The 122,034-nt window shown below is 39.7% G+C and overlaps 1 protein-coding gene across 2 annotated transcripts; it reads left to right on the top strand.

Moving 5' to 3' along the window:
• Positions 1-4,128: 4,128 nt before the first annotated feature.
• On the top strand, positions 4,129-87,366 carry ZNF608 (zinc finger protein 608). Of its 2 annotated transcripts, XM_058044387.1 has the most exons (10): positions 4,129-4,780; positions 5,730-6,776; positions 39,177-39,432; positions 76,035-76,122; positions 76,596-79,047; positions 80,804-81,221; positions 81,765-81,937; positions 82,836-82,989; positions 84,240-84,321; positions 85,291-87,366. In XM_058044387.1, exons 2-10 carry the CDS (start codon positions 5,892-5,894, stop codon positions 85,295-85,297), a joined length of 4,515 nt encoding a protein of 1,504 aa, XP_057900370.1. In that variant the 5' UTR covers positions 4,129-4,780; positions 5,730-5,891; the 3' UTR covers positions 85,298-87,366. The 2 variants fall into 2 exon arrangements, with proteins under 2 accessions (XP_057900370.1, XP_057900371.1); XM_058044388.1 differs by lacking the exon at positions 85,291-87,366 and having other exon boundaries at positions 84,240-84,325.
• Positions 87,367-122,034: the final 34,668 nt, after the last annotated feature.

Here is a 122,034-nt window from a genome sequence, read left to right as displayed (position 1 = left end):
GCCGCTCACAGGTCCTCCTTGCCATTATCCCAGCGCTGTCCCAACAGCCGGGCGGGATGGCAGGGATGTGTTCACTGTTCACACCTCAGCATTTCTTGTTTGTGCTGCACACATGACATGAGGTGTTTTTTTGTTTTGTTGGTTTTGTTGTTTTTTTGTTTGTTTGTTTGGTTGGTTTGGTTTTGTTGTTTTTTTTTTTTTTTGTTTTTTTTTTGCTTCCTTCCCCCACTTTGTAATGGCTTAAACATTTAATGTGATCAAGGGCCTCCTTGACAATGAACATATCCCTGCTAATAAACCCTTCATTATCAGCCCTTGAAGGGTAAGTATTTTTACACAGGAGAAACGGAGCAGCCTCAAGGCCTCCCAAGGTAGCTTATGTTGGTGACCCCAATGTCCGCGGGACTCACAGCACCTGGAGCGCAGCCTTTTCTCCTGGGGCCCCTGGTCATGGTGACCGGGTGGCCATAGCGCGGTCGAGTGCCACGCCACGGGCGGTTTTTACCCCCACTAGTCCTGTTTCACCTTCCGCAAAGCCCCCGCAGCCAAGCCGGGTCTGGGGGGGTTTGCTCCTCTGGTACCTCTCCACTAATCGCCCCTTTCATTGGGAAGCCTGCAACGCGGGCACGCTGACGAGCGTGATTTGCTCAGCTGGACGAAATCCAAAGACGTATTTTGTCACCCTGTCATGGGTGTGCAGGACATCGTAAATGCCACGCTTTGACTTCTTGCCGGAAATCTTGACTTGGGCGTAGCGTACGTTTGGCAAGAAAAACATCCCGTATCGATTTTCACAGGGAGATCAGTCCCAGCGAGATCAAGGGGAAGAGGAAGGGGGGAAAAAAAGTCAAAGACAGGGAAAAGGGGGAAAAAAAAAGAAAAGAGTAGATCGTGCTTGAGGATATTAAAAGGAACAGGGTGTCTGCGGGGCTAGTGCCCCCCACCTCCCGACCCTCCTGTGCCCGCGGGCGGCGGCCGCCGCCGTCCCCATTCCACCCCTGCCGTCCGCGAAGGGTTAAACGCAATTTAACGCAGTGGTGTAGCATAATGGCTCCCAACGTAAACAAAAGGAATGATTAAGGGGGATATTTTCGAGCTACACAAAGCCCGATAGGGAAGATTTGTGTTACTAATTCCTGTGAAAGGATGTTCACGTGGTAGTTATAGGGTTGCTGGCATTCACACTTCAGTGCGTGCGGCAGTAAATCAGCAGTCTGGAAACAAAAGGGTTATTTTCTGCTCCCCTTCCTTCCGAAAAAGAGGAAGAGAAAACAAAAAAAAAAGGAGAAAAAAGAATAAAACCCGACCTGTCTAACTTAAGCCATATTGTAAAAATGAACATGTAATAAAATACATGAGGAGCTGTAAAAGTGAATGCAAGAAAGAGGGCTGATCGGAGAGCGGAGCAGCGCCTCGGTGACCCCCAAGCAGAGCTGGGGGTGCTGCCCTACCATGAACCTCCCCTCAGCCCCTTCCTCCAGACACTGTTTGCTTTTCTCCTCCACGAAGCACGAAAATAATCGCACATGTGTATCAGCAACCCTCTCTCGCTGGCTTCAAGCTGTTATAATTTTGAATGAGGGGGCATTTAAAAATTATGACTGAGATTCTAAATTGCCTCTTTGAAACCGGCACAGAAAAATCATTCATCATGGCTTCGAAAACTGCCCTGAAATTAAATTAAAACGAAATGAGGGAGTCTTCCTCCCTACGTGTGAGTCTTGGCAGAGCTACACTCCACCTTGGTTTTCTATTTTTTTCCTTCCCCTCCTCCCCCTCTCTTTTCTCTTTTTTTTTTTTTTTTCCTTTCCCTCCCCTCATTTATTTTTCTCTCCCTCAGCTTTAAATGTTATGTAGGATAATTGAAATGGGAAACACGATTTGGTATCTGGCTGCAGCAAGGAGGCTCGGTGCGGGCTGCGGGCTGCAGAGCGGGGGGCTGCGTGCGTGTGCGTGCGTGCGAGCGCAGAACGCGTGAGTGAGTGTACACTGCGCGCGGAGGTGGGGGCGGGGGTGCGGCGTGCGCGGGGGCGCAGCGTGTGCGGGGCCGCAAGGCGCGAGCGCGAGCGGGTGCCGGGGGTGTGAGCGAGCGAGCGAGCGAGCGGGTGGGTGCGTGTTTGTGTCTCTCGCCCTCGCCGGCAGGCAGGAGGAGCGGCGGGCCAATGGCAGGGCCCGGTTTCATAAAAGCTGGGTGCTGATTGGCCGGCAGGGAAAGGGCATCGCGAACAAAGAAAAGTCCCTCTCAGGTACCGCGCGGAGTGAGGCTCCCACTCCCCCGCCTCGGCCGCTGCTGTGGGGGCAGCGCCCCTGTCCCCTGTGCCTGTGTGTCAGCCTGTGAGGGGACAGACACACATGCCGGGTTTGCCTTCTCTGCCCAGTTTTTATTTTCTTTTCTTTTTTTTTTTTGGCGTTGTTGTTTTAATTTTGTTTCTAGAAAGAAAGAAAGGAAGGTTCATGATATCTGGTGCTCTCTTCCTCCAAACACAATAAATCTGTTGAAGACATTAGATTTTTTTTTTCCTAAAATAAAAAGCGGCTGCAACAAAAACACACTCAATGCAGTTAGAAGGAAAAGGTCAACTCGATCCAATACAGACCGTAAGTACGGTTGCGTGGTGTGTCTATAGCACTTAGAGGGGATTTTCTTTTTTTTCTCTCCAAACGGGAGTGTTAAAGAGTTTTGGGAGTTGAGATAACTAGGGTTCTTGGGGATTTTTAAAGGAGGAAGAAAACCCCAAAACAACCCCCCAGACAGGGTGAGTTATTTGAGGGAAGTAAGAGGGTGAAAGCACTGTAGCCACACAAATCATACTTGACGGTGCACTTAGGGAGCGTTAAAGCGTAGTGCCTTTTTGGGTTTTAACTAACCCACGGTGGGGGAGGGAGGGGGGGAAATAAAAGTGACACCATTACAGCCAAGTCTGCATTGCTTCCCCGCCCCCCCGGGCCCCGAGAGCACTGCGCTCGTTAGCAGGAGCGACGGGGCACCGACAGACCGGGAGGCACGTCGCATGTCACACCGAGACACCAGAAACGCGAGGCTGGAGCCGGGGGACGGGGGTGGGATCGTCCCTTGGCGGCTACCCGCTTCCATCGCCGTCTCGGTTCTGCCTACCCTGAGGCGCAGGGAAGGGAAAGCCCTGAGGTAAACGGGCCCCCCCACCCGGGGAGGTGGCGGGGGGCTCGGCGAGGCGCTCCTGGGGGGCACTCCGGGACTCCAGCCGAGGCGGCGGGCCGGCGGCGCGGCGCGGGGCCGGGGCAGGGCGCGGCCCGCCCCGCCGGGTGTGTGAGGGGCGGCCCCGGCCCCGCTCGGCGGCGGCGGCGGCCAATGGCGCCCGGCGGCGTCACGTGACGCGAGCGGCGGGCCCGCCGCGCCTCCCCCTCCCCCCGCCCTCCCGCCACCGGCAATTCATTACGGCTTTTAGCTTCCCATCGCCGGCTAATTAAAAATACTAAGCTAAAGCTCCGAGACCGTCTGACTTGGAGAGGGGGGAGGGAGGCATCGGGCAGGGGGAGGGGGTGATAACGGTAGACTGCGAGGTTTGCTGAGACAATAAGGTGGGAGCGATCTGTCCTGACAAAAAGGTCGTCTGCTTTATCTCCTCGGACTCTAATTACTGAATTACTTACCGCATGACTGACTAGCCCAAGCTCACGGGTTTTTCGTTGTTATTATTTTTTTTCCCCCCGAGACAGCCATTCGAAACTGATACGTGCCTATGCTGGTGGTTTGCTTCTCTTTTTTTTTTTTTTTTTTTTTCTTTTTTTTTTTCCCCTAATTCCTATTTTTAAAAAGCGCTGATCTAAGGCTGGTGGGGGAGGGACGGACAGACGAAGGGACGGGGACAGGCACCCCCCTCCCCGAAATCTTACCCCTGGGAAAATTTAGTTCGTTTGAGAGTACGCAGTCCTTCCTCCACTCCCACAAAATGTTTTGATAACCGGTTTATCAGATCAGTGATTCCCCCCTCCCGCTCCTCCTCCTCTTCCTCGCCCCCCTCTTCCCCCTCCCCCCGCCTCCCCCGCCCGTTTCCCCTCAAGTTACTTCAAGAAATCAGATCTGTCAGGACGGGCGAAAAAAATGCCACTTCCCAACTAACAGGCGGAATCCAGCCCAGATTTTCAGTCCTTTCTTCTTTTTTTCCTTCCTCCCTTTCACTAATTTATCCCGATGTTAGCACATTCTGTCTTGTAACACCCGGGCGCCTGTAGGTTTGTTTCGTGGGATCATTACTTACTGATCGGGATGGCTCCCAGGTCCGGGGCTGAAGACGGAGTGTGAAGTTGGGGAAACATTTTTTTTTCTTTCCTTTTTTTTTTTTTTTTTTTTTTTTGTTCTTTTTCTTTTTTATTTTTTTTCCTTTTTTGCTTTCTTTTTAATATTACTGTGGTGTTTATTACCTCTCGGTGCTTATTCAGGAAAAGCAAACAAACAAAAATCTGGTCCTTGATGCTTCACTTCTGAATGTGAAATATTACCTCCCAGCTCGTAAAGTTGTGAGGCACAGCATTTTTATTTTTTTTTGCTTTTTTTGCTTCTTTTTCTTTAAGCAAGGACGAAAAAAGCCTAGACAAACAAACAAAAAAATGGACTTCTGATCCGTGTGCCAAAGTAGGGGGAGATATGTTATTGACCGATTTATACTGGCTGAGATGATACTTGCTTTCTACTTCTTGATCACTTGCTCTTTAAGTAAAATGAGGCACAGAGTTGTTGCTGAGACGAGTGGGAACAGCATTTTGATTTTCTGGTTTAATTAAAAATGATAAAGGATTAAAGGTAAGCATTATGCGTATGTATGTATAAATATTTCGGCAGTCGACTGTAAAAGGGAGAGATCCCTTTAAAAATCGTTTTAACTAAGCTTTGTCAAACACACACTCATTTGCGGTCACTGAGGCCACCTTGGTGCAGATCACTTAAAGTGTATGTCTTAATCAGTTTCCTGTACAGTCAGTAATACTATATTTAACAGACCTAACAATTGTGTGACCTAGGAATACATTAGAGCTGCTTTTAGAACTGTTATCTTAAGAATATTTTTAAAGGAATGAGAATTTTTATTTATTCTCACTTTTTTTTTTTTTAATTTTAACCTATGGATTTTAATATTTTCCAGTAAACATTTGAGTTTGTAGGCTGTTGTTTTTAATAGAAGGTGTATTGTGGCAGGGAAAATGAGGTTTCCCACTTCCCTTAGCACTCTCCTCCCCCATCCCCCAAGAGATTAAGGGGAAGGGGGGTAAAAGATAATACAGGAGAGTCACAAAACTTCAATGGTCTGGTTTAAAAAAAGCCACAAAATCCATGGAATGCACTGAAGAGTGAATCCCTGTCCTTCCTTTTCTCCTTTTCGTGCCTAGGTGGTGGTCCAAGGGGTTAGATTACAACATGTGCTCCAACAGCTAGGCACCACTTCTCTCACTGTATTTCCTGAACATTTAAATAATGTAGATAAATTTTTTCTTCCTTTTTTTTTCTTCCTTTTTTTTTTTCCTTTTTGTTTATGGGCATGGCTCTTAAAGAGAGGTTGTGGATGTTGGTATACAAGTAGAATAAAAGTGCTCATTGTAAAAACACCACAGCCACTGTCTCTGGCTTAACAAACTTAAGAGCGTGGCAATGCTGAATGTTTTTGCTCCCCCCTACCTTGCCCCCTCTTTATTGAGTGACGTTATATTGTGGTAACACCCAGACAAGAAATACTTGACTATTTCCCTCCTCACAGGACAACGTGGATGTGGACTGCAGGTTGTGAGCCTAGACACACCTAGGGGAGGGAGACAAGAAGAGTTGAACTTAAGAGAGAGCCCAACGGAGATAAACGAATGTCCCCACATCTCCAAAGAGAAGTTCATCGGATTTTTACTCTAGAGATCTTATCTTCAGGATGTCATTGAACACTTCCACTGCAGGAAAAGGTGTGGATCCAAACGCAGTTGACACTTATGACAGTGGCGATGACTGGGAAATCGGTGTTGGGAATTTAATAATCGATTTGGACGCCGACTTAGAGAAGGACAGACAGAAATTTGAGATGAATAATTCTAATACCACCAGCAGCAGCAACACCAGCTCCAAGGATTGCGGGGGTCTGGCTTCCAGTGGGGTTAATGCTACCTCAGCCTTAGCTGATGGCCTAAAATTCGCTTCTGTTCAGCCCTCTGCTCCCCAGGGGAATTCCTCTCACAAAGAGACTAGCAAATCAAAAGTGAAAAGGAGTAAAACTTCTAAGGATGCTAATAAATCTCTGCCTTCTGCTGCCTTGTATGGGATTCCTGAGATCAGCAGTGCTGGCAAAAGGCAGGAAGTCCAAGGGCGCCCTGGAGAGGCAACTGGCATGAATTCAGCACTGGGTCAAAGTGTGAGCAGTAACCCAAACGGCAATAATAACAACACCAGCAACACCACCACCGTTGCCTCTTGTGGGAAAAACAAAGAGGAGAAACCAGGTAAAGCCCCAGGCAGCAGAGGCTCCAAGCGGGATAAGGATGCAGGAAAATCCAGGAAGGACAAGCAGCATGACCTGCAGCAGGGCCACCCTAATGGCAGTGGGGGTGGCAATAGCCAAATTCCCGCTGGGCACCTCTATGGCTTTGGGGCCAAGGGAGGCAGTGGTGGAAGCACCAGCCCCTTCCACTGCACCTCCTCTGCTGTGGGGGAAGTGAGCAAAAGTACCCCGGATTCAGGGTTAATGGGGAACTCTGTTTTGGTAAAGAAGGAAGAGGAGGAGGAGGAGAGCCACAGGCGAATCAAGAAATTGAAAACAGAAAAGGTAGGACAAAGCTCCTCTCCACCTCTTCTGTGTTTCCCCATGTCTATAATAAGTGTCCCATGAGTGTATGTCTGGCTCCTCTGTCCTCTCTGCTGTGTATTTGTGACATGCGTATGTCCTTCCTCCTTCCCTTAGAAAAAAAAACCAACCCAGAGACCTCTTCCCTACATGGAAGATACCAGTATGTTTCCAGTATGCTGCTCTTTCTTGTGATTTCCTCTCCTGTCATCAGACCTGCAGAACCTTTCTGTTTTGTCTGTTCGTTTTAATTGCACTTGCCCAGAAGGAGAAAGGCAGTGATGGCCCTGCTGCCTGAGCTGTCCCCAATTTTAGCAGAGAGCAGCAGTACCAGTGGGATGGCATGTGTTCGCAGGCTGGGGCTGCAGAGTTCAGGCTCCAGGCACAGCAGGTCTTGTATGTGCTGACTCTTCCACAGCAGGCATTCATGGCCATTCCTCTCCCAAAGTCTGAAGGAACCCCTCTCCCTTTCTCTGACCCTCTGCCTAGAGCTGGGATTGTGCTTGGGGAGGAAGCAGGAGCTGTGGGCAGAGACTGGGGCTCTGCCATGGCGCTTGGTGGAGACGCGGGATGCTCATTGTGCTGGGCGCCTCCGTGGCACTGCAGCCCAGAGGCCCCAGAAGCTGGTGTGGTGACTGGGAGGAAGGAGCCAGCAGACAGGCAGTGCCTCTTGTCTTCCTGGAAGGAGGATGCTGGGAGGAGGGAAATGCACCTTGTGCTGAGAATTGTGTGTGCAAAACAGCTTTTGGAACTGAGTGGAGCGGTTTGTCTCATGTCTGGAGGAGTTTTCCTCTCTGAGCCATGCTGGCTCTTGGATTTGAAGTGCTTGTTTGTTGAGAGGTTGAAATGGTGTGAAAGAAATCGGATGGGAGCATGTGGTTTTATTCCTTTCTATTTTGGATGCTTTCTGTATGAATAGATGGCTGCTACTCTATTATTTGTGAAAGGTGGAGTGAGACAATGTTGTCTTTGTCAACTGCTGGTTCAAGGATGTTCTGGTGTTGGTGGGAGTTCTGTCCGTAGGGCAGAAGCCATCTTCTGGGGGGCCAGAGGGCGAGTGTTGGCCCAGGATTACAAGTATGGTAAATTCTACAGGTTGTTAAACAAAGGGAACCTGCTCTGCTTGAAAAATAAAGCAAACCAACACCCTCCAGATGAACAATCTCAGGGTGTTAGTATTGTGACTGTATTGTCAGCTGTTTGTCCTAAATTACCTGCTTTTACAACTTCCCCAAGTGAACATTGCAATGGGGAGACTTTCGGGAAGGCGTTAACTGTATGGTCTGCAAGTGCCTGGGAGGGCTGAAGGTCTCAGGGAGCGGGAAGTTACATCTTATTACTGGCTAGTAGCTTTTTGTATTTCAGTCATGAAGGTTTTTGTAATATGAAGTCGACTGGAGGATTAGATTTGGGTGTTTGTGATAGCAGATATTTGTTAGTACTGGGAGATAATTCCAAGGGATTTGTTCAAGGCAAGGAACAAATTAAATTTTATATTGTATGCATATTATTGCTTTTAAGATAGCATATCTGTGGATGAATTTGAATGAGCCTTATGACCTTGTCTAAATGCAGATGAGAAAACCAGATTGCTATGTAATTCATGTGTATATGTTTGCATTTTGATTTATGGAAAGTGCTGTTCACGGCAGAAAGGTGTCCAAAAATCTCATGGTCTCTTTATTATCTTAGTACAGTAGGCATTTACTTCTGTTGCCAATAGTCTTCAAATTGCAGTTCTCTAATCTGTTTTAACTATCTAGATAAATTGCCCTAATCCGGTCCTCACAATGGCTGTGGTTAAAGAGTCAGAGCCATTTGATTGGATTCAGTGGCTGCCTGGAATGTGGGAGGTACTGCCCTTTTGCAACCCCCTTAGCCTTTTAATCTCTCAGCCAAATGTTCACATTCAACAATTTTGTTTAGCTGGCAATCTGAACATTTCAGTATCTCAAAGGCTGCTGCCATGGCAACGGAGATTAGAGGGTGGTGTGGTTTCTCCCGTTTTTGTGTTCTTTCAACTCTCTAGTCACACAGGAAATTGTATGAAGAATCTATATATACGTGCGAGTAATCTTATGTGCTATGTAAATGGGATGGCATGCAAATTCAGAGCAAGCACGTATGGAGGAGTTGAGCGTCAGTGGCACACTCTGCGTGTTGTAGATGTCGCTCCAGGAGGAGGTCTGGAGCTTGCATTTCCAACAACAGCCGCTGCTGTTGGCACACACCGGCTTCAATACGGGCTCTGCGCACCAGAGTCGTGCAGCCTTGGCCATTGTCTGGCACAATGGTGTGCTTGCTTGCTATCTCAAGTAAAGTCCCTTAGCGTTTTTCTTAGCCAAGAATATTCCCTTTAAATCATGACAACGACAGCAACAACAACAATAATAATATGTATCTTGTTGCTGATAATGGTTGATACTTTTCAAGTCCAGCCAGTGGCAACATTAGCAACATTGGAGTCTTTTATGTTTGTTGTTCTGCTTTTTTTCTTTTCTTTTTTTTTTTCCCAAATGATTAATCATCATTGGAAAGAATTTTTAAAGGCTTTAGATGGTTGAAGTGTTATTGCTTTGACTGTTTATATGCTAGAACATATATGCCATACTTGCACGAAGCAGCTTGTATCTGTAGATAAATACATAATTTGCAGCCTGCATGTTGAAATCAATGTTCAGTTATCTTACTGTTGTGCAAGACATGCCTCACGAATTTGGAAGCTTCCTTTTAGAATCAGATGAGTTCATGACTGCTGATTAAAAATCTACATGTTTTTATATGTGGTGTGGAATATAATACTGCATTTGTTTACTATTTGTGGAAAGCTTGGAGCAGATTCCCAGGAGTTGTAGTCACTGTTTAGCTTTCACAGCATGCTTCATTCTATTTTTAGTCTATTTATTATGTTTCCTTGCTGCAGAAAGTCATGTAAAACATGATAAATTGGATCTTACGAAGCCTAATTAAATCAATGACTCTGTTCTGCTGACTCTTTTATGCAGAAACCACAAGTATGTTGTAAAAGTCGCCACTCCCCTAATATGTGGATAAAGTCAAAGTGTGCTGTAATTCTAAAATGTTTGAGCTATACTTGTGCAGTCCATTTTGTGGCTAAGCCAACAGTGACATGTCTGAATAAGTAGCTTTGACAGGTAGGCTAACCACTCCTAAGATTTTTGGTGTTAAAACCCGTCTCCATTGTCCATTTCTTATCCATACTGTTTTTAGCACAGTTGCTGATTGTTTGTCAGCATGAGCTCTTCATCTGTTCCAGCTAACATTTTTTTGTTTTTTAACAGCTGTTACATTGAAAATTGTTCAGAATAGCTACAAAATTTGCTTTGTATGCTTGTGAGGAGATTTTGGAATTAATTCAGTCATAATTTACTCTGAGATACAGGAAAACTTCATTTGGTATGTGAAAAACAGTATGTTTACATGGAATTAATGCAGAAGATACAAAGCTGCAATCAGAAGGGTTTAGTTACAGTTCTAAATGTATCAGTCTAGTGATACTCTAGAATGGAATTTTTGTCCTTTTTTTAGCTTAGTGCTTCTCATTAAGACTGCATTGCATGTTTGAAAGTTGTCTTTAGCAAAATAGCATGTTGGCTAGTATTATTTATTTTATCTTCACTTTCCTTGTTGTGTTTTAGCGTTAGGATTTCATAGTGTTTTGTATGCCATCAGGAATCTCTGGGTGAATTTTACCTATTGATGTAAGTAATTTAAGTACATGCTTTGATTAATGATGTTATGGAGATATGCTCTTCATGTACTTTTCTTGCTGGCCTTGTGTGTAGTTTATTCACTGTGAAATAAAAGGGCAGGGAGGTCACTTGCTGTAATTAAAGAACAAAGTCTATTGTTGTTTGACAGCAAACTGTTTTGAAAGCTACATAAGGGATTTAGCTGTTAAAAACATTGATAAGTATGGGTGTCTAACAATAAGCACAGCTCAAGGTTCTTAAAGTTCTGTAGTGCTGTCTAGTAGTGTGACGGTGCTTTTTGAGCTGGGTGAAGAGGTGTTGCCCTTTGGCCGAGGAAAGCTTTCCGTGTGAACCTGCTGACCTCTGCCAATATGTATGACCAGATCTTCTATTGAATTCCTGTGCAAAGCAAGAGTTAGTGTAGCACAATGGAGGCTGGTCTGGAGCATCTGTCAAACAAAGCAGGGAAGCTGATAGCCATATTCGGAACTACAGGAAAAATATTTCACTTTGGGCATTAGTAATTTTACAATTTTAATAACTTCATAAATACCCAGTAAAGAGGAAAGGATTGATTGTCCAGATGTCATGAGGTTAACCGTGTTCTCCATGTTAAAGGGCTTTCCTGCAAGGCTGTTTTAATTATAGCTATATAAAGACTTGTTTTTCCAAAGTAGCATTTTATAGTCCAATAAATGAAATGTATGTTAAAAGTGCTAAGCAAAATCTCCCGTAACCATAGAGGTGTTCAATAACCAGATTCAAGTAACATGGAAAGTACCATCTGTTTCTAGTTTTCAGCATAAGCCCAGGAATTGAAAAGCTGAGATTTGCTCGTATTTTTCTGACTCTCTTTCTTTTTTTAATTATTATTATCATTATTTTAAAAAGTTCACCTGGCACTTTATAGAAGCTTTCTGAAATGCAATAATACGGGAGAGACTGTGAAAACACATGTTCATACATACAGTTAACCAGTTCCACTTTCATTTAAAGAGGTTTCCAGAAGCTCAGTCATTGAAGAATTTATAACAGTGAATCACCTCCTGCAGGCAAACACAATAAGGGTCAGTTCTTCAAAGGTCTTGCTATTGAGGTAGAACCTGATTTACTCTGTCTTTCCTTACGAAGTAAAATGAAGGAGGAAAAAAAAAACCCCCACAACCTCCCAACAACAACAACCAAAAAAACCCACCCCAGCCTCTCAAAGGATAACTTTAGCAAGCTCTTATCAGGCACCTAATTGCATATGATAAAACCATTGACTAAAATTTTCCATGCAGACTTTGCTGCTCTTCAGAGAAGTGTTCTAGAATTCTTGATAGGGAGAAAATCACTCTTCTAAAGATAAGTTGTTCTAAACTGTTAGGCAATGAGATTCTTGGCTGCAGCCTATGAGCCCTGGATAAAACGCCATCCGGCCTTTGTTTGAGGTCTTTTACTGAAGCTAATGACTGGTCTTGTGCCGCCCTGAGATAAATGACATTATCTCTGAGTGGTCTGACAGGAAACAGACATGTTAATGGTGAAGCTGCAGGGAGGATCTGCTGTAGTTCTGACAAAAGAGTAAAGCTTGGACCCCTGGTTGTGATCATTAACACAGAATGCATTCCTTCATAATTGGAAAGCTATTTTATCGACAACAACGTAAATCATAAATCTGAAATCTGAAGGGCTTTTTGCGTGCTCAAACTAGTGCCTTTTTTTCTCCACCGTATAAAAAATGGGTTATCTCCATAGCACTGACACTAGTGAGAGGGCCTGGGATCTGCTTTCTGTTAAATGGACACATCCTTTGCACGTTGAATGCAGGTTCCCCTTTATGTGCCCTGTGTTATCCATGCTATTTGCATTTCTAAAAGAATAAAACCCCCTGTTTTTCTTCACGTCTCACACTCTTACTGATACGTGTGTTATTGAGCATGTTTCTCAAGCTTCATCAGGAGTATCGTGACAGAAGGACTAACATTTCAGCTATCCTTCACCTTTACTTCCATCTTGGATAAGGATGTAGTTATATTTTGGATTTCTGTCACCCACCCTTGAAAAAGGTTGGATTTCTTCTGCAGCAGTTCAGGCCGTTTTGTGCTACTGCCACGTGGTCCGTATTTCTCAAACACAGAATTCCCTTTGTGAGTGGCATGTTCCAGATTTGTTGCATGGTATGCAGTTGGAATTGCTGAATGTAACCTGTCTGCTGTGATCTGAGCTAAGATACTTTGTACAAATGATCCAACAACCAGGTTCTTGTTTTTATAGTATTCTTAACATTGTACCTTGTGTGATGCTCTAATTCATAATTCCCTGAATGGCTGAGGATTGTCCGACTTCTTAAGTGTCCTTCATTTTTTACACCAGAAATACATCTTGCCCCAATCCTCATATAGGCACCTGTGGATCTGTGGATTGGGTTCAGTTGAAGGGCTGGCCATATTTTTTTGCTAAAAACTAGTGTTTGTTTTAGTGTGCTTACATATCAAGGAGTTCTTTTCCTCTCTTAACAATCACACAATATACATGGATTTTTTTTAAAAAAAGTGGTCTGTATATAAGATTTCCTATTGGGTGGAAGATGGCAAAGCAGTCTTTCATGAAAATTTCTGATGATGTCATAATTGCAGAAAGTAAATACCTTTCTAAAAAATAAAAAAAATATATATATATTTAATTAATACATAATATATAGATATATATACAGAAAAAATTATATATATTCTGTTTCATAAACCTCTTTCTTTTTCTGTTTTTGTAGCGCTATTTCTGCCCAGTGCAGCTTTTTTCAGTGCAGCCTTTCATCAGAGTGAACAGTAACACAATCTATCATTTTTTAATTTGCTTAAAAATATGTTTGAAATGTGATAATTTTAATAAATATAATTACCACTTGTTACAACATGATTTGAGGGATTTTCTTAAAAAAAAGAGATTTTAAATAATGATTTAAAAAATTATTATTACATCCTTGATTTAATATAATTTACTGAAGGCAATGAGTAGCCATTTGGACAAAGAGGAAGGTCAGAGAATGACTTTTGGTTGTGCGGTAGGATTTCAGTAAGCACCCTCTGTTGCACTTTCTCTTTTAACTCTTACAAAATGGTCTTGGCAATTGGAACAAAGCCTTTACATTTGAATGAAAGATTGTAAAACTATTCAGAGCAACTTGACTGACAAGCAGGCTCTTTGTAATTTTTTTTTTTCCTTTTTTGAAAAAGCTGAGAGAAACATCAAGGAGTGGAATAGGTAGCTTGCTCTGACACCCACGCCATGTACATGCACGATTCCATAATATATATGCTTATATATGTGTAACGCTACTTGATTAAACAGTTCAATTGAGTGTTCAGGGGAAGTTGCATGCAATGAAGTAGGAATCATGCCTGTAAAGATTGGTTTTCCAGCTCTAGGGCTACTATGGTGTTGTTCTGAAATCTGAAGCCAACACTGCAAGTGAGAAAGTTGCATTTAGTGACAGAGATTTGTAATATGTCTGCTTGTATGGTCAGTTGACAAATACTGCTAAATCTTAAGGTGAAAGGATCAACTTCTCTAGCTTCTGCCTGTAATACCTGTTAGGAATTAAATGTGAAGCTCTTTGTTTCACTAATTTTGAAGTGAAATTGTGCTACATTCAGTTGTATATCCTTTATGATAAGTCTTCGTCAGCTGATCTTCAGAAAAAAATACCAAACTTTTGGTTCCTTTATCTTCTCACAGCTTCTGATTCTTCCTAGCCTAAATCTCACATTTGTACGCAAACACAGTTTGAGGTGTTTGTCTCCAGAGAAACTCCGCCAAATAATACTGAAAGGGAAATAACCTCATGAGGATGTTCGAAGCATATGTCAGTAGTGGCATGTGAATGTAGTTTTTGCAGTCAAAAGAGCAAACTAAAATCTATTGATTGTGGTTACTTGATGTTTTCAAAACACTAGCATTCTAGTTGTTGAGTTGTCTTGTCATGTTAACCAAGAAGCAGATGGCATAACACCACAAAAGTGTACTTTTACTTAAAGAAACTTTAGAGGTTTTGATGTGTTTTCTTTTCCTCTTATTTCCCCGATGGCTTCTTTTTATTGAAGAGTAACATAAGGAAACCTGGTAGCAATTTTATTGCGTTCCCATAACAGTTTGAAATAATAGGTTGGTCTTTGGTTGCCAGTCAAATTTCTACCAGTCAGCTTGATTCTGTTTTTTATCATGTGGCACTGGAATATAAAAAGTATATGTTTGTAGTTTGCCCTCAGAAACTGGCTTTTTTTTTTTTCTGTGCTTCAATTAGCAACAGAAGACTAAGCTCCAATTGGTCACACTTTGGTAAACTCTGAGAGCTTGCTTTCTTCATTCTGATAAAAGAAAGCGCCAAGTTTAGGTTGTGTTTCCCAGGAAATTTTGAGGCACATCTGGCCTCTTTAACTGTGTTCACTAGACAGTTTGATTTTGCACACATTTAGTCATTTGCATTATCCATTGAATTAATTCAGGGGTTTTGTTAAGCCCATCCCCCCTGCAACACAAGTTCATGCTATTCAAGTGCCACCTTTATTGATGAATTTCAGTGATGCTATGCTGAACTCTGGTAGAAATAGGTCTGTGGGTACCATCATTTCTTGTTACGTAAGCATAGCCTTCATAGTTTTCACCACTTCCCTCAACCAGTAAGAAGAGTGAAAAGCAAACTGTAATCTCCTTTCTCATAGTGTGCAGGGCCAAACCAAATTATTTTTGGATTTCCTGTCACCTCCTTGGCTGATTTCTGTGGATGGCTTATGTTAAAAGCAACAATAATGTTTGAATTGGAAGGGTTTGGTCTTTGGGTTTTCATTCTTCATGGAGAACTGTTTATTTGAATGTGGTTCGCCGCACTACACGGATAGGACTATCAAATCTGTGCTTTATTATAGGCTTGTAGCAGTGAAGTAATGGCAGTATTTGCATGTTTCAGGGTTTCATGTTCTTGCCAATCCTTTCTTTTTGAAGGAGGGAAATGAAACTAGATCTGTATCTCTTCAACAAAAGGTAATAGTTAGAAGCAAATACAATTAGAAATGGACCTCGTTACTTCATTGAACTTTGTTTTGCTGGTAGGAGTTTTAAATCTGATTTAGTAAACTTCGAGGCATTTGTTTAGCTATCTTGTCCTGACTACAAGGATCCAATATTCCAGGAGTATTTATGGATGTAATGAACATATTTGACATAAAGTTTTGATAGTTAATTTTTGCTCTAGGTTTAATGTTAGGCACTATATGTGCTCCAGAACTCCAGTATTGCATTGGAGTTCTGGAATTTGAAGGAAAAATACTGCTGTGTTTTGAGAACAATGAAGGTGGTTGTTCCACACCCAGTTTTACAGAAAACATAAATTGATATTTTTGTCCACTTCAGCCAATAGTAAGGTGCAATATTATGTAATAGTGTTACTAGTTGCTGTTTAAGGAGAGGATTATGCAAACACATGCATGGATACATATTTATCAATATAAATATTCACAGATATATGCTGGAGGTATATATATATATGTGTATATATATGTATATATATATGTATATGTATATATATACATACATGTAAAGAAAAAAGAACTGCTACTGTTTTATAAATACAGCAACTGAGTTTTGGCTAATAGTTTTATTTACATTTCATGTCCAGATCTTTTAACAGTCTTTCCTATGACGCTGCAATGGATGCCAAGCACTGAAGGAGAAAGCTAGCAGCTGTTTCCATTACAGCATTGGTACATTAGCCTCTGCACTTTATTTTCATTTCATGATCTCCTCCAACCTTTTCCTAATCACCCCCTAAAAAGGCTTTTCCCCTTCTGCCTCTGATTTATCTGTCTGCAGGGTTCTGTGTTTTTCTTAGCTTAAAAATGTAAAAATCTGTGTGGTTTTTGTTTTTTTTTTCCTAAGAGCCTAATGCTTTGACTCTTACTCACACTGAGCAAGGGCTTACTGTCCTTTTTCAACTCAAGTAAGTAGTTCCTTGTGTTATGTCTCTGTAATCCCTTACTTGAGATGAGTCCAGGCTGCAGAACAGTACCTACTATGACCAATTATATTATTCTTGTAACAACTTGAGCCACTGTAGGATTTATAGGTTTTTTTGCACGCCGCCTGAGTAGTGTTTTGTTCACTCTTGCTCTTTCCTTCACCATCTCTCTGAAAACAATTGTTTCATGGCTGTATGCTCTTATTGCTGAGATATGACTGAAAACTGCATGCAGTACAGTGAAGCACATTCATTTTCATCTAGTACCCGTTTATTGCCTTGAGCACTGTAAATCTGTCAGCTCTTCACGATGCTTTCACCTCTTTCTTCATTTGCTCCAGCTTCTAGTTTGACAATGTTCCCCTGAGGCAGAATTCTAATCTGCTTCCAATTAGTTGCAAAATGTGACTCAAATTTCCACATTATGGCTGCTGTTTTACTTGCACGCACACATCTAGAAACAAATTAATGCTCTTGAATATTTATTTTTGAGCCTTCAGATTTTCTCTAGGTGGAAAATTTGCCAACTACATTCAAACTACATCCAAGATTTATATTTTTTTCTCAAAGTGAAATATTTCTTGAAAGGCTTCAAATGCCTCTTACTGCTTCATTTTCACAAACCTTTTTTAACTGGTTGGTAATCATTGAGGGTACTTTGTATTGCGATAAATTAAACAAGTTAACAGTACACATAATTAACATTTAAATATGGATGTGACTGCTGTGTCAGTTCAGGATAAGAGGCATTTCTTTTCTGCAGGGTTAGCACAATTTTTTTGGAACCTTTAAGTAGTTTTTCAGGATGAGCATGCATACCTGACACCTGTCTGGCTGCCACCTCTTATCTGCAACGTCAGAAGTTGTGAAGTTGTCATTTGGATGGCGGGGGAAGGATGGGGACAGAGCCTCATTTGATCTCTGGTGCGTGTTAATAGGTACAGCTCATTAAAATCTTTGTGTGTCCTTTTGTATGGGCCTGTGCTTGTGTATGCATCCATATTCATGAGTGCATGGGTGTACATTTAAAATAAGATACCTTAAATTAAGAGGGTTTTCCTGTAGCGTTCATTCTCCCATGAGTAGCTACAGTAGGAGTATGTTATATTCAGTGGGGAAGAAGTGAGGTTTTGAGTGGAAAGTGTGGAAATCAGGACTAAAACCCTGAGGAGAAGACTGGAATCTAAGGGGATTTGGAACTTCATTCCTTATTCAGGCAATACTAGCATCAGGTGCTCTGTGTCAATTCTGCCCCATTGCCCATCCACCTCTAATGCCTTATGTCTGTAGTTGCCTATACAGAGAAACACTGAGTATTTAAGTCAAATATACCAGTGGCTAAACTTGTAGGTGAAAATCTTTAGTAGAGATTAGCACTCTAAAGCCTGGCAGATTGATGTCAGCAGCCGTAATAGACTTTAAATAGGCTTGCAGAATTTCATTGGAAGTATATTGCTGAAATTGAAATGGCTAAGTACCTGTCATTTCTAAATGAGATTTACACCTGTAAATTTATCTATCTACTTACAATACTTTACTTATTTAACGTATTAAGTATTGAAAACATACAGACATGTTTTTTAAAAAAAATATTTAATTGTCTTTACTGTCACACGTTGAGGCAGTAGCCTGCTAATCCTGTGTTGTATATAGAAACATCTCTGTGAAGACAAACATAGACACGTTGTGTTCTGGTTTTAACCTGAGAATATATTTTCCAGAAAGAACAAAAGCTTAAAAATAGAGGTAAATGAAAATTATCTCAATGCTATTTTCTCTTGAGTCGTCAGTGACTTTTAACAGCAGCAATGAAAAAGCTAACATGTTACTTACTTCTCTGAAGCTTTCACTTACTCTGGCAGACTCCTGTGATTCCCAACATCATTCTATAAAGAAACTATATTTGCAAACATTGTGAAATACCACAGTAGCATGCCTTTTTTTTTTTTTTTCTCATACAACATCAAAGTATTTGAGGTTCAGCTTTGTAGCCATGGTGAATCACAGTTCCTGTGATTGTCAGTTGTTGATAAAAAAAGTACACAGTCAATTAAAATTCGAGGGAAATATATGTATTTGTAGTTTACAATAAGTGACTTTTTAAAGGCATGCTGAGTGAATTACCAGGCCAGTGCATAAAAAAACACCCCCACACATCATCCGCATGTACACACATATAAGCATGCAACCACACATTATTAATTTTTCAGGCAAAAAATCACAGTGCTTCAGAGAAACATTAAATGCTTTTGTTGATAGCTTATAGTTTTATAAACTCTGAATGAGCTTATTGCCTTTTAACCAGCACTAAATAATAGAAGAACCTATGAGCCTCCACATTGGACAGCAGCCAAGCAGCCAAAGAAAGAGAGGGAGGAAAAAAAAAAACAGTGAATGGCTTAATTGTAGAGCAAATCATTTGTTTACAGATTAAGACCTATTTGGTAGCTAAATCCTATGGACAAGGAGGTGAAAGAATGAGGCAGTAAGGTACAGGAAATGAGCTTTATATTTTGTGCCTAAGTCTTGCTATTTTTGCCTGCTCCTGAAGCAGAGGAGGCAAGGAAAAAAATGAATTGTTTAACAGCAAAGACTGCTGAACAAACCACACATATTAACTAGGAGCAAAAGAGTGGGAGAAGGGAAGTGTTGGTGCCCTTCTGTGCTGACAGGAACCTGACAACTGGGGCTGCTTCCAGCTAAGGGGCATCACTCTGTGGCAAGAGAGCTGCCCTGTTTTGTTTTCCTTTTGAATGGCGTGGGGGAGAAATGCTTCTATTAATTTGAGCAAATATAATACATTTTCTTGAACCTCTCTCCCCAATATGCCATTTGGTTTGCTCACTAGAACTGCCTAGCCCCCTTTTTTCTGAGTTGCTTTTTCTCCTCTCTCCTTTTTTAGAGAGTTTTTTTAATAGGCTTTTGTTTCAGTATAATAATTAATTAGTTGACAGTTCAAATGGTTAAGAAGTGCTTGTGCTTCCTGCTTTATTGTTGTACATTTTTTTAAAGACCCACTTACTGGTGGCCGGTAAATTTGAAGATATCATTTTCATGAGTCATTGGTTTAAAGATCAAAGCCAAGAAAGCATTATAGCAGAAATGGAGTAACCTCTGCAGTAAATGTTGTTTAAGCTTCTTCAGTTAAAACTCACTTTTTCCGTAATTTATAGCCTTCCAAAATTCTTACCTTCTGAGTTGAATTTTATATGACTTCTTCTCTTTGTCACTGCTGTGAAAATGAATTTACAGAGTTAAAATAAGGAAATAGGTCCATAGGTCATTGAAAAGAAAACATATTATTTTACAGAATATCCCTGCTGTTGGTATCTTGGTTGGCAAAGCCTTCTGAGAAAACAAGTCATGATTACTTGTGTGGAAAGAGGCTTTGATTTGATCTGATTATGAACCATCTGAACATTATGTTTGGCCTCTGTAAAACAACTGTTCCATTTTTTGTCTTCAGTGGCTGTAGTAATTTGCATGGGGAAAAGAGTAGATAAGCTAAGTTTGGTAAGTTGTGTCTGGTCATCTCTAGTAGTAAAATACATTTTTAATTTGACTTAATTTATAATAAAATCTTAGAATAAAATGGACAATATTTTTTTCCTTTGGCTAGTGGAAAGTTCGTGTAAAGAAAAATCAAAAGATGCATAATTTTTTTTTTTTTTCAGTTCTTTGAAATCCAGTATGAGAACAGGAGAGTTTTTAGTGTGTAACTATACTGTGTAACTTTTGTAAGGGGACAAGAAAAAAGTTAATGAGTTTCAGGTGCGACCTTTTTAAGTGCTTGGCAATGCTGTGCCTTGTTTCTTTACCTATTGCTTGATTGAAAGTCACCGATGGATATAAAATGTTGCACTCCGCTTATGTATAAACAAATGCAGAGTGTATTGCCGGTAGCTAGAGTCTACTAAGTAGCAACCTCCAGGAAAGTATTCTTAATAGCGTTTCTTGTTTCAGATTTAGTTTCTGTTGCATTTCCTGATCGCAAGAATGAGAGACAGAGCACTGAAAAGTGCTCCTAGCTGCATTCCCTACCAGCAGGCCACTTCACCCACCTCATTTTTAGGCATAGAAGGCGATGGCTTTAAAATGAGCAGCAACATAAGCATTGACATCTCTGCAAGAAGAATGCTGCTGTGGAGGTTATGGAAGAATTGTGTCTTTTATATGCAATATATTAATTATAAACATATTTGTGTATGTTTACGCCCCTTTGGATACTCCCTAGGCTCTGAAATGACTGTGTCTGTGGGAACATTAAACCAGGCTGTTATCTGATATCTGTTTGGTAAAACGAGCATTGACATATTTGAAGTGATTGAAAGCAGTGTTCTTAGTGACTATTAAAGAACTTTACATTATGTGCATGGTACTGTGATTTTGTTCACACTGTACTTTAAAACCTGTATAATTGACTGGCAGAACTATAAAACCAGTTTGTAATAAGAAATTTTCTGTAGGAAAATTTAAGGCAAAATGGTAGTAATTTTTGCATCTACTTGCACGTATAAAATTTCCTTATTATTATTGCTTCTATTAGATACCCTGTTGGTAATCAGACTACAACTTAAAAATTATAACATTGAGATAACAAATGAAATTTCATAAATTTTCAAAACAAAATTACTCTTGTGTGTGTGTGTGATGTATGTACGTATGCAAGCTTAACTACCAGTAGACAAATTCACTCCAGGGTAATCAATGCAGTGAAGTAGGACCATATTTTTTTTTTATCAGTAGTACCTTACCAAGTGCTTGATAGACTTAATAAACTTGTTTGTCTCCTTGGCAGAGTAAAACAAGTTTATTAATTAAACCAATGATTAAGCAATGTTGCCCTGAATGTGAGTCTTAGTAAATTCAAAAGGAAATTTGCATTCTAAATCAACAATTAGACAAAGAAATAATTTAATCTTAGGATCTGGAGAAATTTGATAGAAATTAGTTTTAATTTTTCCGTTGTTGTTCTTATACTGGAAGCCAAGGAGCTGGTAAAAAGGAGCTGCTGGCACTTTAGCTCATTAGGATAACAATAGCTCTGGATAATATTTATGGTGTCATAAGAGCTCATCTTTCTTATACTTATGTTTATCAACTTTTAATTCTTTCCAGAAGAGCCATGCTAATAGAATATTACTTTCAAAATGGAATAGGCAGTGAGTGGTGTAATTTGCACTACCAGATTTCAATATTTTGTAGGGAACAAGCCTTTGCTAAGTTTAAGTGTAGAGGTCAAAGCAGAATTTTCTCTGTCCTGTTTGGCTTGCCATTGTTGCACAATAAGTCACTGTGTTTGCTTTGTGAATAAAACTCAGCTCCGTGGATGAGGAGTGTGAGGCTTCTGTTGTTCGTTCCTGTACTCTCAGCATTTTCAGTGTTTTGACTTAGAGAAGGTCAGTTGATATGGAAGCTTCAAGTCAGTGTACCAGGTTTGTCAAGTAATTAGGCTAATTTATTTTAGTCATTACTAAATTTGTAAAGCTTTTGCTAACAGATCAGGCTATGAGAAGAGAGGAAATATTACTTAGAGGTCAAATTATTCTCCTTTTAAATTGCAGCTTTATTTAAAATCAAGCTTGTAGCCCACTTTAGAGTTGAATTACTGCATTTGTTGGTTTGGAGTGAGAGCAAAGCATCATTACATGTCTTTAGAGTAAGAAAAGATATTTCCTTTGGTTTGATCTAAGTTAGGCTACACTCAGAGGAACCAGTATATCCAACAGTAACTCCTCTTACAGCACTACAGAAGTTCTTCAGTCTGGCTTTTCCTCTGTGGAAGTGGGTTGTAATAAATCTTGTTTTCTTCAGTTCTGGACAAAAAACATTGTGGTTTTGCTCAGTTCTCCCACAAAAGGTTTTGCATAGTGCTCATGCAAGAGTGTCTGCACTGGTACAAGTGTACAAGGTACACTTGGCTGTACCTTAGTCTTTGCATCTAGCTAAGCAGTGAAGCTGTATCTGTGGCATGGGTAGAAATGGAGTGCCAGGACAAAACTGGAAGCTGATGACCAGAGCATGCCTCAGCCTGCAGGTATCAGTGGAACAGTTTTGTTAGGTTTCTGAAAATGAAACTTGAGCTATAATCCCATGTGGGGTTCTGACAGCATCTTCCCAGAATACTACCAATGCATATCACTTAGGAGTATTTCTAAGAGGTGGAACAGTCCCTAGACTGCTTCAAGAAAAGGTCCAGGTGATCCACAATAGTGTGTTTTCTAACCTAGTGTCCACCTTGACTGTGGTGAAAGGGGAGGGTACACAGACAATGTAAAGGGAAAGGCAATGATCTCCAGAATAGATGTGGTGGGGCTGGTGATAAGTACCTAGCTTAGATACCCTCACTTCTATTTACATCTGCTATTAAGGGATATGTGACTGCAACTTAAGTCTATTGAGTTTATCTGGGCATTTAGACTGAGGTTTGGGATTTCCTAGATAAACAGAAATTTACTAAAAAAGCAAGCATTACATTGCATGCTTTCTTCATGAGAGGCATCACTACTTTGTGTATAATTCTTTCTCCTCTTTCCCATAAGATGAATGATTATTTGGCCTTTTTCTTGAATTTGCAAGATACTTTTGTTCCTTGCACATTGTAGTACCTTTTAATATTTTTCCTATCTTATTCTACATTCAGTGTTAGTAGAAGGGGTGGAATGTAAGGTGAAAAGTTTCCTCAAGGCTCCCCTCTTCATTTGACAGGTTGTATATGGAGTAAAGTCTCTGGTTCCATGTTGTACTCTGTCTGTCTCCCCTGTTGTTTCTGTGAACTTATCAGTTGGTTACTGAGAAAAGTATTTCCATATTAATAGGAAAGTGTGTTGTGAAACCACAAAAATGTACCGAAGTCTCAAAGGTAAGCTGTGTATCTGGAACATTTTGTCAGGGCTTTCCTTTTTTAAAAGCTTTCATTAATCTGCAGGGACGGTACTTGTAGAAACCTAATTGCTGAAATCCCTGTCTCTGTTTGCTGTCCTGCTTTGGGACTCTCCATTTCTTTAGCATCATCTCTTTAGCAACATTTGAAATTCTTATCTGGCTGTCTGATGGCTAGGTGCTCTGGATGTAACCAGGAAGAATGTCACAGATGGCGAGAAGGACAGATTTTTTTGGGCATAATTGTTGGAGCTGTAACTGAGTCACTTGATATAAGTGAAGCTCACTCAGATGGAAATTCACACTAAGTTCTTCAGGGGAACCTTTTTTATTTTTTTTTTTGGCAGAGGTGGAGATTGAACATCCGGTCATATGGAGTTTGGGATTTGTTATTGTTGTTGTTTGGTTGTTGTTTGTTTTGTTGTTGTTGTTTGGGTTTTTGTTGCTGTGGTTTTGTTTTGTTTTTGTTTTCTGGCCACTGTTTTCATACCACCAGACTCTGGAAAACATTTGCTGTAGCTGGCTCGAGATAGGAACAGCCTCTTCTTTATGTTTAACAGTCCGTTGCTCCTTCATTGGTCTGTCGACTGTCTTCTGTAGCCAATGAGTTAATTTATGATTAACCTATGGAAATAGGTAAGCATACAGTTACTAGCACAAGGAACTGCAGGCTCCAGGTGTGACATTCTTTTCCTCTGCATTTAATACATGTTGGGTAGCTTTCCATAAGGTATTCAGTGATGAGGAAATTAAAAATCACCTCTTTGTAAAGGAATAGGATGCAAGTGAGTGTAAGCCTTTGGCAAGGGAAAGAGTCTCCCCACTGACTGTGTTGCCCATCTTGTGAAAAAGCACAAAAATTACTCTTGCCTTATTTCTCTCTGTTGCCTAGGCCAGATACTATAGATGGTGCTGTGTTAAATGCTGAAATGTAGCTTCTCAGTAATGATTATAAATCAACAAACATTTGTAAGTTCCTTCCTGTTAGATGTGTTTTCATAGTGCAGTAAAAGCTATGGCACTAATTTCTGAAGAGTTAGTTTTTCCTTCAGTATGCCAGCATATAGACGCTTATGGGTGTAATTACCTGGATTTCAAGCTACTTTACTCAAGAGAAGCCTAAGAAACACAAGAGATGTGTATTGACTGTATAAGTACTGAGAACTGAAATCAAAACTATCTTTCTTTCCTGGCTACAGTTAACCTCTGGTTGAACTCTTAACTACTCAAACTGGCACCAGCCCCATTTCTTCCAGTGCTTCCTTATCCAAATTTGTACATACAGATATGTGGGAATTACTAGGACGATGACAGATGCCATTTACAGGGGCAGCGGAGGGGTAGCTTGATTGACCTGATCTGAGAAATGCGCTTTAAAGTAGTTGTAGAGACAAAGGTATTTAATGCGTGAGCCAAACAAGCCTAGCACTGACAGCAGCTTCCAGACGGTTCTCCTTTGTCTGGCCTAATTAAAGATCCAGAGAGTGGTTTTGTACGCCGTATATTGTGCTGAGAGCCACAGTTACTTCCATAAAACTAAGCTTAAAGAAGTGTGCATAATTGCAGGAAAGATTTTCGTGGGATGGGTGTGGCTGCGAATCTTGAGCGCAGGGAAAGGGAGGCTGTCTCTGGTCTGCCTGCAAAATCTGTGGTTAATCTAGGGGATAATAATATAGCCTTTGATTATCAGTTTCAAAGTACGGTGACGTACTGTTTGCTCCCAAGCTGTTAACTTTCTGAAAAGTCGCTGCATCTCAGTTAATTAATGATGTTTATAGGATCAGCATGTTGTTCAATAAGCAAATCCTTCACGTTAATTAAAATGTGAGTGTTATAATCTTAAAATGCAGTTATCTGACCTTTTGAAAGAACGGCTCGTGTGCACTAGTCTGTGCCACTGTTATATTGAATTAGAAATCAAAATCTAATAATGAGTATGTTTTCTCTCTAGTGAAACTAAATGTGGAGCTCTTTTCCCTGTGTGTCACTGCTGCTACAGTCAAGCGTGTTGTCAGTATTAAATTTTAAATACCACCTCCTCCTCAGCGTGATGACCCACCCTTAAGGGGAAGGTGGGTCATCACATTCACTCATCACCGCTGAATAAAGTTGTTTTTGATTGTAACTTTACAGATTAGCAGTTCCTTAGTTCCCATATTGCACTCCAAAGCACAGGGGTAGCCTAAAATGGCTGCAGATTATGATGTATGACTGCTCTTGTGAAGCTGCAGCTGTGAATCTCAAAGAGGATGTAACCATGCAGAATCGCTCTTTTAGATGGTCATTAGCGCTGCATAAGTACAAGCCTCTTTTTCAGACAGCATTTATTCTTCACGGTTCTTCTACTAGTATGTGATGGCAATGTCATTTGCCAAGCATTGAATAACAATGAATGTTTTATTGAAGTACAGTATTCTGAACCAGTGCTTTTTTTAAGCTGTTTAAGTGCTTAATTTTCGTTTGACTGCTCCTTTTCATGCAAATGTGAGTGTAGCAGAAAAATCCAATACATCCTTCTCTCTTGTGCTTGTGATGTATTGGACTAAGCTGAAGGCTTGTGTGAGGCAAAAGGAAACACAGCATAATTTATCAGTTATCCACTGGCATCCTATCCTATTCCAGTTTAATTGTCTTTATTTTGTTTAGAACTAACACGTGAAAAAAACCAAGCGGAGCAAAAAACACACGAAAATTTTCTGTGGGATACTAAGGAAAAAAACAAGTCAAGGAACAGTCTCTTCCTTGCCCCTAAAATTGCCCTCAAACAGAGGGAAAATGAAGCACAATATTCTTTTTTTTTGGAATGAAAAGTGGAATTTGGTCTAAATATTTCGATGCATGATGATTTCACTTGTCTTCCAAGGACCAAATTGCATTTGGAAGCATTATGATTTCATTTATGAAAGACAGGTTTTTAATGTGGTTAACACCTACAACTTTGGCAAGATTTTTTTGAACAGGCTAGCACCTCCTTTTGTCATTATGAGGATCTGAGGGAAAGCTCATGTACCCAATGTGCTTTGTCCTTTGGAACATCTGGCGCCTTGTTTTGATTTGTGAGCTATCTTGAAAATCTGGCATCAGTTCTGGGGTTTAAGTTCTAATTAAATAAAGTACACCGTCTGGCCATAAGCTTTGCAATACACTGAGGAAAGGAAGAAGGGGGGAAAAAGTTATCTTCATTTTATTGTCAGTGGAATTGAGATGGTGAGACCATAGAGGTATTGAAAATGGTCAATATATTTTGATACTGAGTATTTCCTTCAAAAGTGGCTTTTAATGCCTACATACAGACCAAACCAAATGTGTCTGTGATCTCAGAATTCCTAGGTTTTAAGACCACAAAGCAAGTTCTGGCATTACCCATTCATGATATGGGCATGAATATTAGCCATGCCATGCCATAGTGCAATGCATGATTGTATCTATTCCTGTATTATCATGACTCTTTACCATGATTTGGGAATGCAAAATCATTTTCAGCTGTTTGAGGGCAGAACAACACATACTTTGTTTGTTCTATGGAGCAGTAAACAAATACTATCAGAATTCAAGTGCTGTTTTAATTTTACACTAATTTTAATAAAACACATGATCATTCTCTTCTAATTATAAACAAAACCCAAAGCAAGTGGTCAGTCTTCAGGAAATATTCAAATTAATCCAGTCTAGGGTAGCTTAAATATATATTTCGTTACTGCGTAAGAGAGGAGAACTTTCTATATCATGCCTATTGAAATCAGAGAAGGTTGTTTGTCCAATTCTTTTTGCTATTTTTTCCTCTATAGAAAAGTTAGGTTGAAATATAAGAATGTGTATGAAGTTCTTTGTATTCAGACATCCACTAATTCTACCTCTGTATCTTGGGCGTATGATCTTTCCAATATCTGTATGTGTGTGCCTTCTTTCTCCTCAAACAAGCAATGCATCTTCAGGTATCTTTGATCCAGTCTTTTGTGTTGGCCATTAGTCATATTGATTCTCTAGTGATAAAGGAAGCTTTGTTCTCAATGCAGTTTTAACAGTTCAGCATCAAGGCCTGTCACAGAAACAGTGTTGACATCAAAGAATTCGCAAAAATGTGTAATTTTGCAAAAACATAAACTCAGTTATGTGTTGCCTTTTATATTTGAGATAGGGAAAGGAAAACTGAGCAGGTTTGTTTTAATGTCCAAGAGGAAGGAAATTCCAGAAGCAAATGAAAAACTAGCAGCTCCCTCAAAACTGAAAAATAAACGTCCTCAATTTCAGTACCTGAAAGTAGTATTTGAATTACTTTGTTCACAGGTAGGCTTTGAACTAAAATACTGTTTACACACATACCAAGAAGTGTTGTCAACTGGCGCACTTTTTATATTCCTGCTTTAATCCATTTAATCCATCCAAGAGTCTGTCCAATGAGAAGGAAAGCAAAAGCAGCAGAGGTGTAATAAACACTGATTTAATTTTTACAGCACAGTACATTATAGAACTATAAAATTGTGTGATTAGCCAACTCATTAACACTATCTTAAAGCAAATAAGTGTTTAGAGCTTGACACAGTTAGTGTTGAAAACCTTTCTAATAGTAAATTTGAAAAGTAACCAGTGTTGCTTGGAATATAGATTGTGCTGCTGTGCATCATCAGGAACTCAGTATTAGGGCTGTCATCCAATTATTCCATTCTAATGCATTCCCTGTTTTACAGCACTCCTGTCTATACTTTTTTGACACTTCCTTGAGAGTGGTTCTGGGTAGAACCTGCAGAGCACTTTGTACAGGACTGCCACAAAAATAACTTAATTGATTTAAGTACTGCCCTCCACTTTATAAAAGGGTTTCTTTTCACTTACTCTTTTATCCTGCGTTCATTAGTAGCGACTTAGGCAGCATAGTTTGAGCCAATATAAGAGTCATTGTGGTCACCTAAAGTCTGCTTTTCTGGTAGAATCCTATTGATCCAGATGCTGTGTTAGTTGTTTATGCTCTTAACATTTTCGGTGATGATTTAAGAGATATAATCTGAAAATTCCCATATTTTTGTACAAAGACTGCTCATGGACTTCTTTCTGAAAATGATGTATTTTAGCTGGAAATTTAGAAAGTCTTGGCTCCTTTTGAAAGAGTCTAAAAATAGATAAACATTGTCTTTTTAATTTGCTGGATATGGGCAGGCCACTCCTGTGAAACTAAACTCATGTCACTTGGTGCATTAACTTCAACATTTGGTATTGGTTTGTATTAGTTCATTATTCAAATTTGAAGGCAATGTTAGAGGATATCTGGAAAATAAATTTACTGTGTCAGCCAGCTTAACAAAAACATAACCTCTTAATAAATTTAACTTCTTTGAATCAGATCTTTTTTCTGGAAATTAGCAGTTATACAGTGGTTGAATCACTTTCTTGTTTTAATGCTGTCCTTACAAAGTTACTGCTTTGGAAGAGGTCTGCCTGATGAGTGTTTTCTCAGGTTAGCTTTTAAGCAATTGAATTGCAAGATCACATCATAGAATGACAGAAAGAGGGAACACACTGAAATTAAAATCTTGAGATATTTTAGGGTGAAGCTCATAGCATGGTGTTCTTTTTCCCATATATTTCAGATAATTTTTTAAAACAAATCTGTTCCAAAACACATCTAGGACAGGAAAAATATTTTTTCTAAAACTGTGTCAGCCATTAAGCTACAGGTGATCCATCAGGCCCTTAAAGGGCCTGGTTTTTTTGGGGACATTGCTTTTGCTATGGTAAAATAAGTATAAACCTGAGTGAACAAGGGGACTCTTACACAACATATTAAGCTATGTGATTAAGCTCACTGATGCTTAATCAAATGAATTTAGGATGTTACATTTCCTCAGCACAGTTGCCATCTGCATGTGCTGACAGAATGATTGTGGGAGAGAGTTCTGTGCCCTTTGGTGTAAGGCTCACATGGGAGCTGTGGTTCCACCTCTGCAGAAGCTGATTTCAGACTGAGCTGTCACTGCCACACTTTCTCATGGACCTTGTGCAATGAACTGACGTGTCAGGATGAATACCACCAAAAGCATGAGACCAGTTGTGGGATTTAGGTCAGATCATGCAAGATACAAGACTGTGCCTTTAGTTAAAATTGTCATTACAGGTGTCCCTGGGGCAGTAAAACTGTGGAAGCCAGTATTGCCATGGCTGCCTGAACAGTCTGGGACTGATACCTCCTCAGTCCAGCTGTTTACCAAACGAGGAGCTCCACAATACCAATCTGTTTATTGACAGACTTGGTGCCTTTACGTGCTTCCTCGAGTAGTTAAGACCCTCTTAGCTGTGTCAATTTTACTTAAAAATATGCCATCCTGAAGCAGGATATGAGATGTGTGGTACTCTGTGTAAGAAGCATGAAGGGAATGATTGTCTGGAAGACCACAGCAAAGTGGGAACTTTTAAAACTGGTTCATGTCAGAACAGAATATATATTCTGGAGCTGTGCCTAAAGCTACTGGCTCTGGGACAGTGAAGAGTCTGAAAGGTTCCTGCTTCTTGCTCCCTCTTTGCTCAGAGGTTAATGTCTGGCAGTAACTGAGATAGCTTTTATAAAGGTAGCTCCCCACAAATAAATTCTCTCTTCCCTTAAATACACAATATTGGTGGATCAGATTCAGGTTGTTTGCAGCCATGCTGTGAAACCTCTCTATATTTAGACCCTTGAGTAGAGTCCAGAGAGGGAGGACAGTGAAGGGACTAAACCATCCAGCTAAAAGTGCTATATTTAAAATGTCAACAGCAAGTTGTTTGAGGTCCACCTTTATAGGTATGTTTACTTTTGTACAGAGGAATAACTGTTCCCTTTGGAGTTACATTCTTGGCTTGTTTCCATTCATTTATATGCATGAAGGGTAAATCTCTAGTCAACCACACTCCATGGAAGTCAATAAGAAAGGCGTAATTGTGGATTTTTTTCCCCCCACATATTTGAAGACACACATAAACCTGAAAATTACTTGGTAGTATTTCTACTTCAGTTTTTCAGAATCATTAGCAATACAAAGTAATGCAGTCTGCCTAATATGTATATAATGGTAAATAGATCTGGTTTTGAGGATGAGAAAAGTCATCAAACACTTCTGTGTACAGATATTCATTTCCAAATATCTGAATAATAGTTGCAGGATTGATACATTCAGGAAAGCAACACACAGAACTTGTCGCCTTTGTCCACCAAATAGAGCTTTTCCAGCCTTTCACAACTTCACATATGTTAATGAAAAACATTTTCTGAGAAATTGGCAGCTTCATGCTTTGTAGCTAATGCCAGCTTTTTTCATGGACCAGTTCAAGGCAGAGCAAAGGGAAAAATGCCTTGTTTTAGTGCGTGAATTACTCCGACAAGCTTTCACATTGCCCCTCCTCTTATTAATATTCTTTTTGATGTGAGCTTGTAAAACAGAGGATTGGCTGTTAATCTCTGGGATCTCAAGGGCTTTTGGCAGTGGCCCATAATTGATGTGTTCACATGGCTGTTGTCTGACTACTAATGATTAGACAGCAGTGTTATCTCCCAGCTAAATCAGTGTTGCTTATAAATCACACTTGATAAAGTGCAGTTTCATTTCTTCAAAGGTCTGTACATGTCTATATAGTTTGATACAACTGCCAGAGCCATTTCATGATTTCATGACAGCTTAGATTAGGTTTATTTTTATGAGCAAGATATTTGAATTTTTACCAAGTATTCAAAAATATTTCTTTCTGTTTGACTTTGTTTTGTTATGTAGTGGGTAGAACAGAAAGGATATGCACAGTTAGGGCAGATCATCCTAGAAGGTGCAAATAACTGGAGAAAATATCACATGAAAAGCGGAATACTTGGACTGTCAATTTCCTTTGCTCTATTTGAACAGAAAGGGAGCTTTGTTTGTAGTATGTGTTGATCATGCTGGTTCACTATAAAAATAGTCTATGAGAGTGTAAGAAAAGACACAGGCAAACACAAGGCAATTCAACAATGGCATCTGGGATTTTCTGGATAAAATGAGGGACTTTGCATGCCTCCCTTCTTTTTCAGCAGCACAAAAATGAAAAATCCTGACTAAAAGTCTTAAAATGCAAACTTCTCTCTGTGTTTGCCCTCCTAGAAAGCAAGCTAATGAGGATCTTGAGGTACTAAGGCAAAATCAACAGGTAAAAATGTTGTTGAGATAGGGACATGCAAAGAGAGATCTCAAGGTGACCTGAATTCTGAGTCACTGAAAGGACAAGATTTGTCTGTCTATTAGGTAACCTCTAATCAGATACTTGGGTGCTGATAGTGTAGATGCTCTCATGAAAAAGAACTAAGAGAACACTAAATCTGGGTTTCTCTTCTCTGCCAAACTGAATGGCCTCAGAGTTGAGGCAAGAAGGTATGCAAATTTTGAAAGTCATAATACTGTCTTCTTTAAATAAAATTAGGACACAATATCCTACACTTGGTAGTGTTTGTAGCTCATACTGTGAATATTTAAGGTCTAATTAATACAGAAAAAAACCTAACTGATATGGCTCCTACACCATATAAAAAAGCAAAAGAGAGAGACTTCTGAGGCAAAAGAATATATTTGTCAGAGAATATGTCTTGTCTAAAAAGCCAAAGGGCTTTTTAAATTAAAAATTTTAAGGTCTGTAGATAGAAATAAATATGGGGCCATTAAGCCAAATGGTCAATTTTTGGAACATGCTTAAAATGCCATCCATAAGAATGTAGGCAGGCCCATTAAAGCTTTTGGTATACATAGGTCATCCAGGAACTTCAGTTCTATTTTGTAGGATTACAGAAGGTCCGTCATCACCTTTTGGAAGAGAAATTTAGACAATTTTTCTTAACAAAAAATTATTGAATTCAGGAAGGAACTGCCTTGGTCGTAATGTGTGCCACTCCTCACTGGCAAAGTGAGTGGTCAGCAAATGTGTAAAAGGCAGCAGTGGGCTATTGACATGCAGAAAATCAAAAAAGTACAACTAGGCTGTTTCTCTTCTGAGTTTTATTGCCACTTTATTATATATTGTACTGGAGTCCTGGAAAAAGTCACAATGTTTTATTAAATGTCTTCTGTATTCTGGAATGGCTGAAATGGCCACTCTTCCACCAGACTGTGGTTGCATCATCAAGTGACTGAAACCATCAGTGGAGAACTTCTGCTTTGGAGTCATAGGTCATTGTTTGGACATTAGGAATGAAAATTTGGAGTGGAGCAGTTAAATGATAATGCTATCAAGTTAAACATTATCTTCCTATGTACAATTCAGAATGAGAAAATTATCCTTGGTCTCCTGTAGTCTTGATTTGTCATGGAGCAACCATGCTTCTTTTCTCAGGTTGAAGTCTCTCATATATTATAAATAAACATAGGAAAACTGAGGATAGTATTTATTTACAATGCTATGAGACCTATTAAGCAAATAGCCTATCTATTTTCAGGCTCAGAACCCTGAAAGTTTGAGTGTAGCAGAAACTTTGGAATAAAAAGAAGTGATTGTCATTGTTAAAATGAAAAGCTTCTAAAAGCTCATATAACTTAATAAAGCAGTATCTAACCTTCACCATCAAGTGGACATGCCTTGTTTTTTACCATATTCAGTTGCATGACAGTGATAGATACTGGACATCATTACACAGTTTCTATCTAGCCTTAGACAATACAGAGAAATTTCTTCCTTTACTGTTCGGAATAAATTCCTTTCTTGATTGTAGAATAGTGTACCTCTCTACACAGGACTGATATCCTGATTGAATTTTAGTACTTGTTCTTTTTGTATGAAAGCTTAGTGTATGAAAATCTTAGTGGCTGACTGAAGAAAAGTTTGGAAGTGCAGACCGACCAGGAGAAATCAAGATTCAATGCAGTAAAGTGTTTTAGGTACAATTATCTCAACGAATGTGATTTACATAGGCTGAATGAGGAGAAATGTCTCTACAAGAAATGTGCAGCTGGTGATCTGGGCATCCTCCCAGAACTCTGCCAAGCATTAGAGTTGACATACAATTTTTCACAGACTCAGCCTTGGCAAAAGGCTATCACTGGCAGCTGTCAAATGCTAATCTCTCTCACAGTAAAATGGGTGAATGGCTTGGGAAATCCCACTCATCTGAGCTAGAACAGGAGATCCAAGAGAGGATCCAAGAGAGGACAAGGAAGTTTCCTTGCCTGTTCTTCAGCACTGTTGAGCTGCATTAGACCAGACCCTGCTCAGAACTTTGACTTTTCATCATAGTCTTCATTAATACTGTTCTAAAAATAAAATACTAGCATTATCATGTCTGTGGAGGTGCTGCAAATCCATAATGTCACGTAGTCACCTGGAGTCTGAGGAGGTCTGGAGGTCACCATATAAAAAGAACATGCAACTGTCAAAAGATGAGTTTGCAGAGTTAGTGCTGATTGATGTGGCTGATGCAAGTGACAGAGAATATCTTTGGTACAAGAGGGGCTATTCTTCCTTGTTCCCTGTATTGAAAGCTTAGTAGCAGAATAAGTTTTAAGTAGTTTTTTTGTTTTGATTTTTTTGGGGTTTTTTTGTTTTTTTTTTTTTTCCTTAATAGCAACTGTTCAGAATATTGAAATCATTCCAGATGTGAGTGATTTGCTGCTTTACTAGGAAAAAAGTGACAGTTCTACTAATGTCTTTTTGCCCTCTCCAACTACTCAGCTGATTGAAGGGGAGAAGTTAATTTTGAGAGTGGGAAATACTTGGAAACTGCAAGTAGATGCTACTTGTGTTACTTGGTTGAACACAATCACACATCAAGTTCCTTGCTCGCGGAACAATATTTGTAAAGCACAAATATTTTAAAAGAAAAATATTATTCTCAAACAAAGATTTCAAAGTGTGATATTTGGATGAAATTTAGGCAGTTTGAAGCACCTTTGTAATTCTTTTATATTTAAGCTCTTGTGATTCTCAACTAAGTTCACCAAAATAAGTAATTTTCTTAGAACCTCTGACCTTCCTGAGCTTTGAACCCGAAGTGCGTAACAGATATGTCTGTCCTATGGCAGAAATTCCTTTCTACATCCATGTCTTACAGTATTTATTTTTTTCCTGTGCTGTCCTTTATGGGACTGACCTTTTTACCCCCCAAGAGTTTGATGCAGAATATTTGAAGAAAACAAAATATCAGTTCTGTTAAGCATGATGTCACTATGCTTCTGAGTTGGCCTCTGATGCGATTTACAGGCGAGAAATACTGAACTGAGATGCAAATGAGATCTTTGAGACAAAACGGAGATTCTTCACGTGGTAATTCCTGTTACATGGTAGAATATGAAGGAATAGCTTTCAGTTTTGAATATGTAAATTCTCTGGGGCAAGGTCTGTAGCATGAGGAGAGTTATCTGGAAGTGCAGACATGCTTCTGAGCACACAGACATTTTTCTCATGTCACATTCTCCCATATTTGTTCTCTTCCAAAGTAGTTAGGTTAATTTCATTAAAATTGCTTCTGATTTGTGATGCTGTGCATGAGACTACACTGAGGTCTTCTGGAATCATGTTGCTTTAGAAAATTAAGATAGAGGCAAGTATACTTTATGTATAAATAAGCTTGTCTCCTTTTCACCTTAAAATCTAAAGAAAGCAATTTGTAGTATTTCAAACTTCCAGATAAGGCTGAATTCCTTTATTTCCTGTTTTCTTTTCCAGACGTAATGATTCTGTGATGTATTAATTCATAACTCTAAAGAACTTGTCAATGTAATTTTCAAGGCTGGAAGTTTCTTAGTCCTTTCTGCCTTTATGTTGCTGTCTTCTAGAGGGAGGATTTAGGTTTGCAAAGGGCCAGACTTGGTTTTTTAGTTAGATCCTATAATAGGATTCAGATCTTCCTTTCATACTCTTTCTATTAGGGCAGACATTCCCACTGGGAGTGCTTACAGTAGATTTTTCTTTTTTTCACCATTTAAAAAGTGGTGCTTTCTGGGAAGAGCTTGTACTTAGCCTGAAACCTGCTCTTTTGCCTTTCTCCTGGCTGTGTTGGTGGATGGATTTAATGGCTTTTTTGGCATGTACATTTCAAAATCACCTGGTGCATGACACTGCAATAGTGTATGACCCACTTTGGTCTTAGATAGGTAAACTATGTTATCATTGAGATATATCTTCAAAGACACACCTTCATTAAATCAAGAAGGTGAGTTTTGATACACAGAACTTGACTCCAGCATGTAAAGTGCCTGAGTAACTGAATGGCAATCTTACTTTTTAGAAAGTCTTGCCTATTTCGTGTTGGTATGTTACTTCCTTTTTCTTTAATGTGTGCTTCCTCCTACTGATGAATGTTATGCAGTCACCAAAACAGACCTTTTTTTTTTTTTTTTTTTGGTAAATATTCAGATAAAGGATTGCTCCAAGGAGCAGTGGCTATATTGCTTGGCAGGCAGCCTTCATTTTCTGTGAGCTTTCTGCTACTAAGCATCATAGCTCCCTGATACGATCAAACACTTGGCAGTGGAAAACTGCCACGAATAACACTGCAGCTTTGTAGCCTTTGTCACCAATCAGCTCTCAAAAGCTCTTGGAATTAGGTGAAAAAAATATTGCTTGAATATTTTTATCTTTTTGTACTCCTTTGATTGTGTGTCTAAAGAGAGCATCTATGTAAATAGCCTTCTTCAGATTTTCAATCTCATATTGGAATCTTTTGTGTGATAAACAGCAAGGCTGCTGCTCAGTATGTGCCAACACCTGGGAATAATAACGAAAAAATAACAGTGAGAAACTGCAGAGCATCTGTTCTTGACATTAACTTTCCTCAGTTTGACAGACTGCCACCACCAGATGTTAATCTTATGTGCCTTTTTTTCCACTGGAGATGGCGGCCTTCCTGCCTCTCTTTGCCTCTAATAGCTTACATCAGTGCCCTTTGGAGAATTCATGAAAACAATTGTGTCACCACAATGATCTCTAAGAACCACCACTTTGCAGTGCTGTTATGATTATCAAGCAAGATGGGTTAATTTTAAAACATGGAAATCTGGAGCAATGTTTAAGCTTATTGGTTTTTTTCTTGTGGCTAGGGACATACTTGTGCAATGAACCTGTATCTCAGAGACAGTAAGCGTCCACTTATTTCTCCAAAGGTTTAGTGTTTTAATTCACACAGAAGCAGTCCCATTTAGTGCAGACGCCCCTATTTGGCCTTGTCCTGAGTGAATGTTTCCAGTGGAAAACATGAACATTTATTAGCAGGTCTAAATAAACCAGAACTGAGCACAAATATTTGTAACAAAGAACTTAATAGGATACACTGTCAGATCCATGCTTTCATTAGCTCCCCCTCACTGTTTATAATAGTCAAAATGGAAAACACATATGTCAATTTAGCCTACATTCATTTAAAACATTGGCTAGTTTAGTATGACCACAGAAAACACTTAGGAATTTTCTTTCTCTGGTTTTGTGATAAGTCTATTTTATGGAAGAATTATGTTCCATGTGTAGTAGGAGGTTTTGTGCAGCTTTACAGAACACCATGTAAACTATCAAACAGGCTATTCATCAGCATTTTTTGGGTTTATAATGGGATGTGGTTTAGCTTTTCCTAAGTGCTAGGCTCCATTTACCTTCCAGCTACTGAGCCCGGTTCTCTTCTGGTTTGAGGTAAGGTATGTTAAGAACTCCTAAATGATGCGGGGGTACGCCCTGAGCCTGTTCCAGTGACAGAGCACCCGTACACAGCCAGTGCCAGAGAGCAGGGCTCCGTGCCATCCAAACGTGTGCCTCCACTTGGCATCAGGGGCTGCAGAGCACAGGATCAGTGTCTGCCCACGCACAGCAGCCACAGCTGTGATTTTGTGTGATGTGTGCTATTAGATACTGCAAGTAACAGCTGCTGCTGGGGGTCAGTTGATATTTGACTTTCCTGTGTGCATTCAAGTCTGCTCTGCAAAGCTTTCTGCCTGTGCTTTAACTCTGCAACTCTCTTGGCATAAAGAGAAGAATAAAGACATCATTGCTTGAGTCTTGCATTGTTCTATGCCACAGGACCTCTGCTTTAACCAGTAGAATTTTGATGGTATTAGTAGGTTTTTACTCCTTAGGGATGCTTTCAGTATTTATGTTTTGTTTTGGTGTTGTGGGGTTTTGTGGTTGTTTGTTTGTTTGTGGTTTTAAAATTTGTTTGGTTTTGTGTTGTTTTGTCCATTTGTTCTAGGTTTTGTTTGGTTTATTTGTTTGTTTTTTTCACTTCCCTCTAACCTGAAAGTTTCATTCTCAATAAAAAGAATCCCCTCTAAGGAGGAATACTTTGGAGAAGACTGTGGTTATAGGTCCTTCCCCTCTCCTGCTTAGTTCTAATGTAGTTGAGGTCAGAATCTAGGCTGGTCATACAAAGATCATGCAAAATATTTTTCCCAAAGTAATTGAGAATTATTTAGCACGCATAAGATTTGCACACATGAATCAAAGCCTTGGTGCTTAGTTTGCTTCTACGCAATGCTAAAAAACCCAGAATTGCTACAAAGGCCAATGATAACAATTGTTACAATTTTTAAAAAGTTCTCCCTAATTTGTCATTTTATGTTTTCATTACAAAAAGTGTCCATCTGATGAAGTGGGCTGATCTGTGATACATGTTTAATACCTTTTAGTCTGTCCTTTTATTTGTATCCCCGTTTTGCTTTACAAGCAGGAAAATTAACTTTGTTCTGTGTTATTATACATTTGAGCAAAACCTGGATGATGTGCAGTGAGTCATTGTGTCTTCTCTGTTGAGTCTTCTTATGAGGTCCAAAATTAAAAACAGCATGGTCATGGAAGACATTTGATCCTCTATTTCAATGCAGCTAAAAAGCAGCTATTTTTAAAAAATCATTAGGTTGAAGAGTGATTTCTTTGCATGATATCTGTGATCCAATGGGCCAAATGAATGTGACTTCAGGGGTTTAGCTAGTTGACTGGGCACTCTCATATCCTCATTTAGCTGTTTTTTATGGGACAAGGGACCTTAGAGCCAGAGTGAAATATTGAAAGCCCTAATACAGAGAATCTGCTCCTGAGTAGATTGGAAGTTGAACGGGAGAGATCACTTTGTCAGTTCATATGTTGATATTGTCTCTGTGAATTGTCTTGTGTTCCAACTGATTGTCTGGCAAGATGCATTCTTCTAAATATGCATTTTGGAAACCCTGAGAAATTACTCTTGTAAAAGTCCTCTCTGTTATTTCAAGTAGAAAGATCTAAATGTTATCTGTAATGTACTAGGTGGGTCATCCTAATGTGTTTTAAATGATCAGATGATAAGAGATTGTATTTGCTGCCATATGGATATTAGAATTGTTCCAACTACTAATTTATCTATGACATACATGAAAGAATAGCATTTATGTCTTTGTACCTGTCTTTATAATTTTTTTTCTGTAAATAGAAAATGAAGTTCCCGGTTCACAAAATTAATTTCCATCCAGAAATCAATCTCTGTCAGTGCCAAGAAAAACGTAAACTTAATCCTTGTTTTAAAAATTTATTACTATTTCATACTAATAGTCTATGATGACAGGGAATAGTCTAGTACCAACTTAGCAAGTTGCCTTGTTTAGCATGTATAATAGATATTTTTGTACTTAATTTTTCATGTGCGGCATTTGGGCTAATGCCAAAAAATTTGAGCTCATAAGACTGAAATTACCTGTGATACACCAAATCCCTACATGAAGAAATGCAATCTTGGCAAATTGGACTTTCTATTACTTTAAAAAAAAAAAAAAACATTTATGTATTTTATTTCATATTATTTTATTTTATTTTTATTTTTTTTAACTCTCACAGCACCATTATAGTAAGTTTGTCTGTTGTTTTCAGGTTGATCCCCTGTTTACAGTGCCTGCACCTCCACCTCCGATTTCCAGCAGTATCACACCTCAGATTCTGCCTTCCTACTTTTCCCCATCTTCATCCAATATTGCAGCACCAGTCGAGCAGCTTTTGGTACGGACACGTTCAGTGGGTGTAAATACTTGCGAGGTTGGAGTAGTAACAGAACCCGAATGCCTTGGACCCTGTGAGCCTGGGACCAGCGTGAACCTGGAAGGAATTGTGTGGCATGAAACTGAAGAAGGTAAATTATTTTTTTCATTAGGTTTGTCTCTGAGATGTGTTGGCAAGGGGGTGTATGCTCTATCTGCCTGGGTGCTGGCTAAAGGCTTGCTAATCTGTTGGGACACCATTATATTCTATGGCAGTCAATGCTTTACAGTTCACTTAGTGAGCTTTTATTTTAAAAACAAATGGCAGGTCTTTTAATTATTTAAAGCAGCTGTGTTTTCCAAATGACCTACCGTGTAACCCTAGCTAATAATAGAATTGTTTCCTCTTGCTAAATTAAGAAAAGCATATGAAGAAATGGCTAATAGAAGAGCATAAATGTCCTATTTAAATGAACATCATGAGGGGGTGTTTATGTGATGGGAGTGGATATATGAATAGTTTAGATGAAAACTTAGCTGAATATTTCAGCTGATAAGAAATACCATTATTACATAACAATAGAGGCCCCAGAGACTCTGCAAAAATTCAGTGTCATGTGATTATTTTTGCTTTTTGGTTATCTAAAATATGCTTTAAGAGGAAAGCTTTCAGCTTTGAAGAAAAGTGTTCCATGTGGTGAGGAAGTGCTATCAAAACCAGATTGATTTCTTTAATATCCTTTGAAGACATTTGTCCGAATAGGAGTGCTGGAGAGCTTTGGGGAACACTAAACATTGATTTGCTATGATTTGCTATGATTTAGAGCAAAGTAAGTAGGAAGAGGATTATGCTGTGATATGCAGATTTTTCCATTTTGGATTTCAAAAGCTCTTTATTAAAATTCCAGCTTTCTCCTCTTAAAAATACTGCATGTGTACACTAAACTTCTGCAATTTTTCATATAATAATAGCAGATGTTTTCATTTATAGCTGTGTGAAAATCTTTCTTTTGAGGATTATTTTATTTTTAGTGATCTACCTCCCTCAACAGTGAAAACAAGATTATTTACAAAATGATATAATGACAGAATACAGCGATGCAGGGCTTCATGATAAATCCTGACATGCTTCAGACCGTATGCACAATGGCATTTCGTCCTTTGCAGTGATATATAAGACCTCACCAAAGTGCTCTACGCTGTCCTCTCAAAAATCAATAGAAAGAGTCAGATTTACTTGCTTTTATATGCTTTCATCCATCCATCTTTCTCTCTGTGTATGTCTACAGCAGATTCATAAGGTAGATTGATCCTTTTAGATTGTTTTTAAAGCACAGTATAAATTCTGGTTTAAAATATCCCTGCAGAGATGACTGCCCTTAGCAACTCCAATCTTTCTTGGCTGGCCTGTATTAACCAGAGTTGGAATGTGTGGGTGTTAACTGTGTTGACATGAAAGAGCAGTAGCTGTTAATAGTGTTATTCTTGCTGAATAAACTAAACTTCTGACCCCCACTGAATTTTAGAGGCCTTCCTTGCGAAAGGTTTGGCACTAGAAATGAAGTATTAAAAAAAGTGCATTCTGGTCAGGGTGACATTCCATTTACCAGTATCTCAGCACTCTAGTGGTTTTAAAACTCTTGTTAGTTAATGGAAATGAACTCCCTTAGCCTTTTCCTAGTTTTGTCTAAAACAATTTTCTGAAACAACTCAATTCAGTAATGGTATGTTTGAGTGAAACTGTTATGAGGGTGCCTGTTTTCATACCTTTACAAACACTCTGTGTACACTATGAGTGACTACAAATATAGATAAAATGGGATTCTAAAATACTCTAGAAATACAGCTAGAATGTAGATTAAGAGACTGAAGATAGTTGATATGATATCATATTGTGTTGTTTGTACCATGCTCTGTTTGAGTGTTTCAGATCCTGCTGACTGAAGAAAATAATACAAATTTGACTGTTTTATCCCAGAGTCCACAACCAACACTGTATTAAGAAAAATGAGTCATAATGAGGATTTGCATTTTAATTAAATTTTTGATGTTTGGAGCACACACATAAGTACATATTTATGTGTTTTCAAGCTTTATGACATGTTCAGGAAAGCAGCTATATAAAAGCTTGCATGGGGCCATTTCTGCCAAATTCTAGGAAACAGCATACAGATGGCTCTTCTTTTTACCTTTAATAGAAAAAAAAATATTATCAGATACTGATTTTCTCAAGTTCTGATTTTGACTTTAGGGCAGAACACAGCCTTTCCTGAACTGGTGTAAATCCACCTTACTTTAACCAAAGTCTTTGTAACTAGGCACATCTAAAACCATCTGGACATTCATGATGACATACAAATTTTTTTTGTGATTTTATATGTTTCTTTAGTTTTTACTCCCTTTACTGCTTTCCAAAAGTAAATAAAAACGCCCATGCAAAATTTCTCTGGCTGTCTATAATATCTTATAGCTCTTAACATAAAACAATTTAAACAAGCTAAGGAAGGTATGAACATTTCTAATCCTGGTTTGTGTTTTGACATATTTGAATTATTTTGTATCTAGTTTAGCCACTCTGTAAAATTAATTATGGTGTGATAAGGAGAGGCTTGTAGGCTGGCTGCATGAGTATAGGAACCAAGTGTGCTGCTGAGCAGCCTTTGTGTGCTGCAGCAACGAGTTGTGGGAATGCAAATACAGAAAGGATGTGGTGAATCACAGTTATTACAACAAGAATAGTAGCCTGAGTGGAGAAAGATAAAATCAAATAGTTTATGCAGAACTCATTATTAGCATAAATGTAAAACATACTTCATAAAAGAGAAGGTATATACTGAGAATTCCTGCTATGAAGCCATCTGAAGTAACCACTTTTATATATGTTGAGCAAGTTGTCACAATCTGTTGCATTTGTTCTTTGAGGTCAGAAAAAGAATAATGTTCAGGCTTTTGAGTCATATTTTTAAGATAATATCTTCAAGGGTAGGGGGCAAGGGAAGAAAGCAACACTTGATTTCAGACAAAATTCTGAACGATCAAAAAGGGCATTGTTGCAGCTCTTTTCATTACTTCCACACCACTTTATTTAGTTGACTTGATTTAATAAATTAGACCGACTATTTTTCCCAGCGTGTTTTAATCTTTAGAGGTGTAGAGGGCAGCTGGCATCTGAAGCCTGTGATATTTAATTACAGGGGGTGGTAACAAACCATAGGTGGTTACACTTAAATGACTGAGTTATCACATGGTTTTCGCACGGACATTTCTCAGCTGCTCCACTAAGCTGTGTAGTGTTTAATTGCTTGTATGTACGCCATAGGCATTGTCATCTGCATAACAACCTTGTTTGGATATAACTTGGTAGTGTGTCCAAAGTGGTGGTAAAGGCTGTGAAGCAGAGCACTGTCTGAGGCTATCCTGTGGGAGAGAAAGGAGAAATTATTATGTGGGCAAGTCAACCTGAAACTGGCAGCTGATGTGGATATTTGACAGCAGAAGCTATCTGCAGTAAAAGTCCTTCACGGAGAGCAGCTTGGTAGTGTTAACTGGAGTGTGTGTTTAGGTTTGTTTGATCATTCTGATGTTCTGGGAAACAGCTGCTAAAAGTCTCTATTGCTATACTGAGAAAAAAAAGTTTATCTTGAATCAGGTACTTGCTAAATTGTGTGATTATCTTCTGGGAAAACAATTTCTAAGTGAGCAATAATTGCTTCTTACTGCCTGGAGGAAATAAAAATGACCCAGAAAAAAGGGAAACCACCAACCAACTTTCTAAATTGCTTAGAGCCCTCGGTTTTTTTCCGCTTCTCACACGCAGTTGCCCTGGGTCACGTCCTGGTTTTAGTTCTGCATCTAGTAGTAGAGTCTGCCTTTAGGTGGGAACTAGTTGTTCTGATGGTGTCTTTTTTTTCCTGAAAACTGCGTTGGAGACAGCCCTTGCTGCCTTTGTGTGCAGAACAGGCCGTCTGCATGTGGTGAGATTCTTCCTCTTTGCGCAGAACAGGTGCAACCTGCTGTTGTACAGTAACAAATAATGGGGAAATGACCTGTGTTGTTTAATCAGTGTTAGCTTGTTGGTCTTTATGACCTGAAACTGATTGCCAAATAGAAGAAACAGGAATCTGCTGGATCTCAGAAGCCTGATGGGATAATTGATATGGTATTCCAAATTTGTCACAGCATCAGTTCTGACACTATTTTGCAGAATTTTTAGAGAAATTTAGTAGAAAGGAGAAGCCTTAGATGACAAAGAGGCATGCCGGTATTTGTTGTGTGTACAGTTTTCCAGCCTGCCACTTTTGCAACTAATATGCATGGTTTGTTTTGAAAATGGTATCTGTTGCACAGAGCTGATGTGGATTCCTCTCTGCCTTACTATGTGGTCTTAGTTTTGCAAAGACTACTTTAAAACAACAGTCTGTTTTAAATATCTTTGTTTAGATATGTGTTTGTACATGTGTGTGTAAGTAAGGGTGTGTATGTGTCAACAGAAATAGAATTAGAAGAATGAGTAGTCTGGCTGTCTGTTATTCCTGTTAGCAATTTTTGTGGTTTAACAACTTACTTACTTTCACAAATACAGAGGCGTGATCAAACAATGAAACTTGTAATGGTGAAAGTCATGTCAAATGTGTAAGGAAACAAATGTAGAAATTAGAGATTTTTATCAAGGAACATTACAACTATTCGTAGAAATTTAGAGAAACATATTAAATCACATTTTTGTCTTGAACTCAAGCAAGGTTTATTGAGAGAGGCAATAGGCTTTATTAAACCAAGTGATACAGTTGTAAAGAACAGGTTTGCTTTTATACTGGGTGCATTTACATTTCTGTGTGATGTAGACCATTGACTTGCTGGGTACAGGGGTAGGGTATTGTTAACCACTATATTTAATTCAGAATTTTCTATTTTTATGACAGAAGCATAAAGATAACTACTGCTTAAAAATTAGGCTTTATTATGTCCATGTTACAGAGAAGTGGTCTGTGGAGATAAGAAGGGTTTTTGGCTACCTACATGAACAGAACACCTAAAATCCAGTTGTTTTCTCCTGCTGCATGGGTTGTCTGCTGACCCAGTATGAATATCGCTCACTATCAAAATGCCCTCTGTCAAGAAAAAGCCTTTACATGTATTTATATTTTTACACACTATTTTTAATTTTTGCTCTTTCTACTGTATGTGATGCCAGACCCAGTAAATCGGTGGATTTAAGGAAGCCTTAAATATGTGATTTTTTTTATAGACTTCCAGCTGTCTCATTGTGTTATCTCAGGCACTTGGAGTCTGACATGTATTATGTGTTACATAGAAACCTGTAGCAGAAGAGATATGCTTTGCATCTCACAATGGAAAGCCATAGTCTTGCATAAAAATGTTTGTGGGAGCTCTACCTACTTTACAGAAGGAATCTGGGATGTACACAGACTGTCTGAAACAAGTTTTAAGAGTTGTAGGATTCTGACCACAGGATGGATTTAGCTGTAGTTAAACCAAGATTTGTCATGTCTGAAGGGGCCATTTTGATCATCTTAGCTGTTTGTGTGACCTTGTGAGAGTATGCACTTGTTTAGGGACATAAATTCAGGCATTGTCCTCTAACTGACTTCTACACTGTTTCTTGTGTATTTCTTTGAAACATAGAGTGCTGGCCAGTGTTAGAGCCAAGGAGTGCCTACTACTTGTAACCTGTTTTATGCCATTTTCATCTAAAATAAATGAAGAAAATAGTAATTTTAGAGTATCCACAAAAGCCTCTCAATTGGTTTTACACCATTGGGACTGACTTTATGAACCAGGTGCACATGGCTGTGATGTGGCTTCAGTGAGTTGCCCTGAATCAGCTGGGTCACAATAACCAAACCTTAGCAGCCTCTTTGTTTCCCGGCAAACAGTACATAAGTCGTGTCAGTATAAACATCAGTGAAGCAGAAATTCAGAATAGGATATGGATGGTCCTTGCTGGCAGAGGAAGGGAGATAGAAGATATTTTTGAGTTTTAATTTTGATTCTGTTGCAAAGAGCTCCTTTCCCCAAAAATTTCAATTAGTCATTCATATAAATTTAAGTTTGAAACTGTTTGATGTAAAAGTGATGTAAAGCATCATAGATTAGTGAAGAGATGTTAAAAAAAAAGGGGGGGGTGAAAACAGAACCTTTATTAATTTCCAGGCTTCCTAAGTACAGCAGAGAAGTCAAGGTAGCTCATCACCCTTTCCATTTCTTCCCAATACCATTGCTTCAGATTTTTGAAGACTGCAGACCAACATAAAGCACTTAGGGAATTTGTGCTGTTAAACGTTAAATTTGGTATTTAAATGTCAGCATTCCTCCTTGAACATAAACACCCCACAGGGTCTAGCCAGTGCTAGTCCTACAGATTTGTTTAGAGAGGCTGTACGCCTCTGTTACATGGAGGAATGTGTGATTTCTGTACTGCCTAGTGCTGCTCTTGTTGGTCCACTCTTAATATACTGATGTAATGCTAAGCAAATTGTAGCCACAGTGCAGTCCCAATAACTGGCCAAAAACATCAGATGTGGCTTGTTTACCCTGGGTACTAACAGGCAGCTTATCTAAAGGGACCCGGCAAATGCTACATTTTGCAACTGAGTGAGGATCTGGGTGTAATTCTCTTGGTATAACCCAAAGCAGAGAATGAAAAAACTTAACAAATTCCAGACAGTGCTTACATAAAACTCTGCGTATTGCCAGACTCCTACAGAGGAAGACTCCCTGCGCTTCTTGTACATACATAGAAAATTATCCCTTTTACAAACAAGCATATGGGGGCAGGGAGGGTGCCTAGGAAAAAGGAAGGAGAATAATTGAGATTGGAAACATTTGCTTGGAGGTATTTGAATGTGAAACTGAGCCTGCTCATGCAGTGAGGTTATGAACACTGAAGGAGCTGCTTCAAGAAAAGCAACAGTTTTGAGCATTTATTGCTCAAAAGCAAAGTCTCAGTAGCAGCAGATTGCTTAGAAGTGAGACTGTTCCAGTATGAAATACTTGGAACATGTGATGTTTGGATTTGTAGATAGCAGGGGGAGAGTTGACTGCTAATGAAGTGTGTGTGCATCCAAGTGTTTCCTTACTGAATAAATACCATTGGAGTAGGGAATGAAAGCACAACTGTAATGGTGTCTTTAGCTGGTGTGCTTCAGGGATTAACCCACTTCTTTGAAGATGTTCTCTCAATCAGTATTAATTTTATACGTAGTTTAAATAGTTAGAACAAGCTGTTGTATTCCAGTTTTTCTACACTCCTAACCAGCACCAATCTTGTACAGTGGTGAATGAGAGGTTCTCTCAGTTGTAAGACTGTGTGTTTGTACTAATACAGATTAATACAAATTTAAAAAATAATCCTTTTTCTCTGCTGTTTGTGGCTATGTCATGAAAAGCTGCTTTTGGCATTGGAACTAATTTTCCGGTATCAGATCAGTGGCTGGCCGAACAAGCAGCTTTTCATTTTTTTAAAAGAAAGAGTGGACAGTTAAATTTTGGTATCCTGAGGCATGTTTGTAATTCTTTCTAATTACTACTGATGTAGTAGTAACTAGCTACTAATCTGGAATTTTTGGTGGCAAGTAGCAATCCAAAAAGCAGAAGGAAAAAACTCAATTAAAATTTTTGAACAATGAAGAGCCCTTTGACCTTCAGGGTTAATAAAAGATTATTGCTTATGTTTTTGTTCTAGAAGAGGGAGGCAGGAAACACAGAGGTTGAAAATGTAGAGAGTGAGGGAGAAGAAAAAGAATATATATAAAAAAGAAAAGCTCAAGGGAAATACCTTTCTTGATTTACTCTGAAAAAGTAGGTCTGGATTTACAAAAGCTGGTGTTGCAATGGAAAGCACAATTGAAGTTCATCACTTTTATATCCCCAAGTGCTATGAAATTTAGGGTAATAAAATCCCCTAGAAACATCTGGGATGAAAAACAAAAGACCAGTATTAGAGCATTTTGCTTTAATTTCAGTTTTCGGGGTTGGTTTCTTTTTTGGTGTTTTTTTTTAAGGAGTATCAAGTAAAACAAAACACTTACACATCCATCAAAATTAGCACTGGTTTGAGTATACTCAAACCAGTATAGTATATTTGAGTATACTAGCTGTAAATTTAAATCTTAATAGAACCTAAAGGGGATATAGCTATGGAAATAAAAGACTGTAGAATTAATTTTTAAGGGCAGACTTTTGTTACCATGCTTGTTAAAGATTTAATCAGAATCAAGAAGCATATTTAAGAAAAGCCTTAAGAACCTTCTTTCCCCTTACTATTTTCTTTTCCCTCTGGTTTAAGATGTCAGTTAAGTTTATTTGGGATGTTTACTAGGCCTTCACTTGGGTCAATATTTCATGTGTTTAAGTGATTTTGTTCTGTTTGAGTTTTGTTGTTTCTGTTTGAGTGTTAGAAGAAGATCAGGCTATTCGCTGTTTCTGTAGTAATTTTGCTAACAGTATGACGATCTCTGTTAATAAAATGGAACTGACATTATTTGTTAGGCGATGGCAATTCTGTCGCCAGTCCCTAACACTGAGGATAAGTGTTGTGGAAAATCAGTTTCAAGCGGGGGCAGTTCCAAATCAATTTTCAGTTAATCTAGAGGTGGTGGGTTTTTTCCCCATCACTTAAAACTTCTTCATTTAAGTCGGTTGAAGCAAGTAATTATGTTTTACTGCCTGTTTACTTTTCCCTGCAGTGACCAAACCTGTACTTCTTAACCTTGCATTCATATTGAGCTGGCTTTTGTGGATCTTTGAAAGCCCTGAGGCTATGTGACCCACTCTAGCTGGGATTTAGAAACAGTAAGAAGAGTCTCAGGTTTCACTAAAAGAGCTGTTTTCCTTAGGGAAGAGAGAAACTGATGCCAGCTTTTAGCAGAGTATGACTTATAGTGTGTTCCAGATTTTAAAAAGAAGCTTACTTTTGAGGTTATTCTCAACAATTTTTTTGAAGTCCTAAAAGTTAAGACTGTAGGTTCTGTGGAGAAAGTTTTGCAATAAATTAATATTGAGGGATTTTGTTCTCATGTCACTCTCACCTTTGACAGTGAAGGCAGTACAAGTTCGTCTGCATCCAGGCCAATTTAATCCAGAAGAATCACTGTCTGTTAATAGAATTCATAAACCTTCAGACTAGGAAGAATCACTGGTTACAAGACTGAGCAATTAAAAAAAGTTAAGAAAAAAAAAACAAAAACAAAAACAAAAAATGGCTCATGGGCTCCAGCAATTTCCAGCCAGATACCTTTATTTAGAGGTGATATAACCAGACGGAAGGCCAATAGATGCTACTAATGTTCATTCTTTTAATGAAGATCAGATTCTTTTTTGCTGAATGCTGGAGAGAATGACATCCTCACATAGTTTCACACATTTGAAAAAGTCTTTCATTTTTCTGCTATTGTGTGAAAGAAAGAAAAAAATTTCCTTGATATTCTTATAAATACTTAAAATTCAGCATTTTTAAGCACATATGACTCTTCAATGGAAAAAATATTTAGTACTTTGACAGTATCTAATTTCTGAGATTCTTCAACTTCATTAACTATTTGCAGCGCCCCCCCCCGGGCCCTATTTCTTTCAGGGTGCAGATTACTTAAGATGGGAGTGAAAGATCTGGGGTCTGAAACATAGTTACATAGAAGTTCATTTTTCATTAAACTGCATAGTCAAGGTTTGTTAAAAGCAGATTTGTCTGGGAAAATGTCCAAATATACTTCAGGGGTGGGAGAAGAGGCGGTAGCAGGGTTGGTGGTGGAAGTGTTTCTGGAGATACATACATACATACACACATACATACATACATTTCTGTTGGTGTTGGGGATTTTTTGTTTAGTTTTTGTTTGTTTGTTAGTTTGTTTTGTTTTTGTTGTTGTTGCTTTGGGTTTTTTGTTGGTTTTTTTGGGGGCGATGTGTGCATCCTAAAAGCTGGACAGACTGGTTTCCTTGAACTTTCTTTGCTCCAGCACCTAAACTTCTGTGGGCCTCAGCTGCTGTGCTGTTGTGCCAATGTAGTGCCACTTGCTGAGCAGGGAAGCTGTAGGTGCCAGCTGACTTGAGATGGGTTTTGAATGACTGCACCCCCCCTGCAAACGCCTTCCCGTTGACAGTGGAGGTGAAGCTGTGTAACATTTTAGTAATTTATTTGATGCTACTCACTGAAGGTTCTTCTGCAAGAGCTGACAGCCCCTTTCTCCCTCAGATAAAGATTAAAGGCAGCACAGAGGTTTAGTAACTGATGCATTTTCATATGAAATATGAATGGATAGGCTAATGCCATTTCTTTTTACTTTGATTCTGCCCACACAAGTGCCATATGAAATTAGTATAAATGAGGAGGAAGAGGGGCTCTTGAGGGGCAGGAGTAAATCTGTAGTTGGTTTTGCTTCAAGGCAGTAGGTGGTGATTGCATTACAAATTATTCTGTTGGTCTAGACAAGCAAGTGACAGGAAATAATTTAGAGAAAATGGTTTTGTATCCCCAAAGCATTATCTTTGAGAAGCACAGTTAGTAATGCTGTTGTGAAAAGAAACCTCCATTTGGACAGACAGCTTGATGTGGGCAAAGCTGCTAATTTGTTTTCAGCTTCAAGGAGATTTAGAGTCTTTGCATCTTTGGCAGTAACACACAATGTAATTGTCTCCTTTCCCCTTAATCTTCAGTCTAGATGCATTGGCTTAATGTGGCTAGGAGAGGACTGGAATGTTGACTGAATTAGCTGCACCAGATAGCTTACCCTAACAGGTGAGGAGAAGTTATTTCAGCACTCTTGACTTTGTAGTCAAAGTCAGAGAGAAGAACACTGGCTGTTCTTTTCATCATTGCATCTAGTGGTAGAAACCCTTTTAAGCAGAATGGAAAATAAATTGTGGGGTATGAAAGGGAGGTGACAGAACTAATGTTCTTGCACTGGCAACATTACTCAGCTATTAGAGGCTCTCTGTAAATAACAGCTTTGCTTTCATCTATTTTCTGCCTCTTTCTTTCACAGAAGTAATTTTGTAACACTACAATTTTTAAGTACTGCAAAAAAAGCTAACTGTGCACCAGGAGATTTGTTTGCATTCCTATTATTCAGTTTGGTATTGTTGGTGGGCAGCAGCTGCTTATGCTTTTGGAATACGTGCCATTAATATATCACTGGTTTAAAACTAGCTCAATTCACTAAAACTACAGTCTTCAGTAAAGGGATGTAGCACATCATTGAGCAATTAAATTATTTAGTCAATCCAGTGGTTAAGCTCGGGTCAGCTTTGAAGGGTAAATTTCATTGCTGGGATACATTCTTGGCTATGAATGAATGCATGAATAATCTGTCTTTGAACCTTAAGATGCACAATAGACACAATAACTCTTGAGTTGAACTCTTGAGAGTGGGCTGATTTATGGGCAGCTGTTGAAAGTGCTCCTAGTCAAATTATTTTTTAATCTGTGAAATAGAAACCTGTAATATATTAATTACTTTATACCATTCCAGTGGTAGACAGAAAAAAGCTGTGCAAGTTTTTACGACGGGTTTTTCATTTATAAATTAAAGATTAAAAGGAAAAAGTAATGATTTTGACATGGTACATTGCCATAAAATGAAAATCACTTGTCAGGGCTCCAGCAGACAAATAGCTGAAGGCATTGTTGACCTCAGCTGCTCAGCCAGTTGATCTGTGTGAGTTGCCTCCCGTTTAGCAGAGGCAGCAGCGGGGACTGTGCGTGCTCCCGGCGCCAGCCAGTTCACAGCCCTGCCTCAGCCAGCACGAGTTTCATTTACATCAATGCAGTGATTGCAGGGGACCAAGAAGCTGACACACATTAATTTCTACCTTCAATTTCTTCTACCATTTGACACACATTTATTTCTACCTTCCCTGTTTCAAGGTCCAGAGCCTCAAGCGAGGGCAGCGCCGATGTACAGGAGGGTGTAGCATTCCCCATGCCAGGATTTGGCCACGTTGGTTGCAGGACGGCACCATTTGCTGGAAGGGTCAAAAGGTCCCTCGTGACCAGCAGTGGTGTCTTGGCATGGCATCTTTTCAATCCTGGGGAAGATTGAACTCTCCTTGTCTCAGTATCTCTTCCTGAACTATTGTGTTTACATTACACAGCGCTTACAAGGTTTACTGGTTGTTGTAGGGCGTTCTGAGTTATTAATATTGTGTCATGGAAGTTGGGTTTTTTTGGGAGTTCTGAGAATTAGTTACAGAAGGAGCAATTTGGTTTTATTTTCTTTCAGCTAACAGGCCAAACAGATGGGGAAGCAGACCTGGAGTGGTTTTGCTGGCTGACTGCCACGATTCTGTAAATTTTGATTTGTATGGATATGTAACAGTTTTATTTTTCCCTTTTTAGAAATGTATGCCTGTAAGTCTTTGGGAAATTAATCACTGGCTTCCTGTGAAACGTGTGCTTGTAAAACAAATGTTGTAGCAGTGTGCCATGCAGACCCTGTGTTGTGTCAATTAGAAAATGTGACATCAGCAAACTCCATCGACTGTCAAAGGCTAAAGCACTTTTCAAAGCATCGTTCGTTCACAGCTCTCCAGAGAAAGAATTAAAAAATGACAGAAATTTGAACTGCATTCAGTACAATTTTATTGTTTTTCTTTGCCATTCAAAAGGTACAGGGCTTGTAATTCTCCCCAAATGAGATTTTTAATACCATTTGACCTTGCACTGCTTTGTATTTGAAATTAACAAGACATTCATATTTTCAAAATCTGTAGTAATAACCAAGTGTTAGGTGATCAAAACTTGGGTATCCTAAATTTAAAGTAGCGAGGGAGAAAGAAGAAAAATACAACCCATGATTCACCTTTGGTCTGTCCTTCACTACTTCATGCTGCTCTTGGCACCTCCTCACCAGAACAGCCTGCAAGAAAAAGTTACCAAAGCTTTTATTAACTGTGGTATTGATGATGATGTAGCCACTAATTACATACCAAGAGGGCTACATTTAACAGTTAAAAATGCTAGAAATTTAGGCACATGACTGACAGCCTAGGTCATAGTCCTTTTTTTTTTCTGCTTTTTCCCTGGAAATTTTAAGAACTGAGTTTTTTACTCTCACTCAGCATTTGGATCTTTGAGATCAAAAGGCTTTTCCTTCAAAGAGTTCCATGTTGTTATTTAAATGGTAATGGGATCTATCCTCAGTTTGACTGTGAGTATTTTAACTTCAGCAGATTTGGGATTTTCATTCTTTTCAGTTCTGTGCTTCTAATGGAGGAGGTGATCTGGGCAATGACTAAGATTATGGTAAATTTGGAAGCTAGTTGGTAGTGACTAGAGTTTAGGAAGTCACATAGACTATTTAAGCAATATCTGCTCCCAAATGAATAACTTTGCCGCTCTAATAATTTGTCCTTTCTTTACTGGTGACTTTTGCTTCTAGAGTACTGCCTTACTGACAGAGTCATGTTTCTGTATAGTGTGGACTGTGAAGTATACATAAATTAGGGGATTTTTTAAACTATTTGCCTGCAAGCCTTTGGTTTAATATAGTACACTCTCAAGAAAATGTCATGGCCATGAAGTGCTGATCTTCAGAGAGACAGTGCTTGAAGACTATAAAGCTCTGGTGTGTACCTTCTACAGTAATCTTCAATACTTTCTGGTGAAGAAAAAATTATTTTTACATCATTTCTTTGGAGGCAGAGCCAATATTTTGCTTTAATCCCTCTCTTCGCTGAACTGGACTTCCTCTCTTGTGAAGCCGTACCACCTTCAGCTGTCAGTGCAATCAAGCAGCATGAAAATTGCTATCATTGTTATCCAGGAAAAACACTTTCCCAAGGGAACATATTGCTGTATGATATCACTATCATCGTAGTAAGTAAACTATGCTGAAGAGCATGATGAGACACAATTGTATTTGCTGTGCTTGGTGACTTGGTTTTCATTTCTCTCTGGGGAGACCCCAAAACACCCTCAGGTATAAATACTGTTAAAGTGGCTAAACTGTATTCAGGATTAAAATGTCCTTGTGCTAAACATTACACAAGAACCTGCAGACCTGAGTCAGAGAAGCAGACAGTTGAATGTGACAGTTTTCAAAATGCCACAGTACAACTTCCATGTGTAAAGGAAAAAGGCATCTGCAGAGTCAACAGTGGTACCTTTATATTACTGCTGTAGCACCACAGACTGCGTTAAAAACCTCTGGTGTTCTCTAATAATATTAGATGTACCTTCCCATTGACAAGCTCATTTTCTTTAGACCACCCAACATCACATCTAACCTGCAGCCTTTTTTCCCCTCAGTCTCCTTCCTACCCTCCCCCAAATGTATGGTGCATGTGTATTCATGTTTTTGCTTTCTGCTCACGGAGGTATCCAGCTGGGAAAATATAGTGTGTACAATACTTTCTGCTTTCAACTGACATTTCTCATAAATTGCAACAGAAACACTGCTATCAGCAGCTAAATAGCAGGTATAATACAGCTCTACATAGCAAGTCTCAGCAGGACACAGAAACTATGGTTACCAAATTTCCAAAGAGAAAGCGTTGGGAGGCAGAGTTCTTATATAAGAATAACTGGGGAAGGGGAATGAGAAACATTTAAAATGATTCATTGAAAGCTGCCTTAAAAAAAAAAAAAAAAGGCTTATGGGCTGACTCAGTGGCTTCACATTCACTTTTTGCTGAATTGTTGTTTTAGAAGACCTCACAAGAGGTTTCTATCATAAGCAATGCAAAACAGTCTTTGTTAGTTGGCCCTTAAAAACACCCCTACCCTCCACACACATTCCTTGAAATACTTTTTGGAAAATATGTAATACTTAACTGCTTCTGTAGTATAAAATGTTTATGACAGAATGCCTGGGTCAGCCACATTGCATTTATGGTTTTGTGGAAATAGACTAGTAAATATCATTATGTTCCTAATCACAGGATTTAATAAGTTTGATTTTGCCCTCAGCTCTATTCAAGCTCAAATCTTGACTGGAAAAGGTTAGAATAAAACCTCACAGCATAGATTAGAAAATATATCACAGTATTTATTGGCATATTTTTTTTAGTTTTTTTCATGTCTTGGTTTTTTTTTTTTTTTTTTTTTGGTTTTTTTTTTGGTTTTTTTTGGGTTTTTTTGGGTTTTTTTTTTGTGTTTTGGGGTTTTTTTTTTGGGGAGTTTTTAGTTGGTTTGAAGAGGAGATGAAGCCGGATGAGATCTTGTTTATCACAGTTTGGTCAGTTCTTTGTGATCATGGTAGAAGGACAGCAAACAATGATCTTAAGTATTGACAAGAGAGACTCAAGTGAGATACATCAAGGATAATGAAGCTGTGGAGTAGGTTATCTAGCAGCGTGTGGAGTCTTCCATTAAAGAAAAACCTACATGAACATTTTTCAGGATGTTTATCATAGATGCTGGTACTGCTTCAGAAGTAGGAGGGGGGTGGACTGGGCAACCCCTGAAGTCCTCTTTGCTCTGTAGTACAATTCTGAGAGCAGAACTTATGGGTCTGGTTTTTGTTTTATTGTTTTGGTTTGGGTTTTTTCCTTCTCTCATGGAGATTTCCTAGGAAATTAGGACATAGTGTGTCACCTTCCTCCTTTTTTTTTTCTCCCCTTAGATTAAAAATTAGTTGAACAGCATTAGTGAAATATTTTTAAAAGGCCATAATAAAGAAATTGTACTGCCTAAACAAGGACTGTATATAAATTATAGCAGACAGCTATTAATCAAGGGCTTGTGGGAACCAAATATGAAACAGAGAACAACTCTCTTATGGACAGCCTAATGAAGACCAACTGTTGAATCCCCACAGCTAAAGGAAGAATAAGGAGAGAGTGCAGGTACTCTTTGCGGAGAAGTTACCCTTGTGCTTGGCTCTAGCTTTAATTTTTCATACCAGTACCTAACTAGTAAATACCTCATCATTTTGAAGGATGCTTCTCCAGTAACCTTTGTGTTTTGCAACATAATCTTTCAAGCTGTCTTAGGAGGAGTAAGGGAAGGCAGTGTTGTAAACATAGTACAGCATGTTGAGATACAAGAATGCCATCAAGTGTGAGGGAGGCACGTAAATAACACTAATCTTCCATTGGTTTCAGTTGTAAGAGTATTGAGGATATACTGCTCTTCTTCAGTTTATCAAACTATTTTCAATTAAATGTTTTCCAGCAGTAAAACATTCCATTCTTCATTAGCATTTTTGTTTGTTTCTTCAAGTGCTATTTGTTGTATGCTGAGTTTTGCTTGGAGAGAACTAAAAAAACCCAACACTTCAAGGTCTCAAAGACATGGCTAGGTCTATTTTATTTATGCTATCCATTAGGTAGTTGGCAGACAGCCTTCAGAGACAGAGTTTAACTCTTAGTCTTCCCACTTTTCTCATTCTTCCTACCATCCAATGGTAATAGTATTTAATGTTTTCCTATTTTGTGTTATTTTCCTTGCAGCTGATTTCCCTCTGGCAGAAAAAGAGTAATAGTGAGCTTTACCACTGTCTTCATTTGAAAAGACAGATATCTGCTAAGGAGGGCAAGAGCCTCTCTTGAAATGGAAAATGTAAACCTCCTCTCTCTAAATTCTTATAATTTTGAAATTACAGGGCTCTCAGGCAAAGATATGGAAATATGAATAACAGTTCTTTATTAGGAAAAAATAAAAAAATGCAGTAATGCAAAGCAACACTGACAGAATGAGAATGTGACCTGACACCCTGTGGGTCAGGTGTTGATAGCAGTCCCGTTAGGTGGTGGCTGCACCCTCCTGCAGTGACATGTGTGGTTCTGTTGGAGCAGGGATCCTGTAGAAGGGTGGAGTTTTCCTCTGAAGGTCCAGTGCTGGTGTAGATGGGCCTGGTCTTCCTCAGGGAATCCAGTGGAAAAAGGCTCCCCTGGTGTTCCAAATCTCAGATTATATCCAGGTAGGAATCCTGGCTTGGCTCCTCTCCCTGGGCGGAGCATCTCCCAGTGGGATGATGTAATTTTGTCAGTCATGCAGAGAGACTCAGTGGCCCATTAACAGATATTTTCTGGAGGGAGGATGTGTTTGTGGAAGAGATAAAGAAAACTGCCCAATTAACAGAAGATAACTGCCCCACCTCTAACAAATGGTAATAGAATACGGCAGCCCCAGCCACATCTTGCATTACAGCCTAAGACAACCACTAATGTTCTCTTTGATTCATCCTTCATTAGGGTTTTTTCCACAGTCTTCCCTTACACTTCTGAAGTTTTAGGAAGTCGAAGTATCTCATTAATTTCTCAGTTGGTCAGCCATATAGTTTTGTCAAAGAGCTGTCATTAGACATCTAACCATGAATCTCCTTGGCTGTGAGCAACTAACTTACAAATACTTTACCTTTCTCTCTGTCCAGTCTCCCTAGAAGAGGATGTTATCTCACAGACATCAAGAAAAAGCCTCGTACTTCTCTAATTGTGTAGGCAGATTAATTTATTAATCTCCCATTGTGAATACCTTTAAGAAAAAAAATCTTTAACCAATAAGCAAATAACTTTTACTTGTGCCGGCTACATTCTCTAGGCAGGACAGGTGAAATGTGGAGTCAGAAAAGTAAGTTTAAAGCTGTTTAGATTCTAGACACAATTTCATCCTTTATGTCTCAATGATCCTTATGATCATTGTGAATCTCTGAAATCCAGATAAATTTGGAAGGTACTTTAGGAAATGCATTTGCTTTCAAACACGAAGACTGAAATTGGATTAAATCTTACTAGAAGTGTTCTTCCTTGACTGTCATGTGATGGTTAAATGTTGTGGACAATAAATTATCTTTTTACTCTCTGAGTGTCTCTGACAGCCTTCTGTGAAGTATAGCCCCGTATCCTTGGAGGTCTATGGGCTCATTTCCAGCAATTCCCAAAGACACTGAGAGTGAGTATATTAAACCCCTTAAGAAAGACATATCAGAGAAAAAAATAGGTCTTACTTTTCTAAAACACTGGCTGTTGACTTGGGAAATTTAAAAGTAATTGAAATAAAGTCAGTGGATGTAATTTTACATGGAATCATTTCTGAACTGACTTAGTCTAGCTACTGAAATAATCCCTTTGCAGTCTTTTGGCTTAAGGATGTTTTACTTCCAGTTGCCAGTTTTTCAAGTTTACCAGATTTGCCTTTTGTCTTTTTTTGTCTGAAGTATAGTCAAGTTTTGGACTAGTCTATAGGTGATTAACAATAATAAAAAAATTCAGAAAAAGTACACAAAACTTTTTAAAAGGAATAGTTGCTAAATTTATATTTATGAAATACAGATGGTTTCATGAGCATGCTTGTATCTTCAGGATCGTATCAGTGTAACAATGTACATACCTACAGTCCTTATGAACTCTTTGGTCAAGTTTTCATTTCTAATGGAACAGATGCAGATTCTGGTGTTCTTAGAAATAGTTCTTAGTCACTTGGGAGTTTTATCAAGGCAGAAAAGGGCTTTTTCACAGGACAGAAGCTCAAAGTAATATAACCTTTCAAATCTTACAGGAAAGTTAGAATGCATCTGTTGGACAACAGAGAATCTTTGCCCTAGAGGTTTTTTGATGGAATTCTGCTATTTTAAAAACATCCAAATGAAGGGTGAAGGTAGCAGCATTCTACCAGCATACCAATCCCCAACTGGAAAGAGATCACAAAAACTTGATGTGGATTTCTTTTGGCGTAGCTCTTGTGTGTCCTCCAGCCTTCTTCCTTGGAATCTGATTCCGTTCACCAAGCCGTCTTTTTATCTGTCTATCTGCAAAAGGTTTCCTACTAAAAAGTGAATGATTCTGATTGTGCATGGGCCTATGCGAAACTAATGGATTTGGGCAAATGTGATTGACGAAGGGAAGAAGACAAACCCTCCACAAATGTATTCCATTCACATATTAAAATCCTAATTTTTGGGGGTTTTTTTAAAGAATTGCTAGCCATTTTATGTAGTTTTAGATCTTTGTTAACAAGAATATATCAGTTCCTGTTATTAAATCTGCAGTCTTCAAATCTTCACTAGTGTCCCTTGTTTCAAAGGCAAGTTCCTTCCTTCCTTATAGTTTTCATAGATAATTGTAATTTTCTTTCACAAAATGCCATTTATGGAAGATTGGAACTGGAAAGGTGTTCCAGGAGAAAACATCCCTTTACCAGTAGACACCAGTCTTAATTTTGTTCAACTTCCAAAAGAGGCAAAAGACGTCTATATTCTTGTCCCTAAAGAGTTGAAACAAATGTGTGGCCGTTAGATTGATCTCTTCTCTAGGTCACAGGGGGAAGTCTGCTAGAAGAAATGCAGCCTCTAAGCAATTATTTGAATAAAACACTCAAAGTTCATTGAGAGAACCTCTGAACACAATGAAACTGTGAGGAAAAGGTGCCACAGCCTTGGCTCCCTTCTGGGTGAGGAGAGAGGCTTCTGCCAGAGATTTGAAAAAGGCAGCCAACTGTCATTCCTTTCACACCTTCCTGAAGTGTTACAAACTTCTTGTTGTGGCATCTGTTGTTACTGCATTTGGTTGTCTGCTGCTCAGAGACGCGGTTCATCAACAGGGAGATCATGGGTGGAGACATATGGAGGTCTGACTTCTTCTCCCCACTGCCACCCTTCCTTTGTCAGTGCTGCTTTTTTTTTTTCACCTGATGAAATGCCCTGAATCTGAGAGATTCTACTTTACCCTTTCTTTTAAGAGCTCTTAATCTGATGGTGAATATTGCACAGGAAGCATAAGAGAACAAAATGCAAGTACAGTATCAGTTTTTGTGGATTACTTTTGTGGTTTCAGATGGTCATCTTCATAAAATCATAGAATATGCTGAGTTGGAAGGGACCTACAGGGATCATCAGGTCCAACTCCTGGCCTTATGCAAGAACCTCAAGAGTCACACCACATGCCAGAGAGCATTGCCCAAATATTTCTTGAACTCTGTCAGGGTTGGTGCTGTGACCCCGGTGAGCCTGTTCCAGTGCCCAATCACCCTCTGGATATTTTTTCTAATAGTGAACTTAAGCCTCCCCTGAAACAACTTCAGGCCATTCCATCATGTTCTGTCACTGTCACCACAGAGATCAGTGCCTGCCCCTCCTCTTCCTCTCACGAGGAAGCTGCAGAACTGCAGTGAGGTCTCACCTCAGCCTCCTCTTCTCCAGCCTGAACAGACCAAGGGACCTCAGCCACTCCTCACATGGCTTCACCCCAAGGTCCTTCACCATCCTTGTTGCCCTCCTTTGGACACTCTCTAACAGCTCAATGCCTTTTTTGTGTTGTGGCACCCAGAACTGCCCCCAGCACTGGAGGTGAGGCTGCCCCAGAGCAGAGCAGGACAATCCCCTCCCTTGCCTGGCTGTGATGCTGTGCCTGATGCTCCCCAGGACAATGTTGGCCCTCCTGGCTGCCAGGGCACTGTGGGCTTATGTTCAATTTCCCATTGACCAGGACACCCAGATGCAGGACCCTTCCTGCACTCATTTCTTCTGTCAGCTGTCATTCCTGTCTGTCTGTACATCCAGGGCTGTCCTGTCCCAGATGCAGAATCCAGCACTTTTCCTTGTTAAACTTTTTATGGAGGGTGATTGCCAATCTCTTCAGGCAACCTTGTCTTCTGAAATACAAGACTCCTCTTCATAAGACATGTAGGTAGGTGTGTTGAAAGATCCTAACTCTATAAATAATGTGGAGGGCCAAGAGAAGAGCAGTCTTACCATGCAGTTTCCTCCCAGCCAGTAGGAGGGTAAATATCTACCCCATTGAACGCCCACAATCTTCAGGGGTATAAGAAAAAATGCATTGGTTAAATGTACTTATGAAACCACATTCACATAGGACTGAGGGAGGTAGATTTTATAAGTATTTGACACATCACACTGGCATTTCGCGAAAGAGGAGGTCCATTTGAGATATGCAGATTATTCCATGTAGTAAATGATGGCATCATTTCCCTTGCTTCCATCCTGACAGAAACCATTAGCTGTAGTGGATTAGCTGCTGTCTGAGTGGAAGTTGTTCTGACAAGGACGATCATGTAAGAAGGGAGCTGTAGTTTTATATTAGGAGGGAGATCAGAAAACTAATGCATCAGAGGATTTGAAGAGAAAGAACAAAACACTCCCAGAAGCCTTGCTTTTGTGGCCTGTCAGAAGCAGCTTTCTTCGTGTGGCCAGAAAGAACATAAATGACAATAAAACATGGAGTGAGGAGTTGTACTTAATCTGACTAAATGCTGTACATAAAGTCTTTATCAGTCTTTTCTGCTCCTGCTGTTACAGGCATATATTTTCAGGCATTCAGTTCATTTCCCCCTCCCTCTTGCTACTAGGCAGGGGTGGCAAAAATTCAAATTCGTTGATATTTTCAGTATCAGAAATAGAGAGTGAAGGATAATACTAGTATGACCCTAGTTCAGACATGACATTTCTTTCCTTTCCCCCCTCCCCCATCAGTTTTACTGCCTTACTAAGCACTCACAGTGTGGTGGTGATAGAGTTTACAAGCACTGTCATCATAAAGATGGGAAATGAAAATGTTTTTTGCCAAAATTCATGAAGAAGTAGCAGGTGAGGTATGGAACTCAGAATTAAGCCCTTGGGGCTTTTGGTCAGTGCATGGTGTGCTCTCCAGTACAAATCTGCATAACAGAATGAAGGGAAGGATTTTCCTCATTAATTCCTGTGACAAGGAAGTGAAACAAACCACACAGCTTGTACTGCAAAGTATTTATAGCTTTGTAAATTTTACTGAGGTAGAAATTAACCAGTTTCCTCTGTGTTTTAAACAGAATCAGTTTGTGTTTTTTGACACAGGGGAAGCTCATCTGTGTTTGAGAATAGATCTGTTTTCTGTTAGAAAAGGCTGCACTTCAGAGAATTCTTTAACGGTATAATGTATTAACTTGACACACCATGTTTAAGAATCTGTGGTTTAGGATTTTTAATTTAGCAACAACAGTTTTTTCTACCTGATTGGTTTTATGATAAGCAGTGAAGTATCATGAAAGAGGTACTGAATAATAAGAAAACCACTGAGCGGCAACAGATGTGCCAAAGTTAAAAAATATTTATCTGCATTTCCAAAAATTTTTCAGCACTGCATCCACATTAGGTCTGTTGCCATGTTTATTGAAGCATTTGAACTATGTTTTCCTGCTCATTTAGGGAGGGCTGTTCAGTCATGGGCATCTTATGTTGTGGCAAACACATTCAGGATTGTCTTTCATTTAAGCTGTATTATTCATTAACGGTTTTAAGCTGCCCTAATACATGCAGAATTTACACAGCTTTATTTGGCTGTTTCAGTACAGATATGTCCATATTTGAAATGGAAGCTTAATGATCTGTGACTATCTGAAAAATGAAAACGTATAGGCAGAGCCCTTGAAACGTCACCCATCTTTTTTCTCTTATTTTTACAATAATGATTGTACAAGATGGGATTTGCATCTCTGAGCAATGAGTTAAATACTTCCAAATCTCCTTGAAATCAATCTTGTGTGTTCATGCATGCAGATTGAAAACCATGACTTTGAGATTTACGTTCTGTGAATAAAATTTACGTTCCCTGAAAAGCAAAGAAGGCTGTCATTTCATGCTTCCTAACCTTCATTGTCTATTTCACTTCAGCAGAAGCCCCGTGCGCCTGCGCACAGTCTTGAGGAACAGCTTTCTGCTCTGTCGATTTTTGTTTTATAAAAGCCCTGTTTTCTTTATTGCATTTACCTATTACATCTGTAAAACTTATTTAAGCTGTGACAAATTTCTCTTTTGGGCCCAGAGTATGAATGAAGAACAGCCGTCAGGCTGTTGGTAAAAGATTTGTTGCCTATAATTGTTCATTAAATGGTAAGGGTCTGTAGGTGAGGTTAGCTGTCTAAAGCTGCTCTGAGTAGGTGGGTTATGGGCTGTATTTAGTGAATATACATCATCAGGGAGATAAATGTGCTTCAGCAGCCTTTTGTTTTGTTCAGCTAAAATGGGTGTTGATTTTGGAAAGCTCAGCAAAATCACTGTCATTTTTCCAAATTAGATATCATTCAGAGTGCCCATGAAAAACAGCATTTAGCTTAAATATAGCAGCATTACTTGTCGGCTTTGTAAGTTGACAAGAATAGCATTACATTTATTTCCCTTAAAAAAAATGCTCCAGCCTAACACAGTGCCTGGGAGTGAGAGCTAATTGACGGCACTGTAAATAGGAATCCTTGCACACTAAAACTCCTGTACAGTCCCAGGTGCTGCAGTGCTAACCTTTTCACACTGCTTGGTTGGTTTTTTCAGTTATTTTTTATGTTCCTGTAGGGACAAGAAATTTAATGTCAGTACTATATAAAAGATAGGAAATAAAAGAACATTTGTAAAGATAAAAACTTGAGTTACTAATACTATGACTGTTTGATCCACAGTGTCTACATAAATAAATTGAAAGGCCCGCTATATTTTTATTTTTTATTGGGCTATTCCAGCACCACCAGTGCTTACTGCTCTGTTTATTCAGATGTCCACCAAAATAACTATGAAACTTCATTTTTACCACAATTTGAAACCAAGCTATTTGATGGACTGTGAATTATGAGTTCTTCTCATTCTTCAGGGCGTAAATATGCTTTCAGCTGAAAGCCAGGGAGGGAGTGGAATCCTTCATTTGAAACAAGCTTTTAGTCTGCACTTGATCTCCTCTGGTTTTGTATGAAAAGCCACATTGGACTGAATGACAGCTGAAAAGGCAAGCTGCTGTGTCAGAGGATTTAGCAGAAGGAAACTGCTGTTCTTTCAGCCAGCACCTTCCCAGAAAGCTCTCTGGGTCTTATACCAGTTCAGTGCACTTGTGAAGTCAGAGCACTAAAAATATGTGGAGGAAACAGTTTAATTGAAAATACACCTCACTGCCTTAGTACTGGTGTTCAGATTTAAGAAAGTAAATAATTCTTCACTTATGGCTACCAGTTTCTTGTCTTTAATTTAATACAAGATGATCCTGAAGTTAAAATGGCAGAATCATCTAAGGCTAAAGCTAAGTTAATTTAAAAAGTCCTACCACCACACCACCCCCCTAAAACAAAAAAAGAAAAAAAAACCAAAAAACCCACCACAAACAGCCTAAAAAGAGAAGGAAGACTTTGCCAACTGCAAAATCTAATCATGTTATGCAATTGTTGAAATTCTTATAGGAAAAAGGTTTTTGTGTATGTGGCGACAGCACCTGTTGGTGGTATTAAGATTTATGCACGCAGCTGAAATCATACAGAGTTGTTTAAAATTGAGTAATAATGAAGGACAAATGTTTTCAAAGATAAGTCAGTGTACTTCCACATCACACATGTAGAAGTCCCACTTAAATGGTCTTCAGACCTCGGAACAACACTAGGAAAAATGGCATCATGATTAGTTCTGAAAGTGTTTTTCCATTTTGAGGACAATGTGATATTGATCTTGAGATACTATGGGGTGACTAAAGAAGAAAATATCCATTTGTCCTCAGTTAGCATGGCACAACTCCACCAGGGGTATTTTTAATCAAATCTGTTATGGTCACTGGTTTTCTAATACACAAGCTATATTATGGTACATGACAACATATGTATGACAGTTCTGTGTGACTGAAAGGTTATTTTTCTTGGTGTGCACAGAATTACCTTCCAAAATGTTTCTTTTTAAGTAAAGATGATAATTCTGTCTCTTTCAGTGTTAAGCCTTTCTTTCACATAAGTCTGAGTCTAAGGACTGATCTTTGTTGCCTATGATTATTAGCAATTAGTAATATATTGCTTTCAAGAAAAAGGCTTTGGGGTCATTGTTGTGCAGCTCAGAGTCAATAAAATCTGAGCTGCTCATAATAGCCCTTCTTTCTCATTGAAGCCTTGGACTTGCTCTAACTTCATCAGAGCAGAGGAAGAAAAGAATAATGTGAACAATAGGAGCCCTGGAGTTTGACTTAGGCCTAACGTGAGGAGGCTGTGAAAGCTGTCAGGGAGCTTGATTGATTGGCTCTTGGGCTGCAGTCCTCAGTGCAAAGCAATAATGTTCCTGCCTCTTGTGAGAGGGCTGGATGTGTCACCTGGGGTCAGAGATTATCAGCCTCAGGGGCCAGCATTTCAGATGAGGCCAAAGTACAATCAATAATTTATACAGATATTTGTGTATAGATTCTGGAGTAAAGCAAGCTTTATCTTGAAACTGTTTGTCTGACCAAAGAAATAATTAAGTTATGTCTGAAAGTCCAATCCTTCCCCCCCGTCCCTTAGCGACATGGGAAAAAAATCTCCCAGTGTAGAAATATGTTTCTGTCATTGTGCTGGTTGTACTTTTGATGAGGGAGAGCATGCCTATGATAATCCTTTATGGGATGTTACTATGCCAAAATAAACAGAGATTTTTAGCTGATTATATTAGGTTTCCTAGCGTCCTAAGTCTTTGCCTACATTTTATGCAACACTGGGCTGTCTTCTGTGTCTAAATGGTTTTGTTTCTAAACCTACGAGGGTCAAAGGTTGATCAGCTCCAGTGCATGAAAAAGCCAAGAGAAGCTGCAGCAGAGACATACATCACAGCAGGCCTGAGTAAACTATCCAGGCTGCTGTTAATAAGTGGAGAAACTGGGACAGCATGCACAAAGGACACTTACGGGAAAATTGTTGAACCAGTTGCTGATAAGAGAAGGAAAGTCTCACAGCAAGTATACTCATCTCTAGTGGGTACTCATTTTGCTGGTAGCTTGCCTTTGCATTGCATCAGTATTGTCAAGCACCTGGAGAAAGCCAGCTGGTGAACTAGATGCTTTACTAGTTTGCCCACTTGGAAGATAATTTAAAACATAGGAAAGAAAATCATGGTGAACTTCTCTGCAGATTTTTGACACCACTGAAATAGGTTAGCTGACAAGTAGTTCACTTTTGTTCTGTCCCAGCAAAATTACTACTTCACTTCAGTAGATGCTAACAAAAGCCCTTTTACCTTACTTCTGCTCAAGGAGAACACTATTAGTCACAGTTCATTAGGCTTGTTTACAAAACTGAACTGGTATCTTAAGTGTGTAACTGAAACACTCCTGACTGCTGGGGGCATCTTTTCCACCAGAAAGTTGCAAGGATTTCGTAATGGGAAGGATAGCACTGCCTACTATTTTTCAAAGCAAATAACTGGTTTGTGATATAAGAAGTGCAAAAAATTATGTAGTTTCGTGTTTTCAAACCTAGAAGGTGAAGTTTCAAGCATAGTTTGGTTTATAATCTGTTAGCTATAGTAAGAAAAGACCCTAAAATTAGGTTACACCAAATCCTAAACCATAGCAATTGTGTAGGAAGAAGAGCCCCAGATTTTTAAGGTTCTTTATTTGCTCTTTTTTATACAGAGGAAAATTGGGAGTGCTGGGCCTCACCATGCCAAACTGATTCCTTTTGGGTGCATCAGTGGGAAAGAGTTAGAAGAAAGAATTTATGATTCACACTTGGAGTTTTCATAGAACTCCTGTGTACACCTACTGCTTGCCTATCTTTTTGTATTTTGCCACACTTTCATATTTTTGTATTTTGCCATGAAGTTTCTTTGTGACATATTACTGTATTAAGACCTGAACAGAGTTTATATCCCCAAATACAAAGGATGTGTCCCTGTGAGTCCCACAAACTAAATGAAAGAAGAGTTGTCTCCCGTTAGCTGTTGCAAAAAAACCTGAGGGAGTTCTGCAGACAAAATCCCAGATGTTTTTATTTCCCTCCCCTTTGTCTTGGATGTGTCTGTTGTAGGTGTTTACTTACCCTTTTCCGAGGCTGAAGACATGAAGTCTTCATGAAATCAGTGAAGCTTAATACAAAGAGAGAGAGAGAAAGATGTAAAATGCAGTTCAGTAGATTTAAATGTTTTCAGCCACTGCTTTAAATTGCTGTTTTAAATTCTAGTGAGTGGAATAATAGAGAAGTTATCATGTCTACTAACTGCAGTTGGCCTTTGTAAAGAATGGCTTGTTAGGAGGCTTTATGATTTACTGAGGCCCACAGCTGGCTGCCAGCAGAGCTACAGGAGTGTGGTCTCTCTTGGGCCTGGAAGCTAGAGATGAAAAGGATCCAAAGCTGGCACAAAAGCAAATAAATGCTTTGACTTTAAATAAAGCATCATAATTTATAGAGGGCTCTGCTTCTCAGTCCCAGTGAGGTACATGGATCAGCAGCAGCTCTTTGAGGTTGAGCAGAATTGTCTGTCTGGCTCGACTGCAGTTCTGGTATCTGCAGTCTACAGATTTGGAAGAATTTTCATGGTTTGGGATTGGAATTGTTTCTTTATTCATGCTGTTTATTTTCCATAAATTGTCTCTCTTCTGTCTTCCATTTATTTATGTTTCATTAGCTACTCTACTGTTTGATAAATAATTGTACCAGTGTTTGCACCTGGCAGCTCTTTATCATGATGTACAGTGCTGGGAAACAAATCACCAAAGACACCTGAAGGTTTATAGGTGCATTTTGGCATTTGTTGCTTGCTTGGGATTTACTCATCAAATTCCTACAGTGGCAGAGTTCAGAGCTGGGAGACAAACATCTACTGAGATGCCCTAATACTTGCCTCAGGAAGAAAAAAAAAAAAGGTCTGAGCTCCTTAAGAGGTTTTGGGGGTTTTGTCAGATTTTTTTTTAATAGATACACACACACACATGCATACACACATAAATTTATACCAGCTTCCCCATTTCTGCAGCTGTTTCTCAACAGTCTGCTGATGAAAACAGTATTTTTGTGGTCTGGTGTCTGAGAAGAAGAATGGAAATGAGGCAGATAATTCTTAAAAGGAACTCCTGAATGCTTGTCTGGGTGAGAAAAAATTGTTTTGGTTTTCCCTTTTTTTGGCCCTGCTTCTTTTACTGAAACAATAGCTCTTTCCACCATGCTCCAGACTTGTTTTGCTTTGCTATTTACTTGCTCTTAAGGGAGAAAAGAGTTTGTGAGAGAAGTAAGTAGCTGAAGAGTTCCTGTAATTAATATAAAGTGCAGGAAGCCAGTGTGACAGATTAGCTGAAAAGCCCCGTATTCTGTTGCTTATCTCAAGTGACATATGGTCCTGGAGTATGAGCAAAGGCAGTGGATTGTGGGGCTTCTTTTTCTTTTGCTCCACAAGAAGTCAGAAGAGTGTCCATGTGTTCAACAGGCCAGCAACATAGGAGCTGAAATAACACTCCTTGAGAAGTGAGCGGGAAGCTCAGGGGATTACAGAACATCTAAAATTGACACTGTGACACTTTTCAGTGTCAGGCTATGTGAATCACAGTTATGATTACTGAAGAGAAAGAAAAAAGAAAAAAAAATCTGCTAGAAATGGAATACTTTATTTCTGAAACAGATACAGTTTTCTTCAGAACACACAGATGTTAAATTATTTTCAAACTGCATTTTTAGTATCAGCTGAAATAAAGTAAGACTGCAGTTTTATTCTCAAACTGCAGTGAAACAGTGAAGTTGTTCAGTTACTCTGGCCAAAGAAAAGGTAAGGGCTGCACAAAAACTAGCTCTTTAGTTGTACTCCAGAGGTCAGAAGCCTATGGTTAGTTTATAATAACATTAACTGCACGTTTTCTTGTAAACACTGCAATCATGTGGTCTGACATTCAAGAGGTTTAACAGCATTTTATTCAAAAGTTTTCCTAATCCTGCCAAATTCTAATCACTTTGATAAAAATCTGGCAGGAGAAAATTATGTGGGTTGCTGTGGCTTCATAGTTTTCAAAATCACCACTCTAAGTAGCTCATATTTTAGTAGAACTATGTAGTCGTTGATAAATCAACAAGCCATTTGGGACCCAGTCTGATGTAATTTCTGGGGTACTACCCAGTTTTCCTTGAGACTTTTATTGGTCTTTTAATGAGTGTGAAATTTAGCTTTATATTTGATTAGGACCATTCATATTTCTTTTGGCTTTCGATTTGTATTTAGATCTTGGTCACTGGTTATTTGTTAGGCAGACCAGCTTTAGAAGAAATATATGCACTGAAAAAAAATGTAACAGTTATTATAACTAATAAGGGACATGAGCTCTTAGATTAGATGCTGTCCTGTCTTCCAGAACTAACCTGCCCCCAGCATTTCAGTTATAGCCTTGTCCAGAGAAACTGACATTTCAGCTAACCTCAGCTACATGTCTTCCTGACATGATGGGTTTTTTTTATACTAAAGCTGGAAAAGGGTAATGTTGCTAGGGAGGCAGGAAAAAGAAATTAAACCAGAGCTTCTTTTAGCTGCCCGTTCAACTGAATATTGACCAGCTGTCTTCATGAGAAAGAAATAGATGGCGGTGAATAAGCTAGAGTCTAGTTTTCCAAGAAGTTCAATGATTTTCCCAAATCAATACAGCCCATGAGGCTTCAGAACAAAGGATGCGGGAGACATGACAGTGATGGAAGTAGCTTGTGTTCTTTTGTGTATTAGGCACATGGGCTCATGGGGAAACAGGATTTCTTCAGTTATTGGAGTGTTTATTCTTTTATATGCACTGGGATAAACTTCTAGATTAAGAAAATCTATTACAGTAATTATTAGGTGGGATTAAAAAGTTGTCTGCTTGATGGCCCAGCTCCATGTTTCCAAGAGCTACTCCTCACTGTATAATTGCTGCTTCTTTTTTGAATGCAAATGGGAGTATGTATTGCCGGTCCAGGGAACAGGTTCTATAAAACGGCTATTTTTAAACCAAGGTGGTAGCTCCTACTTTCAATATTACCTTTATTTTACCAATGACTTCATAATAAAAAGAAAAAAAAAGGGTATGACATTCAAATAAAGTATCCATGAAATGTAGGTTGTCATTACTCAGAACTTACTGGAAATCACACAGATGTGATCTTACTCTGTTAGGCTATTGCAGAAGATACTGTAGTTTGTAGTCCAGCTTTAGCCACCAGCAGGGCAACATTAACTAAAATAGCAGAGTTTCACCTCTGGCAACATTAACTAAAATAGCAGAGTTTCACCTCTCAGCCCTCTAACCTTTAAACTTGCTATGCTTTCATAAAGTACAGAATGCAGAATTAACACCACTGGTAAGCGCCTCAGTGGTTTATGATTACACCAGCAGTATTTCATTATGCTTCTTTTCCTTGATGCTATCCAATCTTCTCATCTTCATTGCTGTACAGTATTTGTTCAGATAAAGTCCAGTGCCCAGGATGACTAATTGCAGATCTGTGCTCCAGATGGTCTGATTACAGGATGTGGTTAAAGTGACTTTTCAAACATTCTGTGCTGCAATAGGGTTCTTGGGAAAAAAAAAAAAAAAAAAAAAAAAAAAAAAAGCCCAAAAAATCCCACCAGCAAACCAAAACAAAAAAAAAGCAAACCCACCAGTCTTGCATTTCCAGGCCACCTGACAATCATTACATCCTCAGGCTGGCTGGTGTTGATGCCGGTTACATGTGCACCTGCTGTAGATGTAGTTAAGCTCTTGTGCCATGCTAGACAGAGTGTGATTAAAGTAGTATATAAACTGTACATCTCCCACATCAGCATTGAGTCTATAAGATGTGGCTTCATACGGAGATTGTTTACTGATCATTTTAGATTACTTTCTGGATGGAAGCAATCAGGGAGGAATAAGCCATTTGCATTGCAAGTCTAATATAAAAATTGTTCTGTGTTTTTTATGCCTGGTTGAATTGCAGGTGTATATGTGGATGTGGGATTGATGATGATGTGGCAGATATGGTGGTTGTGAGGCAAATGAGTTGTACTGCTTTTACTAAGCCAGTGGCAACAAAAAATCTTGAGACAATACTAAGAATATAGATTTTCATCTTGCAGCTTTTTGCATTTCACATATTTTAGCTATTGTTATGGAGTAATGTCAAATAGATACAGGTGGGACCAAAAAAATTGCAATGCCAGATGTGGAATAAAACATGTTTAATCAGTGGGGGTGGTGTACTCACTGATGACAGATATGCCATGGTTTGGCTATCCCAGGCATGTCTGTATTATTTGTACTTGGCATGGCAGAGACAAGAGGCAAATCAAATTTGACTTGCAAACATATTTGTGGATTCACTAATCATGAAGATACAAGGAATTGATTATGCTGTAGTGTTACAAGTAATACTTGTAACAGTAATCAAGTAATGATGTGATGCTTCTCTATACCAGGATTGCATCTCAGCCTTGAAGAACTACTATGCCACAGAGATTTTTGCTACAAGAATTTATCATATTAACCTTTTAAAGAAGTATTCTTACTAAAAAATTATGGAAAGTGTAGTCTACTTTAGAGATCTTCCTCTGGCATCAGGAAAAATTGTTTTTAAATGATATTCAGGATAGTAAAGGTAGTAGGCAGAACTTAATTTTGGAATTTTGACAACAGAGGCTTCCATTTGTGTTTAAGGGTAAGTGACTTATGTGACTTTTAAAATATATGTGACTTTTTAAATATACATGACTTCTGATGACTGAAAAGTAGACAAATCATTCCTAGTTTTGAAAGATCATGTAAATATTCTTCAACAAAGAAAGACTTTGTGCAGATCTGGTTTCTCCAGAATTTTACAGATGCTTTCGGCCAGATTGTCCACTAAGAGCAGAGGGAGCAGCTCCTTTTACAAAAATGAAGGCTTACCCTCTCAGATAACTGGTCTGCTGAGTTCCCTGGTGAAATAATCAGTTTGGACTAAACCAGGATTTTGTAGCATTTGCTGGGATCTGAACACAAAAGTAGCCTATGCTGTAAAAATTAAGTCAGGCATTCCAATCTGATTTATTGAGTAGCGCCTACTTGTATTGGAATTTGAACATGTTTGTTTTCTAAAGACAGTATTTTTAAAAGCTGGGGCCCGCATTTAAGGTAGTGATGTGATAATTTGATTCCTCATCACATGAGCTCATTTTCAAAGTTTTGGATACAAACATAAACATTCTTGGCTTATGATCATTGCAGAAAACAGAGTCAAGAAAACAAAGAAATTAATATATTTTTTAGACTAGGTACTTCAGGGGGTTTTTGTCTTTAAATGAAGGAATGTCTGCAAGAGTGTAGATGTGTCTGCCAAACTTGCAGTGCCAGAGTAATCCATATGAACAATACTCTTACTTGGTACTGAAAATGCCTTTGATTCTGATGTTTACATGTCAAAATAGCACATCTGCATTTCTTAGCAACAGGGTTATTTACTTCATTTCCAACTTGTGATGACATATTTCATTCTACAAGATATAGTTAATAGTAAATAGCAAGTTTTGATTCTGGCCTTTGTTAAGCAGTCACTGAAAAGCAGAAGAAGGGACAGGGGAAGAAAAGATACATCATATCCACAGAACTCATAAAAAGTGAGGGTTTTGCTGTAGATTTCTGAAATGACATTCTTACATACTACTTTAGTGACATGTGACTTTTCATTCCATAAGAAAATTCAAGTAAAAATTGTCAGAGTTATTTTGTATGTTACCTGTCAGAAGCACTTATGTAAAATGGCTTTGTATTCCTATAGGCACGCATTAGTTTTTCCTGCCTGAAAATTTTTGCCATTAACGTTGTGGTTATGATTATGATGAGTAAAGAAAAAGATCTCATAATGGTACACATACTGTGAAGGAAAACAGCAAAATACAGAATCTTGTCTGGTTCCTAAAAGGCTGACAACATTTGATGTTAAAGGAGGAGCTTCTATTGACGGTGGTGGGCACCAGATGACATCCTGGGTGTGCCATTGTCATACATTAATGCTTTTGGATATGATTGTGCCTTGCCTAATAATGGATTTTGGCAGAAAAACTACAGTAGGTGAACTCTAAAACTTCTGGGTAATATTACCCCATTTTTTTACATTATAACACCATTTTGTAATTCCCACACATAAAACATTCTGTACTCACTGTGTTTACTCTTTAATGATAAAGAGTAGCATGGGTGGTAACTTCAGAACATTTAATTCTCATATTCTTTTTTTGCTTTAATGTAGGACACATGACACGGAAGGCTGCAGAAAGTATTGTTAATTTTGGATATACTGTAACTGTGAATAGTTATATAGTTTGCAAATGGAATGATCAACCAAATTAAACTAAGAAATTTATATATTATATATTTTGGAGAGATAAGTTTTTCTTTGCTACATTCAACTCTTGTGAACTGTGTTCTAGTAACTGGTCAAACTCTTTAAGATGACACCCCTAGTTTCTCAAAGAAGCATTTGTGTGTGTGGTATATATTCACTGGTTTTTGATCTAACCTCACAGGAACAGAATTAGATATTTGGCTTAGTTTCCTCCTGAATTAGAATCTTAGAGAGTCCAAATATCCTCAGGTACATTTCATTACAAGCACCTGATTTTTTTTCCCCATTCTTCAGTAAGGTATTTTAAAAAGTTTAGCCTCTTGGGCTTTTTATAAGGTGAAAATGCTTCTCTTGTTTCAGACAGTATGAAACCTGTGGGTTCCTCAGACTGTCTTTGCATTTTCTCTCTTGTTCAGGCAATGTTAAACATTATATGTTGTCTGATGTGATAGGAGGTCTCATTACAGGAACTTCTTATGATTTGGCACAGCCATCAAGAGGTTTGGTCCTGTGTGTGGTGTGTTCCTTCACAAGATGAAGGGGGTACGTGGGCACACAGGTGCACAGAGAGGAGCTGGAATGACCCAGAGAGGGGCTGCTGCATGCCTGAGTGCCTGGCCAGTGTACTCAGAGGTGATGCTGGGAGTGAGCCAGGCACTGCTCCAGCCCCTGGGACACAGCAGGCTCAGCAGAGCTTCTTGCTTTGAGCTTGAACGCTGTGCCAGGACAAACAGCACACCCTGATTTAGAAGAATAATCCTTTCTCTTCAGCACTGCATCAAGTACATTGTGTGGATCACTAGCTCAGTCATCTCCATTTTCATGTTCCAGTGCTTTGTCCTAGTAAGCCTCTCCCAGTTACACATTTCCTTAGATCCCTACCTCCCATGTTACTTATATTCTCCTCACCCATTTCTGTGATAATCTTAGAAGAGTAAACGAGTTACCTTCCCTGCCAGTTCGGTGGAGTCTTTTGTGTGGCTGAGCAATGTGCTGTCCATTAAGGAAAGAAAATGTATTCCTTGCCACAGCTAACACAACATGGAGATTAATATTCTCTCCTACTTGCACGGGACCTTTGCTAAGCCTAACAAATTTAATGACATGCTATATGTAGCAGATTTAAGGGACGAGCTTACTTGTGTTTGCTTTTGAAATACTGACTTTCTTACATGGGAAGGTCATTTAAATGTCTTCATAGAATTATTGAAATATGTATTGATTTCAGGGGCTTTTATTATTTTCACTATTCTATGCCTTCTACCTTGCCCTCTTTTCTGTCAATAGGTAACAAACTATCCCTAGGTCTGGTACATAAATAAATTAATAAAGTGCACACAGAGATAGGCAAGATTACAAATATCAAGGAAGATAGGTGAGACTAAACCTTTATTAAGACATCCCCCCCAAAAAACCCAAAACAAAACAAACCAACCATCCCCCTAAAAAATAATAATCTGTGGAGAGTCTGGTTCATGCATGGCTGAAAGAAAGAGGCTATGAAGGTATGCAGTAACTCAAAAAATCCCCACAAAGTAACAATTACTTTTTAAAAAAAAGATAAAAATTAACTAGCTGGGGAAGAATAAAGGACAAAGTTAGTTCTTCAGTAATACTCCATGGGATGTCAGAGAGCTCTCTTTGCTTGGTATTTTTAGGAGACTGGACAAATGCTGGTACGTGGGGTTGAGGGATCAAATGTGCTGCTTGCAGATAGATGGGTTGCCTGCCATAATACAGTTTACCAGTGGAAAATACTCAAGATTTTCACTTGGAGCCTTACAGAGTCACAGATGACAAGCTGTTATAGTGGAAGAAAGGCATCAAGGCTGTCAGAGAAACACCTGTACAATCTCTTTTCTCTAGACTGTGAATGGCAAGTGGGAACATAGAGCTGCTCATTGTAAGAAACCCCATTTCTACCAACAGATATTTCCTCTTGGATGTACTGGGTTATTCTCCTCTTCCTCCTCCTCCTCCCTGGACCCCAGCACTTCCTGGCTGCCTCCATGCCTAAGCAAGGGGCAACATAAAGCAGCCTTGGCGTCTTTGCAGCCTTTGCTTAGTTTGCATAGGTCATAAAAATACAGCATGGCCTTTTAACCCTGATCACAGAATCACAGAATCAGCTAGGCTTGGAAGGATGTCTGAGATCGAGTCCAACCTATGACCCAACATCACCCTGCCCTGTCAAGTAGACCATGGGACTAAGTGCCACACCAAGTCTGTCCTAAACATCTTCACCATGGTCTCTCTAGGACCTGACTGACACTGGCTGCAAGTGCAGTTTGTCTTTCATGCTTCAGACCAGTTCATTCCAGTGCGCAAAATTCTAGAGTTGCCTAATTGCAGTGAAAAACCATATGGGGGATAAATTTCAAATCTGTTACAGAGAATTTTCAAGGAAATCCCTTCTTCCTTGGTACCTCTGCTAACAACATTTAAAATATTTCCCTGCTGCTAAAAGACCCCTGAGGAAATAAGCTGCTGCTTGTGTGTTAACTTTGCCTCAGTGCAGCAGAGAGGAAGGTTTCATTGCAAAATTAGAAATTGCACTGGTAAGACAAAGCAAAAGATGGGCTGGAAACATTCTGGCACAATGCCATAATCATTTCTATTACAGAGATGCTGCAGATAGAATAAGGGAAGTGCAGAGGGAAAACAAGGCTGTCAGCTGCGAGTTGGTGTCTTCACGCCTCTCATAAATTTGGAACATTTTGTACTGTGCCTTTCTTTGTTAGATAAAATGTATTTCTTATTTCAGTGTGTGTTCTAATGAGAAGAGATGTCTGGCTCAATAATACTACCTTCTGTTTATCTGTGGCAGTTAATGAATTAAAGGGGTCATTATGCTGGCTAGTCCATAAACATTATGATAAATTATGTGAAGAGCGTTTGAGGGCAACCTGAAAACATTTGAATGACATCCCCTACATTTATTCTCTTGTTACTTACAATAACCTTATCATTCACAAATTTTACAGGGATAATTCAAATAAAACGAAATTAGAATTCTGCTTTAGGCAGGCAAATTTGCATTTAATAAAAGTCATAAGTGGAAAAGCAATTAAATTACAGTAGGTTTTTTGAAGGATCCCTTTTCCTATATAAATATATATTGCAATTACTCCTACCTTAACTGTGGTATGGTTGAAGCTTCATATCTAGTCTCTCACTTTCCACAGAAGCAAAAGCAAGGCAAATAATACATTTTTTGAGCCATATCTGCTGAACAAGAGTTGCAGTGCATACATGTATATGTTTGTGTGTTTGGATATGAGTAATTTCAAGTAAATAGAAGCATCATTATCATATTGTTCAAAGCAAAGCAGATTATTCTTCTCAGTCACCTTCTGATTTAAACACTGTAACTGGCGCTTAGTTTACGCTGGCTGGCTGCCAAGTGAAAGCAATTATGTGCAATAATAGCAAAATTAAGAGGTGAGTGTTGCTGTTTTACAGCAGGACATGGCAAAACCCATTTCCTTCTGTCAGCTGTATCTTGATTACACACACACCGTCACACAGGCAAGCTGTCTTGCACACACACACATGGGTGCACTAATTCTTGTTCTTTGTCATTTGCAGTCTTTCCTGTGGGTTTTAACTTGAGGTCACTGAAACCAGAAAAGAGGAACAATATAGACCAGAGTGTTTGAAAGCAAATGAGAGTAAATGTCTTACTTTGTGAGGAAAGAACAGGAAAAAGAAAAAAAAATAAAAGAGCAAAACAAAAAGCCTATCCCAGTTATTGTTCTTATGTGTGATAATACTTTATTTTTTGCTCACTGACAGGTGTCCTGGTAGTAAATGTTACATGGAGGAACAAGACTTATGTGGGAACACTGTTGGACTGCACAAAGCATGACTGGGCCCCTCCGAGGTAGGCAAACATTCTGAGTCTATTTTTTCTCTGCTGCATTTTAACCCTCAGTCTCAGGCAAGAGACCGTACAGAGATTAATAAAGCACAACCAGTTATAATTGAAAGCATGCACGAGTGAATTGAGTAGTTCTGTCTTCCAGATTGAAATGTGGGGTGGAAGCTCTTCTTTATTTTACTTTTGCATTTTTGAGAGGGAAGAGGAAATACATGGGATTCAGTCAGAGAGCAGTTAATTTCAAAATGCATTTCTTTGAGTTAGGAAAATGTTTTGCTCCACTGTTCTCACCAGGTGGATATGTCCTTACCATTTTTGTCTTTTTTTAATGACTTTGCCTTTGACACTGTAACATTCTCACTTGTCAGAAGGACATCTTTCCTTTAACATGTGTGAAGGTTCTCTTACGGGACATGGTGGTGGTTGTTATTTTTTCAGTTGATGGCTCCTGCTGATGGAATCTATTGTTTGTACAGGTTTTGTGAATCGCCAACAAGTGACCTGGAAATGCGTGGAGGACGGGGCAGGGGAAAGCGGGCGAGGTCGGCTGCAGCTGCGGCCGTGCCCGGGAACGACGCGAGTTTCGCAGAGTCCCGAGGACTTCAGAGTAAAAATCGAGGTGGTGCCAATGGGAAGGGGAGGAGGGGCAGCCTTAACTCAAGTGGGCGCAGAACACCCCCAAACTGCGCCATGGATGAAGTCAAAGCCAGCCCCTCGTCCACAAACAAGAGGAAAACTAAGCCTCCTATGGAGCTGGATTTGAACTCCAGTTCAGAGGACAATAAGTCTGGAAAACGCATTCGTACTAATTCTAGAAGCACTCCCACCACCCCACAGGGGAAACCCGAAACTGCTTTTTTGGACCAAGGCTGCTCTTCCCCAGTGCTGATTGACTGTCCTCACCCCAACTGCAACAAGAAGTACAAGCACATTAATGGATTACGTTACCATCAGGCTCATGCACACTTAGACCCAGAAAACAAACTGGAGTTTGAGCCTGACAGTGAAGACAAAATTTCAGACTGTGAGGAAGCACTGAGTAATGTGGCACTTGAATGCAGCGAGCAAAGCACAAATTTGCCAGGCTTTGATCCACTAAAAGCACCGACATCTCCTTCCTCCATTGCTACCCCAGGGACCCCCAAGGGAAAGAGGGAACTGACCAGCAATGGCCCTGGTTCAGTTATCAGTTCCAAAACTGGCAAGAATTCTGGCAAAAAGAAGGGTCTGAACAGTGAATTGAACAGCCTTCCAGTAATTTCTAACATGGCAGCCACACTGGATAATTGCTCAGTAGCAGATGGCAATTTGCAAACTGAAATGCCGAAATTGGAGGCTGAAGGATTAATTGACAAGAAGAGTTTAGGTGATAAAGGCAAGAAATCAAACAATTGCAAAGTGGATAAAAACCTTTCCAAGCTGAAAACGGCCAGGCCCATTGCCCCAGCACCAGCACCAACTCCTCCCCAGTTAATAGCTATACCTACTACAGCCTTTACAACCTCCACTACAGGGACAATACCAGGACTGCCCTCTCTAACAACTACTATTGTTCAGGCTACACCAAAGAGCCCTCCACTGAAACCCATTCAACCAAAGCCCACAATTATGGGAGAGCCAAGCACTGTAAACCCAGCTCTCACATCACTCAAAGACAAAAAGAAAAAGGAGAAGCGAAAGCTGAAGGACAAAGAAAGCAAAGAGACGGGCAGCCCTAAGATGGATTCTAAGCTGGGGAAGCTGGAGGACTCAAAAGGGTCTGGAAAAGACTTATCTGGGCATTTTTTAAAGGACCATCTCAACAAGAACGAAGTGCTACCTAATGGACTGTCAGAATCTCAAGAGAGCAGGATGGCAAGTATTAAGGCTGAAGCTGATAAAGTTTACACATTCACAGACAATGCGCCCAGCCCTTCCATAGGGAGTGCCTCCAGGATGGAATGCAGCACTTTGGTGAATGGACAATCCGCCATGGCCCCACTGCACGTGTTGACACAGAATGGCGCAGACAGCACGGCTGCTAAAACCAACAGCCCTGCTTACTCAGATATTTCTGATGCAGCTGATGATGGTGGCTCTGACAGCAGGTCAGAGGGCATGAGGTCAAAGGCCAGCTCTCCGTCAGATATTATTTCTAATAAAGATGGTGTTGTAAAAGGACATTCTTCGACCACAGCACAATCAGCTCAAGGGAAAGAGTCTCATTCTCCCTATTACCATGGCTACGATCCTTACTATTCCCCAAGTTACTTGCACTCTGGACAGGTCAGTGCCCCAGCAGCTGGGAACAGCGGTACCCCACAGGGGCTGAAGATTAAAAAAGAGGCTGAGGAAGAGGCTGAAAAGAAAGAGAAGGCAGAATCGTCAGATGCCAAGAAAAGCGAAAGCACTTCCTCTAATTTGCAGCCGCAACATCAGTCAGTAATAACTCAAAGACACCCTGCACTTGCTCAGTCACTTTATTATGGACAGTATGCCTATGGGCTCTATATGGACCAAAAGTCCTTAATGGCCTCCAACCCTGCTTACAGGCAGCAGTATGAAAAATACTACGAGGACCAGAGACTAGCAGAACAGAAAATGGCACAAAGTGGGAGGGACTGTGAAAGGAAGAATGACCCCCCCTTGAAAGAGATTGGGAAGGATGACAACAAGCAGAAGAATATTCCATCTGCCACTATTTCAAAGGCCCCTTCAACTCCAGAGTCCAGCAAAAATAACACTAAAATAGGGTCATCAGTTCCTAACAAAGGTGAGGAGACAAGCAAATCACAGATCCTTTCCAATCACCAGCAGCAGCTTCAGTCGGACACTTTCAAAGCCAAACAAATGGAAAACCACCAGCTTATAAAGGAGGCTGTGGAGATGAAATCTGTTATGGATTCAATGAAGCAAACAGGAGTAGATCCAACCACAAGATTTAAACAGGTGAGATCACAGGAAATGGAACAAGAGTGTCTTGGTTTATCTTTTAAGACGTGAGATTTACTTTCTGCTACATTCTTCTACCTCTGCAGCCATATAAGCTCCACCATCATTTTTTCATGCTGGATTTTATTGTAGTCTGTGAATAGACCAATAAGCCTTCTAGTTGAGCTGTTTGAAAAGAACAAAAAAAAAATACAATTAAAAAGTCTAACTAAGGTGGTGACAGAGCACAGGCTTACGACCTGAACAGACTATTTTAAATTATATGCATGAATAAAGTAGAATTAGATTTCTCTTTTAGATGTAAATGGTAAGCAGTTTGCTTAGTTCAGAAATAAGAAATTTCAAGCAAAATAAGCAGCTTTCATTGTGAGAGGACTTAAAGCAGATTGAAACATGGTTTGAAGTTTTCTTTTTTTTGTTAAATAACAGTTGGCATTTACTAAAGATGGGTGAGCTGGTTCTTTGAAGAGTTGCCTTAAAGCATAGCGCTTTATCTTAACCCAAGGTGACCTTTCTGAAGCAGTTAAGTTCCCCTTCTCTCCTCAACCAACCTCAAGCCCCTACAGACCTACACAATGGATGAAATCCTCTCCCCATTGAAGTCAGTGATAGTTTTGCAATTGACTTCAGTGGGACCAGAATTTTATCCAGTGGCTTCATGCTGACCCTCGTAGATGTCACATTGCCTTCATTTGAGGCAATGCAACTGTCTCCGTGCTCTGAACTAGAGCCTCAATTCTTGATACTTTCATGTTCTGGTGTATGGTACATCCCAGACTTCACCCTTACAGGCTGTCTTTCAATGTACAGTGGGATCAGGGGAGTGGGAGTAGAGAGCTCTAAAGGAAGTGGGATGGTACAGCCCTAAGTAGGAGAAGATTTCTGCTGATTCAAGTGAGTATTTGAACCAGACTGTCCAAGCGTTTAGTTGTGTGCTTATATTTCTGTGCCATGTGCCATAAATGTCTGTCAGTTGGAGAAAATGTTGACAATTAGCTCTTGCATATCCTGTACAAGAAAAAGAAGTCTTCCTGTTACTTCTCCGTAGCGATTTGGTGTAGCATTGTGAAGATCTCTCCTCTCCAGTTCTGTAACATGTTTATAAACTGGTCTGTGTAATACATTATTTTTAAAAGTATTTACAATGGCCAGTATATGTTCTTTAAATCATGTGATCCTGATCCAATAAATACTTGCGTACCTGTAACTTTACAAACTTAAAATAAGATTGTCAGCTGAAAAAGTCTGCTTTAATGTTTGACTTCCACTGATTCCTGGATGTTTGTATTACCAGAGGTAGCATTAGAATCTTGCCAGCTAGATCAGCTTTTCATGAGCATTGTTCCAGGTATTCTAAGTACTCTGGCATATCATTAGCCAGCTCTAATTTTGTGATTCACAGATACTTTTTGCTCTCTAGTGGGAAAAGTCTCTCTGTGGGCTTTAATTAAAATGTGTTATGAATAACATAGTCTCAGAACTTCATTACATTGCACATGTATTTCATGATTAAACTAGTTAAAGGCATGAAGAAGGATATAAGATGAAGCAATTGAATTAAATTTTGATAATAGACTCTTGCTCCTTCATGGGAATATTGGTTTGAGCTCAAGGCACTCTGTGGCAAGCAAACCTCTCCTCTATGTAATGGGGATATGGTATTAAAAATACATTAACCAAAATGTGGGAAATACCAATAACAAACTTAGTTCTACATCTAAGTTCAGAACAATTTTTTTCTCCTCTTTATTAGGATCCAGATTCACGAACATGGCATCATTATGTCTATCAGCCCAAATACCTTGATCAGCAAAAATCAGAAGAACTTGATCGTGAGAAAAAGTTAAAAGAAGACAGCCCTAGAAAAACACCTAACAAGGAAAGTTCCCTGCCTAACCTTCCTGTCTCATTAGCAAGCATTAAAGAGGAGCCCAAAGAGGTCAAGCGTTCTGATTCTCAATCAGTGGATGAGAGCAAGATAAAAAACGATGATCAAAAGACTCCTGTAAATTGGAAGGACTCTCGGGGTGCTAGAGTAGCAGTTTCCTCACCAATGAGTCAGCATCAGTCATACATCCAGTACTTGCATGCTTACTCGTATCCACAGATGTACGATCCCAACCATCCGGCCTACCGCGCAGTCTCTCCTGTCCTAATGCACAGCTATCCTGGTATGTATTCCAAAACCTGCCTTGTGTGCTAGTTAAGATTTGCATCCTCAGGTTCAGTAAAGTCTGCATTTTAATATTTCTGTTAGTAGCTAGGCTAAATTAGAAGCTTCATGGATGACGTTCTGTTGCTTGTGCTTCCACTGGGGAATGTTCTGTAGATGAAACTGGTTTAATACAAGATGTTCCTTTTATGAACTCTCAAGTTTCTCAACACTTGACAGTCTGCTGTTGCTGTTAGACTGACAGATAGTTTATTGCCTATAAAAATATTCTAAGCACTTACTGTCAGAACCATTATAGTTACTATTCCTTTTACTTAAATAGGACCCATAAATGTCTGAAATGGTTATCAACTCAACCCTCTTTATAACTTCCATTCATCAGGGCAAATTAGGTGATGAAATTGAAGAGCAGTCGTGCCATTTGGTAGTCATGTGATCTACTTTTGACGAAATTGTCAGTTCTGATATTGTCTCCTCCTACCTTGATTTAATCAAAATGTAAAAACAGTAACTTGATGTGGTATTTATTGTTTACCCGCAGGGGCCTATCTCTCTCCAGGATTTCATTATCCAGTTTATGGGAAGATGTCAGGGAGAGAAGAGGCAGAAAAGGTCAATACCAGCCCGAGCATCAATGCAAAATCAACCACTGAGTCCAAAGCACTGGATTTGCTCCAGCAGCATGCCAACCAGTATCGCAGCAAGTCACCTGTTGTAAGGCTTTGTCTGTTCTTACTGGAGAGTGTCACATACAGGAAGGGGTAGAGGAGGAACATAACTGCGGGAAGCACACAATCTGGCATCAAGCTATGAGTGCATGATTCTTCTTTATAGTACAGCATATAATAAAAGCAGTTTATAGTCAGAATGCTTCTGTGGCATAAACTGGAAGTAACACATCTAACACGGTTCTGTGCTGAGGTTTCCTGTCTTGAATAGACTAATATAGAAATACAGATTCAGAGATACCTTCTGGTGCACAGATTTTTGCAGTTAAACAGGAACCTCTTGTTCAGAAACATAATGAAATGAGAAGTTGGGCTATAGGATTTGATAATATCCCCTCCTTGTATTTGCCAAGAATTCACATCTTCCGAGTAGCTGATTACCATCCCCAATTTCTGAAGATTTACAAATGAGATTTACAAAGTGGGAACAATTACTGTTATTTCACTTTCAGATAAGTTGTTGCTGGTTTTAATTGTGAGCAAGTCACTGGCTCTCATTGTATTTTCTAAAAGTAGTTTTTCTGCTATTCAGTCAGACTTGATCCCCAGAGAGCTTTAGAACAGTGAGCATTTTCAGCAGCTCACCCAGGTTGTTCAGGCATTGGCAAGCCAGCTGAGCTTCAGGGAGCCCAAAACTAGAAGTCACCATGGTGTCTTCAAGATGCAGTGTGTTGCCTCAAAATCTTCTGCCTTGGGAAATCTTCCATTATCCAGAAAGATTAGCTTGAGATTAGAATCAAGTGCAAATACTCCAGTAGAGATACTGCTTCAGAAAAAGTGTCATTTGTATACAAAAAGTTTTTGACAGGTAGTAACATGGTTTTATTGTGATTTCATCCCTTTTAAAGTTCTCACGTCAGTTTTCTTTCACTTTCTGTTACTAGCCTGTGGAAAAATCACCAGCTGAGCGTGAGCGGGAAGCAGAGAGGGAGCGAGACCGCCATTCTCCTTTCAGCCAGCGGCACCTCCACACTCACCACCATACCCACGTTGGAATGGGCTACCCCCTTATACCTGGACAGTATGACCCATTTCAAGGTGAGCAGAAAATTGTCAATGGGTGGGATTAGCTTGCCTCATGGAATTGTTGCCTTGGAACTTATGGAAATTATGCCTACATGAAGCATTTTGAATAGAGATCGCGCTGTTAGAACAGATGTGCTTTACGTTTAGGGGGAAGGCTTGAAAATTCACAGCAAGTACTAGCAATAGATTAATAGCTTCATGTCTGAGAAATACCAAGTTTTGTTTCCAAAGCTAGGTGTCAGAGCATTATTAAAGATGTACCAGTTAGGCTATCATCCACACGAATGTTTTGATTCCTCCTGCAAACTGACATTAACTGGCTGAAAGGCAGTAAAATATCCAAACCAAACAACCTCCTTTTTGTATAATTAGGGTTGTGTAAGCAATGGAGGAAGTGTGGCAAAGACAAAAGCTTTTTATACTGAACATATTTTATGTACAAGGCATTCCAGTCACAAGGGTTTGTGCTTGTTATAATTTGACTGTTTGAAAGAGGACTCTTTGTATTTTGGCAAATGCCGTGCACAAAGTTGCAGTCAGGGAAAAAGCAGCACAGTGAGATACAATTTATTCTCCCTAGGTTTTATACCCGTCTTTGAATGTTTTTTTCTCTAACCGTGGACTCTAGCTGAATTAAAAGGAGGTTTCCTCCCATGCAGCAAAATATGTGCTACCACAACTGGTGGCTAAATGACATTTCTTCTTTCCATTGACTTGTGCCTCAGCATTTATTTTTCCTGTGTAAAAGTCTTGACATTTCTCAGTGTGATTCAGTGATTCCATATGCCTTTTGGGATGCATTATGCTTGTTCAGTAGCAAAACTGTAAAAATGGTAAGTTATTATGAAAGTATTGTATCCTGAGCAGCTGGCATGTCGTTTCTGTAATTCACTGTGACTTTTGATTCTTGTTGTTTCCTGATACCTATTATTTCTACTGAGCTTCCTATTCATGAGCTCTCATACAACCCACTTAGCATCATGCAGTGCAGTGTTTGGAAAGGAATGCAGTAAGTAGAAATGCTGTAATTTCTTGTAGAATATCTATCAAAGACAGTTCAGTTTATTACAGAAAGGTATATTGATCATACTGGGCAGATTGTGTTAACAATGTTGCCTGCAATATTTGTTATTTATGTAGTGATAACCCCCCTACATTTTCTGGTTGTTTGCCTTAGAGATCCTTCCTACCGTTACTTTGACCACAAAAATCCATTAAAAACAGAGGTACATCAACATTCCTTTGTTTCTTCTTTCTTGCAGGATTGACCTCTGCTGCCCTTGTTGCCACTCAGCAGGTGGCTGCACAGGCATCTGCATCTGGTATGTTTCCTGCACAAAGAAGGTAAATAGCCAATAAATTATATATTGTAACATAGAGAGGAGAAAGTAATCACAGATTTTTTTAGCCTGCTGGTGTGCATTTCCTTGTATGACACAAGTTTTTAAAGTTGAGGAAAAACTTGGTACTTTGGATTAATTGCAGTTTTGTTCTCCTTAGAATGACATTTTGTCCTTAGTTGTGTTCTTTAATCGTAACATAGGTCAGAACAAGTAGTCTGTCTTCTGAGATTTTCCATAGAGTGTGTTTTAAGCCCTGGTATTAAGATAAAACAAGAGATTGTGTAATATAAGATCCAAATTTTTAATAAAATGAGTTTAAAATTAATGTTCAATTGGTTCCATGCATGACCAGAAGAACTTAGGATTTTATCTATTCTGCAAGGCTGCCTGGCTTGCTCCTCTTGCTTTTAGGGAGTTTTGTTTGGGAGCCCATTAGAGATGGTGTTGTATTTAAGTTGCACACCCATGTAATCATTTATATGCCTGAAAGCCTCTCATTTATTTACTAGGTTGTCAAGAGGAAAGCTACTGTATTATGATGGTTCCATATCAAGGGAAAATTCCAAAGCATCTTTTAACATTAGGGTTTCATTCACTGCCACCACATTAAGACTCAGAGTTTAATGTATCAAATAGAACCATGAAGTTCCATGTTACGGGTGTCTGTCTGAAAGCTGATGCTAAAACAGGCAACCACTAGCTATAATTATTTGAGTAAGAAATGTTTGTAGCCCTGGAAGAGCTGATGGATGATAGGGAACCAGAACACAGAAAAAAAATCCTGACACAGATTACTTCTCAGGATGTTGTTTTTCTGGCAGGGGAGGGAAAAGGACAGGGCTTGCTGTCTTTTCTTCTTAGGTTTTAGAATACTTGTACAGATTTCATTTTACTATGCATTCAAGGTGCAGAAAAAAAAGCATGAGGAAAGGATTCTGCTTACTAAAACCTTCTTTTTTTCTCTTTTCAGAGAATGATGAATTTGGGGATGAACATTGTCATGTGACTGGATCACATGAGGAAGCGCTTTATTACAGACATCAGTTCCATGGTGTTAATTTGAAATGCCTTAATGGCAGGCAAAAACCAGTCATTTCATTTTTGTAAATTGCAGATTTTATCACAGAGTAACAAATGTTGCTGTAATTAGACTTCTGTTTTTATATATATATATATATGCGTATATATATATATACATATATATATAAAAATATATATATATTCTTTACTTTTTTTGTATCAGTACCAAGGCTCGCACACAGAGTCTGCTGCTAAGTTGCGAACCACACACTAAATGGAGATATGTACTTGTCATGGTTAGAAGGCGTTAACCGCAAAAGGCTGTTTGTTTCCTTTCTCTCCTTCTTCTTCTTCCTCTTCTTCCTCTTCTTCCTTTCCTTTTTCTTCTCTCTTTTTTCCTTTCCAATTGTAAATAAATAATGTTATGTATCAGTGTGCCTGAACCTTGCATACCCTTCTGGTATTTCCCACAAGCTCTCAGAGAGGCTAACTGTGATGACACTTTGGTACAATGTAGATGTCTATTTGGTGGTTCCTATTAAGATGCATCAGTGTAAAATGTTACTGTACTCACTGTTTCATTGTAATTGTGTATTGTGAAAAATATACCTTTGGAAGGCATGGGGATTCTAGTACCACAAAAACTGTGTTGTATATAATGTATAGATTTTAAATGGAGATAATGAGCATCTGTGAATAATGAAATGTCTTTTTTGATAATCTTGAATGGCAGATAACCTAATAGCCTGCATATGAGAAGACATCTGTGATTGTTCTATTACTTGAATAGTCCTGCAGTCTTTTTTTTAATGTTTACAATTACCCAGATTTAGAGGAGAGACTTTAATGCCATTACCTGTTTACTTGTTTTATGCTGTAACCTAGTTTATTTTATGTAAAACCTATATCAAATGCTTTCATTTTTTTACTTGCCTTAAATAATTTGGCAATCAGAATAATGAAAAAACTTTGATTTTTAATTTTTTTTAATTTTTTTTTTTAATTTTTATTTCTGGGTGTTCTTGAGCCACTTTGAAAGATGTGTCATAGCTGTAGATAGCAGAGGGTGCAGCAATGGCACAGCTCCTAGTTGTGCTCCTGCTGGGCCTGTGCCAGTGTCCTCTCGCAGCGGGCAATGCAGGGTCCAAGCCAGATGGCAGATGGACCTCTTTCTGTTGACCCTGATAGGCGCAAAAAAGGCCCATGGTAACACTTTGGATGGTATTAGTGGAACTGAAGTCTCTAATACCTGTTTTAGAGCAGCTCTGTATGCTATAAATTATAGGTAAATTTATTCCTATTATACCTGTATTGCCCTTCCCCCAAAAAATTAATAGATTCCTAAAAACAGAGAACCTGTCAAGTAAAAAAAAAATCCTTTGCTGTGTCTAACCTGCATTACCACAAGATAAATATTTTATGTGGCTATACCACCTGCTTTGTTACAATGCAGTTAATACAGTACACAGTAACATGAAATCACTAATCGTGATGTGAAAAAAATCAAATTTACTGGTCAGGTTTTTGAGGCTTTAATTTTTTTCTTTTTCTGCATATCCCAGTTACATTGATTGTCAAAACTGTTTTTTAAAGTTTTACTGGTTGTTTTTGTTTTGTGTTTGTTGGGTTTTTTTTGACAGGGTAAATTACTGCAAGTTAAAGATTGTTCTTGGAGTTGGTTCCATTTCTTCTACCTTGTGAATACTTAATACAGAAGGATGAATTAAAGATTCCCAACAGACAAGCACACTTGGACTTTTATATTACTATGATGAATCTGCCATTAATATTGCTATAATTGTTTTATTTTTATAGGCATAAAATCAGTTCCCTTAGTGAATAGTTATAAGGTTTATTGATTTTTACTACACATCATTCATCTGTGGCTTACTATTATTGTCTTGTTCTGAACACATTCAGAAGTCTCACAGTGGTGACATACTACAAGTTAGCCTCATAAAAAATGGGAAGGAAGGGGTGTTTTCTTTGAAAAAGGGGATATTGTGAATGCAGGGCTCTTGAAATAATAAATGCCTTATTACTTCTATAGTAAAGGCTCAGATGGCTTTTGTGTTGAAACATACCATTGACTTTTGTTTTTTTCCGCCTAAACAATTAATGCTACCACAGTAAAGTAAATGTTATAAATTCACACTATGGGTGATTTTTAGTGTGGTTTGAGTGTCATAAGTAACTGGAATGAATTACTCTGATTGATACAGGGTAAGCAACAGTTACAATTACAGTTAACGTTATAGTTTTACTGTATCCTTGAAGTCTGTAAGAGTGGCTAACATCTCTTGCCATATATTGTCTTCCTCCATTTAAGATTATTATGTCTTCCATCTGGCTTCATATCCCTCTTTTTGGTTTAACACTGGTTTAACATGCTGACCTCCCTAAAGGCTGTGCCACAGTGAGTGTCACTCTCTGGTTCAGCACTCCCCAAAGGGCGCTCACCCACACATCTGAGCACTGATGTGCAGCTGCCAGGGTCATCCACCACTGTGTGAGCATCCAAAGGAAGAGCAAACTGAAGCAATAATACAAGGAAGACAATTTATACACTGTGAACTAAGAGCTGCAGAGGCTGGTCACTGAAAATGGGCCACAGAATCATTACGATACAGATACATTTGCACTCTGTTTTCCACAGGATGGGATTACACTTTTGGCTACCTCTAGCTGACCTCAACCACTCTGCCCTTCCAGCAGCAGCTAACAGTGACCTTGCTTCAGTCTTTCATCCAGATGTTCCTGGATGTCTAGCAAAGGTGAAGCAGGGCTTATGTAGTACACTCATTTGAGTTTCTAAGTCTGTCCATGTAAATGCAGCTAGAGAAAGGAAAAGTCTGTCAGTACAAGCCCATCACAGAGACTCAAAAACCCAGCCAGGGAGCTACTGCCTGTGATGCCTGCAGAGGGAGGAAAATGGATGTGAACAGTAAAAGAGGATGGAGTGCTTTCTGAGGGATCACATAGCTCTAGGGGCTGGAACAGGACAGGGGTCTAACCAATTGAGCTGGCTGGCTACCAGGACTAGCCTAGAGCAGGTGAAAATGAGAGCTAAGAGAAACATAATTTCAGTTTTGTCATTTTAGAATTCCCTGTGGCCTTGGGGAACACCTGGGAAGTCACAAAGCTAATTCCTTGCCACGCATCCCCTCCTTGCTTCTGGTAGGTGCAATGGTTGGGCTTAACCATTTGGTCTTGAGTTACACTTGTCACTCTGCTGTCAGGACAAGGACTCCCAAAGGGCATGAATTTAGAGAATCCTTGAATTCATCCTAAAACATACACATTGTTGATATTGGCATAAACAAAGGACACTATGGTGCCCTTCTACAACTCTCCACCCTGGCTCTTCTCAGAGAACCAGTGAGGGTCAGGCAGGGAGTGTAATTCATATTTCATTCCTGGTATCAGAGTCTTGTCACTGTCACAACTGACAGAAGTACTGTCCTCATGTTTCTGTCTCAAAATCTCACACTAGTGTTTGCTTACCACTCCCTCTCCTCTTTGCTCCTCTCCCCTCTCTGTGCCACTTGCCTGCTCAACAAGCCCTCTTATGTCTATCTGATACCATCAAAACTCTATTTGCACATATATATAAGCTTTCTGCACACATTTGTGAGCTTGACCCTTGATTAGTTCTCTCTCTCCTTTTATCACAATTCCTCTGTTGACCTGCGCCTTTATCTTAGACTGTGTTAACGTATCCTGCCTCTCTTTAGCCTACAGTGTTTGGGACAGAGAACATATTTCACTTCAGATTCATACCCTGCAGTTCCTACTTAGAGCTACCTCTTAATAATAGCAACAGCCCCTACACAAGATGCCATGGGTAGTTAGGACAGACCACTGGTTAACAAAGAGCCTAAGGTAACTGACAAAAAATGTTACAGTTTTCAAAGATATTTTGAAACCATCCAATGACGCGAAATTGTGAAAGATACGAAGCCCACATAGGAAGTCTGAGCCTTTATCTCCCTGAATCAGAGGGAACTGGAGACATACAGTCATTACTTAATATGCCAGCTTTGTTCTGCTTTAGAAAGAGAGCTCTGGTTTCACTTTTAGCACTTCACGTAGCTTCCCGCACTAAACACCCTATAGCATTACTGTGCACTACAGTTCTCCCTCGGGAAGTCTTTTTTCTAGGCCAGTATTTCCTAATTTCTCATAGCTTTAGCCTTTTTGCCAAGGTTGGCTTTTTTTCCCCTCTGTTTTTCCCCTCTTTTTTGCCATTCTTTCTTTTTTCTTTTCTTTTGGAGGGGGTCGAATCTTACTGTTACTAAGAAATACAAAAGGATTTTATTAAGGAGAGGAGACATCAGCTGAGGCTGTGTATGTTCCAGTGGTGGGGAGACAGACACCATTAAAATTCTTATACTGGCTGTTAGTAATTTCTGTGCAACATACACTAAATACAGCTTTCAACTTCAGTTGCAACTCTGAAATTTTTCATCTGGACAGATAAATTAGCAAACTTAAAGGTTTAGCTAAGGTAATTATTACTTGCAGCCTAGAAATATTTGTCATGAAGAAAACTTAATCTTCACCTTAACATGATACAAAAATGTTCTAGGGCTATGAAAGTGTAGATTTTGTTCCAAACAAATGAATTCCAGCAGACCCAGCTGATACCTGTAATTCAGTTCCAGTAGCCTCACAGATATTTCAGCAGTATTCCATGGCCATTTTGAATGGTATAAAGATGCATGTTAATTAATTATATGATATCTATCATTTGAGTTCCCTGACGATAGGATAGTGCTTGCTTACTGCTTTGGGCGGTAATGCTACAGGATTTCCTCATGAAACAGTGCAGCAATGCCTGATAAAAAGTAGAATTAGATCAGTAGGCAAAGGCTCTCTGAAAGCCTCTTTAAACCCTTAATACAGGAGACTAATTTTAAAGCATCCATCTTGACAAGGAAATGACTCGGGTTCTTTTAACTGTTTCCAAGGCCCTGAGGGCATTACCAAGCCTTGCTCTCCCTGCCCAGCCTCCCATGGAGCTCCCCGTCCCTTCTCAGCGGCCCAGGACTCCCATTTCAGCCCAGGCTGTTCATCTCTGGCTCAGGGATACAGATGCCTTGGGCTGGAGCTGTAGCCTAGCAGTCCTTCCCCTGTGCTGGGGTCAGTGGGGTGGTACCTGCCAGCCTCCAGGAGCCCACAGTCCTGGCTGCATCTTTAGGATGACTAAGGATGCGCAGTTTCTGCTCTTAAGGGATTTGTGTTTAGGCTGTTTCTTACAGAACGCTATGTAGGGAAAGGCCTTCAGTAAGACCCCTGCCAATATTTTTTAAAATAGACAAATATAAGGTTAAAGAGGAATTTTGTCTTTATATGTTTCAAATGAAACAGTAGAAATGAGATGTGGAATAAAAAGCTCCAGATTGAAGAACCCCCTGCATAGTTAACAGCCACCATGAAAAAACAGTCCTTTTTTTTTACTTTAATTTTTAATCCTTCTTTCCTCAACAGTATAAACTTTTATTTGAGAGTCCAATGACACTAAAAATAACTTGAGGATACAGGAGCGTTTTTTTCCTCTCTCCTTCCAGTGAGAGTGACTGAAAGGGACAATTAGCTGTAAAAGGAGCTGGCTCTTAATACATGTACTCAAACTGGGCACCTTCTGTATACAGAACATGTTTCTCATTAATGAGCTCCCTATTCAAAAGTGGTCAGCTCTGCTGCCTGCTTCAGCAAGCTGACTGCCTTCTTCCTTTGGGGCTCTGTTCCCCAGAAGAGAGTGGGAGGAACCACATCAAGGGCTACATGGACTGCAAAAGCAGCAGAAATTTCTGCTCTTCCTTTGCTTATAAAAGCCAGATCAAGGCTTGCTTTTTATAATTTCCTTTTGTTCATACCTTTCCCTGCTCTGTCACTAAGTCAGCTTAAGTATTTGCAGTGATGAGCCTCATCAAGCCACTGATTTTCAAGTAGAGCTCCAAACAGAAAAGGTCATTAAAATGTCAATGACAACATGTTCCATGCCGTGCATTGGAACATAACAATTTAATACCAAGCTTTGCCACAAGTATCTGCAGCCCTAATTCATTATCTTCCTGATTGAAAAGAAGCTGATTTCCCTGAACAGATAAATCACCAAATCCTTAGACTCTAAATGACTTGTGGCTTTCCTGAAACCAAATGACCACTTTCCCTTTGATCTGTCAGGAGTCTGTTCCCATGTTTGGACTAATTTCCCCAAAGAAAGTGTAGAAGAAACTGCTAGAGAAAGAAAACACTAAAAATAGCAAGACAGAGTCCAGTTCTTTATGCTAGAACACCTCTCATTAGGCTTAGGCAGACTCTTCTGCAACTCAGATAAGCCTTTGGTCCCTTGAGGCAGAGCAAGTAATTGCTATTTGGTATGGCTCCTTCCTTCTTCCTTGAGTACATGTGCATGTACTCTCTCAGATGCTCATGTACTCACTCTCCCCTTTATTACAGGGTCACATATATATGCCATATGCATGGTTTGATACCAGTTTGCTTAGGGGTTTCTTTTGTAGCCCACTGGCAATAAAATAGCTCTCCAATAGCAATGACTGCTCAGCTTTGGAGTTTTATATCTGCACTTCACACTAGATCACAAGCTTTTAAAACCTGTCCTACTTCTAAAAGGGTTAGTGAATATACACCAAAATCCAGTTGTATAAAGGAGAGCGGGATATGTACATCAGTGTTTTGGCCTGGCAAGTTATTCAATGTGCACCCAGAAAGGGGAGGGTACAATTAAATCTGGCCCTGATATGTAGGGAGGACAGGAGGCATTGACAAAAAAGGGACCTCGGAGAAAACTTCTGAGTCTGCTGTGAAGACTTTGGTGGTGTGCTCTGTAGTGAAATACAGGGCTTTGGAGAGTTGTGGGTCCAGCAAGGTCACCCAAGCAGCACAAGGAGCAGTGGTGTCACACAAGTCACTGAGCAGGAGCAGGTGAGTGCCCAGACACGGACACTACAAACTGCAGTGAGTCCTAACAAAGAAAGCTCTGGCATTGGACAGGCAGACCTTCACTGTGGAGCTAACGTGGAGCAAATGCCCTCGGGGCAGATCTGACTGTTCTGAAGCTGTTGAGTGCTTGCTACATGCCAGCAGTTTATAAACTGATGAGCTGCCCTCTCTGTGGCTCTGCTTTCCTCAGTGGCACAGCCTGCAGCATCAAGGGACAGGGTGTTTACTGTCTGAAGAGAGGTGAGTTACCCTAATGCATCTGGGAAACTTACAGAGGATAAGATGGGATAAAGCATGGGTCAGCCTTAAAGTTCAAGCATGGCCTTGACAAAAAGTTGTCTTTAGAGAGCACTACAGCTGTCTCATTATGGAAGTGCCACTTGCTTGCCCAAAAGGCCATGATTTCTCCTGCTTTGGGATGCTATACAGCAAGAATACACCTTTTCTGTCTGCCATCTGAAGGCAGGAGTAAATTATAGAGAAAGAGAACTTTATTGCAGAGTAGAAAATTAGCAGTCAAGGGATTGTATGTGGCAAGCCAGAAGTGTGTGTCTCCAGTTACACTTCCTCTCATGGCAGTAAGTTGAAACCTTTGGTACGATTCTCTTTCATTGCTTGTTACCATTATCAATTCTTACATTCTTTTGGGCCCCATTAAATGACAGTATTAGATTACTAGTCACCAGTGTAAAGGGCCCATGTCTCCTCATTAATAGGCTGATGTTTGTTTAAGAAGTCAGTTTGAGTATTTTTCACTGTAAGAAGGATATTTCCATCATGGGATATGTTGGTGTCCTTGCTTTTGTACTTCCTTTTGTTTTAGCTGCTCTAGTTTTAAATATTAGCACTTCAGTGTATAGCTTAGATGAGCTCAGCTGAATCTTCAGGATGCAGTATTTCATATGTTCCTAAGCTCCAAATTGGTACTATACTTTCATATTAAGTGACCTATATATTTAATAATGTTTTACAGTCTTGTGGTTTTGTTCCTTGTTGTGGTTTTGTTTGTTTGTTTGTTTGTTTGTTTTAAACCTTGCTCAACTGAAAGAGTAAAAGAGGCTTGCAGGAATTCAACTTTGACATTCTGGGGCCTTTCACCCCATTTTTTCAAAAGGATAAAATTAATTCCCAAATCATTCAGGATTCAGTAGGATTTGGTAGCTGACAGGGAAAGGAAATTTCAAAATAAGTCATTGATTTAATAAAGGCAACATTTATCAATAATATTATCACCACTCTGACTCATGCTAAGACTCATTTGACTAGTACACAATGATCAGTAGGATGTGAATTGAAAACCTTCTCAGTTGTCTGAATCTGCAAGGCAAACAGAGGACAGATTTATCAAGGTGGCTAAGAGCAGTTAGGGATGCAGACCAGACCACAATCTCCCTTTCACAATCCCGCACCCCTTTTAGATTATGCTTTGCCTCTGGGTTGCTGCTTAAATTTGCTACCCATTAGTGCCTAGTGATAACATCAAGGTCGGATGCTCTACTCGAATCAACAGCTGAATTACCCATATCTTCTGACACCATCAAAAGCAAATTGTTAGCTAATCACTAAGGAAAGGAGACAACAACAAATAGTTCTGTGACCAGTGAGGCTAATAAAGACCAATTTTCAATGGTTCCCTTTTCTTTTCAGACCCTCAGACACTTAATAAATCATGGTCTTCTTAATTTTTTCTACATGAGGCCAATAACAGGCCATCTCTGCTTTGCCTTTTTTAGTAATATGTGTCAAAGTAGAGACTGTCTTTGGAGCATGCAGTTTATTTGCAACTGGTCAATGGCTCAAATGTTTTGTGGTAGGGAAAGGTTGTAGGCTTGGTGTGATCACAGGAACTGTAAATGAGAGCTTTGCAAGGCTCTTCTCTGCATGGCCCTATTGTGTCTCCTGAGCACTTAAAGCTGAAAGGTGGCAATGTATTTGAGAGCATCTTTTCCCTCACAAAGATGGGAGGTGTTCAGGGCCAGGACCCTTTCTGTGGAATAACTCCACCCACTGCCTTGCACCACGCTCTGCACCATGAGTAAGGTGCAGAACATCTGCGGCCTAACAGATGTTGTAAACAAAAGCAACTTGTTCAGAATTCACTTCATCTTAGGGTAAAGTTATGAAAAAGGGAAACTGAGAAAAGCCCAGGTCATGGCACTGAGTCTTAAATCCATCAACAATCATGAGAATAGGTAACTTGGAAGTAGTCCATTATATTTATGTATTTAGCTATACGATTTTTGTGTCATTATAATATACACATAGGCAAAAAAGGAGCCTGGATTTATGAAAAGATCTAGTCTCTTTTAAATGCTTTTGGGTGCCAGCAAACAACAATGAATTTTTCTAGGTTAATAATAAGCTAGTTAAGGTACAAAAAAAGAACAGAGTTATTTTTGAAAGCTCTGGGTATTAAGCACATAATGGTTTCATTATCTAAAGTTCAGTCACAACAAGGACAAAGAAATCCCTCTTATGTATGCTGAAGAGCTTTTCAGTTTTGAAAAAAAATCAATACTATATTCACACTAATGTTAGCTTGCATAAAATATTGACTGTAGTCACACTGGTGGTTTTACATAAAGACTTAAAAGCAATTTTGGACGTCTGAAAGATTCTAATTGTTTTTTCCTTTTCCTGAAAGAGTAATGAAAAGACGACTAAAAAGCAGAACTATATAGTTATTTTATAACTGGCACTAACAAATTTCACCAATTACAGAGTCCATTCTGTAAGCAATGAATGTGTGGCTCCCAATTAATCTAGTGTACCTCCAGGCAAGGTCTAAATCAGCTGGATACAGCTAAAGCAATTTGCACACAGCTAAAAGCAAATTGGAAAATAAGTGTTCCACGCTACTGCCTATCTTTTCAAGCCAAATACACAATCAGTATTCTGGCAGCAGCACTCTGTCATGTTATTTGCAACTATCAATTTTAATTATAACAATTATTGATTAGTTGGGAAAGTGAATAATCTAATGTTCAAATGAGGTTGGCGCGGCTGCTGGGGATCATTTTTCGCTTTCATGCACTTGTACATTCAGTGTTAGGAAACACCATGCAAAGAATATACATGCAAAGAATATGTCATGTCTCCACCACTGTCATGAGCTCAGAGAACTACCATTGAAGGTGCAGCTGTGATTTTTTTTTTCCCCCCAATTTGTTTACAAGCATCCAGTTTTAGGATTCGCCATTCTGCTGTACAGAAAAGGTAATACGAATTGAATTAGAGTGTGAGAGGACTGAGTGAGGAACATAGGCAAATACTTTCAAACTTGGGCACCTAAAATCAAACTCTTATTTTCTTACTTAACCACCCAGAGTGCTCCTGTTGCCCATTGGCATGGATTATTTTTCTAACCTCTTTACTTTTAGACTCAAGCTGTTCTTTTGTAGAACAATGCTTCTCTTGGAACAGAGAAAAAAGAAATATCCAGCCCTAGCTGAACTAACAAGAACATTATGTGTTTCAGCTAAATAAATAGCTGGGGGAAGAGGGCATCCTGACTTGAGCAGTTACAGCCAGCCACAAAGGCTGAACATGAATTCTCTGAATCCAAGTTCCTGGTACAAGTTCATCTCCACTGCTAATCAAATGCCCTATGTAGTGTTTCTGAAGACATTCTGTTTCCATTTGAAGTGACCCAGTAAACACTCCACTAATAATTACTGTGCTCCAGAGAAGCCTTTCAAGGGCACTGAGCCTTCCTCTGCTGAGGCTGGGGGAGAACAGGGGAGTTTTCCTATCACACGTGCTCTGCTTGCCTCATGGCTGAAGGTGCCTGCTGTGCTGGGGACACATCCTGCCCATGGCACAGAGCTGGCACTGCCCCTCCTGGGGCAGGCTGGGCACAGCCACACCCCATGCCTGGCTGCTGCTCACACAGGCATGGCTTCTGTGCTTTAAAAGGTAACGAGGGTTACCTTTTTAAAGGTGGTGGTAGCAACATCCCAAAGCTCTGGGCCACCACTGAGCTCAGATGAGAGGGATCAGATCCAGCATCACAACACTGCCCATTCACCTGCTTTTGAATTTAAAGCAGTGGACTAAGTAAATGGCTTTTGTGCAGTTTTGCAAATAATGGTCAGTGGATAACTGGCATAGTAGGTGGTGCATTGCACTGTTGCTGGGAAACTGTGGATGGATGTGAAACTGCGAAGGTCAGCTGCTGCAATTAGTTATCAAGAGAGAATAATTCCAAAGACCTGCAAAAGGATATATATCTATGCAACACCCACTGTCTTGGCAAAGCCTAGTAGAGCTAATCATCTGCTTTGAAAATGCGAGGGAATCCGTCCTTGGGTTGGACAAGAAAATCCCTCTGCCTATTCACCAGCCAAAAAAATTGTGCTTACAGTGCCTTATACTGAAATGGAAAACAAGAAAGGGAAAAAAAATACTAAAGGCATGGAAATGAGTCCTGCGTGTGCCAAACATGGGAATGCCAATGTCTGATAACAAAAGTGCTCTCTGAGAAAAAAAAATAGTGAGATGCTTAGAAAAGTATGCATACATGTGAGATCATCTGGTGATCGGGTACAGCTTTGGCACACATGCACACACAGTTAGTGTAATTCTGTTCTCTGACATGGTTCCTGCTCAGTCTTTTGTCTTTCTGAACTCTTTTCTTTGGAGTTTAAATTAATTTATCCTGCCCATCAGAGCTTCCAACCTGCTCAGCTTAGTGCTGCACAAATACACTTGCAGGGAGAGGCCTGTCCCCAATAATTTCATTCTTCTTTTCTTTCTCTTTGTTTTGGTAAGGAAAAACAGTCTACATAAGGAAATTTCCTGTCTTATAGAATTCTTGTAGTATTATAAGTACTCTTCTAATAGAGAATCATGAAAAGTTATAGACTGCAATCCTTTAACCTGCTGTAAAACAGCGTGATTTGTATTTTGTTAAGCCATAAATTGATAATGTCTCACCTTCTCTATTATTTAAAACATAGCATTAATATTAAAATTGCTGTGCCTGTCCATAACTTTTGGATCAGGTATGTACCTCAAGGGATCCCGCTCCATCTGCAATAAGTGCTTTTCACTTCAGATTAATATATTTTCATTTGCCCTGTCAGCCTATGCAGATGCAGCAGGCCTCAAACCACACAGGGTCAAGTAGGAGCCCAATTAGGCAGAGTTATTTTTAAGTTCTGGAGGGCACAGGGTCAGCACTCTGGAGAGATTTAAGCACCTAAAGATGTAGATAGGTGTCTCATGTATTTTCAGAAGTGCTATCACTCTGCAGTCAAGGGGAGCTAGGCATCTGGTAACTATCTTGCAAAGCACTTTTTGAGATTCCAGCAAAGAGCTTGAATTCTTTTGGGAATCCACCTTCTCCTGACGTGGGGAGGTTCAGAACACGTAGCGGAGGCCACCAGTAGTTCCATGTTCCCAGTCTCATCATCTCAATTGAGCTGATGTTTATCCTGATGGCCAAGGCTCCTCAGCAACCCCTGGACATGCCTAGGCTGTTCAGGTGACATGCGCCTCTCTGTGCCTTGGCCATCCCAGGAATCCAGGGCGCTGCCTGGGGAGCTCGTCAGGACACATGGGTGAGTCAGCTGCACTCAGGCACGGCGTGGGGATCTCTGAGGGATCTCTTGCCTGGCCAAAGGAAGGTCTGAGAACATAAACTCAACACTTTCCAGCTAGTCCAGTCATCAGAAATGGCCATGATTAAATGTCTAGAGAAGAGGAAGAGTAGGGAATGTTTCAATGCTAATGTTCCTCTGTCTTCTGACAATTTTCAGTCAGGGAGTTTCTAGTGTAGTTTCTCTATGCAATAATTAACAAACATTTTTTCTTTCTTTGCCGCCAAAGGACTTTTTCAACCTCCTCTTGAATTCAGTGTAAGCTTTTTGTATCCACAATGTTCCTCCTTTGCCAAGGATTTTCCCACGTGCATTGCCAATCACAGAAAGACTCTCTCTGTGTCCTGGAAAAAGTCCTTCTTACTTTTTTTTTTATGACCAAGGATTCTTGTATTGGAAGCAACAGTGAAATAACTTCTTTCCTCATTATCCCTCTATACTTACCATGATTTTATAGTCTCCACATATTTCACCTTAAAGCATCTCTGTTCCACACTAAGGACTCCCAGCCTAATTTTTTTTCCCTTTTACCTATATGGAAGTTATTAAACATCCTTGCCATTCATGTTTGAAACTTTTCCATTTATAATATATCCTCTGAAGATGCAGGGATTAATATCTATCTTTCTGCTGTAGAACATCCCATTTATTCCTGCCTTTCACTTCCTAATTTTAGCCGGGCAGTCTTCCCTATATGTGTTTTATACATCTTTAAAAGGCACAGTGAAGGTGCCTGCCAAAAGCTTTGTGGAAAGCCAAATAGGAGCAGTCTGCTTTAATCATGCTTTTTCAGATACAGGAGTCCCCTGACTGTCAACAGGTTTGTGAGGCAGGACTTCCCTTGCCAGAAATGGTATGCAGGAACCAAGCTTAAAATGTTTCCAGCATGAAAGAGAAGTAGTCCCTTAGAGCTGGAGGCACTTTGACATTTTAATCTAATGCTGTGAATTGTCTTGGGATTTTAGACACACTTGGAATACAGCAGATGACACACAGTCCTTAGGGTTCTTTTTAGGAAACAACTTAGGAAGATGGGAAACATGTACCCTCAGCCATATTTTATTAAATCTACCTCTTTATTTTGCTCTTAGAATCACAGAATCATTTCTCCTGGAAGACACCTGTGAAGGTGTGCAATACAGCATCTCCTGGAAGACACCTGTGAAGGTGTGCAGTACAGTAAAAATGTTTTGATTAGAAGAGATTGGTCAGAGCTGAAGAAATTTATCTTAAAGGATGGAAATCCCACTCTTCTCTAGGCTTCTGTTCCAGTACTTAATGGTGAAAATTACCTAGTTGAAATTCCCCATGTTCCATCTTGTATATTTTTTCTTTTCACCCTCCCTTGTCTAGCTTTGGGAAGGGTCTGGCTCCAATTTCTCCTCATCCTTTCACCACGTAGCTGTAGCCAGCAGTCAAATCTCCCTTCCTCCTTCCTTTCTCAGGGCTGAACACACTCAGATATTTTTTAGCCACTATGACCTGATGCATTGGTTTGACAGCACCAGCAACAACAGCATGTTTCAGCTCTTGTTCCTAATAATGAATGGGACAGGACCAGGATGTAAATGTTACCCACACAGAGTTGGAATAAATCCTTAACAAGTTTTTTAATTAGGTTCCTCAAAAACAGGCAGTTAGATCTAAAGAATTTCACTAGAAGTCAGCAACTAATTAATTCCTGAAGCACTGGCTGAATGTAGTAATATGTACAGTATGTACGAGGGCAGAGGGCATGTGCACTACAAAGTTAAATCCTAATAGAATAATCACCCCAGAGGGGGTCATCAAAAGCTACTAGAAATTAAAGCAATGCGGAATGCTCCAGATTAGACTAAAGTGATTTCCATCAGAGCAGATCTGCAAAGACCAGATGAGGTTTTAACTGCTAGTTTGCAGTTACTTTGTATACTTGGAGTCTTACAATATCCAGCAGCTGTGTGTGTTGCTCCTGATATTCCTGTGGTTCCCAGGAGAAGGGATGGAGCTGTACAGCAGGGAGGCAGAGAGAGCCTTCACCACAGTGCTGGGAGTTTCTGTGTTAGGTACTATCCCACTCAGTTTTCTGCCATTACATTATTTCACATCTATAACCCTACCACAGAGCGAAGTGGCAAGGTGAAGCTTTTCAGACTGCTGGTGATACAGATTAATCTCTCAGTTGCTCCACAGAGCACACAGAAGTACATTTCCTAGAGTCTGAGTGTAGTATGGGGTAGGTATAGGCAAATCAGCTGAAATCAATCGGGAGGATAGCAAAAAAAAATATTTCTCCAGAACAGCTGCTTCCAAAAAAATCCTGCTATTTTTATAGGAAATACAATTGGCAACTCACAAGACACTGACGACGGCAAATCCAATCTTGACTGTCTCCTTAGACTGGAATCCAGGTCTGAAATTGAAAATATTCAGAGACAATAAGTTTATTCCAGCTGCGTCCTCACATCTGCAGTTCTGAAATTTACTGTAAATCTTGACCATTTCCAGAAAAGTGCATTTAGTGAGTGTCAAAACAGGAGCAATGCTGCAGATTGCAGACCAAGCTCCAGTTCCAGGTTTTTTGGCAGTCAGATGCACAACAGCAGCTAGGCACTTGCTCCAGACTAGAAGGTCTGCCTAAATATATATCGATAGCTATGGCAGGAAAGGTGGGTCAGTACTCATGTGTTTGGCATACAGTTTGGTGACCTTGATACCTTTAGGTGCTATCATCCTTTTCTGGCTTCTTCTCAAATTCATTTTAGCCTTGACAGAAATTTTGTGAGGCTCCTGGGCACACAAACCTCATTTAATAGAATATTAGTGTGAGATGCATGTATATATGTGTGTGTGTGTATTTGTGTGTGTGTGTGTGTATGCAGAAGAAACACTTCTGTGTAAAAAGACCAACTAGAATCTGATCCACTAAATACTTCTAGTGTTGAATATGGCATTGTTTTCAAACTGCTTATGCTTCACATTTTTCTTTGTTCATATTTATTTCAGAGAAGATAAGATGAATCTGGTATAAAGGTTCTTCATTTTGGTTTTCAGAGATAAAAGTGCTAAAAATGCAAAACAATATCAGTCAAATCTGGACAATGTGAAAACCAAACAATAAAAAAAGAGCAACCAAGGCTGACCTTGAGAACATTACTGCTGAATGTGACCCAGTCTGAATGATGCATCCATCCAACCCAAGAATTGAAGTCTCTTACAAGTGGGTTTGTAATATGACAGAGTATTGATAAGACCTTTTGAAAAACAGAGGAAAATGGGCTCTGATGTGAACTTTAAATGACAAAAGGCTCATAAAAAAGTTTGTAATTCAACAAAATTTCACAGTCAAGTGTATTTATTTCTCTGTTTTTCTTACTTCTAATATTATATGTATGGATACATATTATATATAAGTCTACTTTTAAGACTTTATGTGTATAGATATTTAAGTATATATACATGCACATAAGTATGTAAAACCTAAATGGATTTTCAGACATCTAAATACGTCTAAATATTATACTTTCAAAGACATAAGTGAAATAAAGTTCACTAAGTTCCCCTTAAGTGCAGAAGCTTTAAAGACTGTCCTTGAAATAAGTCAGTTATTTTTGAATTAAACAGAGAAAGAATGTGGATGTAAAAGTTACGAGCTGCTGTTGACCCCTAGCCCAGAGTACACCCCAGCCCTGGCTGATATCTGCGTCAGGTTTCCCTTCGTGCTGCAGGAGCAGTGGATGCCACCACCCTCATCACTGCAGTGAGGGGGGCACTGCCAGCACTGTCCCTGGCACGCCAGGCACAGTGATCCTCTGGGAAGGGGATCAGACGGCACAGGCTTGTGGACAGCTGTGAGGTGAGTCTTTGTTTGGCTGGAACACATTTTTTAGGTTTTGGGGGCTGTGTTGGATTCTCCTCATTCATCAGTACATTTAATTTTTCTAGAGGACTTTAATAAGTGTAAAATAACATAGAACCCTTTAGCTAACATGGTTAGCCAATACTCCAGAGATGTCCTGCTGCTTTTCTTCCCTCAGAAGTATCACTCAGTCTGGAGGGGGAGTGCCAGGAAAGGGCAGGCTTTGGGACAGCAGGAATAGCATTTTCTTGCTATGCACAGCAGCCTCCTTTTGGGTGCTTTATGTCCTGTTCTCCCAGGCATCTGCTCATCATTTCCTTGAGTGTTTGCATAGGGTAATGCAGTGCACCCTATTTTGAGAAGGTTGAAGCTGCCACCACCAGTGAGGTTCAAAGCAATGGTGAAAATGTTATGGTGGCTAAGTTTATTTTCTTATACTGACTCTTTCTTTTTGCTGCTTCAGCTCCACTCCACTCTCAGCAGGTAAATCGTAGAGATTTATATTCACTGTGCCAGAGATGCTGACCTCTCCAATAAATTCAAATTCATAACAGTGTCAAAGGTATAGAGGCAACTTGGCACAGTGGATAAAATGGAGTGTAAAAAATATTCTATTCCCATAGAAATTAATGGAATTTGTTTATACTTAAAGCAGGGCTGACTGTGGTTCAATGACACTGAATTTCACAGATTTGCATTGATTTGCTAATGAGAAATTTACACCACTGTTTTCTTGCCTTTAAATTTGACCCTTTCACTTCAGCTTGAATTGATGATTACTGTGGGAACAGAAGGAACTGGATTCACTTCTCTGGAGTGAACATAATTCAGTGAGCAAACTATAAAAGAGTTTGACAGGAAAGTAATCCAAGGATTAAAAAAAAAGTCACCAAAGAAACAGCAGAAGAAAGACTGTCTGTCTGGCAAATGGTCATGGTGACTAGTACGTGATCCCTGGCATCCCAAATGTTGGGGTGCTGCCCCCTTGTCCAAAGCGAACGCTGTGGAAGAGGGCTGGCAGGCACAAATGTGATTTTAATAAACTCCTGAAAGGTGCTCTGAAATCCAGCCCGGGTCCCCTAGGTCCTGCGGTCCTGTCTTCAGGAGTCTTGCAGGGAGCGGGGGGACGGGTTCCCGGGCGCAGGAGGCCTTGGCGGTGCCTGCCGGGCGGGCCGAGCCGGGCCCAGAGCCCCGGAGCCGGGCCCAGCCCCGGAGCGGGGAGAGCGCGGTGCCGGGCCCAGAGCCCCGGAGCCGGGCCCAGAGCCCCGGAGCCGGGCCCAGAGCCCCGGAGCCGGGCCCAGAGCCCCGGAGCCGGGCCCAGAGCCCCGGAGCCAGGCCCAGCCCCGGCCCCGGAGCGGGCAGAGCGCGGTGCCGGGCCCAGAGCCCCGGAGCCGGGCCCAGAGCCCCGGAGCCAGGCCCAGCCCCGGCCCCGGAGCGGGCAGAGCGCGGTGCCGGCGCCGCGGGAGCGAGCAGCTCTCGGCCCGGACCCGCACGGCTGACCTGCTCCGGCTCTAAGGAAGAAAGCCCACATTAGCATGTAAGCAAAGGAAGTCAAAGTGATCTCATTCACAGAGCTTTCTCCCATCTATGTCAGGGGAGTTGGTCCCCACAGAATAGCCTTTCTCTAGGCCACACAGGGCTGTCTGCCTAATTTTCCTCATTCTTAACCTTTGCCTCTCCATAGTACTGGAGTGCAAGACAATGCCAGGATGCTGCATTCTTCCCTTATATCTTAGCTACAGCGCCGACGGGATGGCAGGGTTAAAAATGTTCGCACAGCCGTGGGACAGCTTGAATTCAGGGAGCCGTTCTTTCTGAGCTACAAGCACTCACCAGCTCGAGTACATGCATCTCTGCCTAAGCTTAACTGTAAGCTATCGAGTTTCAACTGATGGTAAAAAATAGCTTCTAAATAATAAAAGTCCCCAAAGCAAAACTTTCATCTAATACTACTAATTGCCTTTGAATTAGTTCTTCTCTATAATGCCACGTTAGCACAGCGGCACATTAATTATTAAGCAATATTTAAATCATTCTGAACTAAGTAATGCATTCATTTACCACCTCTATTAGCTAGGAAATATCTCTTGTAGTATGTTACATTTTTAAAACCTTTATTACTTAAAATAACATTTTTTGTTTGTCTTTCCACTTTAAATAGTTGTGAATTTTTGTGAAGACAATGCTGCAATTGACCTGTAGGTTCAGAAGAAAAGTATTTCTCATATTTTTAATCTGGTAAATAATATTTTTTAAAATTATGTCTCTTAGAAAAGTATTTTTTGCTATATTGTTGGACAGCTTAGCAAATTGCTTTTTAAAGAAGTCTAATTAATTATATATGACACTAATAAACTAAGTATTCATAAACTGTATCGATTGTGCCAACATAGGCCTTGACTCCATCTTACTATTGAATAGCTAATATTTACATTCCTGTGGAAAAGAATGTAGCCTTGCTGTGACTTTATGAGCTAATTGTACAGTGCAAAAGGTGAAATAGCCTTGCCTACAAGTAAAGGCAGGAATGTACCACAGTAGAAATATATTAGCCACAGCTTAATTCCTTTGCTATTATATTATTCTACCAAATCTATTTCTTCTTTTAGCATATATTCAAAATACAGCTTTGTTGTTTTGTAAGACCTCTTTTGTCTTGTCTTATAGAAAATGCACCCAGGTATCTGTTCTATTAAATTTATCAAACAAGCTTTCCCCCTGGGTCTTTAAGGTGCTCAGACAAGAGATTCAGCTCCTGAACAGAGACACCCTAAGGTAAGCCAATAGCCCCTGCCTGCATAAATAAAGCCTCCCAGGCAGCTGAGCCCCCAGGAGATGTGAGCGTGTTCTCATGGAGGGCAGGCTGGTGAAGGTGCTGACTTCACAGCCATGCAGGGCCTCGCAGGGAGCAGCACAGTGTATGGAGTTCCTGGGAAAAGGGGAGAGGCACAATCACTGGTTCTTGTCCTGACACATGGGCTGAAGACATTATTCACAGTTCAGACAGGATTTCCCCTTCCCTTCCCTTCCCTTCCCTTCCCTTCCCTTCCCTTCCCTTCCCTTCCCTTCCCTTCCCTTCCCTTCCCTTCCCTTCCCTTCCCTTCCCTTCCCTTCCCTTCCCTTCCCTTCCCTTCCCTTCCCTTCCCTTCCCTTCCCTTCCCTTCCCTTCCCTTCCCTTCCCTTCCCTTCCCTTCCCTTCCCTTCCCTTCCCTTCCCTTCCCTTCCCTTCCCTTCCCTTCCCTTCCCTTCCCTTCCCTTCCCTTCCCTTCCCTTCCCTTCCCTTCCCTTCCCTTCCCTTCCCTTCCCTTCCCTTCCCTTCCCTTCCCTTCCCTTCCCTTCCCTTCCCTTCCCTTCCCTTCCCTTCCCTTCCCTTCCCTTCCCTTCCCTTCCCTTCCCTTCCCTTCCCTTCCCTGAAACTTCCCTTCCCTGAAACTTCCCTTCCCTGAAACTTCCCTTCCCTTCCCTTCCCTTCCCTTCCCTTCCCTTCCCTTCCCTTCCCTTCCCTTCCCTTCCCTTCCCTTCCCTTCCCTTCCCTTCCCTTCCCTTCCCTTCCCTTCCCTTCCCTTCCCTTCCCTTCCCTTCCCTTCCCTTCCCTTCCCTTCCCTTCCCTTCCCTTCCCTTCCCTTCCCTTCCCTTCCCTTCCCTTCCCTTCCCTTCCCTTCCCTTCCCTTCCCTTCCCTTCCCTTCCCTTCCCTTCCCTTCCCTTCCCTTCCCTTCCCTTCCCTTCCCTTCCCTCTACAGCTTTCCGGTTGTTTCTCAAGCTCACCTGTGGAATGCTGTAAGACCCAAATGAATGTCTAAAGGGTTTCCTAGGTGTTACAGGAGCAACTGATTTTGCTGTGCCATTTCGCGTGACTTGCTGAGTGCTCCACGCAAACTTTGGAGGCCCTTCCTTTGTGTCCTTCCACTGCATGTGGTGTTTAAGTGAAAGCACATACAGGAAATCACAATTAGATGAAAGCAGGTGCAGATAGAGGATGTCACAGGCTTTGCTACTGTCCCTGAGAAAATTGTGGGTCAGGTCCTCTTGCAACTATTTTATCCAGGCATGTGGAGAGCAAAAACGTGACTGGAAAAGCCAATACAGGTTTACCAATGATAAATGGTGCCTGACCTCTCTTGTCACAATGTCTGGTGAAACAACTTGCTCAGTGGTGAGCAGAGAGCTGAGGATATCACTTACCTTGATTTTAGCAGCGTGCTTGATGCAGTTGCGCCATTGTGTCCTGGCTGGCAACCCATGGTGTTACGGGCCATGAGGAGCGTAGAAAACTGCCTGACTGACTGGTGGTAGTCAGTGGCTCAGATTGTCTGCCACTCATAAACAGAGCTCCTCAGGGGGAATGCTGGGACCAGCTGTGCTCAACATCCAAATAACTGGCCCTGATGAAGGCACTGAGTGCACCTGCTGCTCCAGGTTCGTGTGTGACATGACAGGAAGGGTTGTACATACTCAGGAACGAATAGCCATTGTACAGAGAGATGAGATTGGGTTGTAAAGAGATGTGCAAGATTCAACAAAGGGAAACGTGAATTCCTGCTCCTGGGATGCAGTAATCCAAAGCAAAAGCACGAGCTGAGATCTGTCTGGAGGAGCCCTTTGGTTCCTGGTGGGCAGCCTGAGCATGAGCTAGGGGTGTGCTTCAGCAGCAAGGCAAGGTAGTCCTGGGACGCATCAGGACAAATTTTATGCTTGCTGTCATACCAGTTTGAAATATGTGTAGTCAGACTCATATACCATGTCTGACAGGACACTATTTCTTCATTCTCAGATTTCTCCTTTTTAATCACTTGTTCCATTCTGATGCTTCTGATGTTTATATTCCAGTTCTGCACCCTTGCAGGACTTTACTGTCTTCCTCTGGATTCCTCAGTTCATGCTTTTTTGCATCTAGTTCTATGAAAAGCTCATGGTTTTCCACTGAGATGGTATTTTCCCACATATACTTCTGACATTTAAATCTTCAGGACAATATTCCCTTTGTGAGAAAATCCTTTAACTTAATAACCTCAGCCTTCACTAATATTTGCATTCATGTTGGAACTATGCCCTTTCCCCCAAGCTGTACATTTCCCCAGGTGACTAATAACTGCAGAATGTCCAAGTGTTTGATGGATTACAAAATTGTTTAGTTGACCCCCTTGTAGGGCAGGATTGCAAGGAATACATGGAAGGATATCTGAATCTTGTGTGTCTAGTTTGTGATCCTTCCATGAATTTATTCGTCTTATCAGAACTAATGGAAGGCATCATGATGTTGCACAAACATAAAAGCCCTCAGCAGAACTTTCCAACACTAAGTGGTAGATTCTACGGAGCAATGATGTGTAGTTTTGATGGATGACCTCAACACAGTTGAGAAATCGTCTAAAACAGGACTTATGATTGTGAAGCATGAAATTTTTAACAATATCAAGATAGTAGCATCCAAAGAGTGTCCAAAGATGGATGTCTTTGTAAGCACAAAGTATTACAGTACAATATTAGAAATGTCTAAAATCTGTTTCAAGTAAATTCTAAGGCCAATGATTTTTTAAGTATGCTCACACTCTTCAGCAACAGAAGGGTTTCTGTGTAAGTACAGCTGGAAATCTTTGCAAAGCTTTAAATCGATGCTTTCAGATGTGGAGTGTGGACAACCAGCTGTTCTGCATTTGGCACTTTCAGAACCACTGTAGCAAACTGCAGTTTGGGTTTGCTGAGATTGGTGTGAGGGGAACCCACCTCTGGAGACAACCAGAGCCTGGGTCACAGGCCCTAGCCAGGTTTGCTTTTTTTGTTCTGTTTTGTTGTTTCCCCCACGCTCAATTAGTCAGTTCAGAGCTGGTTTTTCACTTTTGCCTCATGACTATAACCAATACTTTCTATGGGCATACTTTCTAGGTGAATTTTCAGTCTTTTGTTTCCAGGGGGTTTTGAGAATTTATGCCTGCTGGGACTTTGATTCACACCTTCCACTTTTTTCCATATCTGAACTGCCTATGATCCTCAGCTGCTACTATTTTCTGAAAGGTAGCTTGGAAGTTGGCACTATTCAGCAAGGAGAGCAAAAAGAGCAGCTGTGTCACTGGAACACTTAAGAGTTACTATTTTATTCAAACTGAAGTATTAGTCTGAGGAGATCACCTTTTGGACGGGAGAAATATTTTTCAGGCATGTGACATGCTATTTCCAGTGCCTGTACATCACTCATGAAATAATGTCTATACATCACTGTGCAAGAAAACATGAAGTTTTGTCTGTATCTCATTTCAGGCTGGGTTTCAGATTCACTGTCCATGACACTTTCCTTCTGGATTGTTTTATCCAGCTTGTGCTATAACAACAGATGCCTAATTATTTTTAGCCTGCATCTAAGAAGTGGAAGAAGATGTTTTATTTGCTGTTTTTGCCAAGAGCAGTTAGACTGCCTAATGGAAGCCAGTTGTCTCAGTCTGAGAATTAGATATGAACATTTCGACCAGGGTAACAAAGTGGTGAGTAACATGACAGGTGAGCAAAAGTCTAGCAGGAGATGTGTATCTTCTCCAGACCTACCTGCTCTTTGTCCCTGCTTCGCTGATAAGATGATCTTGGAAAAACTGAGAGTAACAAAGAAGAAGAGAGGAGTACAGCTGCCTGAATTAGGTATTGAGCCTGCAGAGTCACTGTGGGAGGGACAAACTTTGTGAGAGACAAACACAGGTATTCTTGTTTGTGATGTGGTTCCCTTTATTGTCCAAGAATAAAGTGTTTTAAAAATTCCTTCCTCGTTCTTTTCTTTAACAATGGTTTCTAAGGAGAAACACTTTTGACAAGAGTGCCATGAAAGAGGATCTCTTAGAAGATTATATGAACTACCAAGGAAACTTTGTGATGGAGGGCTTCTTCCCTGACTTGTTCAAGACCCTGTTCCCAAGTGAGAAGGAGGCTCCCGAAAAAGCACATGCAGCCTCATTACACTCGGGGGGCTCACGAGTAGAAAATATTCAGGGTCATTTGTGGGGAAATCCCAAGATCCAGACCCTGGGTAGACTGACTGCCAGGCATGTGGTAAGACTCAGCCTCTGCTGTAGTGTAAATAAAGTAAGAGGTGAAAGGGTAAGATGGGAGAATAGCATTTCTGTCAATGTAAATGTATCCTCTGAAGCACTACAGGAAAAAGGACCCCATCAGGAATGGGAGGGTGGGAGACACCATATGTTGGGTAGGAAAAGATGTAAGATTAGGACGTAGGGAAATCCCCTGATGAGAAAGAGATAAAGGAAGGGATTCAATGGCAAGAAAAAAGAGACTTTGGGGATAAAGGATAAAGAAAAATTAACGTGGTTGGGAAAAAAAAAGAAAGAAAAGTGGAATGCAATGAAAGGAATTGGACAAAAGAAAAAAAAAAGATCACAGGAAAAGGAGAGGAAGTGTGTGAGTCAGTAAAGGGTGATAGGCATAAAAGCATTAAAGAATGAATGGAAAAGAAACACTCCTTTCAGAGACAAAAATAGTTACTGAAGAGAGGCAAGAGAACAAAATGCAGAACAAGAAAAATCTAAGATAAATAATACAGATGCAAATTAAATTAATCATAACTAATAAAAGAGAAAAGGAGGGGGAAAGACTGAAGAGAATAAAAAATGACTCAATATTCAGGAAAAATAGATGTTGGATTCTAATTGTATTTATTTGATTCTCTGTATCTAACAGTCTTTCTGTAAGAGGCATATCTTCTGAGATTTTGATATTAAAATCAGTGGCCATCTATAGAATTATATGCTGCATTTATCACATTTTGTCATTATAATGCTCATGGAATAGCTTTTTTTTTTTGGTACATTAATGCAATCTAAGTAATAAAGGGAATATGTAGAAAAGGTTATCTTATAAGAAAAGTAGCCCTCCCCCCGGATTAATTACTCTAATTATTTTTTCAGAGTAGAATTGAATTTAATTTGGCCTCTTTTAATTAAGGGGCCAAAAAAAAAAAAGCTTGTCTCCTTTTAAGTCACATTTTTTTTCTTACAAGCCCACTGTTTACAGTTCATCTGAAATCTGAGGGTCACATGCCCTGCTCTTTTGCACACAGCAAAATCAGCAGCTTACATTTCAGATGTTTTGCTTCTTTTCTGAGCCTCTTGCTAGTGTACTTAGCAGAGAGTGATTAAAACCTGTGCTCTGTTAGAACTGTTGCAGTGTTTAAACAAGGAAGTCTGTGTTTGTTTAAGAGAATGGGGAAATGGTTATCTTGACAGATTAGACTGAAAAAACAGGACAGCCACAGTCTAGCACAGATGTCCAAATTTGCCACTTGGCTGGTTTTTTGAGGTCCTCTAAACAAAACTTGCTTGTGTGTTTGTGCTTTTGCTCTGTTTGACACCTGACTGAGGAATGTGATTAAGCACTGCTGCCAGGGATTACATGTCCCTCTTGAGCAAGTGTTCACAGGGCTGAAGTTTCCTCATGTCTGTCTAACTGTATCCTAGCCTGCTATGGGAATACAAGAGAAACATCTCAAAATGGATTAAAGCCCTTGAAGAAAGGTTGGAGTGCAATGAAATGACTGCTTTGGACAGAAATTCGCTGCACATTTTTTTGAGCTGAAGTTTCTAACATCTCCATTCTCTTAGTGACAGAACACATAGAAGTGAAAAATATATAATTTGTGTGTGAAATACTGAAGCCATTTGCAAGACACATTGCAGCCTCCCAGACATAAAGCACATTTTGGTGGAGAAAAATGTTGCATCCTTAATCAGTGTGAGATGATCATTTTCTAATACATTTTTTCTAATACATTTTCTAATCAGTTTTCAAATACATTACTTCCATGATAGAAAAAGCGCTTGCAAAGCCACTGCCACTTAATTTCTTTAAAACATGCTTATCAGTAAATGAAGTTTTGCTTGGTTCAATTAATGTTAAGCTGAAAACCAATAACAAGTACTTGATGGATAAAGGCCATCTGCCTATCCAAGGAGCTCAAAGCACTGATCAGGCTCGTGTGTGTGTTGGGGTTTGTATTTTCACAGTGCCACGTGAGAAGTGTGTGCGTGTTCTGTGTATCACATACATCCTAGCCATGTACCCAAATTTGGTATACACTATAGGTCCTCAGAAATACGTCAGAACTCTGGGCCAGATCCCAAAAAAACCCCAGCTGTGCTTGGGACCTGACAGTGGAGATGTATAAATAGCATTATAGCAATTGCCATTGATTCCAGCCTTCAGAACCACTCTGAGGAACTCCATCTTTATATGTTTGTGTGATTACAACAGGTTTTTTTTTAACTATTAATGGTGAATACACTGTTAGAATGAGAAAGCTCTTTTTTTTAGAAATTACTAGAGATATGTTGATGAGTTGTTCAGACTCCTATTAGCACAGTGATGTTGGGCAGACATTTTATAAAGCCCCTATGGCAGAGCAATTCATGCAGATCTTTTGTCCTTTTTTTCAGGCTATCCTATATCTAGATTCAAGCAGTGTTTTACCAAGATTAAAGATATGTACCTAACATAAATATTAAGCACCTGATAAACACATAATGCATGATGAATGTGAAATGCATGATAAATATGAAAACAGAACGTCTTTGGAATTCGAGTTTCCATGCAGCTAAAAGGACCCTGTAAGCAATTGAATTTTATGCCCTGTAGAGTTGTTCTGTGGCTTTGATGAAAGATCTTGATACCTGCTTTGATAACAGTTTAACTTGCTTCAGCATCTGCTGAAGTATCATGACACTATTTAAAGCAGTCATGAAATTGAAGCCACAGTCTAGTTCCACCTTGAAACTTATAAGGTGTTTTAACTTTTTACTGAGGAGCTGTGAGAATTTTCGGCCTGACATCAGAAGAAATGTAAGGCCAAGGACTTTAAGGGAGAAAGTGTTTATGCCAGGAGATTCTTATTTAGTTGCTGATAGGCTTTTTTCTGTTTCTTTTATCACCACTTCCTGATTTTTGTTTTCTTTCCAAACCTTGAAAGTTATGATGGTTCCGAAGTTATGTGCCAAACGTGCTGTGAGATCAGAGATGAGTAAATTCCCTATGGTAGAAATTTTGGCTTGAAACCTCTGACTTGCCACAAGGTACTTTAAAAGTCTCTGAATTTTTATTTTGTGTCTGTGCAAGTGTGAAAAAAGGGATTCTTTGCCAAAGCAAAATGGGAAACTGTATTTGTTGGTTTTCTTTTTTGTGTCATGGTGGAGAAATAATTTAACTACCTTTGCATGGGGAAGAAAATGGGATTCAGGCTAGTGCAGCTTGTTAGCTGAGGCTAGGAGGCAAGTTCATATTTAAATTCACAGAATAATGCTACAACAAATAGTAAAACACCCTGTATGTAATTACTTGGAACAAGTGTTGCCTGAAATAAAAACTTTCTAAATGGTGTTAAAATAATAATAAATAGAAAAAAGTATAAATAATATAATAAACAATGATAATATAAATGTGATAATATAGTGATTATTATTAGAATTATAGTGATAATATAAAAAAACAACTATTTAATGAAAACTTTTGGAGTCCCAAATGTGGCTCTGCCCACACATGATAAAGTATTTCTACAGTTATCATAAGGTTAATTTTTAATATATCTAGCAGGTACATCCAGTAGGAGATCAGTGGCCCAAATCACCCACCCTTGGGCCAGCCCCTTGGAATTCGTCCAGGGGCTTCTTAGCCCCATTTCTTATTATGTCTCTTAAGTTCTGTTGGAAAACAAGATGTCCTTGTCAGAAGTTCTCTTCTTAAGAATAAGACTAAACATAAGTTCGAGGATGTGATAGTAAGGATCAGCTTATTGGGAGAAAGGGCAGGAAAAGCGCTAGAAACCATACAACTATATATTAAAAATCTACAAAGGTACAAATATTTAAAAAATATATGCAAAGCTAAAAATCATTAGTCATCACAAGGACTAGTGTAACTGTCAACAAAGAACAAATAATTTCAAAATAACCATGTTTTCTTCTCTGATAGGGTGTTGGGACAATAACACAAGATGATACCTATTTTGACTGTAGTTAAGAGACAAACAATGTCAATAAATAGTTTGGCTGTGTATTACACAACACTCCCCAACTCAAGTATCAGAATTGTGGTGTTGTTAAGCTGTTGTGAGTAGGAAAAAATGTAACTGGTAGTCTGTATTTGGAAAATAACTATCAACACTTCTTGGTCAAACTTGTGCGTGGACTGAGAAGAGACTCCCATTCAGCTGCTATGAGACCACAGTTAAATATATTAATCAATAAATTCCATATTGAAATAGGGTATATACTCTTTAAAAATATATGGTTCCTCCCAAAATGGAATGGAATAGGACTGGACTGCTGAATAATCTTCACAAGCTGGAAAAGTACAGCACAAAAAGATATGTGAAATATATCATGCATATGTGAGGAAAATAAAATGTATGAGTAGTGGTTAGGTAGTGACTCTGTAGGGGTTTATCATGGATCAAAGTGAACAATGTCAACAATGTCATGCTCTTGTGAACACATCAACATATCATGCTGGGATATGAAACAGCATGGAACACATTAACTAACAATCCCTCTCCACTGAGCAGTGGGGAGAAGTCAGCTCTGTGCCCTGCCTGTCCTTTGGCCATTTACACTTCAAACTGTGGTCTGAGTAGAGTGAGTCTGGAGGAGAACAGAATTGCTAGAAACAGGGGATTTCAGTTTTGAGAAAATCTGATCAGAGACAGAAGTCTTAAAACAAAGGAAAAAAACCTCCAAAATAGGAAAACAACTTTACTTCATGGCTGCTGTAAGAAGATTAAGAAGTTAAGGCATAAGGTTCCAGCAAGGGAAGTTTACATTACTCTTTAGAAAGGCAGAGTGTTAAGGACCGTCCTAGAGGGTCTTATAAAAATTCTTGTAAGCCAAAATACTGGTCATATAGGCCATCATATATAGATGATTCTTGAACCATTGTTAAAGTGTAAGGTGTAAGCTCTGAAGGCTATTTAGTGATGTGATCCAGCCAGCATATGTATCTACTGTAAATATATATATATATATATATAAATAATATTTATATCTTTATATTAAAAATGGTGATATCTACATATTCCTGTGGAGGCTTTTTAGTTTTGCATGACTTAAGCATGTGAAAACACCAGGGTTGCTTGCTTTAGTACACTAAATGATGATGATGATGATGATGATGATGATGATGATGATGATGATGATGATGATGATGATGATTCTCTCTTAGCAGGAGAGCGTTTTTCAAGAATGTTGGGCATGAACTTCCTGCTTCCACAGAATCTTTTTGTTATGTCTGCAGGTTTCTGGAATTCCATGGGATGGACAGGGCAGTTTCCCTTTAGCTTGCTATGCACCTATTGGAAAAACATTTCTGTTCTTTTCTAGTTTGTTTGTTTGGGGTTTTTTTAAATTAAAATCATTTGTCACAAAGATTTACACATGCTGAGTTCCATGTTTTTTTGTTTGCAGTCCATAATTGGAGATTGTTGGGGTTTTCAGCTCTCCTGAAGTAGAATGATCTTTTAGGAAAAATATTTTACTGTTGAATTGCCCAATGGTACCTTGTGGGACCAATTAATTAAGCTTTGCTCACTTTCTGTAGCATTTAGTGCTCCTTGATTTGCCATAGATACAATCCTTTTGTCATCCTGCTCTGGACACAAACAGCTCTCCACACAATCAGGTTAGCTAGGAGTATCTGAACTGATTGGATTTTTCTCATCTCTTTTTTTCAGCTTAATAACTGGATACAGGTTGCAGGAAAAGCATAAGGCTGTGAAAGGAATATGCTAGTTGAGCTGGAACAATGTGTAAAATATTATTTGACTTACTCAGATGCTGATGTAGTGACCTTTCTTGTATTCTCTGCAAGTTTTCTAAGTAAAATTAATGGAGAAGGAGTGGATTTACTCCTCAAAAAGTTTCAGAATAACCCTCCTGCTATTTCTGTACTGCTAAATTAGGGGACCTGGGGACCATTCTGGGCACTAGCCTTACCTTTCCATACTGACATAATGCCAGGGCTCCTGCATCCCTTCAGTTTTGCCCCACACCATCTGCTGGGCAAGAGATGGGCCTATACCCAAGGTGTAGGTTTGGATTTGGTTGCTTTGTTTTGAATGACAGTACAATTTAGAGGAAAGGATGTGTGCTGTTCTGTGTAGGTTGGCTAGAGACTGGCCTTGGGCATACTGAATTTAGTACCATGTCTTAGGTTATCTGTCCTGGAAAGACAGGAAGGAATTAGTGTTTTACTTTCGGCAAAGAAGTTTTTACTTCATGGTAGAGGTCATTGCAAGGTCACAGTGAAAACTATTGTGCTCTAATTGTTAGCGCAGTGACTACCCTTCCAGTCTGCACAAAATCCACCATCTCCCAACCAGTGCTTTTGCTGTTGAGAGCACAACTATTCACTAATGATAATGGAAAAAAGACGTGGAACTTAGTTCTTTTGCGTTCGACACTTTTGAACAGCACTAAAGACAAAGGCTGAGAAATTATAGCTGATCTTATTTCTCAGTAATCACTAGTATACCAAAACATAGGAAGAATAACCTAGCCAAAGTTTTCTGGCCCAGACATCCTTATAAATTCTAAGCCTGTTGTGAGTGGTGACCCTTATACAGCCACTGTCCTTCAGCAAAAATAGCTGTCAGCTTTGTGCTACCTGTAAAATTTTTTATTTCTTGATTAGAACATTATTGGAAACATTTACACCTTACAGAGAGAAAAATACATTCCCCATGAGATCTGGGATTTAACCTTGAAAGAATACACTGTGACTGAGTAGAAATCTGTCTGCGCATCTTTCTAAGTAAACACAGAGGAGAAACAAACAAACAAACAATTTGAAAATAATAATTTGAATATTTCCCTGCAAGATTGTCAATATAGATGTTCATGTACTGGCTCCAAGGAATGTCCAGGGTGTTTGCTGGCAAAAAATTTAATTTATGGCAACAACTGTGGCATTTATATTGTTAGTAAAACTTCAAGGAATTAAGTTAGAAAATTTCAAATGAGCTACTGAGGCAACCTCGGCCAATTATGCCTTGCATAACAGTGAATACAATGCCATGGCATTTATTTTATTTAGCAGCCTCCAAAAGATCCATGATAAAAAATGCAAAAGTTGTGACTCTTACAGTAGCTTTGGCCTTGCTCCTCTCTTGACCATAACCCTAAAGCTATCTCATACTGAGACTCACACAGGGCTGCCAGGTAGGTCATCAGAAAAACTTTTGCTTGTTTTCTTGAAAAGAAAACAGATTTCAGTTTTCTGATTGTCAGGGAGCACTTGTAGGTAGCCAGAGCAGTGGTTTAGGGGTGCAGGCTGCTGCTGCTGGGTGTGTTGGTGCAGGATGCTGGGTCCCAGGAATGCTGCTGCAGACCTGTTGGGACACCCGGGCTTGGAGCATCGCAGGTGATGAGGAGCTGCAGCACTTGTCCTCCAGCCACAGCCCATGGACTGCTCCAAAACCCTGTGGCACTGAGCCAGGGCAGTTCCAGGGTGAGCTGTGGGGCTGAGCTCTTGGGGTGTCCCAATGGATCGAGGTGCTCCGGGTGGAAGAGCTGTGTGAGGAAGTTGCACTCACTGGGATAGTGGGGGATCTTCCCTGCAGTCATGCACTGTGTGCTTGCAGCTCCCAAGGTGAGGGGGGCTGGAAATCTGTGGTGGCTAGCAGCAGAAGGAAACCTTTCCCACCAGCAAATGGGTGTTTGCAGAACATGAGTGGTGCCTTGGTGTCAAAGAGCTCTTCTGAGGGACAAGGCATCAGAGGTGGCTGAACTAAAGCCAGCAGCATGAGTTGCTGCACCAGCTCCCACTTCTTCTTCCCAGGGGTGTACAAATAGTGGTGACCATGGATGGAAGAGGGCAAAAAGGTCATGGAGAAGAGAGAGGAAAAGCTCGGTGGTGCTGTGAGGACTGCTCATGCATCCCACCCAGAAGGTTGCCACATAACTCATGAAGTGTAAATCTTTGTGCTTGTTTCGAAATCTACTCAAGTCTATCAGGCTCCAAAGTCCAGTTCAAAATCCGTACCATGTTTACGTCTGAGCTGGTAGCTTTAACAAAATAATCAGGGAGAGAGGGAAGGAGAGGTCTGTTGAAGGAGAAGAGGGAAAAGAGTGGAAATGTCCTCCTAACTTGTCTCATACCAAGACAGGACTCAGTAAAAATAATAGGAAAATGAAATTTTTCTCTGCATAATTAATGCTCCATTAATTCTGAATTCTTAAATAAATATGATTCACATTGCTCATTTGCTCATGTCTGTAACAGTTCTGCTTCACAATGCTTCAGCACATAGGCTGCTTCATAGTCCAGTAAAGAAAACCCAAACCATATGAAAATACTTAAATGACTGTACATTTTGGTATGTTATTGCCTTTTTTTGATTGACGATGTGAGATTGCACACCTCATTGCAAAGTAATGCTTTTAACTTAAATCAAATAAATCCTAAGTGAACATGTTTTATGCATTTATGCTTGTAGTTCGAAAACAGTGTGTCCTAAAAAACAGTACTGGCTTTTAATTATACAGGGAACAAGTTGCTGGAGATACTTGCGTGTCTCAACCAGTGAGCATTTACCTGTATTGTCATGCAACTGTTACAAGTTTAGGGCTCACAAAGCTGCTGCAGTCTTAATGAAGCAGTTAATGATGTGTGAATTATAGATCCTGACAGCCTCTTTTTAATAAAATCAACAGGACTGCATCCACACTTTACCATAGCTGCTAAACAATGGCAACACTGTCTGCTTAACTGTAAGGCAGTATCTTTTAGTAAAGTACCATTCTTGAATGCTTATGCTAAAAAATTCCCATCAACATAAAGAGGAATGTGAGCAATGAAGAACAAGCTGATACACATGACACTTCATTTCTTTCTGTTTGGGAAAGAAACGCACTAGCCACAGGGAATTCGCAAATGAAGCTTCATGTAAAGCAATGTGTTTCTCATTGTTATCGTAACAGCATTTCTACGAGATCCTTCACTGAAGTAAAGAACAACACAATGGATAATGTCAGTCTTTAGCAGTCAAAAGTTTTCGGGGCGTTTTTTGTTTTGTTTGGAGACTTGTTTTGAAAGCACTTGAACTTTATCTTCCCAACAGCTTTCAATGAGCAATTGTCCTCACACTGTGGCTAGCTGGAATGTGATGGTTCCACACCTATATGAAAATAGGTACTATATATAAATATATATATTTCAAGGGATTATTTCCATACATTCAGCTAATAGAAAAAGAATTGTTGTTGTAAGAATGAAAGGACTCTTTTGAATTTTTTTGGTGCTGCTTTTGCTGATCAGTCTTACAGCTAGTTGACAGTTCAGGGAAATTTTTATGTTCTTCTTGTGTATATTTTCCCTAAATAATCTTTAGTGCCTGATAGGTTGAAACTAAGCACCAAGGATTTTTTAAAAAATTAAGGCTATTTAGTGTATGTGTTTGCTCTTGTTTATGGCTTCCCTCCTCCCCCCAAAGATTTCAACCACTGTCTTTCTCTCACTAATTTAGTGGATACTGAAGCGAAGAAAAGGGAAAAGGTCCAAGTCACATTCACTAGCTCGTGTAATCACTTCATTTGCAGTCTTGGTCCAGGCAATATCAGAGCAGCAAAATAACAAGCTAGAAAGAAACGGACATGTAAAAAACCCCTCCAACACAACCCAGCTACAAAAGAAGGAATCACCTAGCCTGTTATGAACTTGTGAATATATTCGGGATACAACAAACCTTATCTGCTGAACTGAATTTACTCAAGTGAAATTTTTGTTGCCAGTAAAGAAGTTACAGTCTGTAAAGCCTGCTGCAATTACTGTGCACAAACAAAGCAGGATGACTTGCTTAGGGAAGCACAGCCAAACATACCCCAGAAGTTCAAAGTCTGTTTTCCTGTGCTGCTGCAGCCATTTGTACAACAAGCATTGGCCATTGCTGTACTCTTGAGCAAAAATCTTGGAAGTGCTTCCTGCATTTGCACCTTGCCATTCCTCTTTGCCTTCTTTCAATCTATGTGTGTACATCTGTCTGCTCAATTCTGGGAGTAGACAGATGTGCACACATATTCTTTCAAGCAGGTGTTTTTATGTCCTTTCTTATGTGTATAAGAAAGGACATAAAAACTTCTCTTCATTTCCAGCCCTTCATGCCCCACCTCTCTTCTGTAGTCTTTGCTTCATGCTTCTCAGTTTACATCCTCTTTAGCCACCCCAAATAATACCCTGTATCCTCTGGTCCACTCAGCTACTGCAGGGAAAATCATGATTGCACATCCCTTATGGATTGGGAGACCACCCCTGCCAGTGGATCCATTTTTCCTCCCTGATCCACTCTGGATGCATGGGGGCAAATTTGCTGCATGGAGCAGATGCTGGGGAAGATGGTGAAAAGAAAGGCGGACAAGCTGTTAAGACCATTCATCTTCTTACAGGTTACTTTTGGATGATGGCAGACCTTTCAATCATTTCTCTCTTTCAAAGCAAACCAAATTTTGTATGCAAGAAAACCAGTGGAGACAGTGGATGTACCTCTTGGGGAAAAAAATTATGTATCCAGTGCTCTGGATAAAGTAGAGATGGTGAAGTAGTGAAGTGTTTTGAAACATATACATGGCAGGCTTAGCATCCTCATACCACTCACTATTTTTGGTATTGCTAGAGTAATGAAAACCCCAGTAGCTGAGATTCTTTATAAGGCAAAATCTCATTCTAGTAGCTACTGTACAACTTCTTTTACTTGTCTCATTATTAGCATCAGTGGAAGCATATACTTGAAAAGCAAAAAAAAAAAAAAAAAAAAAAAAAAAGTAAAGTAAAAAAGTAAAAAAAAAGTAAAACCACCATTGGAGAGAGGCTGGGAATGTGCCTGCTCAGGAGCACGCACAACCAGAGCTGCAGCAGAGTAAATCTCCCTCCAGTGCAACATGCCACCTACTTCAGGCATCCTGAGTGGTGCCATATGCTGCCAATATTCCTGGTCACAACTGCCACTTCCTTGGAGAATAAAGCACCTCACCTCCTGGGAAGTATGGGAAAGGCACAGGTCTTGAGTTGCTACTCTCCAGCATTAGAAAATCAGTAACAAATGTGAAAAACCTAATCTGTGGCCAAGATTGAAGCTAGCTTTATCTTTTTGATGAAAAAGCAAAAATGCACTAACATTTTACTTATTTAAGAAATATTCATTTAATATTAAGATAAATATCACAAGTAATATTGTTTTTTTTTTCCTTTTTGACTACCTACCTAAAAAAGAATAAGGGATCCAATCATGCAATGATCATCTGCTTCATTACCACACAAAGGAGGTTTAGAAAGGCTTAGGATAAGCGGTGGGATTTCTGAGCATGTTTCTGAGTCAAACCTTAGAGATTTCTGAGGTTTGCTTACAATCCCTTGCCTTTTTCAGCAAGCAGACCTTAGAGGACCTTTGAGAAAGATAGGTCATTAAATGATTCAGTTCTAATCTATAATGGCTTCTATTGATGTCAGCAAAACCTGTGCTTTTTATAAACCATATCTCTAAGCAGGGTTCTTTAATTAGAAAAATACTGGCCGATCATAATTTTCAGTGTGATTTTTTTTTTCACACTGGTACTTTTCTTTTGTTTCTCAGTAGTTTATGTATTCTTCTGTTGCAGCATTCAAGAGAAAATAATTGTGAAAATGTGTCTTGCACTGCAGATTGCCTTAGCAGCTTCAGAGCTGGCAGTGTGATGTATCTGATTACCAAAATGACAGTATTTTATGATCACAACAGAAACAGTTAAAAGTGAAAATCAGTAACATTCAGTAAGCTCTTAAAATGCATAGGTGCTTTCATTGCTATTAGTGTTTTTCAGGGTTCAGAGGGGGCCAAGCAGGTTTCCTATGATTTATTTTTGAAGTGGCATCTCAGCAGCCTGCACTGCTGTTTTTGTCATAGCACAAATCTCATTCAGGCTGGTGCTGTAGGGAGTGTAAACTGGCATGATGCCACCAAAATGAATGCAAATCTGCTGCTTTTTTGCATTGAGAAGTTTGCCTTGAGATAAAACAAACTCAGTTCAGGTCCCATAATGGCAAGATTATGCACCGCATAGAACCACTTTTAAATTTGCTTTGAGTCAACTCAAATGAAGAAAAGTGTGTATCAAAATATATATCTAAAAAAAGCACCATTGAAGGGTTTGGATGAGTCATTCAGTCTCACCTGAGAATACATGTAGATAAAAGAGTGAGCTTTGATGGAGGCACTAGTGAATTGGTTATGTTTTCATAATGACTTCTTTACATTATTGAATACAATGGGAACTTTAAGGCCAACTGCAATAACAGTTTCTCATGAAAAATTAACAAAGAATTTATGGAAATGTAGCAAAAGTCCCAAAGCAATTAGCTTAGATTCCTCTAGAGTCTGAGAAAAGCCTGGATAATTGCAGACAGAAACTGCATAAAGTGGCTATTTTCATTATCACAGGATACAGAAAGTCCATTTTCATCACAATGGGACATAATGATGTTAAAGCTAACATGGAGATGTGTTTAAAGAGGTTGGAACATAGTTTACAGAATGGTTTGATTTACATGGCATTCAGATCCATATTAAAGATCCTTCCCTAAGTGATGCAGTGTTTTTTACCTGGGGTCTTCAAACCCTTCTGCAAGGTAGGAAAGTAAAATAGATTGCAGCCTCAGGAAGCTAAATGTACATTACTAGTAGAATGCACAGGAATTAGTTTAATTTAACTTGAATGGAGAAAAGGGAAATTGGGATTCAAATCGGTAGTTAAATACAGATATGAAAGTACTCATTATATATGTGTTTATAAGCTAGTGCTCCATAGTTTTGAAACAGAGAATTTGTGAAGGTTAAGGTAATGTAAAAATCACTCTTAAAATCATGAAAACATTGCTGAGAGCACCTGTAACACCTCCTCAGCCCTATTTCCTGTTTTGTCTGTGAGATCCATCGATGCATTTTATTTTATTTCATTTCACTACTGTGCACATGGTGTATTCTCACAGATCTAATTACTCCTCACATGAACTAGAAAGTCATATTCTGGTTGGATGCCCATGCTCAAATGATTTATATTACATAACACAAACAGCCTCTCATAATCACAGATGTCCTTTGCAATGTCAGACACTTTGATCTACAGAGTATTTCTACAAAAGACCTCCATAAATGGCTGTAAGTCCAAGTTTTCTGCTAAAGCACAGAATAATTTCTGCACTATTACAGTACAGCCCTGTGGTCGTCGTGTGGGTGAAGTTTGCATTGGTCTCCACAGGGATTTTGTCTGCACATTCAGGCCT

The sequence above is a fragment of the Melospiza georgiana genome, chromosome Z, assembly GCF_028018845.1.
Source record: "Melospiza georgiana isolate bMelGeo1 chromosome Z, bMelGeo1.pri, whole genome shotgun sequence".
Taxonomy (NCBI): Eukaryota; Metazoa; Chordata; class Aves; order Passeriformes; family Passerellidae; genus Melospiza; species Melospiza georgiana.
This window is presented reverse-complemented; position numbering and strand designations above follow the sequence as displayed.

What these genes read in the sequence shown, in the direction of transcription:
- ZNF608 (XM_058044387.1), top strand. Translation starts at nt 5,892, where the DNA reads ATGTCATTGAACACTTCCACTGCAGGAAAAGGTGTGGATCCAAACGCA. An exon ending in CATGACTGGGCCCCTCCGAG is followed by an intron (nt 76,123 to 76,595) that starts GTAGGCAAACAT and finishes TTGTTTGTACAG; the next exon opens with GTTTTGTGAATCGCCAACAA. An exon ending in CAACCACAAGATTTAAACAG is followed by an intron (nt 79,048 to 80,803) that starts GTGAGATCACAG and finishes CCTCTTTATTAG; the next exon opens with GATCCAGATTCACGAACATG.